The sequence below is a fragment of the Lonchura striata genome, chromosome 17 (assembly GCF_046129695.1).
Source record: "Lonchura striata isolate bLonStr1 chromosome 17, bLonStr1.mat, whole genome shotgun sequence".
NCBI classification, from domain to species: Eukaryota; Metazoa; Chordata; class Aves; order Passeriformes; family Estrildidae; genus Lonchura; species Lonchura striata.
In genome coordinates this window covers 13,484,648-13,626,822 of record NC_134619.1, presented here as the reverse complement: position 1 = coordinate 13,626,822, position 142,175 = coordinate 13,484,648, and the positions used below count along the sequence as shown (strand labels likewise).

General features: G+C 45.0%; 3 protein-coding genes across 7 annotated transcripts; all 3 read left to right on the top strand.

The window, feature by feature from the left end:
- Positions 1-50,354: 50,354 nt before the first annotated feature.
- On the top strand, positions 50,355-109,232 carry ITCH (itchy E3 ubiquitin protein ligase). 4 transcript variants are annotated; one of them, XM_021546298.3, is made up of 25 exons: positions 50,355-50,451; positions 76,713-76,803; positions 79,221-79,359; positions 81,263-81,387; positions 82,581-82,718; positions 84,780-84,822; positions 86,820-86,989; positions 88,109-88,343; positions 89,532-89,627; positions 90,874-91,048; positions 91,905-91,971; positions 93,511-93,595; positions 95,087-95,215; positions 95,866-95,938; positions 97,317-97,388; positions 97,966-98,054; positions 98,669-98,828; positions 99,111-99,244; positions 101,450-101,590; positions 103,281-103,401; positions 104,367-104,471; positions 104,695-104,791; positions 105,156-105,228; positions 105,882-106,020; positions 106,858-109,232. In XM_021546298.3, the coding sequence occupies exons 2-24, from the start codon at positions 76,734-76,736 to the stop codon at positions 105,979-105,981; spliced, it is 2,637 nt and encodes an 878-aa protein (XP_021401973.2). In that variant the 5' UTR covers positions 50,355-50,451; positions 76,713-76,733; the 3' UTR covers positions 105,982-106,020; positions 106,858-109,232. The 4 variants fall into 4 exon arrangements, 3 of the variants coding, with proteins under 3 accessions (XP_021401973.2, XP_021401972.2, XP_031362447.2); XM_021546297.3 differs by having other exon boundaries at positions 106,800-109,232; XM_031506587.2 differs by having other exon boundaries at positions 105,882-109,232.
- Positions 109,233-112,027: 2,795 nt separating this feature from the next.
- On the top strand, positions 112,028-117,825 carry DYNLRB1 (dynein light chain roadblock-type 1). Of its 2 annotated transcripts, XM_077787042.1 has the most exons (6): positions 112,028-112,062; positions 112,105-112,146; positions 112,259-112,323; positions 114,713-114,788; positions 116,083-116,250; positions 117,321-117,825. In XM_077787042.1, the coding sequence occupies exons 3-6, from the start codon at positions 112,321-112,323 to the stop codon at positions 117,362-117,364; spliced, it is 291 nt and encodes a 96-aa protein (XP_077643168.1). In that variant the 5' UTR covers positions 112,028-112,062; positions 112,105-112,146; positions 112,259-112,320; the 3' UTR covers positions 117,365-117,825. The 2 variants fall into 2 exon arrangements, with proteins under 2 accessions (XP_077643168.1, XP_021401971.1); XM_021546296.2 differs by lacking the exons at positions 112,028-112,062; positions 112,105-112,146 and adding an exon at positions 112,182-112,218 and having other exon boundaries at positions 112,261-112,323.
- A 4,673-nt stretch (positions 117,826-122,498) lies between these two features.
- On the top strand, positions 122,499-141,352 carry MAP1LC3A (microtubule associated protein 1 light chain 3 alpha). The gene is made up of 4 exons (XM_021546302.3): positions 122,499-122,623; positions 132,469-132,524; positions 139,533-139,639; positions 140,167-141,352. Exons 1-4 carry the CDS (start codon positions 122,584-122,586, stop codon positions 140,327-140,329), a joined length of 366 nt encoding a protein of 121 aa, XP_021401977.1. The 5' UTR covers positions 122,499-122,583; the 3' UTR covers positions 140,330-141,352.
- Positions 141,353-142,175: the final 823 nt, after the last annotated feature.

Here is a 142,175-nt window from a genome sequence, read left to right as displayed (position 1 = left end):
GGTGCTGGGACAGTAAATGCAGCCACAGCTTCAGTGAGGGTGTAAGAGGAGTTCCAGAGCAGGTTGGGCAGTGCCCACCCAAAGCGTGGCAGCCCAGGGCAGGATTGTCCTCGAGTCCCACCTGCCACGGAGCAGATGCCAGCGTGGAGCAGATGCCAGCGTGGAGCAGATGCCAGCGTGGAGCAGATGCCAACAGTGCTGCTGGCTGCAGGCATGGGAACTCGGTTCCTTTCTTGCTGTGCTTCCACAGTGGACAGAGGGATTAGCTTTGGGCTGGAAGCAAATGGAACAGGCCCCTTATCCCTGGTCCTTCAGTCCTTGTGACTGGGGCATCAGAGAGGGGAAGGTGACACCTCCTTTTCTGAGTGCTTGGACTCAACGCTTGGGAAGGTCTTTGCCAACAGAAGAGATTCCATGAGTCTGTGATTCTTGCATTTGCTGAGCCTCCTTTTGAATTCCATGACAGGACACAGTTTCTGGAGTGCTGTTGTCTTTTCCCGTTAGGGGTTGTGGGAGGGATGAAGCTTCACCTGTTTCAGCAAGGAGCTTGCCTGGGACTTCATCTTGCAAATTTTTCCTCCCCTCCTCAGGCAAAGGAGTGTGAAAGGCACCATGCAAAGACCCGGGATATGCTGGAGCAATGGGGAAAAGAGAAGGCAGAGAGAGAGCAGGAGCACAAGAAGGTACTGTTTGAGATGAGGCAGAAAGTTGCCACCCTGCTGGCCCAACAAGAAGAGGAACGAACTAGATTTGAAGATGCCAAGCGAGAGGTAATGATTGTGAGAGGAGAACTGGTGTGATTTTTTGCAAAGCTGGAGTTGTGGGAGATGGCAGGACATGGGGCTGTGGGCAGCATGCCCTCTGTGTCTTCTACATTGAATTAGGGGAGGTGAAAGCTGAACGAGGCTGTCTTTGGGACCAGGAATGAGCCCTCTCATAGGAAGCCAAGCAGAAACATCAGCTGCCAGCTATTTCTGCTGCTCTTGTGCTCTGTTGTTCTAAGATGTACCTCAGGGTACCTTCACTGTTCTCTTTCCTCTCCCCTTTTGGTGTTTACTGGCAGGTGTTCATAGCCAAAGTGAGTTTGTAGGTCTTTTCTTATGTGGCAAAGGAGAGGGCGCAGCAGGAACACTGACAAGAGAAAAATCTATTCAAAGACTTGCCTGGAGTATTTCTGAACAGTAATCCAGAGATGTCCTTGTGGCTGTGTTTTAAGTCACTTCCTGGGAAGCTGTGTCTGCCCCGGGGCAGGCAGTGGCCCAGGGGAGCAGCAGCCCAGTGCTGTGAGAGCACGTGAGCCCATCAGTCTTTGCCTCTGCCACACGGATGTTGCAGGAGAAGTGTGAAGCCCTCTGCTCTTTCCTTCTGTGCAGGTGCTGCTGGAAGAGCAGAAGAAGAAGAGTGCTTTATCAGAGGCAATGCTCCAAACTCAGGGAGAGCTCAGCCGAGCCCACCAGCAGGTCCAGCAGCTCAGGCAGGAGCTGAAAGAGCAGCAAGAGAAGGGGCAGGTCAGTGTGAGTAGGCAGCAACAGAGGGCAGGGCAGTGAGAAGGGCACCAAAGGCAGCTCCTGGCACTGAGGAGGCAAGGGCTGCTTCAGGCCCTGGGAGCACAGAGCCTGGTAAGCTCCAGAGCTCAGCCTCAGGAAGGAAGGTTGCAGTGGAAGCAGAGCTGGGTAGAGAAGCAAAAAGAAGCAGCTGAAGCAATGGGATTTTGAGGCAGCAAGTTGAACAAGCTGAGCCAGAGGGCAGGTCCCGGGAAGTTGCTCTGCATTTTCTTGCCAGACCATTGTGACAAATCTGCAAGCTGAGCTGCAGGCAGCTCGCAGTGAAGTCCAGGCAGCACAGAGGAGGCACGAGGAAGAGCTACAAGGCCTCAAAAAGGAAATGAATCTCCTCCTTGAGCAGAGGGAGGCTCTGCAAAAGCAGGTGAGTGAAACAGCAGTGTCACTGCAGCCATGCAGAGAGGGGTCTGTGGCATTCTTGCTTTTCCATGGCAGAGCAGCAGCTGATGGGGTGATCCCTGGGGCTGTCTCAGGCTCTGGGGGCTCCATGGCAGCTGCTCTGAAGGACACCCAGTGCTCTGCTGAATCTCAGCTGCTGCTCTGGACAGCCGGGCTAGTCCTCTGGGCGGTTGGCCAGCAAGCATCAGCATGGATTCCTGCTGGCCTCTCCTTGCTAGCCTTGGTGTGGGAGGTGCTTTTTCAGGTGCCCTTGGTGGTGGGCCACTTGGAAACTGCAAAAAGTTGTCCATATCCAGTGTGAATCTGGTGCTCTCAGGACAGGGAGAAATGGAGAGTTGTCCTCTGCCTTTCCTCACAGCCTGTGCTGTGGCTGACAGTGACAAGCAGTGGCTGTAGCCTCTGACTGCTTTGTTCTGTTTGACTGGAGGTGGGAGAGTTGACATCTCAGCTGGCAGCCTCCCGAGAGTCCCAGGAAATGACTGTCCAGAGAGCCCAGCAAGATGTGAGGGAGGCCCGGGAAGAGTCCAGGCAGAAGCAGTTGGAGCTTGAGCACACCCAGAAGATGCTGGAGGAGGCAAAACATCAGAACAAGGAGCTGCAAGTGCATCTGCAGAACTTGGAGAGGGAATGGAATCAATGGGAAGAAGTGGCTCAGCAAAATTCAGAACTGCAGGCTTCTGTGAATACTCTAGAGAGTGAAAAAGCCAGGTAAGTGAAAGCCTGTGGGACTCTGCATTGTGGTGAATGGATTCCCTCTTTGCCATCTTTGCACCTGCCAGGGGCTCTGGCAGCATTTCCTAAGTGGCAGATTCTGAACTCTGGGTGCAGTCACTACTCATAGTCTGGATGTTGTCTTTCATTTTCTTTTCTTTTAAGCCTTCAGCTAGAGTTTTTCTGCAGTCAAAGTCTTCTGGGGTAGCCCTTTCCCTCTAGGGGGTATTGTGTTGTTAGGTGGGTGTGTTTGCACTGCCCGAGCTGCATTGTAAGGAGCTGGACCCATCCATCAGCCCCACCTTGGCTCCTGTACCTTGAAGCCTTTGGCATGTGGATCAGCCTGGCTTCTGATGCTTTTTCTGGGCAGAACCATCTTAAGGCCCTGCTTGCTGATCTAGGCCAGATTGCTCTCGGAGGCAGCCCAGAAACAAGAATGGCTCTGTGGCATCGTTCCTCATAAAATGTGCACCGGGGCCTGGAGGGGGTCAAGCAGGCTCCCTGCCACCCTGCACAGTCACAGGCATTACTGACTGTGCAAAGAATGCAGAAACAGGACCAAGGGATGGGGGCTCCTCCAGCTGATCGAGTCCTGCCAGTCTTCAGTGCCACAGCCTTCTTCTTCCAACACAAAGACAAAGGAAAGGCAGGGCACTCCTGCTTGCTTGGAGCCTTCTGCATCTGCCATCAGCTTTTGCTCCAAGCCTTGGCTGCCACTTGGGCCTCTGTTTCTCAGGCTGAAAGTAGGATGAGTGCTGGTAAACCTTAGGGAACTCGCCAGAGATCCCCTGGCTGTAGGGTGCTGTTCCTGCTACCTGGACATAGAAGATGGGGAAAGGAAATGTCTCTTCCATGTTGACCAAACCTCCCTGCCTTGGAGCCTCGATAGTCAGAAGAAAATTGTTCCTCTCCTCTAAAGTCTTCATTGCGAGACTTCATGAGGTTTGTATTCACATTCCCATCTCAGAAAGAAGGTAGGGTGTGTAGGCAGGAACTCCCTGTTCTTTCAGGAGCAAAAGTAGAGTAGGCACATGCTGGGCTGTGACTGCAGGGGGAACAAGCAGTCAAGTTGTTTAGACAAACCTCACCAGACAGAGGGGTTTTTCCCTGAGGTTCTGCAAGTCCTAAGAGCTTACAGAATGTGATATCATATAATAATGAGTTCCTTGCTTCCCTTCTAGGCTGCTTGTGTCTCTGGAGGAGAAGAACCAATGCCTCAAAACACTGGAAGAGAAGAACCTGACACTGAACTATCATGTGTCTCTGTGTCAATCTGCTCTTCGGGAGGCTGGACAGCTCTCTTCAAACCTCGCTGGACAACTGCAGGAGCGCAACACCCAGGTAAGCTGTGCAGTGGCATCCTCTTCTCCAGGGACACACAACAGCACCTTTGGCTTGGAGGCCCCAAGCTCTTTCCCCTCCCGGCAGCATCCACAGCTGCCGTGTTCTGCCCGGGGCTTCTGCTGCACCCTGAGGCCCAGGCTGGATCTGCTGTCTGCTGCCAAAGTTTTGCACCGTTCTCTCCCGGCTCCCAGCAGGAAATCTGGGAGGGGAAGCAGCAGCAGCCTCCTCTGGAGCTTCTCTGTCCCTCCGTAAGCAGTGTTGTCCCAGACAGAGTTGGTGCCTGTGCTGGCACTGAGCAATGTGGGGACACAGAGGTGGCTGTGGCAGGCTGGGCAGGGCACTTCCAGCGCAGCCATCTCAGCCAGCTGCTGTTCAGAGCTGCAGCCTCAAGGATGCCCACTGCCTCCCTTTCCCTCTTTTCTCTACATTTGTCTCCATTGGAATCCTTGCTTCCGTTCATTCTGGTTTTGGCATGGCTTTTGCCTGAAATAATTTCTCCTTCGTTGCTCTCCCTGCGGCCCCCTCTGCGGCCTCAGGAGCAGCCCTGTCCCTGAGGCTCTGTGCATCCATCTTCCAGATCCAGGCCCTGCAGGATGCACTGCTGCAGATGGAGGCTTCCCAGGCAACTGAAGAGCAGCAGCTGCTGAAGGAACTGGAGGAGTCTCGAGCAGGAGAATGTGCTTTGAGGGACTCTGTGGACGTGCTGGAGGCTGAGGTGTCTGAGCTGCGTGTGAGGCTCCAGAGCTTGGATGACAAATCTCTTGCCTCGGCCATAGAGTGTAAGGTCATGGAGCTGGAGCTGAGGAAGACACAGGCTGAGAGAGACAAACTTAGAGCCCGCAACCTGAAGCTGCAGGAGGAATTGGAGGAAAGGGAGCAAGGTACAGCTTCTCCTCTGCCACTCACTGCCCCATGCTGTCTCAGCAGCGAAGGAGCTGTAGCTGGGTGCCTCAGCTCGATTCCCCCAAACTCCAGGCCCTGCCAGAGCCTCCAGGGCCATTGGCCTCTCTGAGCAGGGCTGCACAGACATCCCCTCTGCTTTGTCCCTCCTGGATTGCTCATTCTGCACAAGGCCAAGAGCAAACACACATTCCTAGCCCTCTGAACCTTACCCTTTTCATTCCTGCTTTTTACTCTGCCTGGAAGTTTGCTTCATTTCTGTCAGCTTTGGAGCCCTTGTGTGCTTAGGGCCTGGCAAACACCGGCAGGCAGAGAAGACAGTGCTGTTGTCTCTGCAGGATGCACATCAGTGTAACTTTGCTTTGCTTGTCCCCTTCTCCTTCTCCTTCCCCTTCCCTCCTGCAGCAATGTTGAGGGCAGAGCACCAGAAGACCTCTCTAGAAAATGCCTTGAAGGAAGAGACCATTGCCTTGCAGAAAGAGGCTGTGACTCTTCGTCAGGAGGTGGCATCTCTGAAGAGGAAATTGGAAAACCTGGAGAAGGAAAGGAAGGATGTGCTGGTGAGATTGGCAGATGCCTCAGAGGGCTGATTCCCATCTTTTTTTGGACCTTGTGTTAATCGTTCTAGAGGAGCAGATTTTTCCAGTTGAATTTTTCCAATTGAATTCTTTTGAATAAGGAGGAGATGTTGTAGTCATGCCAAAGCCAATTAACGCTGAGGCTGCTGATTTTCCTCCATGTTGGGCTTCTGTTTCCTAGAAGCTTTAGTTCTCAATATGCACAATCTCTCTATGGATATTGCATGGTTTGGGGAATTCCTTGTGTCCAAACCCACATCCAGATTCCTAAATATCTGCAGGGGAAGGAGGGGTGAGCTGACCAAGTTTGCTGTTAATAGAAAGGTGTTTGGCCTTGGCCATCTGAGAGCAGCCAGTGGGGAGAGAAGAGAGGAAAGCCAAGTGCTGATCCACACCAGGACGTGTCCCTGCAAGGGGAGAACTCGTCCTGAGTGGCAGCAGGGAATGACAGACTGATCTGGCCATTGCTGTTCCAAGAGAGGGCAGTGGGGCTCTCGGGGATGGAGCCATGGAAACTCTATATGGGAGAGGTGGAACACCACTCCTGTCAGACCAGCCCTAGGGAAGGAAATGCTGGGGGTGTTTGCTCTTGCCTTCCTCCCTGATGGAGAGCACGTCCTTGTGGCACTGCCTAAATCCTGCTTAGCATGGACTTGAAATCCTGGCTGCAGTTCTGGCAGCTCCTGCCCAAAGGAGCACTGGAACTGAGCTGCAAGAGGTCGGGGAAGGGCAGAAAGGAAGCTGGGACAGGCTGAGCGAGCTGGGCAAGAGCGGCATCAAGGGGGGAACCAGCAAAGGTCTGCAGCATGCCGAGGGGCAGAGAGAGAAGGGCAGCCTGTGCCTGCCCCTGCAGCAGGAGTCCAGATCTGGTCTGAAAAGCAAACCTAGAGAGGGAGTGAGTGACCCTTTTTCTCCCTGTTTTGGCAGCGTGAACGGGAACTGAACCAGCAGCACATGAGTGATGTGGAAAGGAAGAATGAAATGCATGCACCTGAAATGCCAAATCACCAGGAAAGAACTCAACAACTGGACACTGAAAAGGAAACCAAGCAGGAAGAGTTGGAGCATGGGACTGATGCTTTGAAGGAAGGAAAAGGGAGTTCTCTGAGTGCTGCACTGAGCAAGTGTAAAATTGCCAAAGGGTCTCTGGAACCCAAGCAACCAACTACGTCACTAGAAAAGGAGAAGAGAGAGAACCCTGAATTACCCACCGAGCCCAGAAGAAGTGGTGAGCAGGTAAATTGGGCTTTTCCTGCCTCTGCAGAGCCTCAGCTTCCTCTGGAACAGAAGCTCCTGGTATCGGGAAAGAAGAGTTGGAAGAGTTTCAAGGCCTCAGCATTGCTGGACGGCCCCTTCATCCTTGGGCTTTGTTACCCACATTGTGCTCTTCTCCTGACTGGAACACTCTGAAGTTTGGGAGAGGGAGAGTTTGCTCCCTGACCCTGGGCTGCCTGTGCAGGAGCTTGCTGTTCAAATCAGCTCCAGGCCAAAAACTGGCACGGGGAGCTGCTTCTCCTGTGCCCACGCAAGGGGAGGAAACACATTGGGGTCTGGATTCTGGGTGCAAAAGAATGGAGCAGGTGAGCAGAGTGATGGACTAAACCCAGCTGAGTTTTGTGCTGAGAGGGCTGAAGAGCAGCTGCCCTGCTGGTGCTTTGAGGATGCTTCCCAAGATGGAGATTTCTGAGGGACAGCTTCTGTGGTGTTTGAAATATGGGCATCATCTCCTCTCTGCATACCCAGCAGGCTGCTGGAGCACAAGTGGAACAGCTGTTCCATGGCTCAGGGACCAGCCTGGAACCCAAGCAGCTGGCTGCATCAGCAGAGGAGGAGAAGAGAGAGAGTCTTGAATTATCCACCGAGCCCAGAAGAAATGGCGAGCAGGTAAATTGGGCTTTTGCTGCCTCTGCAGAGCCTCAGGCTCCTCTGGAACTTGGCACCTCAGCCCAGGCAGTGCTTTGGAGACCTCTGCTTGTTTCCTTGCCTCTCCCTGTCCCTGCTGTGGGCTCACCCTTTTGTTTGTTCCCTCTCTTGGGCAGCCCATGGCTTTCACAAGGGCACCTTCACTTCGCTGCCTCCCTCCCTGGCCCTGTGTCCCTGCACACACACTGGCCTCTCTTGCACAGCCCCCAGTGAGAGCTTTTTGCCCCCAGTTTTGTCTAGTGCAATTTGAGGTCTCAGAGCAGAGATCTTGCCATGATGCCCAGAGGTCCTTTTGCCCCATATTTGCTGACCGGTTTCTGTGATCCTCTCTCCCATCCAATTTGCAGGTGGAACCTGAAAGGAGAAGAATCAGAACTTTTAGGAGAGTGTTCCCCCCAGACTACATTACATTTCCTGTCCACATGTCTGCCCATCGAAATCGAAATCAAAATCGAAATCTTCTACAATAGAACAGTCCTCCAAGAACACAAGTGAGCAGCAGCCTTCCTGCTGATGCACAACCTCTGGAGAAAGGTCTCAGTGGCCCAAATGTGTGCTTTGGAAATCAGAGTTGGGTTCCTAAATCCCCTCAGAACTCTCGCTAACAGACCCGTGGTGGCTGAGGGATGTACGTGGGAAGGCTTTGCCAGCCTTGAACTGGACTTGTTGCTCATCTGAGCTCTGTTCTGTCTGGGAGCCTGTTCCTTTCCCCTTGCCCCAGGACAGAGTGTTGGTGAGGGCTGGAGCTGGAGGCTGTGTCTGCCCCGGGAGCCGGTACCGTGGGGCTGCAGCTGCTCCTGCCAGCGTGGGCTTGTCTGAGCCGGGCCTTGTGCCTCTTTCAGGTGTCCCTGCTGCAGGCACAGCTGGCCAAGGACCGACAGGACCACCTGGAGAGCTGTGCAGGCAGCAGGCAGGAGACACGAGGCGCAGAAAGGACCTCCTTGCTTCCTGAACGTCTCAGAGAGGAGGCAGGCTGCAGCTGGATGCAGGCTTAGACTTAGTCAGTAGTTTATCTTTAAAGGATAGTATAGGTGCAATTGAACCTTTATACAACTGTGTTCCATAGGATGAAAGATATATTTATAGAAAAATAAAGAGTTTATTATGATCATGATTAAACTAATAGATCTTTCTCAGTTTATTCACTACCCAGTACAGAGAACTGTAACTTCCAGTATAGTGCATTATATTTTGAAGCAACATTGCAGCAATTCTAGTCAAGCCAGCAAAACCAGTTCTTACAGATTGATGCTACTGACCCAAACCAATGACCACAGGCAAACATTTCTCTCAGCCTCAAGGCGTTACCTTGAGAGGCATCCTCACTGCAGGGAGGAATCTGCTGAAGGGAGACATGTGACATGAACCACTTTGGTGAGAGCAGGAGAAACCTGCCGTGCGTGGAGCTTTTCCATTTGTTCTTAGGAAACTGCTTATTCTCAGAGTCCCAGAATCTTGGGCTGGGGGAGGCTGGAGGCACCTCTGCAGGTCACCTTGCCCAGCCCCTGCTCCATCAGGGCCACCCAGAGCCAGCTGCCCAGGATGTGTCCAGGTGGCTTTTGAGTGTCTCCAGGGATGGAGACTCCACCACTTCCCTGGGCACCTGCACCAGTGCTCGGCCACCCTCCCAGTGCAGAAGTGTCTCCTGAGCTCGGAGGGCCCCTCCTGTGTGTCACCTGGTGCCCGAGGCCCCTGGGGCTGTCCCTGGCTCTGTCCCTCCTGCAGCTTCCCCCCGGGTGTTTATCCCCAGGGATGAGATGCCCTGAGCCTGCTCTGCTCCAGGCTGGGCAGTGCCAGCTCTCTCAGCCTCTCCTCATGGCAGAGATGCCCCAGTCCCTCCATCACCTTCATGTCCCTGAGCGGGACTCTGTCCAGTCTGTCCCTGTCTCCTGTACTGGGCAGCCCAGCTCTGGGCCCAGCACTCCAGGGCTGGCCTCACTGGTGTGGAGCAGAGGGAAAGGATCCACTCCCTCCACCAGCTGTGTCACAGCTGCCAGTGCAGCCCAGGATGCTGTTCTGCATTTCTGCAGGGGCGCATTGCTGGCCCGTGGGCATCCTGGTGGCCAGCAGGACCCTGCCAAACTTCAGTTTTTCAACTGGGCGGCCCCCAGCAGATACCGGTGCCTGTGCCTGTTCCTTCCCAAGGACACAGCTCAGCACTTGTCATTGAACTGTCACCCTTGTTGAACTGTCCTTCTGGATGGCAGCACTTCTCTCTGGCAAGCCAGTGCCCAATCCTGCCCTCCCTCCCTGGAAGCTTCCAGTGGAATGGGAGAGTCATTGGCCAGTTCTTTGCATCTCGATTGCCCCACGGGCAATTCATTCCCCACAGGCATCAACTGCCCTCTCCTCGCCACATCCCCCTTTTCAGGTAATAAATGGAAAAAAAATCATTAGAAAAAAAAAAAACAAAACCCAATCACACAACATTTTCCACCCTGAATTTTTTTCCCATACCAACATCTTACATCAAACTTTGATTTTAACCTGTATACATATATGTAGTGTCCTAATTATATGCATACATACATGCAGCTATCTATACAGGCACAGTGTTCTGGGCAATTAACCCAAAACAAGGTCCCCTGGAGATATCCATTGTGTTTACCCATCTTTCTACATCCCCCACCAAGTGCAACCTGGTCCCTGAGCAAAGATAACCCCAGGGATGGGTTTGTCTTGGCTCGAGGCAGAATTAACCCAAACAGTCTTTCCTAGAGTACCTCTCCTATGCACCACCAGGACCTTGTCTCCATCTGCTGTACACAAGGGTTTGGATTGGGCATGGCCAGCTTGGTTGGTGGAATCTCTGCTATTAACTAACCAAGCAGTCTTTGCTAAATGCAGCTCCCACTGCTTGATGATCCCATCTCCCCATTGCCTTCAATGTGTTTTTGAAGAGTTCATTGCACCGCTCAATTTTTCTGGCAGCTGCTGCATGGTCAGGAATGTGATGCACCCACTCAACGCCATGTGCTCTAGCCCAAGTGTTTATATGGCTGCCTTTGAGATGAGTCCCTTTGTTGGACTCAATTCTCTCACAGGTACCTCCTGCCTCCAAAGGACCTGCTTTTCAAGGCCCAGGATGGTGTTCTGAGCAGTGTTTGAGCTGTGCCTTGTGTTGCCAATCCAAACCTATCTGTAACACCTTGATTTTTGCAGCCTGATCCACCTGTTCATTATTTCAGTGTTCCTCATTAACCCAACTCATGGACATGAGGGCACTGACATGACAGACTTTCCCAGGTAGCTTCTCTACTCGAGTGACAATGTCTTGCCATTCATCAGCAGCCCAGATTGGTTTTCCTCTATGCTGGCAATTGGCCTTTTTCCACCTTTCCAGCCAGAAAAGGCCTCCAAAGAGCATTGTCTACCATCCAGGAGTCAGTGTAGAAAGAGAGTTCTGGCCACTTCTCTCCCTCAGCAATGTCCAGGGCCAACAGAACAGCTCTGAGTTCAGCAAGTTGGCTCAATCCACCTCCTGCTTCAGTAGCTTCTGCAGCCGCTCCCTTGGGGCTGCATACAGCTGTTTCCACTTTCAGTTCATCCTTCCAATGTGCCAGGAAGTATCAGTGAAAAGAGCCTAGCGTGTTTCTTCTTGTGGCACTTGGTTGTGAGGTGGAGCTTCCTCAGCACACGGCACCTGTTCCTGCTCTTCTTTTTCCAGTAGACCAAAGTTCTCACCTTCAGGCCAATTCATAATTATCTCCAAGATCCCAGAGCAATTTGTGTTTCCAATACTGACGTGCTGTGTGGTGAGAGTAACCCATTTCCATTTGCTCCATGTGGCATCAGTGGCATGATGGCTAGAGGGAACCTTTCCTTTCAACATCCACCCAGCACCGGCAGTCAGGGTGCCAGGAGAAGTTGTACCCCTATGCCGGTCACCTCTGAGGCAGCCTGAACTCCTTCAGAGGCTGCCAGGATCTCCTTCTTGGTGGGAGCATAGTTGGCTTCAGAGCCTCTAACTTCAGCTCCAGAATCCAAGTGGTTGGCCTCGAGTCTCCCCAGGCACCTTCTGCCAAAGGCTCCAGGACAAGCCATTGTTCCCGGCTCCAGAGTAAAGCACATTCTTCACCTCTTGTCCCATCCTGACTGGGCCAAGGGCTACTGCATGAGCAATCTCCTGCTTGATCTGGGTGAAGGCTTGTTGCTGTTGAGGGCCCCAGTGGAAATCGTTCTTCTTGTGGGTTACCAGGTAGAGAGGGCTCGCAGTTTGGCTGTACTTAGGAAGGTGCATTCTCCAAAAACTTTGGCGCCTAGGAAAGCTTGTGTTTTCTTCTTGTTGGTCGGTGGAGACCTTGCTGTGATCTTGTTGATTACCTTAGTGGTATCTGGTGGTGTCTGTCTTGCCACTTTATTCCCAGGAATTGCATCTCTCAGGCAGGTCCTTTGACTTTGCTCTTTTTAATGGTGAAGCTGGCTTCCAGCAGAATCTGGATGATTTTTTCCCCTTTCTCAAATACTTCCATTGCCGAGTTCCCCCACACAGCAATGTCATCGGTTTACAGCAGATGCTCCTGTGCTTTGCCCTTTTCCCGTGCAGCCTGGATCAGTCCATGGCAGACGGTGGGGCTGTGTTTCCACCCTTGGGGCAGTTGGTTCCAGGCATACAGCACGGCCTTGAGGTGAAGGCAAACTGAGGCCTGCATTCTGCTGCCAGAGGAATGGAGAAAAATGCACTGGCAATGTCAAGAGTGGCGTACCACTTTGCTGCACCTTGGACTCCAGCTCGTACTGGAGCTCTAACATGTCTGGCACAGCAGTGCTCAAAGGTGGAGTCACTTTGTTCAAGGTATGATAGTCCACCATCAATCTCCATTCTCCTTCAGACTTTTGAAGGGTGAGTGGGCTTTGCTGACCACTCCTTGGCTCTCCAGCTCTCGGATCATCTTATGGATGGAAATCACAGCATCTCGAGTTGTTGTGTATTGTTGGCAATGCACTGTTGAAGTGGCAATTTTGCTCTTCTCCCTTCAGAAGTCCTACTGTAGTTGGATTCTCGGACAGTCCCGGCAAGGTGTTCAATTGCTGGATGCCCTCTGTTACTGCAGCTGCTATCCCAAACGACCACCTGAGTAATTTTGCATCTTTAAAATACCCCCATCAGAGGTAATCTATGCCCAAAATGCATGGGGCCTCTAGGCCAGTCACAATAGGGTGTTTCTTCCACTCATTTCCAGTCAGGCTCACATCAGCGTCCACCAAGGAAAAGCCTCCTGTCACACCAGCGATAGAGACAGATTCTGCCCCTACGTGCCTCAATGGAATTAACGTGCATTGCACACCAGTATCGACCAAAGCCTTATATTTTTGTGGTTCTGATATGCCAGGCCAAGAAATCCACACAGCCCAGAAAACATGATTTTCCTTTGCCTCTACCTGGCTAGAGGCAGGGCCCTTCTAATCCTGTTTATCTTTCTTTCCTTGGGCATATGTCTTAGAGGTTCCTTCAAGGGGATTGGACATGTCATCATCATCATCATCATCATCATCATACCTGGCAGCTTGCTGACGGGCAACTGGAGCTGCTTTCCTTTTGGTGGAACTTCCTCTCCGAGTCTTGTCTTCCTTCAATTCATGTACCTGTTGTGCCAGATCAGCAGTAGATTTTCCGTCCCTTCTCCTCATGTTTTCTCCACAATCACGCTGGAAGAAGCATAGCTCAGCTCGTGGGGTGTACCTTCTCTCCCCATCTGGGCAATGTCTGCCTTGGATACCAGGGCCTTTAATTTGTACTGCTGAGAGTTGGAGAAGGTCCTCTTTAATCTCCTCCCTGAGTTTCTTATGATTCTCCTCTATCTTGTCTTCTAATTTCTGCAGACGGGTTTCCACCGCTGCGATTCTGGCATGTGTTGGGCCATGTATAGCATCTGCATATGCTCGGAGCTTCTTCACCATATCGAGCACGGTCTCATCTCTCTCATCCTGCTTCATTACTGCTAAAGCATGTGGCCCAAGCCATACAAGTTTTCGCCACATCACAGATGTACATGGTACCAAGTCTGGATTCCTAGTTTTTATGTCATCTGAGAAGATAAACTCTGCCACTGCCATTTCTCTCAGGCGTTGGATCCCATGTTCTATAGTCTTCCACTGGCTCTGCTGTATACAAAGATCATCTGCACACAGGTATCTCTGTGCTACACTTTCCAGGACTTGTGCCCAGAGGCTGTGAGGGTAGCCCCCCTCTTCATTCCTTGGTTGATGACAGGATCATGGGACAGGGATCCCAAATGTCTCTCTTCAGCGCTGTCCAGAATTGTAGCCTCGCCCGCAGCATCCCAAAGACACACCAACCAACTAATTATAGACTCATCAGGTTGTCGAGTGTAATCCTTTCTTAGGTCTCAAAGGTCCTTCAGGGAAAAGGATTCAATATTGGCTTCTGATCTTGTACCTGTTGCTTTGACTCTTGATTTTATGTCATGCGGCGTTGAGGGTCCTTCTCCTGCATCATCATCATTGTCATCCACTGATCTCCTGGTCTTGTCTGTGCACTTTCCACTTCTCCTGCTAGCAGCAGCAGCCATTGGTTGAGGCTTACTGTCTGGTTTAGCTGCTGCCTTCGAGCCTGGGCTGTTGGCTGCAGCCTGAGTGACTGGGATAGCTGCTGATTTATTTCCCTGTCCCTGTTCCTCTGTCTGCTGCCCTGCAGTATCTAGCAGGGTGTGATAAGCATATGCCAGGGCCCAGCTCACTGCCATGATCTTTTTCTCCTTAGAGTTATCATGGCACTTCTCTTTCAGGTACTTTGCCCCCTCAGATGGGTTCTGAATTTGTTCACATGGAAAGTCCCAGGCTATAGGGTGAGAAAATTCCTTTCAGACTTGGCCCATATGCTCCCATTTCCCACACCACTCAGGATTTTCCACACCTGGTTCAGGGCTCTCATTAGCCCCTCTAGAAATCTCAGCCCTCATTCTAGAGAAACTGCAGACTGTATAGAGAAAGCTTACCAGATTAAATACCAGAAAGATGGTCTCCTTAACATTCAGGGGAAATTGAACATTCTCCAATAGGAATGTAACAGATTCAAAGGAGAAGAAGGAAAGCAAAATCTGAAAAGCCTCATGCCCTGCTTCTCCTCTAAGAAATTGGGAGCATAATCATACCCATGAACCGTACATTCCTGGACGAGACTCCAGCCCCTTTATAAACCTCCTGCAAGCCATTACCACCAAGCCCAGCCCAATGGATATTCTGGTCAGTGCCCCTCTACTGCAAAAACTACGTAGTAGGGATAATACCAGAACTAATTCTCCATAAGAAAATAAACCTAGGGACCATATAGGTATTAATACCTCTAAAAACCCAAGGTGTCTTGGTTTGACAAGACAGGAGTCTGTGAAGGAGGGCAAAAGCCTCCTGTGCAATGGAGAAGGGAAACCCCCTCCCTCTGAATTACCAGGATTTTTAAATTAAAAGGCTCTCAGGCAAAGATATGGGAATGGGAGTAACAATTCTTTACTAGGAGAAATTAAATAACAATTTAAAAAGGCAAATGCAATTGGTACAAACAAAACTAGTGATAAAGTCTACAACCTGACACTCTGAGGATTCGGGGTGTTGGTAGCAGTCCAGTTGAAATGACAGCTGCTCCTCTTGCAGTGGCTGATGAATTGCAGCTGAAGTGGTGATCTTTAGAAGGGTATAGTTTTCTCTGAGGATCTGGTGGCAGTTGGGCAGGTCTTCCTCTGCGCCGGGGCCGCCTCCGAGCTCCGCCGCCACTGCCTCACCGCGCTCCGGCCGCTTCTCTGGGAATCTCGCCGAAGGAGCTGCTTCTCTGGGAATCCTGCAAAGAGAGAGAGAGCTGCTCTGTCCCCCAAAAGGTACCCCTTTATACAATAAAAGAGTGCTTGGCTTCCCCCTCTGGGTGGAGCATCTCACAATGGGATGGTGTTACGTTACCAGGCCTGCAGTGAGTCAGTCAATGGCCCATTAACAAACCATTACCTCTTCGGAGCAAACCATTGTTCTTGGAAGAGATAACAAACCTGCCCAACGTCCAACAGATGGCAAATAGAATACAAGCTTATCTTACAAACCAGGACACAAGGGAACAGAATCACATGCAGGCCTCCACCCCAAGAGACATTATGAATTCAACCAACATAGCCAGCAACTGCTCTATATCAACACAGAGCAATTGGAACCTAAATATTATTAGAACAGGGGGTTTTCCACTCTCTCGAGTCCCACATTGGGCACCAAAATATTTGCTCTGGTTTCAGGTAAATTTGGGAGAAAACCTCCAGAAGGAGCCCCCAGAAAGCAAAACCCCCATGGCCCCTCCCGAACCTGGTTCAGGAAGAATTTACTCAAGAGTAGTGGAAAAAACCTGTTGATTTAACAGGCAAAGCACTCCCCAGCACAAAAAAATGAACAACACCAGATGACAAAAACTTTCACCGCTCTGAAGTGATGACAAATTCAGAAACAATTCAGAAAGTTCCTCCTGGGAGTGGTCGCCCAGTTCTCAGTCTCCAGTGCTAGGGATGGCTGCTGCAGGTCACAAAATGCAGGCTCTCAGTGTTTCTCAGTGTTTCCCAGGTCCCATTCCAGAGCAGGTTTGAATGGTGTTCAGGAAACGGAAAGAAAAACAGTCCAGGGAAAGAATTGGACTGTCTAGCTAAATTAACTAATAAGCAAAAGCAAAAGCAAAGGCAAAAGCCAAAAGCAGGAGCAATAGCAAGGCTAAAGGAAGCAAGCCAGCAAGCAAGCCCTAGCCTCTCCTAGACACAGAGTGTGGTAGTGGGAGGTGAGCCAGCTGATAACAAGACAAAACAAACCTTCACTTTTTAGAGCCAGTCTGGAAGGCACAGAACATAACATCAAGCATAAACAGAACACATGACCGGGGATACAAGCACTATAATGTCACCTTAGAACACCTTGTCAGGGTCATTATGGTGTCCATCCCTTGCAAAAAGTGTCTCCAATACTGCCATTTGTCTCAGCATTGGAGGTCAGGAGTTTCCTGGGTTTTTTTTCTTCTTCTTCTTTCTCTTAGGTAATTTTCTCCCTTTTGTTGCTAAGAGATTGGTGCTTAAGAGAACAAAAGACGTGGCTGGAAGGACGAGAAGGTGGAAGGGTACAGCTAGCTACTGTCTTGCCTTAGCAGTTTTCTCTTGGGAAGGGCAGAGGTTCCCCAAGATTTTGGCCAGGGGGTGAGGGGCTAAGCTCTGCTCCTCTCACTCCCTCAGGATCAGAGGAGGGACAGCTGGTCTGTGGTCACTGCCTGGAGCTTTCTCTGCCCCTGTAGAGCTTTTGTCCTGCCACTGCTTCTCCTGCCATGGCTTGCTGCTTGCGAGGTTCCTGCTGCAGTCCCTTCCAGCAGCCGGAGGAGCAGCGGGAGCGGCTGTCCCTGAGGGCTCCAAAGGAAGCCCCTTCTCCATCCCTTCCGCCAGCCCGCCGCCATTGCCGTGCGCAGAGAGGCGGCCGAGCTGCGCCACAGCGCCCCCTGCAGCCGCGGGGGAATCATCGCCCCGCCCTGCCCGGCCGGCAGCCAGCGGCGCCCCTGCTGGCTGTGCCCGGAACTGCGCCGCAGGGGAAGGGGCTGAGCCGGGAGAAGGCTGGCGCCGGGTCTCTGCCTCTGCTCGCTGTCGCTGCCGGGCTTGGTGTTTGTTTGCCTGGCTATGCACACACACGCTAGGAACGAACTGCTATTCCTTTGCCCGTATCTTTGCCTGAATGCCTCCTAATTACAAAGTTATAATCATTCGGGGGGAAGAGGGTCATATTTTCCATTCTAAGGGAGCTTCCTGCCTTCCTCGGCAGACACCTGCTGTCCTGGGTTGTAAGATAAGCTTGTATTCTATTGAAGGTTGGACAGGTTTGTTATCTCTCCCAAAGACAATGGTTTGCCCCGTAGAGGCAATGGTTTGTTTATACACTATTGACTGACTCACTGCAGGGCTGGTAAATGTAACACCATCCCATTGTGAGAGGTTCCACCCAGAGGGGGAGGCCAAGCACTCCTTTATGGTATAAGGGGGTACCTTTTTGGGGACAGAGCAGCTCTTTACTTTGGGGGATTGCCAGAGAAGCAGCTCTTTTTTGGTGGCACTTGCAGCGAAGTAGCCGGAGCGCGGTGAGGCGGCGGAGCTTGGAGGCAACCCCAGCGCAGAGGAAGACCGGCCCCACTGCCACCAGATCTTCAGAGGAAAGCTATACCCTTCAAAAGATCACCACTGCAGCTGCAATTCATCAGCCACTGCAAGAGGAGCAATCATCCCAATCGGACTGCTACTAGCACCCCGAATCCTCAGGTTGTGGACTTTTTCACTAGTTTTGTTTGTACCGATTGCATTTGCCTTTTTAAATTGTTATCTAGTTTTCTCCTAGTAAAGAATTGTTACTCCCATTCCCATATCTTTGCCTGAGAGCCTTTTAATTTAAAAATCCTAGTAATTCGGAGGGAGGGGGTTTACCTTCTCCATTGCACAGGAGGCTTTAGCCCTCCTTCACAGACTCCTGTCTTGTCGAACCAAGACACCTGCCTTTCAAACCAAGACACTCAGGCATTGGATCCCTTCCTTCCTGGTCTTCCAGGGCTTTCTATGATGGTGATTCTGCCAGCTGTCCCCGGAAACAAACCTCTATATTACACTTGTTATATGCCACTCCCAGAGAGAAAGGGGCCTTGGCTCCCTCAAAAACACCTGTTCAATCCCCACATCCTGGGACAAGGAGCCCAAAACCCTAGGGTTTTGCAAGCCTGTTGCATAATCCAAGTTGCATGCCTGTACCCATAAGGCCCCAAACTTGAATCAACCAGGTTGAAAAAGCCTCATGTCCCTGTTGTGCGGTGTCTTTCCACAGACTGCGGAGACTGTCAAACAACAGGAACTCAGTGATGATCTTGGCTTTTGGCTCCTCTGCTGCTTGTGAGGGCCTTGGTTCCACCTTCACATTAACTGGGTACATTGATTTGGTTTAGACTTCCTCCTCTGCAGAGCGGTGATTGCTGCTGGCTGTGGCTGGCCTTGTGGTTGAGCCAGAACCTGGACAGTTGCAACATCCATGGCTTCTACTGCTGCATCATCGTCCTTTCCCTCTGATTGCAGCTGGTGCTGCTGGACCATGTCCCTGCCATCCGTGTCAGGTTTTGGGGTAGCTACCCCAAAAGGTAACCTCAACCTCTCTCTGAATGGTGAATGGACCTTGCTGAATAAACACAGCAAAAACATTAGCAGATGATCTCTTTAGCTTCTAGGTGAAATGTAAACTCTTCAAAAGCTTTTGTCTTAGGCCCAAAGAAGTGAGTGAAGGATTGGGAGAAGACTCCCCACTTTGTTGCTTCATTACAATAGGTACCATTAGTAAGAAAACCCCAAAGACATGAACCTAACCCATGATATTTACATAGCCATGTGCCCACATTCCAGAAGTTTGCAAGCATTGGATTTCTCACCTTGTTCTACAAACTTGATAAAAACCACAATGCTCTTAGTCGTGAGACCCATGTTTCGATAAGGGGCTGCAAACTGCAAAAATGTAGCCACAATCATGCACCAAGCAAACCAAGGTAAGCTGGACCACATGATGCCACTTAATGAGGTTCTTTATCCTGTGCCCAAGCACTGTTATTCACTTTTCACCCTTTGCTCTCGATGCTTTCGTGCTATACACTGGGCACCAATAATTCTCTTGGTTTTAAAAGACAGATGTCTGCCAAGCAAAGCGGGAGCCTTCCTGGAATGGAAAAAATTACCCCTTCCCTCCAAATTATTCCAACTTCAAACTTACAGGGTTTCCAGGTAAAAAATAAAAGAAAAGCAGTAACAGTTCTCTGCTATATATAAAACAGAGGGAACAGCAAACAACAAAGGAAAACAATAACAGGAGTTTTCCACCCCTCAAGCACCACTCCCTGCTTTGGTGCAGTTACAGCCACAGCCAGCAGAGGGCACTGGGGGGACCCAGTGAGGCAGGGCAAGTGCAATGGTTCCCCCCAGCCAGCAGGGGGCGCTCTGATGCGAGCTCAGCACCATTCCCAGGTGCGCTGGCGTCTCGGGGGAGGGAAAGGAGGGAAAATTGCTCCTTCTGTAAATTCACAGGCAGCAAGCAGTCTCAGCAACATCAGCAGCAGAGGGCAGGAAACAGAGAGGGCAGGCAGGTCAGATCAAGCAGCAGTAGATCTCAGGATCACCCGCCGGCAGCCAGCAGAAACATTGAAGGCGGGTAGATCAGATTCTAATACCAAGTAAAAATGCAGCCATACTCCCAGCTAGATAAACAGGCACATCCCAACACCTCCAGGGCCACTCCTCCCATTTCTCCACTGGAAGGGGAGAGGCAGCCCCAGCCCCACCCTCTGTGGGATCCCAGGTGGAGCTTATGCCTCTCCTGATATCCCCCAAGCCATGGAAGGCCCAGGGCAGGAAACAGGGACAGTTCCTGGCACAAATGACCATGGGGTATGCCCATCACCATGAGCCACCCCCCAAGACAATGTGAAAGTAACCATCTCAAAGCCCAGAACAAAAGGTCTGTCACATTGAAATGTACTCCAACAACGATCCTGAATCCATCCCGGTACAGATAAGGCAAGGATGTCTGTGTTTCAGAACGTCCTGTGACACCTTAACAGTAGATAACACATCCAGCTTGCCAAGCACTTCAGTTGGTATTTGTAACTTTACTAACAGATGAAACAGGGATGAAAAATCAAAGCTCCACAATTCCTATAAGGATTTGTAGGGAGGGTATGTTTATTACAGCACTGGATGCATGTGGGGATCGTTCCCCTTCAAAGGAGATGCACACCCCTGAGAATTCCCAGTCTTTTTCTCTTTCTCTTTACTAGTTTACATATGCATAGTGTTTCACCATAGGTTCATGCATATTCATTATACTGATTTCACGTTACACTTACAGCTAGTTACACTTATAGACAGTTTTTTATCAGAAAGTACAGAAACAACCTCTGGGTCACCCTGCCCTGTCCGTTTCAAGGTTCAAAGAGCCTCTCTTATCTCTTCAGCTTAGAAATTCGCATTCTTTCTCCTCAGCTGGGGCAGTTTTACTAGTGCTGCAGAGTTACCAGCTAAACAGCATATTTTACTTATGCTAGCAAGCTCAAAGCAGCCCATTTCACTTAAATCCAAATTAATTTCTACCCTGTTAAATTTTTACTCTGTTCAAAGAGCAGGATGTGATTTCAACTATTACCTACCGGAAGCTGTTTTACAGAGCCTACACTTCAACTTTTCTCCAACACCAATTGAAATGAACATTACCATGGTCAAAAAACTGTTGGAAGATCCCGGCCTACACAAACTACTACAACAGCAGCAGAAGAAAAGTCAGAAGACACCAATCAGTGTCCATCACAATCTAGAAAACGCACATCAAGTCCTAGAACTAATAAAGAGGAATGGAGAGAATCAGTGGTGGGAAAACTTGCTTGGATGGTCCCCAGCTGCCACAGGCTTTTCTAACCTAAGCTACATCCTGCAGTTGTGATACTGGCACTAACTGGGATTGGATTTGTGTTAATAATTGCAGTGTATGTAAGAGTGTGGTACATAATCCAGCAATCAAGAAAACAAACTTGTCCAGAAATACAAAGGCTGAAGGAAGGAAAAGCAATGTGTTTGTGTCCTGGGTTGTAAGATAAGCTTGTATTCCATTTGCCATCTGTTGAAGGTGAACCGGTTGGACAGGTTTTTGTTATCTCTCTCAGAGACAATGGTTTGCCCTGTAGAGGCAATGGTTTGTTTATACACCATTGACTGATTCAATGAAGGGCTGGTAAATGTAACACCGTGAGGGGTCCCACCCAGAGGGGGGAAGCAGCTCTCTCTTCTTCGCGGGATTCCGAGAGAAGCAGCTCTCTCTCTCTTCGCGGGATTCCGAGAGAAGCAGCTCTCTCTCTCTCTGCGCGGGATTCCCGGAGAAGCAGCTCTCTCTCTCTCTTTGCGGGATTCCGAGAGAAGCAGCTCTCTCTCTCTCTGCGCGGGATTCCCGGGGAAGCAGCTCTCTCTCGCTCTCTCTTCGGCGGCACTCGCAGCGAAGCAGCCGGCGCGCGGAGGCGACGGCAGCGGAGCTCAGAGGCAACCCCGGCGCAGAGGAAGACCGGCCCCACTGCCACCAGATCTTCAGAGGAAAACTATACCCTTCTAAAGATCACCACTTCAGCTGCAACTCATCAACTATTGCAAGGGAAAGCAATTGTCCCAGCAGAACTGATACTGGCATCCCTCAGGTTCTGGACTTTTTCTTTCACTGGTTTTGTTTGTACCAATTGCATTTGCCTTTTTAAATTGTTGTCTAGTTTTCTCCTAGTAAAGAATTGTTACTCCCACTCCCATATCTTTGCCTGAGAGCCTTTTAATTTAAACATCCTGGTAATTCAGAGGGAAGGGGGTTTGCCGTTCTCCATTGCACAGGAGGCTTTGCTCTCTTTCACAGACTCCTGTCTTGTCTAACCAAGACAGAATTTGGCACCCAACGTGGGGCCCGAGGGCATTGAGAGGGAAAAAGGATTAACAGTTCTTAAGTAATTTGGTTTTTTGTTGTGTGTAAAAACATCTTCAGCATCACCATGTGGTCTAGTTTACCTTGGTTTGGGTGGCATGTGATCGTAGCTATACTTTTCCCATTTGCAGACCCTTATCTAAAAATGGGTCCTATAACTAAGGCTACGGTGTCTGTTATCAAGTTTGGCTTCTGGGTTAATTGGGTGAGGAATTCATGGATCTTTAATTTCCTCTGGAAGGCAGGTACATGGATTCATAGCTATCACACGTTAACTGTATGTTTTTGGGGTTACTTTAATAACGGTACCTACTGCGAGGAAATAGCACCTGGGCAAACTTTCTCTCAACCTTTTAACCATCTTTTTGGGTCTGCTCCACCAGTTCTCAAAGGGTTAAGATCCTTTATAAGTGCTAATGATACCATACAATGGGTGGTGTTGCTGATAGTCCTGTTATATTTAGCATTCAGAGATAAGGGAAGATTAACCTGGATAACTACCCTCACACCTACACCACAGACTCGAGATGCTGCTGCTCCAGAGCCTGACCCTGCCCCACAGCCCACCTCAGAAATGAACCGCCCAGATTGGGTGAGGGTTCTGGTTAAGGAGATACGAGAGATGCTGAAGGAGTGCATTTCCCCAGCTGGTGAGAAACCGGCCCTTTGCCTTGAGGAGGGACAGTCTAATAGTACAGCTGTGGAACCCACTAATGTTACAACTGTCCAGGTTCCAGCTGAACCACAAGGGCAGTCACGGTCAGCAGCAGTGGCCCCGGTAGAAACAAGGAAGTCTAAGGTGAAAGCAGAGCACCCTGCAGATAGGGACAGGAATGGAGGAACCTCACAACCCACAGGGGAGCCAGAGATTGCTATCATCACCGAGTCCCTGACGTACGAAAGTCTTCGCAATCTGCATAAAGACATTGTGCGACGAGGGCGTGAGGCTTATGCTACCTGGCTACTCCAGGTTTGGGATCTTATGGGTACAGGCGTGCAGCTGGACGGTGGTGAGGCAAGGAACTTGGGACCCTTGACCCAGGACTCGGGTATAAATCAGGTTTTTGTAAGGGAACCAGGGTCCCTTTCTCTCTGGGAGCGGCTCTTAATGAGTGTCAGGGAGAGGTTTGTCCACAGAGAGAGAATGCAAGAGCACCATCATAGAATGCGCTGGAAGACCCTCGAGGAAGGGATCCAACAGCTGAGGGAAGTGGCAGTATTGGAGGTACTCTTTGGGAGGGATGGACGACACAATAATGACCCTGACAAGGTCAGGTGTACGGGACAAATGCTGTGGAGTCTGGCAAATCTTGGGCCATCTCAATACGCCACCTTCATTGCAACAATCAATGCTGACACCCACCGGGAGACAATAGGTTCTGTTGCCAACAAACTTAGGAATTATGAGAGTATGATTAATGGCCCAATGCAGGCTCATATCTCAGCTGTGATTAAGGAATTTAAAGAGGAGATGAGGGAGGAGATAAGGAAGGTTAATACAGCACCCGTGAGAGTCACAGGCCCCAGAATCAGCACCCAACAATCCCCAGCTAGAGAGAGAGGGTACACCCCAAGGGCTAATCTGTGGTTCTTCCTGCGCGACCATGGGGAAGACATGGGGAGGTGGGATGGGAAACCCACTTCTGTCCTGGCAGCACGGGTCCGTCAACTCAAAGAGGGAAACTCTAACCGGGGGAGTTCCACCAAAGTGAAGGTAGCCTCAACCTCCCGTGACCAAGCTTGTGGGTACGATCTGTCAGACCCCCTTGAAGGGACCTCTAGTATGTATGCCCAGGGAAGGAATGATAACCAGTGTTAGAGGGGCCCTGTCTCTAGCCAGGGAGAGGCACGGGAAAACCGGATCTTCTGGACAGTGTGGATCCGATGGCCTGGCACATCAGAGCCACAAAAATATGATGCTTTAGTTGATACTGGTGCACAGTGTACTCTGATACCATCGGGACATGTGGGGGCAGAGCCTGTTTCCATTGCTGGTGTGACAGGGGGATCACAACAATTGACTCTGGTGGAAGCTGAGGTGAGCCTGACTGGGAAGGAGTGGAAGAAACATCCTATAGTGACTGGCCCAGATGCTCCGTGTATCCTAGGCATAGACTTCCTCCGGAACGGATATTACAAAGACCCAAAGGGAGTCAGGTGGGCTTTTGGAATAGCCGCTGTAGAGGCAGAAGACATTAAGCAATTGAACACCTTGCCTGGACTGTCAGAAAACCCCTCTACAGTAGGACTCCTAAGGGTGGAAGAACAACGCGTGCCAATTGCGACCTCGACAGTGCACCGCCGGCAGTATCGGACGGATCGAGATGCCGTGATCCCCATCCACAAAATGATTCGGGAGCTGGAGAGCCAAGGGGTGGTCAGCAAAACCCACTCACCCTTCAACAGCCCCATCTGGCCTGTGCGCAAATCTGACAAAGAATGGAGATTGACTGTAGACTATCGTGGCTTAAATGAAGTGACTCCACCGCTGAGCGCTGCTGTGCCGGACATGCTGGAACTCCAGTACGAGCTGGAGTCCAAGGCAGCAAAGTGGTATGCCACCATTGATATTGCTAATGCGTTTTTCTCCATTCCTCTGGCAGCAGAATGCAGGCCTCAGTTCGCTTTCACCTGGAGGGGCGTGCAGTACACCTGGAACCGACTGCCCCAGGGGTGGAAACACAGCCCCACCATCTGCCATGGACTGATCCAGGCTGCACTAGAAAAGGGTGAGGCTCCAGAACACCTGCAATACATTGATGACATCATTGTGTGGGGGAGCACAGCGGCAGAAGTGTTTGAGAAAGGTGAGAGGATCATCCAGATACTACTAGAAGCTGGCTTTGCCATCAAGAAGAGCAAAGTCAAGGGACCTGCCCGAGAGATCCAGTTCCTGGGAGTGAAATGGCAAGATGGACGGCGCCAGATTCCCACTGAGGTCATCAACAAGATCACAGCTATGTCCCCACCCACCAGCAAAAAGGAAACACAAGCTTTCCTGGGTGCCATAGGTTTCTGGAGAATGCACATTCCTGAGTATAGCCAGATTGTGAGCCCTCTTTATCTGGTTACCCGAAAGAAGAATGATTTCCACTGGGGCCCTGAGCAGCAACAAGCCTTCACCCAGATCAAGCAGGAGATCGCTCATGCTGTAGCCCTTGGCCCAGTCAGAACGGGACCAGAGGTCAAGAATGTGCTCTACTCTGCAGCCGGGAACCATGGGTTGTCTTGGAGCCTTTGGCAGAAAGTGCCTGGGGAGACTCGAGGCCGACCACTGGGATTCTGGAGCCGAAGTTACAGAGGGTCTGAAGCCAACTACACTCCCACAGAGAAGGAAATCTTGGCTGCCTTTGAAGGAGTTCAAGCCGCCTCGGAGGTAATTGGCACAGAAACACAACTCCTCCTGGCACCCCGACTACCGGTGCTGGGGTGGATGTTTAAAGGAAAGGTTCCTACTACCCACCATGCCACTGACGCCACATGGAGCAAATGGATTGCCCTCATCACTCAACGCGCCCGTATTGGAAACCTGAATCGCCCTGGGATTTTGGAGATAATTACGAACTGGCCAGAAGGTGAAAACTTTGGTCTCACTGATGATGAGGAGCAGGTACAAGTGGCAAGGGCTGAAGAAGCTCCACCATACAACCAACTACCAGCAGAGGAGACCTGCTACGCTCTTTTCACTGACGGTTCCTGTCGCATCGTAGGGATGAACCGGAAGTGGAAAGCAGACGTATGGAGCCCCACACGCCAAGTTGCACAAGCTACCGAAGGAGAAGGTGGATCGAGCCAACTCGCCGAACTCAAGGCCGTTCAGCTGGCTCTGGACATTGCTGAAAGGGAGAAGTGGCCAAAGCTCTACCTTTATACTGATTCATGGATGGTAGCCAATGCTCTGTGGGGCTGGCTGGGAAGGTGGAGGAAGGCCAACTGGCAACGTAGAGGAAAGCCAATCTGGGCTGCTGATATATGGAAAGACATTGCCTCTCGGGTGGAAAAGCTGACGGTGAAAGTCCGTCATGTAGATGCCCATGTCCCCAAAAGTCGGGCTAATGAGGAGCACCGAAACAACGAGCAGGTAGATCAGGCAGCAAAAATAGAGGTGTCAAAGATAGACTTAGATTGGCACCATAAGGGGGAGTTGTTCCTGGCTCGATGGGCTCATGATGCCTCAGGTCATCAGGGCAGAGATGCCACCTACAAGTGGGCACGAGACCGAGGGGTGGATCTAACCATGGACAGTGTTTCCCAGGTTATCCATGACTGTGAGACGTGTGCTGCCATCAAACAGGCCAAGAGAGTGAAGCCCCTATGGTATGGTGGGCGGTGGTCCAAGTACAAGTATGGGGAGGCCTGGCAGATTGACTACATCACACTGCCCCAGACACACCAAGGCAAGCGCTACGTGTTGACCATGGTGGAAGCCACCACTGGATGGCTGGAGACTTTCCCTGTACCTCATGCCACTGCCCGGAACACCATCTTAGGCTTGGAAAAGCAAGTCCTGTGGAGACACGGCACCCCTGAGAGAATTGAGTCTGACAACGGCACCCATTTCAAGAACAGCCTTATCAACACCTGGGCCAGAGAACATGGTATCGAATGGATATATCATATTCCCTATCATGCTCCAGCTGCCGGCAAAGTTGAACGGTGCAACGGACTCCTTAAGACTACCCTGAAGGCACTCGGTGGGGGAACATTTAGAAACTGGGAAATTAACCCGGCAAAAGCAACCTGGATGGTCAACACCCGGGGGTCTGTCAATCGAGCTGGCCCTGCTCAGTCAGAACCCTTACATGCAGTAGATGGAGATAAGGTCCCTGTAGTACATATGAAAGGTATTTTAGGGAAAACTGTTTGGATTAATCCCACCTCAGGCAAAGACCAACCCATTCGTGGGATTGTCTTTGCTCAAGGACCTGGTTACACTTGGTGGGTAATGCAGGAAGATGGGGAGACCCGCTGTGTACCACAGGGAAACTTGGTCTTAAGAGAGAACTGGGTGTAAGATTTCATGGTGTGCAGATGGAAATAGAATAAGGGGTGGATAATGTCCTGGGTTGTAAGATAAGCTTGTATTCCATTTGCCATCTGTTGAAGGCGAACCGGTTGGACAGGTTTTTGTTATCTCTCTCAGAGACAATGGTTTGCCCTGTAGAGGCAATGGTTTGTTTATACACCATTGACTGATTCAATGAAGGGCTGGTAAATGTAACACCGTGAGGGGTCCCACCCAGAGGGGGGAAGCAGCTCTCTCTTCTTCGCGGGATTCCGAGAGAAGCAGCTCTCTCTCTCTTCGCGGGATTCCGAGAGAAGCAGCTCTCTCTCTCTCTGCGCGGGATTCCCGGGGAAGCAGCTCTCTCTCTCTTCGCGGGATTCCGAGAGAAGCAGCTCTCTCTCTCTCTGCGCGGGATTCCCGGGGAAGCAGCTCTCTCTCGCTCTCTCTTCGGCGGCACTCGCAGCGAAGCAGCCGGCGCGCGGAGGCGACGGCAGCGGAGCTCAGAGGCAACCCCGGCGCAGAGGAAGACCGGCCCCACTGCCACCAGATCTTCAGAGGAAAACTATACCCTTCTAAAGATCACCACTTCAGCTGCAACTCATCAACTATTGCAAGGGAAAGCAATTGTCCCAGCAGAACTGATACTGGCATCCCTCAGGTTCTGGACTTTTTCTTTCACTGGTTTTGTTTGTACCGATTGCATTTGCCTTTTTAAATTGTTGTCTAGTTTTCTCCTAGTAAAGAATTGTTACTCCCACTCCCATATCTTTGCCTGAGAGCCTTTTAATTTAAAGATCCTGGTAATTCAGAGGGAAGGGGGTTTGCCGTTCTCCATTGCACAGGAGGCTTTGCCCTCTTTCACAGACTCCTGTCTTGTCTAACCAAGACAGTTTGTTTTGCCAGAACTAGATGCTGTGTTTTTGTTCATAGATACCACTTAGTTTTAACATTTTGAGAAAAGAACTGATTTGCTTCAACACTGAACCAAGAGCCACCACAGAGACCAATTCAGCAAGGTGGGTATTTGCTTTATTCAGCCCCTCTGTGAGAAATGGATTTGTAAAGGATTCTGGAAACCTGACTGAAAACTCACAGTCTTGTACATCTGTATGCAAATTCTGAGATAAGGTGTGCTGACTTAGGAAGGCCATGGAATAGAAATGACATTGTTGAGAGAGAGACTAAAGTAGAAACAAGTTTCAAAAGATGGCCTTGCAAAAAGACCAGATATTTTGGAGAATTCGAACTGTGAAAGATGCATTGCAGCAAGACTCCCTGGGGTAAAATAAGAGATGGTTGTTGTGTGTCCAGAAGTATTAGCAGCACTGTGTGGCAAAAGCTAATAGGCTGAAAAACATTTATAAGGTACTGCAACCAGGAAATAGGGTGGCTTTCTGATAGAATGGTGTTAAGTTTTACATCTCTTTTGTCTCACCCTTCTACAAGACTAGTAATGGAATAAAATCTTTTCAAAAGCCTCTCAGTTGCCCCATCTCTGTAGAGCTGGGATTTTTCCAACACTCCTTCTAACACACACACTGAACACAGCACAATATATGGTTACATTTCATGCATATTCATTACATTCCTTGGGTAGCAGTGGTTTGACCACTTACTTCTTGGAAGTCATTCATATCATTAGCATATGTGACAGTGGCAAGTTCAGCGTACTCTGGTGGTGCCACTGAGGAAGTCTCCAAGTCTTACACAGGGGTCGTTCAGACTAAGGCCAACAGTTTTATTCGGTCTGCACTTACCAGACGTTCTTGCTTTCGTTCTGAAGCATATGCAGTCCTTCACTGGCTATTTCAGTGGTTTCAACACCTTCTGTTCCTCTTATCTTAGCATGGTGCATTCTGTTTCTCTTACCATAAAAGGGCAAAAGCACATCTTGTTTCTTAGGCTTCTGCTTAATATTTGCTGACCATAATACTTAAATCATGCATATATGAGTCACCAGTTCATCAAGCCTTTCACCACAGGCTCTGCTCCGGGCTCCTGTGGCCCTGAGCTGGGTGACAATGGAGCCCTGGCCCAGTTGGGCAGTGAGGAGGGTGACACTGTTGCTCCCTGGTCAGCAGCCAGCCCGCTGCCCCCTCCAGAGCCTGGCACCAGCGGCTGCTGGCTGCCAGGCATAGCTGTGCGGGCAGGGGAGGCCAGTGCTGGCCACACGGAGGCCTTGGCCAAGGGGCTTAGCCTGCACCAACTGCACCCTCCTGCGGTCTCTCCAGCTGGCAGAGGACAGGAGCCAGAGCAGCCAAGCACCTGTGCCATGCCCTGTGCCTGGAAAGCCCCCAGGAGTCCTAGCGACAGGCGGCCATCAGGTTCATCGGTGAGCCGCAAGCCTGGGCTCCCTTTCACAATCTGCCCCTGCCCCACCCCACACCTACCCACCCCGCCTTGCCCTACCCCTCCCTGCTCTGCTCTGTCATGCTCCACCCACACTGGCCCTGCCCCTCTCTGGCCACAAACATGGGCTTCCCTCCATGCCTTGCCCCACCCAGCCCTGCCCCACCTTGCCCCTCCCATCCCTGTCCAGCCCCAGCTCAACCCCAGCCCCAGCTGCTACCCCAATGGGGTGGTGCATTTTTGTTGCAATACTTTGTTCAGTTGTTATTGTATTTTATTCCATTTCTTTTAAATGGTTTGATCCTACCTATTCCCATACAGTTGGTTCAGTCCACCATTGTTTCCTCCCCTTTCCCTGTCTGTCAGTTCAAGTATCTACCCCTTATTCCTAATCCTTCCATGTCTGTCCTTGTAACCTGCCTCTCTCCCCTGTCAGTTAATATAAACCCTCCTTCCAGAACCCTCTATGTTATTTATGTAATCCCTAAGTTCCCATTGGTTGTGGGAGAGTGATCCCTTTCTACCCTTCATTGGTTGCAAGATTATGTATCCCCGCCCTGTACTGCTCCCCTGACTCCCCCTGATTGGTTGATGTATTGTATCCTTCCCTAAGACCTCCTCCCTTTATAAATTGTTGCACAAGCACCGAAGGTGGTTCTTTATTCCTAATACTCAGTGAAGAATAAGCCCTCTTGGGGAGTCACACAAAGGACCCATCTTGCTCCTTTACCTTAACCCTTGATGTCACTAATCATCTGCCCCCCGGCTTGCACCACTACCCATGCTGGTCGGTGACTAGGCAGGGAGGGGCCATTTGGTGGCATGGTTCCGGGGTAGAAAGCGAGCTAGCCTGAAAGAGCTTGCTCCCGGATTCCGGACACTGCGTCACCCCGGCAGCATCATCCGCGCCCGGCTCTGTGGAGCCCCGCCTGCCCTCTGTGCTGCTGCCACCCTCTCGCAGCTGTGCCCTTGGGTGGCAGCATGTGGCAAGGGCCTGACCTGAGCCCTTCTGGGGCCAGGAGGGCGTGTGGCTCCAGGGCTGGCAGAGCCGCTGGCAGGGAGCTGTGTCACTGGGATGTGACAGGCTCTGTGCTCTCAGGGATGGCCAGGCGGCACCTCAGGGGGCACAAGTGGCAGCTCCAGCACATCTGTCAGGGTGAGTGAGGGCAGCGGGCTGCCAGCCCCGGCTGCTGGGGGGATCTGCAATCCCTGTCCCCGTGCTGAGGGCTCTGCTCCCTGTGCTGACCACGGCTGCCCTGGCCAGAGCACAGCCACAGACTTCAAGGCCATGTGGGGCAATAGTGTCCAGTAGCTTCGGGCAGATCCCCTTGCTCCCTGCTCCCTCCTGGCCATGGCCAGAGCCGGCTCGCATGGCCCTGGCACGGGGGTCTCCTCGGGTCCCCGCAGGAACGGGATCTGCCCGTGGCTCTGTTCCTCTCTCTCGCAGCCCTTGAAGACAAGGCGCAGAGGGCATCAGCCCTTCCACCAGAAGCCTGGCTCTCAAAACAGCCTTTGTCTTCCGGGCTGTGGAGAGCTGCAGGATCCATCTTGCAGAAGCTGCAAGATCAATTTCACAGGGCACACAAGAAAGAGCCTTGTCTGTGGGGCCACAGCTGGCTGGGCTGCTGGAGCTCTGAGGAGAGCTGATTTGAGAGGCTCTCTGTCTGCTGGGGCCACCTGGGCCGGGGGGGGGGGGGGTTCTTTTTCATTAAGTTTGTTTTATTCATTCTTTTTTGTTCTTCTTTAGGATATTAAGATAGTATGTGCTCTAATACCTAGACTCCCAGGATGTTTCTTTGGTGCCCAGTGTCCACAGGACACAGGGGAAGAGGGGAAAGTGGGTCCTTGTGCTCAGCAAGCTGCCCAGAGGTGCAGTGGGGAAGGGAAAATGGCCAGAAGCCCCTTGGCCTTTGGTGCTTTGATGCTGAAGCCTTTGTGCCCAGAGCGGCTGCGCAGGAGCCGGAGCTGCAGAGATCCCTGCCAGACTGGTGCCTGGAGATGGTCACAAGCCGTTGTGCCCAGCCAGGCAATGCCATCTGTGTCCTCCTGCCTGTGTTTGGCTGGCTGCATTGCTGAGGGCTCCGAGGTGCCTCTCGATCCGGCTCCTCTGGAGCTCCGTCAGGGCTGCGCTGCTGCCGAGCAGGTTGGCCGGGCTGGGGGAGACCCTGAGGGGAGGACGGGGCGGTGGGAGGCCGTGGCGGTGGGAGGCCGTGAAGGGATGAGGTGCTGTGGCAGCCCTGACGGCACAAAGCGGTGGGAAGGCAGGAGGGCCATGTGGGAGGGAGTGGGTGACAGGAGCTCCAAGGGGACCGGAGGCCCCTGAGAGCCAGGCTGGTGGGAAGCCTGGAGGAACTGGGTGTCAGAGGCCATAAGCAGCCCTCGGGCTGCTGCCTTGTTCCTGACAGCCGCCTGCTCTGGAGCTTCCCCAGAGACACTGCCATGCCTGGGGCAGAAGCCCTTGAGGCTGGGCCTCAGCAGGAGGGCGGGGACACACCCGAGGTGCCCAGACGGGGCTGGCTGGGGACAAGGAGGGCAAGGGGGCCCTGCCAGGCCACAGTCACTGTTATAAATGAATTTGTTTTAGTAGGTGGGATTAATGATAGTTAATTGTTTTAAATGAGTTGTTAGTGTAATGAACTGTTGTATTGTAATGAATTGTTAAAATAATAAGTTATAAAGCTATAAGAATTGTTAGTTATGTGTATGTAGCTGTCAATCAAGAGAAAGGGGAAGGGCCATGTCCAGGAGTGAAGCCACCAGCTCAACTTGTGATTGGGAGAGCCGACCAGCCAATGGTGCCTCAAGCTTCTGGAATGATTGGTCAGGAATGCACCACCGTATGGACCAATCAGGGACCAGAAGAAGGACCAATCCTCAACCGGATCAAGAACGGACCAATCCTGTCCCCTTCAAGAGACTATAAAATCCCTGGGTGTCCAACATCCGGGTCTTCTTCCTGTGGACACTGTGTCCCTGGGAAAAACACCCTGTGTTACACAGTTACTCTGGCTTGCTGTTAAGGTCCTGGGCTTATCCTGGGGCCTCGTCTTCAGTTATTTATACTTTAATGAACAGGCCCAGACCTTTCAAACTCCAATTTGCCTGTTTTTCTTTTTGTAACAGTCCCTGCATGTTGGCAGGGCTGGCAGCCAGCCCGGGCCCCCGCGGCTGCCCAGGCCACGGTGCTGAGACCGAGGCCCCCCCGACACAGAGCTCTGGGCTTGCAGAACTTCAGCCTCCATGGGGAGGGCGGCGATGTCTCCTCGAGCAGGGCTGCCAAGTTGCTGCTGCCAAAGCGGCTCTGCACGCCACAGGAACAGCAGCAGAGCAGCACAGGAACAGCAGCACCCCGAATGCCGGCACCTGCTCAGTGAGGTGTCTGCACCAGCTGCCATGCCAAAAAGGCAGATACTGTGGGCACCATTGCACGTGGTTTGGCAGAAGGTTTCAGCAGAATTTGCCACAGTGGCTTTCTCTTGACTTGCCAGCCCCACGGCAACTCTTGGCAGCTGCAGCTGCAGCCTGTGCCCCTGACTGACTTCAATGGCCGTGCTTGAGGCAGACTCGCCTTCCACAGGCAGACATCTCAAGGCAGTGGCATTGGTGCCATCGTGAGAGGGACATGAGGCTGTGCTTCATCTGCCATCCCTCTCCTTCCTTCAGACTCCTTAAGACACATGCAGGATCTTCCAGAGTGAATCCTGGAGTGGCTTGGAACAAAGGAAGCAGCAGCAGGTGCTGAAGAAAAGCAGGCACTTGTGGCCAGCATTCAGGGTTGGAGAGAAGCACTTTGGTGTCTGCTGAACAGGTGGCTCGCTTTATAGGCTCAGCCTTTGCTGCTGCAAGATCCCGCTTTGCTCTTGCTGGAGGCCATTTCCTACCAATGCATGGCCTTCCACTGTTCCCAGATCAAGTCTGGTGGAGCTCTGGGCAAAAAGTCTGTCCCATGCGGTGGTGTGTTTTTCTTTCATTTGATATCTGTTTAATATCTGTTTCCCCCCCCCCAATCCTCCCTTTCCCTGCCCCTTTCCCTAGAACCTTCCCTGTCATTCATTCTAGCCCCCTCCTCAGCTTCCAGATGTTAGTTCTGCCCTAAACTCCTCCCCTGCTATTCCCTCATTGGTTACTGTTCCTACACCCGTCCTCCTGAGTTCTGTATAAAACCTTTGCCCCCCCGCCCGCCGGGGTCTTGGGGCTCATGGAATAAAACCATCTCGTTCCCCCCCCAAGTCCCATGTCGCCTTCGTCTGTCCCCGCGCGCCACGAACTGAAACTGCAGAGCTTGCGGGGGAAAGCGGCCGCCCGTTCTCTTTCCTCACCGCCCAGCACGGCTCGGAGTGCCGCGGCGAGGAGCGCATGCCGCGCCTCAACATATGGTAGCGAGAGGATGGTTCCCTCCTTCGTCTTGTAAAAAAAACGGGCAAATTTGTGGGGGCGCCCGCCTCACAGAAGAAGAAGGAGGGAAGAGGAACATCTACGGCCGTAAAAGCTCTGCCTGATGCTATGAGGAGCTGAGCGCCGAGCGAAAAAGATTGAGGCTCCGGGACCTCTTTGTTCTCGCCATCTTCCCGCCCGGGAGCAGCCGCGCTGCACGGGCAGCCGGGCTGCAGAGCTTTTTGGCGGGCAGACTTACCCGAAAACACAGAGAGCGGTTTTGGCAGCGGCTCGGGGGAGCCTGAAGAGGGGCTGACCGAGAAGAGGTTCATTCCTCGGTCAGCATCTGCAGCGAGACCACCAGAGGCTGATAGTGGCCGAAACCAAGGCTTCGGGGACGAGTCTTGGTTTAACGGGAACACCCAGGCTTCCGGAAGGGCCAAAACCGGGAAGGAACATCCCCAGTTTTTAGCGCGACTTTTCCATCGAGTCGAGGAGAAGATTCAAGCCATCTCCGTCCGAGCCTGCAAGGTAAGGTGGGCTACACGGGGTGGGGGTCGCCCCGACGGACGGCTGGGTCTGCCACCTTTTTTTTTCTCGCGTTTTAACCCCCGTCTGCGCCCAGACTGGGGCTGTAGCCTTGCATGTCCCTGGCAAGCGGGTGGGTTTTCTTTTTCTGGGAGAAGCTAGCACTGAGTGCTATCCTTCGCCTAGTCTTCTGTGGGGACCTAGATTGGATCGCTTTTTCTTCTCCTCGAAAAAGTTGTCTTCTCTATCCTCCCCTCCCCATTCTGGGCTGGACGGAGGGGGTAGAAAAGACACCAGTAGGGATCAGCTAAGAGGGCGACACGCTAGCTATAGGAGAGTTGTTAAAAGGGGCCCTTTACACCCACGCATTGCGCCGACATCCAACTGCGTCGGGCGGCCCCCCCCCCCCTCCTATAAATTTCCCCTTTTTGCTTCTGTGAAGCTCCCTATGCCCCCATCCCCTCGGACTTTCCTAAAACCCTTTCCTATCCTCCCTTGGGGATGGCTGTGGCCGAGCCGCCCCAAGTGCCCTGCCGGACACTGCTCAGGCCAAGTGCAGTGTATCTGGCACCCCTCCCAAGATGGCGCTGGCCACGCCACTTGGAACCCGCTTTCCCGCCTTGACCCTTCTTTTCCGCCCCTGGCTTCCCGCCAGTCCCATTTCTCTCCCAATAGCCCTGCACCGTCCCTGCACGAGGCTAGTCCCTATTGTGGGGAGGCGGGGTTGGATATTCCCCCATCCTTCTTCGGGCTCGTCCTCCGGGGGGAGGGTCGGGAGGGATCTTCTCCCGAGGAAATGGAGCCGAAACCCGGGACTGGGGATCCGTCATTTTGTCTTCCCCCTGAAATGGCGGCGCCCCGGTCCACCCCTTACCGATACCCCCCGTTAATCATGGCAATCACTAATTAAGTGATTGTCTGATTCCCCTATCCTATTCCTTAATGTACCCTACCCAATACTCCTTTTTATTTAACTACGAATTCCTCTTTTTGCTTTTAATTATTTTTGAATAATCTGTTTGTTGAGTTATATTTTATAGAAAAAAAGATCATCCCAGTTAATTAATACTTAAGATATTATGCCCACCTCGCAAACAAACATTCAAATTGAACAAACCACATCGCTGTCCGCTGACTCTGCTTTAAGACAAGCGCCGTTATCCGCTGACTCTGCTTTAAGAATTTGAGAAGCCAAACATCGCAAGCACCGCGACGAAGCAAATTCTAAATCAGATGAAGTCACAAATCCTGCTGTGCTTTGTACCCTTAATTTGGACTTTAATTTAGAACAATTTTATATATTCCAGATAAAGTTTTTATATGTTTCATATGTTGTAATCACAATTAGTTTATCATTTTTTAATGTCTTTCAATTTATGTTTTTTTTTAATAATATGTAATGTTACAATTTAATTTTATATTAAGTTGTTTTGTTGTAATTATAATTAATTCAGTCTTTTCTGATATTTTTTAACTTAAAGGCTGTGTTTAACCATTATTGCTACAAGAATCACTCAGCTACTATATCGCTTCAGGCTTGCTGCATTGCTGCGAAATTTAAAAATTTATTAGTTATATTTAATTAATCTTTTATTATATTTAATTCCAATAATTCCATTTAATTATTTTATTCAAATTAAATAGTTGTAATTTTAATCATTCTAATTAAATTTTTTTTAGTTTAATTTCTGTCAATTATTTCATTCTATTTCAATTATTTCAATTATTTACATTATTCTAAATTGTTACTCAAAGCAGCAAAACAGCAAGTTTTATACAGTCTTATGTCTAATTTAGAATATTACTACTCTTCCTGCCCTATAAATGCAATAATGTGTCTTTCATGTCCTTTAAGTAATTTACAATGTTATCATATGATTTTATATTATTTGCATGTTTTATTAATTTGCTTAAACCACAAAATTCTCCTTCTTTTTGTAAAGAAAAAGAGGGAGATGCGGTGGTGTGTTTTTCTTTCATTTGATATCTGTTTAATATCTGTTTCCCCCCCCCCAATCCTCCCTTTCCCTGCCCCTTTCCCTAGAACCTTCCCTGTCATTCATTCTAGCCCCCTCCTCAGCTTCCAGATGTTAGTTCTGCCCTAAACTCCTCCCCTGCTATTCCCTCATTGGTTACTGTTCCTACACCCGTCCTCCTGAGTTCTGTATAAAACCTTTGCCCCCCCGCCCGCCGGGGTCTTGGGGCTCACTGAATAAAACCATCTCGTTCCCCCCCCAAGTCCCGTGTCGCCTTCGTCTGTCCCCGCGCGCCACGAACTGAAACTGCAGAGCTTGCGGGGGAAAGCGGCCGCCCGTTCTCTTCCCTCACCGTCCAGCACGGCTCGGAGTGCCGCGGCGAGGAGCGCATGCCGCGCCTCAACAGTCCCATGTGCATCTGACAACAGAAAAGAGCAGGACATGGCTGCTTCCAGCAGTTGGCTGCTCCTTCAGGGGGCTGGCACCATCATCAGAGACACAGAACAGCTCCTCCTCCCAGAGTTATGCCTATCCTCTGCACTTCCCCAGGTGTCTGCCTTGATGTTCAGCAGGGACCTCCTGTTTGTGGCTGTCCATTGCCGTGCTCAGCAGGCAGCAAGTTGTGTTTTCATGTGAGCTGCCATAGGAAGACACACAGCAAGTGGTGTGTTGAATAGCAGAGGCTGTGCCAATTCTTTTTCTTACGGAGTGCAAGAAAGACAGAAAAGCACAAGGATACATGACAGTGTTTCAGTGGAGTCTCTTTGTTCTGTGAAATTCATTAGCTCTTGGTGTTTCTTTGCTACTGCTAATCCCTTCCTTGAAAAAATCATTCCAAGAAGGAGCAACATCATCTGACACATGTCAAGCGTTGCCATCAGTTGCTCCAGATGCTGCTACCAACAGGCCTTGTAAGATGGAGCACAGTCCTTAGTGCAGGTCAGTTTGGCTTCCCTCCGGCAGAGAAGAACCCGCAAGGCACAGGTCTCTGGGGTAGGAGACGGACACGGGTGCTGCCAGGGGTCAGGGGAACTCTGCTTGGGCGGGGACTCTGCCACGCCTGCTGATGTCAGCGCTCCCCGGGCCCCAGGGCTCAGAGCAGCATTCCTGCCCTGGCCCACACGTTCCTCGTGTGTGTCACACGGTGGCACTTAGGATAGCCACTATTTGAGACGTGTCCCAAGGAGGCAGTGCCAGCTTCTGTGGAAGGCCTGTGCCCTTCCTGCCGCAGCTGCAACAGCAGCTTCAGGGGCTCCTTCTGCTGCCGTGAGCCCACAAAGCAGGGCAGCATTTGCTGATGCTTTGAGCTGTTCCTAAAGATCCTATTGGGCTGTCTGACACACTTGGGGCAAGGCATTCCTTCCAACCTGGGCCACTCTGGGGGAGCTGGGAGCGGCCCCAGGGCAGGTGGCAGGGTGTGCAAGGACTCTTTGTGACATGGTGCTGGGTCTTCAGTTGCTGCTTGTGGCTGCTCCCTGCCTTTCCCTGGTGTTGAGTGTCAGGGCATGCATTACTTACAAGATTTACCTTTCAGATATAAGATATGCTGTTTGGAAGAAGTTACAGTGGAAGGTTAGTGGCAAGTGTGGCAGAAAGCCTTATCCATGCCTTGGGGAAGTTTTTGTTTGGGAGAGGTACGTGTGGCATTTACTAAGATTTGGGCTCCTGCCATTTTATTATCTGGGTTTGTACCTACAAAAAAGAGAATTCAATTGTGAATTAAGTTGTGTTGGTATTTACAAATGTGCTCAGGAGGACACAGAACCTTCCAGGGTCTGGGTGCACTCCCTGTCCCAGAGCAGCATCTACAGCAAGTTTTGGAGACTATGGTAGCATCTAGGCCTTCCATAATCAACAACCAAAATTGAAAACAGGTGAAGTGCCTGTTCTGGTCCTCCCTCACCATACAGAGGAGCATGGCCAAGCTGTCCTAGTCCCTAGACAGCTGGAGCACAGACCTCCCTCTTCAGCCTGGCATGTTCAGCAGGGAGTGCACTGAAAACAGCTGAAAAACAGGTTATTCAGGGCCACCATGCTGCTCATCAAATATAAAGAAGGTGCTCAGGGAAGGGATAAAGCCTTGGCAGGCTGGATACTACTCTAGATAAATGTAACACAGGGTCATTCCATGGAGCTGGCTCCAGTGTGTGAGGATGGGTGGGATGTTTTGTTCTTCCTGAGACAGCATTCTCCCAGACTTTGGTTTTCAGCACCACTTCTGGTGGGGTTTTTTCCTGCCTTGTCCTAGCTCTGGATCTAAAGAGAAAATAAAATCCAAATTGCTGTGCCACTGCCTCCCAGAGCCCAGGCTAGGTCTTTTGATGTTCCGGAGCAGTGGAGAGTGTGGGGAACTGTCCCGGCTGAGGTATTGCCAAGGGCAGAACCTTAGAGCTCACTGCTCTACAGAGGTGCTCCAAGATGACGCAGGGAATGGGTGAAAAACGCAGAGGAGACTCTTCTTGCAGTGAAGTTCCAACCCATTTATTGGAGGCCAGGGGTACACAAGACTAGACTTGAAAGGATCAGAAGCAGAAAGTGCTGAACATCTCTGTGCATAGGATTAGAAAGTCTCAAAAAACGGGGTGGATACAAAAGAACAACCAATAAGGTGACACTCAGGGTGTGGTTTTGGGCTAACATCGAATCAGGACAAGGTGAAGAGAAAAGGTTCAACAAGGGATTTGTCCGTGGGATAACTGACAGGAATCATTCTGGAATTAAGGGCAGGGTTGCCTTGAAGGACAGGGCAGAAGGGGCAGGGTTGCCTTGATAGGCAAGGAAGGGTCTGGAACAAAGGGAGGAGACAACTTGAGGGGCAGCTGAAGAGAGAGCTCAAGTCAGAAAGGAGCCAACTAGGGGAAACATGGGGGATAATAGAACATACCATTGAACGTTCAGTTTAACAAAACCTAATGAAATAAACATGAACTGCAGCATTGCTGTCTATGGGGAAAGCAGCCAGGTGTGTCTTCAGTGAGAGCTCCTGGTTTATTCTCACAGAACTATGGGTTTTCTGTGCCCATCTTTGGTTTTTCTTTGGTGGTCCCCAAAAGCCTCTTTCCACTGAACACCTTCTACTTGTCCATGTAGTACCCAGCAGATGAATTGGGATGAATCTAATGGGAACAAAGTAGATAACTCCTCCTGCCTTGCCCATACCTCAGCTAATGCTGCAATTTTCTGTCAGAAATCCTGTTCTTCTCTGTGTTTCGTGCTCCTGTTTGCCCTTAACTTTGCTTGGAAAAAGCCTGAAGAAAGTGATAAATTTGACATGGTGGGCCTTTGTTTGCCAACTGTGTGGGACATTCACAATGTTTGGTGCTGAAGGCTGAAGGCACAGATCTGACTGTGTGGAGAATTTGAGAATTCATAGATACAGGGCAGAGGATTTGGGGAAAAATTATAATTCTAGAAAAATTATGAATCTAGACTCTTTTGCACTCTTCCATGGCTACCAGAAGGAAACCTGTTTATTTTCATTACTCTTTCTAACACATCAGTTCTCCAAGTATTTGATTTAGGCACTGAAAATAAATAGGCATTTTTAGTACTGTTCTTTGAGCTGCAAGGGATGATGTCTGTCCTGTCACAGACTGACAGGAGACATTACCACCCTGCATTGGACTATTTTCTTTGAGGACGTGGTGAAACCTCAGCTGAAGAATAATCACAGTTGCATGACTTCTCTTGCACACATCTGGATTCCTAAGTAATTCCTGTGTAAATATTCTTTTCTAAGCATATAAAGATAAAAAATAATTGGGGGGAGAGGGCGTGTTGACAAGTTAGTAGGACAAAAGGATTTATAGCAAGTCTTCTGCCTTAACATTTTCCCCAAGGTACCTGTAAGCAGCTCTGTGGGTAGAATGAGTAATTCCAGAGTATTAAAGTTTGTTGTAGAGACAACAGCACAGCAGAAGTTATTTGTCCTTGTTCTTACTCATCAACACAGTCTCACTTTGTCTCCTTTGTGGCTCAGAACATTGTTTTGCATCTCCGGAACAAGCATGGAAGTATCTAGAACAGAGAAATGTTTACAAAAATTTTCTGGGTATGTTAAAAAAAACACAGCAATAGTATTGGGCAGACAAGGTAGTCTGTGTTTTAAGGATGCTGCTGGAGCTCTGTGCCCAGCCTGGCTGCACAGGTAGCTGTACCTAGTGGGGTATGGGCTCTACAGTGTGAGCATGGGATCTGGGGCCCTGCCAGCTCCTCAGATCCCACTGAATGCACTACAGGCAGTGGAAAAAATACAGCAAGCGATCTTTTTGCCAACAGTGGTGTTGGGTCATGCTCTCCTTTGGCATTTACAGGTTCTTTCTCTTACATTCACAATCACTTGTTTTATTAAATGAGGACAGGTCAGCTCCACTTGGTGTGAAGGTGCTCCTGTGACAAAACATTCTCAGTGGTTTCTGGGTGCATAAGGAATGTTTAAGGAGAAGCCACTCTAGCTGTGTGGTTCATGCTGACCCTGTAATTTAAGAGATTCATACCTCACAGCACACACAATTTTACTATATCTTCATGAAAGTATTTCATGCCTTTACTGCTTCTATACACCCTGGTCCTTTCATTTTTGCTGTCACTGGTGAATTTAGGACACCAGGTGGCACAAGATGAAAGGAAGAGAATAGGATGTAGTGAAAAAGAACAGGAAAAAGAAGAGTATACCCTGTGAGTACCCAACAGAGTACATGACACAATGACAGAATGTTGTTCATGTTATATGTCCTGTGACTGTTTCATTTACTGTAGGAGCTCAAGCAAGGAAGTTCTGGGATGTAAATTTACATATTTCACAGTCACTGAAATGCTGTGGAACTCAGGGGGAAAAGTCCTACTGCTTTAAAATTAAGAATATGGCATTTCTTCAGAAGTATATTTAAAAAAAGCCCTGGGCTTACTGGTATGGCGAGGAAGTGCTGTAGACATCAAGACCAAGAGGAAAACATCAGTTGAGCTTCTGTAATGCAGGATACTGACACAGGTGCTCCATACAAAGCCACCTAGTGGCTTGATTGGGACAATTTACATGCTATAAACATTATGAGAAGGATTTTGCACAATCTGATTTTTTATTATAAAAAAATAATTTGTTCAATAACAAAAAGAATAATTCGTTTTGATTTTCACTTGACAGAACACTGGGATGATCTGTATGAGTGTGAATTAGAAACACAGAAAATGAGGCTGTTGTTCACAGGATTTCATTTATCACAGCAGGTAGAAGATGAACGCCAAAGAGTGGCAAGAATGGTCTGACAACACTGTGCTGTGTAAGCTTGGAGAACAGGGTTTTATCCCCCTACAGCACATCATCCCCTTGTGGTGCTGCCTCAACCCCCAGGACAGGCTTCACAGTGATCCTTATTTTCATACTCATTTTCTAGGTTTTCATGACAAGTGTCCTCTGCTCTTTCCTATTTCTTGATTAATGTCTGTCAGGCTGCATGGACCAGATGTCACTGACCTTAGTAAATGTAGCACAATGCCAAATATTCTGACAAAAGGACTCCCTGCATGTCTCAAAGTGGTACCCACAGAGAAAAAAATCACTTAATGTTATATTCTGTACCTCAGGTTGCCCTTGCATGCAAACTGCAATGCTTTCACCCTTCCACAAACTCAGATGCACATTTGCAAACACAAATTCAGTTCTGCCTCTTAGGCACTACAATATTGTGGTGGTGGCCTTCAGGAAACCCTGGTTAAGAAATCAGTGTTGTTTTACCCTGCACAGTGGTTTGATGAAGAGTGAAGAAGAATCCCCATGGTGAATGATGCAGATGAAAGAGGAGGTGTCTAACTGCTGTTCACAGCACAGCTGTCCTGTGCAGAGGGGCACATGGTGTGTTTGATGATCCAGTTAGATTACACCATGGCAAATGTCACAAGGTGCCTAGTGAAGACACCAGTGATGCCATCACTGGTGTCTTCTAAGCAAAGTCTGTAGCCTCACACTTGTGAGGGCCCCAGCCAGCAGTACAGAATGGCTGGGATCCAGTTCAGTTAATACAGTCTCCATCCACATAAATGTTTATATTACTGTAGCAGTTATTTGCATCATGATGATTATACCACTTTCCCAGTGATACTAATTTTAACACCTCCAGTTTTACTGCAGCTGGCTTTCTCCCACCCTGTCCTCAGTAAAGGCTTCAGCACCATGCTAGGTCCTAATGCGGTAATGGTACCATCCCCTCCTACCATGAACTGCCCAACAGAGGGCAGAGAGAATCTTCATTTTGCTTCCCTGGGAATGAGGATGAGTAACGTTCAAAAGTATGATTGAGCTGATGCCTTTTGGGAGGAGCATAGTTAGTCCTAGGCTTAAAAGGTGGCTGTGTTTTTGTTTTAAGAACACTAGAAATTATTTACTCATGAACATGCTGTGTGTACACCAGTACAGGCAGAAACTGAAGCAAGACAACAAATTAACTGATGCAAAGGGAAGCTTTGACTAATTTTATTACCTCTTGCCTCTTATTTTCCTTATACCCTCAACAAGAGGAAAACCAGAACATTTTGTTCCTTATGGGAATCCTGGGGCCAGCCTGTTACATAAGAGGCTTGTTCAGTCCCTGAGAGCCCCAGGCTCTGGGTTGGCAGTAAGTCAAGTGCATCATCTTCTCCTCCCTCTCCAGTCGTAACAAGCATGTGCAGAACATCAGCTGAGGACCAAACCCTGGGCCTTGCAGAGCAAGTTTAACTGAGTAAATTCTCCCCTAATCCAGTCTGGGAAATCATGAGCACTGCACCTGGTATGTTAATGACATGTGATGGGACTGGTACAGCAACAACCTTCCTGCCCCTGCTGTTACTCACTCTCAGATTGCAATTCAGTGCTCAGTTACTCACTGCACACTGAGCATAAGAAAGGCTGGATAAAAGAAATCGACTGAATGAGAAAGATTTCTGCTCAGCAGGAATCTCCCAAACCTGGACTGTCAGTCCAAGACCAGAGGCTTTGTTCAGAGTTCACAAGTGTAATGCTGCAGCTCTAAGAGACAGAGGCACATAGTGAAATATGTAACTCCACTTCTCACTCATCAGAATTGACTTGTGTGGGGTTTTAATTTTTAGCGAAGGATATTCAGGTATCCTGTTACAAGGTGCTGCATAAGGTAAGGAAGGTACAAACCCCTAAAGCTGATAAGGACTATTAAAGAGTTATTAATGGAAACTAGTTCATTAGCTTTATTTGGCTTTGGATCAAGCTCCAGGTATTTAAATCATACCTCCTCTCACTGTATTAGTTTTGATGTTGCATGGCTTTTTTTCAGTACCTGTTTTGCTGATTTATACCAGAGCAATTTGCAAGGAGGCAAATCACACAGTGGATGAGTCAGCCTTTCAGATGTAGATAATTCACAACTGTATTAATGAGGAAGGTGATCAGGGTGGAATGAAATAAACCTGAGTCTAAACAAAAAATTCTGTCTCCACAAACATGCATGTCAAAAAACTCTTCTCAGCCTGGCAGAAGCAGGCATCCAACTCACACTGACACTGAGCATCTGCTCCCATTGTGTGCCCTCAATGCCTCATCCAGAGAGAAAAACTGTAACTAGGATCCAAGTGGTGCCTGTGGACACCCTGCAGATCTGCTGTGGTGTCTCCCACAGGCCCAGCTGACCCTGCTTGCAAGGCCCTTGTGGAGACAAGAGTTGGACAGAGCCACCAGTTAAGCACTACCTGGTGTGTCTTACTTTTCCCAGCACCAACATCTCATGTTTGCTTCTGAAAACCCTGCAGCACATTTACAGTGTTATGTTCTTCACTCACAGGGAAAAATAATCTTCAGTCTTTTGCATGGGTAAGATAGGTTCAATTATCCCAGTAGCTTCTCCTTCCTTTAAAACATCTGCATATCTTGGTTGTGTCATTTCCGTTCTCAAGACACCTAATCACTCCCTCCCACTTCTCTGATTATGCACTGTAGAGCAATTCAGTAATAAAACACTTAATTAAATAGCCACATTTCTTTTTTATACCCTTTAATTAGGTTACTTGGAAATAATAATAGTTTCTCACCAACCTGAAGGGTTCATTATTCCCCTCTGCAGATAACAGGAAGTAATCTATGTTTTCCTACTGCTATTTTTCTAAATCCTAAATCAAATTAATCAATTCTGATTTTAAAGTCAATTAGAAATAGATACACTCTGACACTTCACCATTATCTTCATGAGTGAAATGAATTCAGACTCTCCTTACAAGGCAGCTGAACAAAGTTTCTCCTTCTAGGGGTGACAATTTCAAGAAGTCAGATCTTAAAATACAAAGCACTTCCTGCAATAATTACCCAACTAACAAAATGCTCCAGAAGAATAACAAGATTGACATTATGGTACTTACAAAGTGCTTTTAACACCAGTACAGAAAAATGATGTGAAAACAAAGTACTCCTGCATTTATAAATCACCAGCTTTACACAGCCTTAAGTCAGACAGCAGCATTAAGCCATAGTTAAAAGACTGACAATTGCTTAGGCACTAATGGGTGCTGATGACACCTGATGACTGTTCCACAGTCATTGTGAGATACTTGCTTGGGGCTGTGTCTATCCCAAAAACAGGTAAACAAACATCCACACTAGCAAAACTGCCTCCATGGAGATATACTCATTCTGGTCTTCCCAGTAAAGGGACCAGCTTCATGTTGCCAAGTTAATCAGCAATAGGGACTGAGGTCCTACAGTAGGGTGGGAAAAACCCTTAGGAAATTCAGCAGACAAATAAAGGTGGTCAAAGGTAGTTCTGGTTCTAGGAGGGAGTAACTCAAATTCAGCAAGACATGGGGTTTGGTGGAAGAGGTGCTGTGCTCCCAGTAAGTTGAGTAGGACCCCAACTGAGCGGCCTGTGACAAAGAAGGACATTCAGAAGGGCTTGTCACCAAGAGTGCAGCCAGCAGGGTGAGGAACCTCACCTTTTACTCTGCAATGGTAAAAACTCACCTGTGGGTGCTGGGACCAGCCCAAGCTCCCTGGTGCCTGTCCTATATAGGTGCTGATGAACCAGAGGCCAGAGGAGACCACCAAGCTATCAGGCATGGAGCACAGGACACATGATGTGAAAAATGCCAATCACTTGTTTTAAAATTTTAAAGTTTAATAGTAATAAAATGGCTATAAAAATAATAAGAATTTGGACAATCAGAGTTAGGACAATAAAAACCAAAGAAATATGGACAATCCAGGTGCCTTCCTAGGGCAATTTAGCCCTGAAAGTACACATGCTAACAAAGGATTAACCCTTAAAAGCAGTAGCCTGTTGCATATTCATATATTCATACATGATGCATAAATTCTTTTCAAACAAAAGGTATTCTCTGATTATTATCAACTTCTTCCCCTTAATCCTGATGGCTCCTTAAAGCTTAAAGCAGAAGAGGAGGTGGAGGAATGTTTGTCTTTTCTGATAAGGAGGCAGTAACTCTTTAGGTGTCTTGTTGCTGTTATCTCTGTGCAAATAATTTCTTGATTATCTCATCCCTTTCTTGAGCTAGTTAAAAAAAAATCTTACATCACAAAGCTTCTATTTTAACATTATTTTATAACCTAAAACTATATCTACCGCACTATTTAAAAAAGGTTAACACAGTAATTAATACAACATAACACATATAGTATTCCTTTGCAATGAGCCAATCATATAATATGCACTTTTCACCCATGAGCAGCTGCTGAGAGAGCTGAATTTGTTCAGCCTGGAGAAGAGAAGGCAAAGGGATGCTTTACAGCTGCCTAAAACTGCCTGCTGGGAAGGTGTGAGGAGGATAAGCTATACTCTTTGCAGAGCTGTGAAATCACAAATATAAGGAAATAAAATGGACTAAGGGGCATCATACACTGGACTAGGGCACAAAGGGGCTGTGCGATCTCCAGCCTTGAAGGTATTTATCTCTGACCTATTCTGCATTATCTAAGTTGGTTCTGGTTCAAGCATGGGATGGATCTAGAGGCCTCCAAAGCTTCCTTCCTACCTGAATTATTTTGTATTTAAGTGATTCTGTCAGGATTTTTGTGTGCCTCACACAAAAACCAAACCAAACCAAAACAACAACAACAAAAACCCTCATACCACTTAACTAAAAAATCATTAAACATTTGTAAAGGAGCTAAGAAACCCAGCCCTGTTTCCAAGTTTGACAAGAGACTTGCTGTGCAACCCTTAGGAAAATATGTAACATTGGAAAGAAGAGGTTTGTCTTGTGTGAGGTCAATAGAGTTGGCTGAGTGGAAAACAAAGGGAATGAAGGTGGGGTCTGTTTTAGGAGAGGGAATCCTGTACTCTAGGGATAGGAGAATAATAAGAATGTTCAGTGCTTCTGTTACACAGCCTTGTCCCAGCCCTTTAGCTGAAGGAACCTAAGGCCCACAGGTATCAGAAAGCAATGTCCATTTAGACTTCTGCTCAAAAATCAAACAGAATCCCAATATTTTAATGATCTTGCATTTTTTATTTTTATTATTACACAAATTATTTTTATTATTACACAATTATTACACAATTTTATTTTTATTATTACACAAAAGGTTCAAACATGGAAATCATTTACACCACTCTGCCACACAGACCCTTATCCTCAGTGGCTTCCCAGTCAGCTCTCAGCACGAACAGCACTCAGTGAGTGTGGCAGTTCTCTTACAACAGGGTAAGTTTCCATTAGAGATGTGAATATTATTATTTACAATAGCCCAACAAAGAATAAACACTACACATATTTTGCCACAAGTACAAATCCCATTGACCAGTCTGGACTGGACTGAGAAATAAAAGAAAAATATTATGAAAATTATTAAATATTATTTCTCAGAAATTATCTCCCAGAAGCACAGCTTCACCATATCAAACCCAGCAAGTGTGGAAAGCTACTAAGCATTCAGTTTTCCTGACAAGCCTTTGCACAAGATCATCCTCCAGGAAGGTTCCCTATCTGTTGGGGTTTGTACTTGTCAAAAGAAAGCTATGACAGTAATAGCAAGAAAATTCCATCCTGCCTGAGTATCTTGTAGTTATAAAAAGCATAGGGGGAAAAAAGACAATAATGAAGCATTATACTCTTCTCCCCAAAGGTAAATCTTGGATACATAGTTTTTCTGCCACCCAATTATATTCATCTTCATTCACCACGTATTCTGTGGTAATTATTTATTTGGTCTTCCAGTTCACTGATTCACAGGCCATGATTTTTACTCAGGCAAATGATATCTGAAACAGTGTGAATGTGACAATTGCTCTGCATTCCTCTTGTCCTGGAAAGCACAAACTGATCAGTAGTCTGCATCTGGAATACAGTCTTTTTCTCATGAATTTTACAGAGCAGATGGAACAAATGGAACTTAACTGGGGGCATCAGAAGCTGGAAAACAAAGAGAGTAGGGCTGCCGAGGTTGAAAAAAAGAACTTTATCTGAAATGCCAGTTGGAAAAGGAGGGGGAAGATAGTAACTCAGAGGACAACTGATGTGATGTTCTTAAAAACAGACACTGAGTGTTATTCATACCTGCTTTAGCAACCTTCACCTACCAAAACCAAGTACAACAAAAAGAAACTGCAAATGGTCACACTGCCCTGGGGATGGGTACATGCACCCCTGCTGGATCCTACAGGGGCTACAGGGATGTGTCCTTGGGGCAGCATCCGGCTTCTTCCTGCAAACACTCAATTCTGCTAAAGGAAAAATTAACCCAGGCGGCTGGAGAGAAAGGTACAGTGCAATGGTCCCACCATTGGGAATCAAACCACAGGCAATCTGCAAAACCAGAGTTATGTGCCAGCTGGGAGACAACAAACCCACCACAAAGGATGCCCAGCTTTGGAACTCCAGCTGCAGTCAGCCAGAGTGTCACTGGCCAGGACAGGAACTGGATGAGAGACCACTGTTTATGTAGGTGATGCATGAGACAGAAATCTCTGTTAAGCAAGGCTTTTAGAACTCATTTTTATCATTATTAATTTGAACAGAACATTAACTATGGAACTTTAAATGTATGTCTACATGGTCAAATATCTCTAAAGGAACATAGAGACTTAAAGATGCATAGAAAAGGTTTAGAGAAAATACAAAAATCTAGTCCTTATTTCAGCTGATCAATTTGCTTATCATTATACTGGGCTGTAACCTTGGCTCCAAACTTGCTTCCCATGAATTCCCACCTCTGACAAAGCCGCAATGCTCCTGATTTTTCCATACTCAGCCTCTAGCTGAGCAGCACACATTGTTCTGTGCTGGAATTAAAGTGATTTCTGTGCCTGAAGTGATGTGCACATGTACCTTGGCCAGTCAGAACCATAGATGGCTGATTGGCATCAAAACACGTGTTGGTCTGTCAGGGAAACAGTTCGAGACGTTTTTGTGCTTAGGCCTTATCAACAGAAGCAGTCACTTAATTGTGGCTGTGAGATATTATTGGAGTTTATGTGTGGAAGACAAGATGGATTTTCACATCCTACCAGTTTTAAGAAAATGCTAAACTTTGCACTGGCAAAGTGCATAATTTTTCTGAAGAATTATTGAGGATATTCTCCTACTCTCTGAAGACTGGATATTCTTTCCTCTGATTTCAGAACATAGACTCTCTCATTCCTCACTGTCAAAAGAGGAAGTGTATTGTAATTTCTATGCATTCACTTATGCAATAGTGCGTTCAGGCTAAGAAAAAATACACTTGAAACAAGAAGGATTTTATGTAAGGCTAAATAATATCAATGGTTTAAGCACCTGAAGCAGACACTTTAAAATCACAAATGTTACTTTATTTTCAAAGGGCTTTGTTTTGTGTCCCAATGCCCACAGTGACAGCAGTGATGTCCCAGTTGCTTGACTGTTATAGACTCATGCTTGCAGGATGTCCCTTTGTGGTCTCAGAGATTTCCCATTACTGGTGTCACTGCAGAAACGTAGGGCCAGTGATGGCCATGGGTTCCTCAAGGTGTTCCTGTACCAGCCAAGCCCTCAGGGGTGCTTTGATTATCCAAGATTTTTACTGTAGTAAAATATACACACACATACATATACACTCTGTTTACGGAATCATAGATTCATGGAATGATTTGGGCGATCCTCCAGAAAGGATTCGGAACTGGAGGCACCGGATCTTCCACCCCTGCCATGGGCAGGGACACCTTCCACTGTCCAAGGCTGCTCCAAGCCCTGTCCAACAGTGCCTTGGACACTTCCAGCCACAGCTCCTCTGAGCACCCTGTGCCAGGACTTCAGCATCCTCACAGCGAAGAATTTCTTCTCAATATTCCATCTAAACCTGACCTTCGGCAGTGGGAAGCTGTTATGTGTAATAAATATAATTCGCACCATTCCTCGTATGAAATATGTAATATTGGATATTTGTTAAATCATGCCCGTTGTATTAGCTCCCCCCCGCCCCCCCTTTGCAGGCCAGACTGGGTGTATATTGGAAACTGATTTACCAGTAAAAGGATGTGGCTCGGCCAGGAGATGGGCCATGTCTGGGCTCCAGGTGTTGATCATCACTATCATCAGTGCTGATCGTCCAAGATGGATATCATGGAAATCCTCAGACAGATTCATGTGAATGCAGCCTTCCCGTAAACTCTCATCAAGAATTCAACTACTCTGGACATTGAATTATTTCTCCTCATCACCAAAAAAAAGAAAACCTATAGACTCTGAATAGAAGAAAAGACTAACTGCTCAAATCTTGGCCTCAGGTGGAATTTTCCCTATAAAAACCGCCTGTGCCAGGATGGAAGTGTGTGGGCATAGGGGAAAACCTCTGCTGAGGCTGACTCCTTGTTGCACATCCAGGGTCGATCCCGGGCTCGGCTCTGTCCTTTCCGTGTGGCTGACTAAATAGAATTTGACCGCAAATAAAATGATTTTTATTTTTAATCTGGCTGAATAAATTCTCATTTATAACAGAAGCCATTGTCCCTTGTCCTGTCACTCCCCTTATTCAAAATCCCTCTCCAGCTCCCTCGAAGCCCCTTCCGGCACTCAGAAGGCGCTCTGAGTTTTCCCTGGAGCTTTCTCTTCCCCGGATGAACACCTCCAGCCCTCCCAGGCTGGCTCCAGAGGATATGGAATTCTACTCGTCGCCGTGAATTTCACGGCCTCTCATTGTCCCTCACGGTCCCTGCCGGTCACTCCCTGTGGCCCGCGCCGAGCATGCGCAATGCATGGCGCAGGGCACGGTGGGAGTTGTAGTCCTTGCGCAGCAGCCGGGGGACTCGGCGCCTGCGCACATCGCGCCCGACTTTGCTAAGTCGCTGCCGGAGGCCGGGCGGGCCGCGCTGCCATCTTGGACCTGAGGGACGGGGGAGCCGCGGCCGGTGAGCGGAGCGGGGCCGGGAGGTGGAGGCACGGGGGTAGCGCTGGTGACGGGACGCGGCGGGGAGACACGGGGGACGCGGGGACACCGCGGTCGGGCCCGGATCCGGAGGGGCCGCTCGGCCCGGGAGGGGCTCGCTGAGGGCGGACCCGCCGCTCTGTGCCCGGGCCCCGCGGGGCAGCGCCCGGCGCGGGGCGGCGCAGCGCCCTGCCGGGACCCCCGCGCTGTCTGCCCCACCGCCCGGCCGCGGCTGCCGGGGGCACCTGCCCGCACCCCGGTGCCTCCAGTTCCGAATCCTTTCCGGAGGCTCGCTCCGTTCAGGGCTGTGCTTTCCGCAGCTCTTCCAGCACAGCCTCCTTCCCCGGTGTGCGTCCCCCCTGTCGCGGGGCTTCTTCCAGGTGTCCGGGCGTTCCGTGTCTTTATCTCGGCCGGGTAAGCCGGACATTGGAGGAATGTGTCCTGGCGATAAAGCGTGACTACAGCCAGAGGTTTATCCCGAACTGTGTTCCCTCTTGTAAACACGGCAGAATGGCAACGTTAGTGCCACCGCTCTATTTTGGAAACGCGGACAAGTTCTGGCTGTTAACTCTTCCGCTGCCACGCCGGTTATCTTTGACCTTGTGTGCCAATGCTGTCGAGATAAAAGCAGACAAAGGTGTTCGAGGATGGATTTCTCTAATTTGCTCTAATATTAGAGAATTCAGCTTGTTTTAATTGCTATAATTTGTGATGTTAAATTGTCAGAAGACCTTCTGATCTGTGTGTGATGCAGAGAAAGGGGCAGGTGTAGCTTTTGGGATACCTGTGTTGTGGCAGCCTTATCCCTTGATGCTTCAGGAAATATCCCTGGCAAAACTTACCTTTATAGCCTAGTTAGAATTGAAGAAGTCAGAAACCGGGATATTTTAGACTGTCTTTTCCCAATATATGGCTGCTTATTGCCATGAGTTTCTCAATGTTTTGTTTAGTCTCTGTTACCCTGCCTGTCAACCTTTCCAAAGAGAAGTGGAGAGACATTTGGACTGGTATTTGAAAGAAGGCATTCTCTGCTGAGGGAGTGACAGTAGATTCAGCAATTGCTTGTATTTACCTGAGAAAAGGCACAGGTGTTTAAGAATGAAACATGAATCACAGGCCATCTAAGGTTCATCTTTTAATGCTTAAAAATGTATTGTTGGAAAAAACAGTAAATTCTTTCCTGTTTTCTTGAAGTGAAAGTCCAAAGCAGTTGTAATTTAATTACAATTACCTTGCTATTCACTACAGCTGTTTAAGTCTGGACTGTGACTAGTGTGCATTCTTAGTTGTGATTTAGGTGGCATTTAATCACTATACTGAATCCATTCACCTCCAAATGATCTTTGGAATAATATGTAGCATTCAGACCCAAAGTGAGTTTTCTTGTCTTTGAAACAACAACAGTAGATGTGAAAGATAATTTTGGAATGGAAAATAACTGAGACTTCTGAGTGCTAACTTTAAAAGCTTCTTACAGATTAAAGTTATTTTGGGGCTTAAGAGAAATTGAGAGGAGATTATTTATATTAATTTATTAATTAAGCAGCATCACCTCTTTTTCTTCCATCAGTTTTCTCTCCCTTCTTAAAGTTATATTTCTTGTGTTGTGACACAGACCTGAAACATGAATTACCTTATTTCTTTGTTTTAAAGTTTCAAAATGGTTTGGGGAAAACTACAGCATAAGGTAATAGGAAGAAAGGCAGTAAAGTAGCATAGTGTTTGTCTTGAGGAGATTAAATTTATAATTTTTTTTTAAGAGAGCTTGTCATAGACTGCTTGAAAAATGTTTCATGAGAGATTTACAAAGTAATTTCCTTCTATTTTACAACATGTGAAAGAGATGCTTGGCAGCAGCATTATCAGTATCAGTCAATTATAGTGTCTAAATAAACATATTTTGTGAGTTTAAGCTGTTTAAACAAAGTGATAAATATATTCAGCCATAGTGAAGTACTTTTCAAGCAGTAAAACCAATTTGATTTCTTCTTAAAAGCAAGGAAAAGAGTCTGCAGGGTGAGAGTAACAGAAAAAGCCCTTGCACATGGAAACAATTAAGCTTCTGGGAGTTTATTTTTAAGCTTTTCTCTTTGGGTGTCCGCTTATGTTTGTGTAATGTTCTAGTTTTTATCATTCTACTGTACTTACATGTAATTGCAGGAACTTCTTTGTGCCCTCACAGCTGAGGAAAGTGAAGGTGTGTGCATAACCCAGAGGAGTGTTGGCCACAGCTCCTTACTGTAACTGTACTTTGCCCAGCTGCAGAAGCATTTTGAAGTGAGTGCTTTCCTCAGAAGAGGACGTAGACAAGTCATGATTATAGTCTAGCTTGGGAGTATTCTGGAAATTTAGTTTTACTGTCTCATAACTTGAGTATTTTTAAAGACTGTAGGCAGTCCTTCTTTGGCTTGGTTGTACTGTTAGCTGAGCTAAATCTGTGTGCACATTTTGGTGAGAGTCTTCTCTCTGAAGACTAAAGCAACAGAGACTTGGTCAATTAGAGTCTCTAAGTTGATGACATTTAGGTTACACTGTAGTGCAGAGTTGCTGGAGCTGAAGGATTGATAATTTTTCTTCATGAGAATTGCAAATTACACATAATAGAAATGAAAGTATTGCAGCAAACTGGAAAAGAGTGTTTTGAAGAAGCCAAGGCCCTGTTTCAAAAGACCAGCTCTCAAGTTATGCCTGGAATTTCTGCTTTTACTATACCAAAGCACAGCAGGGTTTTTTTCTCCCCTCTGAGGAAACATGATACCACATCTTGTTGTGCTGGTTATTCAAATAGTTTTTCAAACTTGGCAGCACGTTGCTGTTATTAAAAAAAAGTTTTATTTTACTCCTCCTGTTTAGGAACGGATAGTTTCTGCCTTCCACCCACCCGCCTGAGCTATTCTCAACTCTGCTGCTGGGAGAGGCCTATTGTTTCAGTCAGGCACAGAACTCCTGTCATGTTTGTATTTACATCATTGGTTCTGAAGCTGGAGCTCAGACTCAAATGGTGTTGTTGCTCAGCAAGAAAAGTCTCTTCAGGTGGATTGTTCCAATTTGATTGTGTGGAACTTTGTTTCTAATCAGGAAGTGGAAATTAGGTGACCTTTACCTGAAATGTGCAGGTCTCGGGTTCTAGATTTGGTAGCCCATGATACAGAAGCTGGAGCTTTCAAGAGGAGTGTGTTGCTATCAGCCAGTATAAAATTTTCATGTTCTCAGTTTTCCATTTTTTTATAGGTCAATTTTTCTTTCAGTGGTAGCCTTTACTCATATTTTTCCTTCTAAGTATTAGCTGGGTACCTAGTAATCTTTTTGAAGTTTATTACTAAGGAAAAGAAAGATCAGGTAAAAGATTAAAGTGATATTGAAACAGAAAAAGACAGGTCTGCAATCTGCTTCTGATTTATTAAGTAATTAATCAAATAGCCATTTGCAGCAAAATATCCATCATGAATATAAAACTTGTGACTGGAAGCATGTTAATTTTTAGAAAAATAAAATAGGCTCTTTGATACCTTCAGTTTCATGTGATTAGTATGGAACTTTTGCCTGAGCAAGTCATTCATAACTTACTACCCTTTTTAGCTTTGCCTCATTCAATGGAAAAAGTGAAGGAAGGCTCAATGTTGGGCAAGCTGAAGAGATGGACTGAGACACAGAAGAGTGGGTTGTGTTTATTTTTAACATGCTTTTGGTCAGTATCCATGCTTAGTGCCTCCCCAGTCACCAGTGCTAGCTAATGTTTAATTATGTATTAATAATCACTAGTCTTGCTTAACAGTTAGAATGCTCAACTATCCAGATTTTTATTTTATTCACTGCTGTCTTCATAAACATTTGAATGTATTAAGACTTGTTGTTCTGAACACTCCTCTTCTACTTTTCTGATACCCTGAGGTTTTTGCTCTGTCAGTGCTGCTCTTTTCATTTATTTGCAGAACAGATAGATGGAGCAAGTTTGTTCTGTATAAGGATTCCTCATCTTTAAAGTTGTTTTTTTTTTTAATTTGGCTTGTCAGAGCCTGAATTAAGTGATCTGTGGATCACTCTAATTTCTCTTAATAAGGCTTGTGTCTACAAGTGTATGTGCCTTCTATATGTACATGTGTATTTCCTACTGCTGTAAGTATATAATTTCAGAGACTACATAAGAAATGTGTTGATCAATATACAAAAATGTTCGTAAAATGGTAATGTATTTGGTCTAATCTTTAACCAGGCTTCCTAACTTCTGTGAAAGAGGTGAGCTGCATATTTTCACCAGATTTTACCTCAACACCCTTTCCTGTCTATTCAGATTAAAACTTCCTAGGTGATCCTGCATGTGAACGGCACTTTATAAAGAAATGAGAGAAAAGAGAATTTGTGAGCTTAGAAGATAAAAAGTGAGACTTATGACACTGACTTGCTTTTTGTATCAGGATCACAGCATGGTTTGGGTTGGAAGGAACATTAAAGACACCAGTTCAAAGATCACAAAGCTGCTTTGGTTCTTAAATATCTGTGATGAACCCAATGCATGTGATGTCTTCAGTGATGAAGCCTTCAGAGCAGTCTCTTATTCCAGCTGTTTGAAGGGGAATAATGTGTATAATGGTAATGGGAAAGAGGAGGGAAATGCTGAAGGAATACACTTTGATAACGTCACTCTACATGAAAGAAATTTCCATAGCTAGCCAAACTAAACAGCTCTCACCGGTGTTTTCAGGTGGCTGCTCACCACGTGTAACATTTCTAATTCCATTTGAGTGCTCATCACCTTAAGATACAGAGGAAAACTTAGGCTCCACAGGCAGTAATCCTGCATAAATTGGCACATTCCACTTTGTGCGTGTTAAATGGAGTTTACCAGTAAGATTTTAGAATATATTTTTTTTGCTTTATACCAATAAGGCATTTTGTGAATATTAAAAAGACCAATTTCCAGAGCAACTGTGCATTTTTTAAACATTTGCCTGAACCAAATTGAGTTCAGGTCAATGAAAAAGCTATTGTGAGACAGCGGTGTTCTCATTGTTCATCGGTGCACCCATTGAATCAGGGTGTTTAACTCCTGTTCTGAAATCTGGTTTGGGCAGGTGGATTTGCTCTGTGTGGAGACCTGTTGACATTACTGGTGGTTTATTTGATGTTCTCCACAGTTTAAAGGTTTTAAACGTAGCCCTGTGAGGTATGGTGTGGCATATTGTGACTTTTTTTCTGCTTTCCCTTCTTTTCCACTCATCATGAGGCTCTCTGAACTACAAGATTTAAGGCACTAGTGAGAGTTTGAGTTATTAAAGAAAAAAATAACATTTAAGCAACGTCCTGCTTTCACATCTGTGATGTGAACAAAATAATACTGTCCTGAGGGAGATATTAGAGGTGAAAATATTTTCAGACTCATGCCTGTTCATTTCGAGGCTAGAGGCTGCCCAGTGCACTGTGTTTGAGTGGAGAAGATGCCAACAAAGTGAAATTCATAGTTACGGGTGGCTGATGTGGGAGGTGAGAGAGGAGGAGACTTATAGACATTAATAATAGGGATTCGATTTTTTCTGAGAGAGTCTGTGTCACAGCTGGGATTTATTTGCTTTTTGGAATTTCACTTCCTGTTTTAAAAAGAGTAAACTCTATACTTCATATTCTGTATTTCTGCCTTCATGACTTCTAATCTCACACACAGTAATGCAAACTAGATAAAGTGTCTGAACAGAATTTAGAAGAAAATTGTCAGAACTCCTCACATGGTTCAGATTCAAGGTTTGTATCTGTAAGAATGTTTTGCTGATTAAGGTGGTCATTGCACAGTGTTATAACCCTATGGGGCCTGTTCTTTTGCTGCGGTATGTGGGTTCCATTTTGATGTTCCACATGATGTATGGCCAGGGAAGCCATGAAGGGATGCATATATGATATAGTGTGTTCACAATAAATTATTCTCCTTGTATAGAATATTTTGCCAGGGCTTGCGAAGTCTGCCTATTATGTTTTTTAAAAATACACTGCTACACAGTTATCAGGCACCCTAGGCTTTTTTTTCCTAGATTAAACAGAGCAGTGAATGTCAGTTTATGACTAGAATTGACACAAAGATAGGGAAGGACTGTGAAACAGGGGAATGTCAAGGGGAAGGGGGGCCCACTCCTTGGGCAGTATCCAGCTGCAGGAGGATAATTCCCCATCTGCACTGCCCGATAGCTGCAGCAGCTCCACTGCTGAGGCGTATGGGTGTGCAGTTACCTCTGGTTCACTTGCAGGTTTTGGTTTAGGAGCCAGTCCTGCGCTTCTTCACCAACCTGTGGGCTTCCAGTTGTATCCCAGCAGTAAGGGAAGTCCCTTGAAATTGAGGGATACTGTTGCAGTGTGATTTCAGGGTTTACCCCCTAACCCCTGGTTTCTCCTCTGAAAATTTCCTCCCAGGTGTGCCAGTCACTCCTCCTGCCCCCACCCAGACCTCTGCCAGCACTGTCTGTCACTCCTGACATTCCAGAAGTGCATCGAGGTCGAGTGATTGGGAAGATTCAAGAGATGCCCTCCACCCCCGGGGGTGGGTGGGCATTGGGCCATACATGTGTCCTTTATCCCTAGAGACCTCCTCTCCCGTGCCTGGTTGGTGGGCTCTCTATCCTTTCCCCCCTCCCCTCCTCCAGGTAAAATAGAGAAGAACCACACGGGCCAGGAGTTCTGATGGAACAGTGACAGGATTCAGAGTTCTGCTTGAAGCTGTGACTGAATTCAGAGGCCTTCGGGCCAGAAAAAAAAGCTCTGGATTAAAACCCTCCATCAGCACTGACTCCTTTCCTTCACTATCGCCTTAAAAGCTTCTCCTGCAGAGGGAAACCTGAGGAGCAGACCCTCTGCGAGAGGAAGCTCCATCCCACCACCACCTGAGCTCCGGCATTTCTGGACTTGCCCCCATGCACTCGGCTGCAACATCCAGCTGGCCAAAGGTGTCTCTGGGGTGAAACTCCACAGTTGCCGCTATTTGCTTCAGCCGCGGGGGCCAGACAAGCCAAGGCACGTCCCGTTCTCAGTATTGGTAATACTTATAGGATACAGTCAGTGTTTGTTGTTAGAAGATGACCTTGTTCTTTTGTGTTTATTTAGTGTGTAATTGTCAGGTTTTCACACAGAATATCTAGGATGTAAAGATTGAAACTTTTGTTTAAGGAATTTGCTTATTACTTTAGTTGGAAGAATTAAGATTTCTGACATCTGCTTTATATTTTTATAAAGGTCAAAGGAGTCTTAAGGCAGCCTCAGAAAACCCAAGTTTAATGGAAGAGTTGAGAATAGTGGAATAGCGGTGCAGTTCTAGGCCACCTTTCTCCTATAGTTTCTGTTTTACTTTACAGAGAGGCATGAGCTGGACTGTGTAGCAAGCAGACAGATTTTGCAGGGTTGAGATGGCTTTGTTGTCCACCCATGGCTGTTTGATGTTGCCATCTGGTCACTTTTAAAAAATTCCTAGGAAGCAGGTAATGGACTTCTGTTGAGATTAGAGAGCATGAAGATGACTCCTCTGGAACTAAAGGTTTTGCTTGCGGCAGCTTGCAGTTTTGGAAAAGACAATGACCCATAGCAGGCTTTCAGATACTTCAGGGTTGACTTAAATAATCTCAATACTTTCTCCCCTCCCTGAAATTGTAATTTCCATTGCATCTTTTGGGTTTACTTTAGTAATAAATAATTTAGCTTGGAAAAATGAAATGTTTCTTTTTAACTGACACTGAATTTTGCACACAGCAATATTGCTTCATTTTGTTCCAAGTATTGGCTTTCCACTTCTAGTTTCTTTGATTCTACTGTTTAAGAATACTCAGAGAAGCAGTTTATTTTTCTTAGGGGGCAGTGCATGTGTAGTCATACCTTACCTGTCAGAATTTCAGTGCATTGTCTACAGCAGTTCTTGTTCCCACAGCTGAGTCAGTCAACAGGAACTGTCTTACACCATCTACTTTGCTGAAGCAGGAACAAGCAGCAAGCAACAAAGAGCTTTCTTTTTCAAGAGATTTCATGTCATCAGCACATTTCAGATATGTGGTTGTTGCTAGTAGTAAGGAGTGATTCATCATTTCTTTGATGAGCTTTGCCAGGCTGAATTGCAGAGCTGTGCAGTCTGTTTCGATTTTGTTTATTGCTTAGGTACCTACAGTGATGATCTGTTTAGCAAGTTTTTATAGGCAGTATCTGCCGAAAGCTCCACTGGTCTATTTATTTGTGTTCTTGGGAGCAAAGGAGTGGAGGTGTGTCTGGGTCTCTCTTCATTGCTATACCCACAGAGGGAGGCAATTTTGTGTCCATTAAACCTTCACTGCTGCAGTTGGACACTTAAAACAAGGTGCATTGTGTACTGGACAGTCCTGCACAGAACATCCTGAAAAATCATGTTAAAGTTCATGTAGACACCAGCATTGCACTTTTGAAAATTGTATCTGCTTCATTTGAGGCTTCCAGGTGAGATGATCAGGGTTGACATTTTGCTGGTAGACAACACTTTTTCCAGAAGCTTCTTTTAAAAACATTACAGCTGTACAATTTACAGCCATATAAACATGTAAAAGAACTGTAATGGCTGCTGAAGTTGTCATTCTTACTTATGACTACAGGTAATTGGGTAATTGAATGGTCAAGCTTTCTGGTTTTTTTTAATTCCATTAAAAGCTTTTTGTAGGTTTGTTTAGGTGTGTGTACGAACCATTGATAATGAAATGTAGCTCTGAGAAAGGAATGGGGAAATAATGTGAAGCAAGCACTGAGCTGTAAATAAGAAGTAAAACTAATGGCCGGAGATTATGGAGTCCTCTGTAAGCGCTGCCCTCTGTTAATAACTGAATGTGTAACTGCTTCTGAGGGACTTGTTCCAGAGCTGCAAGTGGGTGGTGAAACAGAAGGTTTTGTTTTACTGTGCTATTTTACAGCAGAGAAAAAGTTTCTTGTTGACACTTTGATGTGCTTAGACCTGAGCAGCAGGCCTCAGCTAGAGTTGACTTAAAAGATGAACCCTGGGCATTATGTGACTAACACTGTAAGTATTACTTAGCTAAAAATAAATGACACAGATGCTTATGCTAGTTCTCTATAACCTTGTGTAGTGATCTGCAAGAAATGTATAATTTTAAGAAACTTTCCCAACTGACATGAATAGAAGTTTGTTTGTAGGGTATTTTAAGGAAGACCCTTCCAGACAAGGCCTGGGCTCTGGCCCCTGCTGTTGGGAAGTGTGCCATCAGATCCTGGTAAAAAATATCATCAGGTCACTTTGGCTTGCTGATTTGGGCCTGTAAAAGCTGGACCCATTTGCAGGGAGTTGGAGACCTCACTTGTGGGTGAATGCACCACGTGGGATTTTCCCAATTGCCGGGAAGGGTTCTCCAGGTCATCACTGCAAAATGGGGCTCCCCAGTGACCGTGGGCTCTGGATGGTGGTGGGGTACTTAGGCAGTTGATGATGTATCTTTCTCAGTCACTACCCTTTCTCTCATATAGCAATTATTAAGTGCATTACCTTACTTTTTGCTTGTTGCTAAAGCCAAGCATGTAGTTTTATTGAATGTATTTTACTTGTTTGTTGCCTTAATATTCATAGTCAAATAAGGCGGTTCTTTCCATTGGTGTCCTTTAAATCACCCCTGTCAATTGGCAGAACACACTTTGAAAGCAATGCCTTTGAAGTACTTTTAAAAGTAGCTGTAATACCAACACTCTGGATTTTTGTCTGATCACAAGTCACAAAATAATGTGTCAAATTAGTTGGAGTTCAGGTGGTTCACTTTAACATATCCAGTGATACCAGTCTTTTATCTCTTCCAATAAGCATCAAATTAAGTTCTGCAGTTTCTGAAATTTGCTCAAGAAGGTTGGCTATTTCCACCTTTTTAACTGGAAAATAACTTAAAGCAGTACTGTGAGCTGTGATACTGTGTGGGTATGTCTGTACTAGGGAAGGTAAATGGGAAATGAGGAAAAGTCAGTGGATATGTGAAAATCATCAGGCTAAAGTGGTAGAAGAGTACATTGATGGGAAAGGCAGCTATGTTATGCTGTGCAGCTATATTATACCTCCAAAATCAAATTACCTTTGTAGACATTGTGGAGATTTTTGACAGCATAATTTTTTTCTTAGTTTTAGAATCAAAAGTGAAACTTCAGTGCCAATCTTTCCCACTGAGGTTTGGACTAATTTATGTAGACACTTAGGAGAAGTTTTTAGAAACTGTTTGAAGATCCTTTAAGTGACTCTCCAGACTAATTTTGTCCCAGATGGGATTTTTTTTTAGGTAAAAGAGAGTAATTAGTTTGATTGAAAGTACAAGGACATTGTCTTTAAAGAAGCATGGAAGAGATATGGAGCAACATACAGGTAACTGTCCAGATTTGCTTGAGTAAATAATAGCCATATAAGTTAATATGAAGGAACTACATGAAAGCATCAACAAATCATGGTATCTTTTTGAATAAACAGAGTATCACCCATGATATTTAATGACTTTCTCATCTCTGATGTTGTTTTTGTAACGACGGGATACCACAGGTACCAAGGCAGTGATACATTAATTTTTTATGAGATTTCTTGTTAGGACAAAAGAAAATGAAAATAAACCAGGGAGCTAGTGTGCATATGAAGTGTCCAATAACAGCTTTATTTTGGGACAGTTGAACCAGTTGACTTTTGCATGCTTTTCAGTTTCATGTAACCTGACTGTCATTAATTGGAGCTGGCTAACACTTGGGTCTATGTAGTGCTGGATATGTAGGAAATTTACTCAAGCTGTATTGCTGTGTTCATTATAATACAGCAGCAATAAGGGAAATGGAAGTAGTTTTTAAAAGTGAGAATACCTGGTGCAGACTTGTGCATTGAATTTTAGTGTAGGATGTAGGAAAAGCTGTAGAAATTAAAATCTTGATGAACATTACTGAACCTGAAGAAGGTGCAGTGCTGATTTGTGCAATCTGTTAATTAATACCTTCCTATTCAAACTAGTAGAACTTAAGCTATATTAATAACTGAGCACTGAAAGGAATCCCCAGTTTGGAAAAAAAATAGCCTATATGATCAGATTGATAGATGTCTATTTAGAGAAGGAATCTGCTACAGGACAGAGACTCAGAAAGAACAAGAACAGGACAGGTACAACAGGAATTACTGAGGTTGTTTTAGGGAACTCAGAGAATCACAGAATACCTGAAATTGAAGGAGACTTCTGGACATGGTCTGATCCAAATTAATCTTCTTAGAGCAAGGCTAGTTAGTGGTCAGTAATGTGTTCAGTCAGGTTTAGAATGGCTCTGAGAATGGTCATTCGACCTCTCTTGACAAGTTCTCTGTGCTTCAGCCACCACACAGGAAAATAAATAACTCCATCCCCTGTTTTTAAGTTGAATTTCCTGTATTTTAATTTGTGCCTGCTGGCTATTTTCCCATCCCTGAGTACTGCTAGGTAGACTCTGCCTTCAGCTTTTCAACCCTTCAAGTATTTATACACAAGTGTATACACACTGATAAGATCCTCCTGGTCATTCTCCTTTCCAGATTTAACAGTCTCAGCTTTCTCAGCCTCTTCCTGGTCACTTTTTTGTCTCTATGGCCCTTTCCTGGTGCAACATCAGTCCATCTGTGTTACTCTTGATTTGGGGAGCCTAAAGAGTGGTGAGCCTAATTCTAGAATTAGAATGAAAGAGAAGGATCACCTTTCTTGTGCTGTTAGTGTTGCTTTTTCCTAATCCAGGATGCTGGCAACTCTTTTACTTGTTGTTATTATGAGGAAGCATTGCTCATTCATGTACAACAGCACCAGTATCTTCTGCAGGGTTGTTTTCTGTCCAGCTGCCCCCTAGCCTTTACTGGTGCATGGGTTTATTCCTCCCCACGTACAGAACTTTGCACTTCCCCTTGTGGAATTTTTGTTCCATCAGCATATTTTCTGAGGGTGCTCTGGGTCCAGGTCGTAAATGGGGAACTTAAACAGTGCTGGTTAAGTCTGTACCCCTAGGCTACAGCACTAATGCCTGGGTTCTAACTGGGCAGAGCACTTCTGATCCCAGCCCTGGGAGCCTTGCCCTTCATCCAGGCTTGCGGTCTACCCCCTAGCCCTGCCTGGCCCCTGCTTCATCCCCTTGTGTGAGGATGTTGTAGGACATGGTGTTGTCACAGCTACCAAGTCATCTCAAGGAAAGCTGTCAGTTCTTTCAGACATTATTTCCTCTTTATATAGCCATGCTGACTAATACAAATCACTTTCTTGTCCACATTATGTTTGGAAATGTCTCCTACAAGAATTTGCTCCCTGACCTCTCTGGGGTTGAGATGACACTGATCAGTCTGTAGTTTCTTGGATGAACCTTCTTGCTCTTTCAAAGAAAGGAGTGTTGTTTGTTTTTTTTCAGTACCAGAAGTGTGGATAGTCACTCACGGGAGTTGGACTTCTCACTTCAATGTAGCAGAGAGTGGGTTTCACTGATTTTCTCTAATGCATCGAACAAACAGGAAAATGTAATCTGTAATGTACATTATAAAATAATTAGTGCTAAATTAAATTAAAAACCACAGCATCTTGTGTACTAAAACCAGTGTCAGGCAACAAGCAAGCTAAGTGATAGAAATCCAAAATGCCAGGAAGACACTGTCTCCAGAAATGTATATTCCAAGGGATTTCTCATCTGACAAGACCCCAGCTGGAGACATTTTTGATAGGCATCATCAGAAGCTTATCCTGGAGATTTTCACCTGACAGGATTCCAGCAATTTTCCACCGGTTCCAGGAAAAGCACGATAATATGCTAAAGAAGACCCCCTTCCAAAGCCCGAGAGACTGCATAGAAATGGACCCCAAATAACTGAGCCTCGGAGACCCACGGGGACTTTGGTGTGATAGAGGCCGAGTCCCAGGTCTCCCCGATGCTGATCGCCTGGCTCAGAGTCAAATCGCTTGTGGCTTTCCTTTTTTCCAAATTTATATTTTGATTATTTAATAAACTTATTTAATTATTAAATTGGAGTATTCATTTATAACAAAAAGAAACTTCAGTTTTTCAGCATCTTTCTAGATGCTTAATACTTCTGGAAATTTATTCTCCTTGTGATAAAAAACCATTTGTTCTTACACAGATAGTGGTATTCAGTGACTGCTCCTCTCTCCACATGAAACAAGCAGTTCTGTGGTCTGGCTCATCACTTAGGCCTCAGGGAGACAATCTGTTACCCTGTTTGATGACACAAATATTTGTGCTTTATGGCAGACTTTTTCTTTTTACCTATAGCATTCATCATTCATATTAAATAGACATATACTCTAATTGTAATCTTAATCTATTTGGCTAAATCGATTTTTTGGCTTAGATCAGAGCACAGTAGTTAAAACTTCCTAGTAGTTTTGTAGAAGCAATTTTCTATCCTTGATTTTGCACAGAAGAAGGGGAAAAGCACAGCTGTCCCACTGATAGAGAGTAAGAAACTTTGGGATTTCCTTTTTATAATTTTATAAAGGAAAATATTCTGAAAAAGACTCTTCCCTGAAACTGTCAGAATGGAATGAAGGGTGGCAGTGTAGAAACAAAGTGGCCCTGTAAGGTCACACATGAAAATACTCTTGTCCATGTGCAGGGAATTAAAGAAGGAGAAGAGTAGTAATGCAGAAAGAGTGAACTTGAGTCAGTGAATGTAAGAGACCTGTGATGGTTTTCTTAATGTCTAGAATGCATAGCAGAAAGAACAGGAAAAGAAACAATCTTCATTAGTGGTTTAATTGTTTTAATTTGGACAAGGAGTGCACTTTGGAAATTAATCCACTGAATGTTCTCACAGACTGCACTTGATTTGACTTGTGAAATCCATTTGGATCGAGGAAGCTGAGTTGCTTTTGGATGAAACTCAACTGGAAGCTGTGGTCCTGCTCGTGTTGGACTGTGGGATCCCAGTGGAGCTGTTCCAAACTAAAAGTCCAAGAATATATCCCATGTGGGTTTCAGGTCCGCAAACCTTCCTGCTTGGTCCCATTCCTGTTGTACCACGCTGCTTGTGGGTGTGGGCACAGCAAATCCTCTTGGGGTAGTTCAGAGACCATTACTGGAAAAGGCTGTGCCATTGTGAAAGCAGCTGCAGCAAAACAGACAGGTCAACTACAGTAATCCTGAAAGATGAGGGCACTGAGTTTTTAGGAAGATTAAAGTACAGGAGGTGAAAATGGGTCTGTAAGAAAATAGGAATCTCTTTTGGCAAGTAATTCCTGCAGTGAAGCTTAGAAACCATGTGACAATGCAATTAGCTGGTATAGGCTGAAGTATTCTTAAATACAGGTTTTATTATTCTTTTAATTTTCTCTGAATATGTGCTATATGAACAAGTTTTGAAAATGAAGCAGCAGTGAAAGTCTTCAAGAAGAAACAAACAAAAAAAAAAACCCACCTAAATTGAGAATAAGTGAAGCATTTATATGGATTGTTACTAATAAAAGGTGTGGGGAAATACACATCCTAAAGTGTTAAAGGAGTATCTGAAAAACTGAGCAGTGAACCCTTCCAAAGGAATTAGCTTGGAAACTGTTCTCAGTCTTTCAATTTAAAGCCATCTGTAATTAATGTGCAAGAATTAATGTACAGTGAAAAAATTACTGCACTTCTAAGAATTAAATAATGTAACAAAATAAATCTTGTAATATACAAGGTTTGGTTTGTTTGTTTTAACTGTTAGATTTTTTTCCCGTGGTTTTAGTGAAGCTGTTTGATTTGTGGTATGAAGTTTTAACAGAAGCAAGCAATCTTGACTGCAAAAAATCTCTTACCATATTCTTGCTAATATCAAGAGGAATAAAATTTATAAGGAATGCATCTTTCTGTAATTTCATGTTTAATGTGTTTTAGTTTCCTTGGTAGGTTTCAGCAGCAGTGTGGCAGGGAGATATGAAAGGCTGGCATATTAAGGATGGACGGCATTATGCACATTTCTGCCCTAGTGAAATAGCATGTGTTTGTGTAAAGCCTCAGAGCCACTCACTTTTTGTATCTGAAAACATGAATATCTATTAAGATGCCTTTATTCTAACTTGCATTTCGCTCCTAGTTGAGTGTAGTGAACATTTCTACAGGACAATTGAACAGCTTGGGTTAACACCGATGTACTTTGTTTTGGAGGATGTTGGATAGGATGACCCCCAGAGGCCCTTTCCAGCCCAAATTATCGTTTGCTTCTATTGGGGGAAAAAAAAAAAAAGGAAGAAATTGAAAGCGATTCCTGGAAATGTGTTTTTGCTTTAAGATATCCTCATATACTCATTTAGTAACCCATTTTCATTTATGTTATTTTCAGATCATTCTTGGATTGTGTTTTGTTTAAGTGCACAACACAGGGAAGAGCAAAAATACATGGAAAGGGTCTGAGAGGTAAAGATAGAAATGTAGCTTGGCACTGTTTAGACTGTTTTCAGAAATCTCCAGGAGTTAAACCAAGCATACTTTTCTCGTCCTCAGTGTTTCACAAGATTAGGTACCCTAACTTCAAAGTCAGTGCCTAGTCGGTGTATTTTGTCTCCTTGTCCATAATTTTCTGGACGTTTCATAACAATCAAAATTTTGGATTTTTTTCTCGTGTCTTTTAATCTTTTCAAGTTTTGTTCATGTGTTGCATGTTTCATGGTTTTAATCAATGAATGCCTTTGTTTTAAATACATAAGTGTTAAGTCGTGTTTTTCCATACTACTTCTACTAACTTCTTGCATTGCAGGAAAACTGTTGAAATATCTCTGCCAGGCAGTCATCAGTTAATAGATTATAAGTAAGAAAATTGCCTAAAGGAGGGGAAATAATGTAAAATTTTGACTTAATGTTTTTCTTCTGAGTGATCACATTAAGATTATTTTTTTTCCTTAATCAAAAATTAATTTGATAACATGAATAAGTAGCTTATAGCTTGTGGATTTATGTGACTATCTCTTCTCACTACTGTGTTATGCAGCTGAAGCAGTGATAAGCAGAGGCCTCCAGATAAATTCTTTCCTTCCCCTTCCCATAGCAAAAGTCAGGAAGGGACCTTGGGTGAAGTTCTTCAGAAGATTCCTTTGCATGCTGTCATGGCAAGGTCTAAAATAACCTGTTGTGAACAGCACCATGAATATTTGCCTGAGATGCACAAGCTTGGGATTTTTGCTTTGTAGGAGCCTCTGAGCCAACTGAAGCTAATCATGGCTGTAGGGCTAAATAAGCTTTTACAGGGCAGATGGAACAAAACATTATTGTTTTGGGTAACTGTTTTGTTAACTGCCTTGTGGTACTTCTCTTCAGTGCTTGTTTGGCTCGGAGTCGTCCTTTCTGATAAAATGTGACCTGAGTTGGGAAATCTGATCTCTGAATTACAAAACAGATACGTGTATTTCTACAGTCAGGGTGGGATGTTACTTGGGTGAGCCATAACTGTGTGTGTGTGCTGTAGGATATTGTATTTACTCCAAGTCACTACTTGGAAGTGTGCTTTTCCCTGGAGAAAATTCTCTTCAAGGTTACCACTGAAAAATACTGTTTATACTTTCTAGATACTTTCTTTATAGAAACCTCAAAATGTAACAGTTGTGTTTTATAAAAGTGAAATATAAAATGTTTTATTGCCTGTTAGGGAAATACTTGCTGTTGATTACATTGCTTCAGTCAGTCTTATTCTCTGAGGAAGGATATCCCTAAAGTTACAACACAGAATATTTCTTTAACCTCTGTTTCCTCAAAAGTCCATGTAGGACATGGTTCACAGTGCAAGGAAGTGGAAGAATTAAGAGAGGCAGCTGTAATTAATTTCTACAAGATATGAGAGTTCTGATTGCTAGAACTTGTTGCCTTTTTATAACAATCTAACAGTAGCAGGAATATTTAAGGTCAGAGATATTTTGGAGATGCTAAAAGGGTATTTCCCTGTGAAAGAAGAATATTGCTCATACTGAGAAGTTGCTTCACTGTATAATCAAATCATTCCCAGTTCTATGACTTTCACCTTTTAAGGGCATAAACTTTCTGCTCACAATACTGTCACCTGGTGGGTTTCAGATTGTGGGGTTAATTTGTGTTTTGCAGGCTGAACTTCGTTTAAACAATTCTGTAAGAAATGTGATGGTCAGAGCAGAGCAATGGAATGGTATAACCATGGCTGGCTGCCAGGTGTTCACTCTGCATCCTCAACCAAATATGATTAGATATGTTTGATAAGTAAAACTGTTGTGTGCTCACACCTTTAGGGGTGTCAGTTGAGAAAAGGCCACCAGCAGTGAATTAAAATTCTTGACCTTCCAGAAAAGGGGGCCTAGGAAAGAGTTTTGCCCATCATGAACTAGATAAAAGAGCACAGCTCCCTATAAATGAGCTTTTACTTTGTGTGTTGCCAGCCCATGATAACACCTGGGAACTCTCATCTGCAGAGGAGCAGGCTTGAGTATCTGGTTTCTTGAATGAAAAGCAATTAGTCTTGTTGTGCAGGTAGCAAGGTAACTACTTACCTTTCCACTCCACAGATTGTAACTTAGTTCTGGTTGTGAACTCCCACTGGGAAATCTTCCTGAAACCTCATCACAGAAGCATTAGAATGAAACAGTTCTGAGTCAGTGCAGTGTTGTGTTGAAACGATGTGATTACCACAGATTTTTTTGCAAAGAATTTTAAAGGCCAAAATTAATTTCTAAAAGCAGTGGCTTTTAAAATGCATGAATTAATCCAGTTAATGTCCAATTAATTTATGGGTAAATCCAGTAATTCAAAAATCTGTTTGAGTTTGTGATAGTTACTTACAGCTATTCCAGTTTCACTGCCTTCTCCTCTGTCATCTTAATACTAGTTTAATTCTCTGTACTGGGGGTTACAATGCATGCCAAGTTTCACAGATGTTTTCCAATGGCAGCGTTTCAGAACCAGCCATTTTAAGTATTGCTATATTTTGAAGAGTACAGCAGTGAACCAGTTTTAGCTTAGTGGTTTGCATATATGAATTGTCCTCATGGATTGTACCATGAGAAGGAAATGGCTGAAACAAAAATAGACCATCTCTTTGTTTTTACACATGGTTTTAATTATCCTCTCTGCATTGGCTGCTCTTGCCAGGCTTTTGGAAATTAAGCAAAAGGCATATGATGTTCATGTATGTTTTTCTTTTTTTTCCTTCTTTAAGCTTTTCTTAAAAGTTAGTAAAAGCTAACATCCTCCTAATTAGGAAAGAAATCCATTGGGAAGTTGTCTGAGTTTTGGTGGCAATGCCAGTTTTCTCCTTTTTGTCCTGCTTTGTCACAGTTTTAGTCTAAGAACAGCTTGTGGTTGGGGAAATTCTGATGTACTACTGAGAGTGTGAAAAACTGTCAATTTATGATTGTCTTTGTTGGAATCTTTTATATTGCAGTTTTGTTTCTTTACATGTCTTTTTTTTTCCATTTTTTTATTCAGAATCAAATGATACATGTGTGTAGAAAAAAGTTTTTACAAGCAGGCTTCTTCTTGCAGAGAAATGCTAATGACTGAATTCTCTATAATTTTGCTGTAAATCTCCAGTTTGGGAGGCCTGAAGACAGTTTAATTTGGACTTCAATCAGTTTTGGAAGTATTTTTCTCCTCAGGCTGAAGTTGATAGACCAGTTTTTCTAACCTGTTCCATTTGCACAAGAAACATTACCTGGTGATCCCAGGTATTCAGGGAAAAGTTAAAGTGAGTATCACTGGGTGTCTGGCTGCAACATTTACGGTTATTCTGCCTTTCATTGGGCAATGTCTTTGCTTTGGTAGGTAGGATGAATGTTTTTCAACATTTCCAACTTAAAAACTTCAGATTCAGAAGAGTTCCCATGCTCAGTTCTCTCTTGCAGTGGTAGGTATTTAGAAACAAGGAATCAGCCCTGAGGATTACTGTTGCTTAAATAATTGTTTCTAGAGAAGGTGTTTAAGGTTGATAGTATGTAATTTCTTAGTGTTTGCTGCTGTAATTTAAGATCTGTTTGTGACAATCATTTTTTGATGCCATTGTTGTATATCAGTATGGTGTCACGCTCATCATTCATGTTGCATTGAGGTCACAGGAAGTTAGTAAAACAAAACTCAGTATGAGACTTTACAGGGTAAAGAGTGTCCCTCTCTTTGCCACAGAGAATGTGATATTTATCTTTAAAATCTCACATTACTTACAACCTCTCATACATTTCATTAACTCTCAGACACCAGAACATTTCCATGTCTTGAGGTGGGATAGCCAGTGTCTCTTTCATGCTTTGTGGAGTATGGATGTAATGGTGTCTGTCACTGTTTATTGTGCTTCAGGTTCCTGTTGGTGATAACAAACTACTTCACATATGGATATTTTATATCCTCTGGGATTCAAAAGTTGTTTTTTGCTAGTCTTTTGCTTCAGAATCTGGCTTACTTCAACTTCCATAAATCTTCAGTGGAGGCTAGCGCTGCTTGTTTTTTTCCTTATTTGGAATATCCATCTCTTTAAAGTTACAGTCTGTTTTCCTGTTGGGCTGACAGGAAATGGAATGACATATGTGATGTGACATAACCCTGTTGGCACTCTCGTCTTTGAAGCACAGGCTGTTTTGCTGGTCAAGCATCTGTGCTGGAGTCTTATCAGAGTGAAGGCATTCTGGCCTTGACACAAACACTCCAGTATTATTCTTGCAAGAAGTGCCTTTGTTATCAATCAAAGCCATTTTAACTATTTTTTAGCTGATTTATGCATGTTTTCATCCCTGTTTTGTTGATATCAATTTAGAATTTTCATCACATTCTCTATAAAGTATGTTTGCTCATAGCAGTAAAAGATTGCATAGAAGAGTTCAGAATGGTGGCTCTAGAGAACAGATTGAGATAATCTCACTTGTAGAATTAGACCTGTTGATTTAGAGAAGATATAACTTCTGACTCTTGACATACCACTGTCCTTGGAAAGGGTGCAGAAATTATAATCTGTAAGGAGCTTTAACAAGAAAGTGATTCCTGTGTTGAGCCAGGAGTACAGTAGATCGTATACATTGTATAGATGGATCAGGTATGGAAAAAAATATGCAATTTTAAGACAGGATAGTAGATGAAGCTTCTATTTCAGCATCAAGGATTTCTCATTAGTAAGTCTACTGTAGGGCCAGGACAGAAGTTGGGCACCTCTTTTTAATTTGTTTTGTGGTTTATATATCTTGCTTGTTCCTCCTTGCAGCCTCTGAAAGTCATGTTACTTGGTTTGCTTCCCAAACTGATTAAATTGTATTCCCCACAACCATATTTTTAGCTTCTGTATTGAATTGGCTCCAGTCTTATCTTTAAGTTGGGATCTCTCTTGCTTCTCTCAGAGCAGCTGTGTGGATGTTGGCTTTTACCTGGATAACCTGAGCATGGAAGCTGCAGGAAGTTGTGCCTGTGTTGGCTCTGATGGGCAGGGGAGACAGGACCACACAGCTCAGTAATCCAACCCACAGCCAGTTTTCAGATCCATTGTGTATCTGACTTTGTACAAAAACCAATTTGGGCATTTTAAATTCCAGCAGTTGTATTCTGGCACAGACTGCTTGGATTTTCTAGACTTCTTGGTGAATGGATGTAGTGCTGCTCACAAAGTAATGGCCAAAGGGAGCCAAGCTGCATTCTGTGTTAAAGCTCTCTGATCCATCCCTTATATAAATATCCCATGATGCAAACCTCATAATTGCTTCCCTTTCCAACATGTACTCAACACTCTTATAATCTGTGTCTATTCTTTTCTCCCTGGTTGATTACTCAGCAGTTTCTTCCTTTCTGTCTTCTGAGTTGTTTGAGCAAACCTGACCACATCCTTAAAACTTATTTTAGGGGGGAAAAAATGTGTAAACCACTAAAACCAGCTTTGTCAAACCACATTTTACTTTAAAGATGAAACTTGAACAGTTAAAGTAACTGCAAATTTACTAAGCAAGTAAGTTGCCAAACTCCCTGTCTCTGTCTGGACTCACTGTGTAGTTATAGCTAACATTAAAGAGAGAAACCTTTTCCACAGTATGCATGCCTTCAGTTAAAGAGCGGCTTCAGTGTTTGGGGGGAAGGAGAGGAAGCATTTCTATAATTTCTCACACACAAAAAAGTGCATGTATTTATCATGTACCTTTTGATAAAAGGGACATGTTAACATTTTACATGCAGTTTTTTGAACAAAATTTTGTATATTTTATGTTGTTTTTTTTTTTTCAAAAGTTTGTATTCCTGTTACATAGTGAGGTTCTCAAAACCATTTTTAAGATTGCTGTGTATGTTAAAATAATTTTTTTCATTATGCAGGTTTTTTCTCCATTATTGAAATTGCAAATGCACTTTGAATAGGAACACCTGTAAAGAGCAGCTTAGCCTATTCTTAAAATTAATTGCTAAACATAAGACTTAAAACAGCCAACAATGTGCAATTATTTCAGTATTTTTTTAAATTATAAAGAGCATGTGCCAACATATTTCCAAAGCTGTGTGTGTGTAATATAGTTACAGGGTTTCATTCTCACCTCAATGTCTCCTTTTAAATAAATACAAAAGAAAATTACCTTCTTCAGCAAGATGATTCCTTACCAGATAAATTCCAGTGCTGAATAAAGTCACTTAAATAAAGTTAAATTGGTGTGATACTAAAGGTCTGTCAATCCATTGATAGCATTTTTTTCCTGCCTATACTCCCTGATTTTTGTGAGTTGACAAGCTCATGCCCAGCTTTTCCCTTCCTTTGGTTTAACCAGGAAGCACTAAAAAGGGTGGGGATAAAAGCAGCTTTCTCATGATTTCTTAGAAAAATAACTGAGATCCTCTTTTGCTGCCTTCCTTTTTCCCAGTGTAGCATTTGGGTTGCATTCTCCTCCTTCTTTTATCCCTCACACTGTAAACTTTAGTGGAAATTTGTTGTCTTGGATGAAAATACCCCAGCAGCACTGGGTCAGGCCAATGGGAAGCTGCAGGTGGGATTCAGAGAACAGGACCAAAAGTATGCATGGTCTGAATTTTCTTCTGTGAGGCAGATTTATTTTAAGCAGTGTTTGTTCAAACCTGCCTGAGTACCAGCAATGGTGCATGCAGTTATGAAGCTGAGTATAATTTATTTAATAATTTACATATTATGGTAGGACATTACAGAACCAAACCTCCCTTGGAGCAGGTGTGCAGCTGCTGAGGAAGTTCAGACAACTATTTCAGTGGTTTATTTTTAGTTGCAAGAAGATACTCTGTCTCTGTTCTATCTTTTTATATGCCAATCAATTTGCCTTGTTCATTTCTGAGAAAATCATACTTACCTGATCATACTCTGAAACAACTGCCCTAGTCGTTCTGTCACAGTTCTCAAACCCTTCAGCTAATGTTCCTTAGTTTCAGATTCTGACAGTTCTTTGGAATGAATTGCAACATCTGGAAGAAAAATGGCAATAGGAGTTTGCTATAATTTAAAACAAAACCAGAACAACAAAACACCAACCAACAAGAAAAAACCTCAAAACCCAACCCAAATCACACAAAATCCCTAAATACCCATGAAGATGTGTTTGATTTTCTACTGCAGAAAAAAACCTTAACATGCATTCTCAGCTTTGAAATGACAGTTTCAACTTGTGAAAGTGCTTGTATTGAATTTATAAAGACATTTGCTTTTCACATTCCTATTATAATATAATATATTATTTCTGTTATAATAAAACTGGATGAAAGTACTTGAAGAATGAGGAGTGTTTTTTTAATTTTGTGATTAGGCTTCCAAGTAGCCCTAGGTGGATTCCAAGTAGAAATCATCTGCAGCTTTTAATAGAGTAGTTTTTTTACCCACAAACAAAATCTGTTTGGTGTATTTGTTACATAAAGAGGAGTAAAATGTTAAAAATTAAGTATAAATAGGCAATATGTGTGACTGATGCTATTACTGCCTTTTGTACTCTCCTTTGCTTCTTTCTAAGTCTAGCTCATTAAATCACTGCAGATTCTTCTTTGGCTAATCAGTATCTTTTAGCTTAGTTTCCTAACAGAATTAGGTGTTCATAATTCTACCTGCTCTCTTCCCGTTTTCCTGAGCATTTCACTGCAGACTTTCTAAATTACTAATCCATTCCAGCTAAAAATGGATGGAGATGGAGGTATAGAAGTTGATGAAATTTCTATGAGTTGTGAAAAGTCCAGATAAAGTATATACATATATGGCAGGAAAGGGACTTAAATTAGTGCCCAGCTGAGAGAAAAGCTGCAGTGTGTTTTCTGTGATTATTCCTTGCTGGAAGCTTGGCATGGAACCAGCTATTCTGCTTGTGGAGTGTGAAAAATGCATATTATATGATTGGCTCTTTGTAAATGTTAAAATGCATACTATGGTATGTTATGTTGTAAAGTTATGCTGTGTTAATCTCTTTTAAGTAGTGTAGTAAATACAGTTTTTAGGCTATAGCAGAATATTAAAATAGAAACTCTGTGATGTAGGATACTTTTTGTAACTAGCTCAAGGAATGAATAAGATAATAAAGAAATTCTTAACATGGAGAGATAACAGCAACAAGTTACCAAGATTCCAAGAGAGGAATTATTGCCTCCTTATCAGGACAACACAGACTTCAAGGGACCAAGACAATTGATTTACAAGATGAGGGGGGGAAGTAGACATTAAGCAGAAACACCCTTAGTTTTGAAAGGGATGTTTGAATCATATATGAGATATATGAATATGCAATAAGATATTGCTTTTAAGGGTTAATCCTCTGTTAGCATAACGTGCTTTTATGGGAGAGCAAAAGCTCTCAGATGTCCATAATTCTTGGCTTTTTATTGTCCTAACTTTGATTGTCTTTATTACTATTTTTATTATTATTAAACTTCTAAAATTTTAATACAAGTGAATGGCGTTTTTCACATGCAGTCTTTCTCAGCAGGCACTTAGGGGGAGTTGAAGAGGCACTGGAGTCAGGGTATTGGAAAACATGGAACAAGAGGTAGGGACGTTTAGATGTGAGGCAGAGGGAAATTGTTGCTTCCTTCTTCTTCTTCTGGAACTCTACTTTTCCTGGTTGATTAATGGAGCTTGCTGTGGGTGTACAACCTCTAGATTCTAGCAAAAGTACAGTAAGTCTCTTCAGTTTTAGTGTTCAAAAATAATTAGAAACTTTCTAGCAGCTGAGAGAACTAAGCAAGGTATAGTACAGTTACTTTTTTTAGATGCTTTGGCAGGCAGTGTGTTCCTGGAATTTTCCTTAAGCTGATTGTTGGTGAAGGCCGTGTCTCCCATCATAGACATCCACATGTGTTAACTCAGCAGGTGATTGCAGGACACTCATTTCAGATGTGGTTAAGCTGCTAGATTTTCTCTGCGTATTCTCAATGAAAATTCTCAAATGTTACTAAAATAATTTTAATGAGTGTATTTGCTAGGTTAGAAGTGAAAGTTGGCTTTAATACATGCTTCTGAATGAGTGTCATATGGTGTAAATTAGTGTGGGAGTTCAGTAGAGAGTGATTCCCTTCAGGGATCCCAGGTGTATTCTGTGCAGTGTTATTTCTCCAGGTGGGAACTAGAAGCTCTTTTGTAAATCCAAACTCCTTCAGACTATCCAGTGTGTCTGTACTGATCTAGATGTAATCTGATTGCTTTCATACAGCATAAAGGATACTCGGGGAGGTTGGTACAACCAGTCACAGGAGCAGAATTAAGAATTGCCCTCTAAATAATTTCAATTTAGGCTACTTTTTAAATACATTAAAGTTTTTCACTCTAACATTTAAATTTGTGTGATTCGTGTCTGAAATTTAAGAGCAGCATTGAACTCTACAAATAACACCAAATACTATTTGAGCAAGCCATTAGTACCTTTTTTGGTGGTGTCACATTTTGCAATAGGAAACACTGACATCAGCAAGCTGCAGATTGCAAGAAGTACCCTTTTCACAACTTTCAAACACCAATTTCTGCAGTCACTGTCACAGACATTTGCTTCAAATCGCAGCCTCCAAAAAGAAAGTTGCTGTATTGAGACCTGATCTCCTTGTACAAATTCTTGTTCCCTTGGTGTGGCTGAACGTGTTTGGGGTTAGATAAACTGCTTGTGGTGTTATCAACTGTAAGTTCATAAATGGAGTCTTTTGACTCATGATACACATAGCGGCAGCCTAAGCTAACGCTTTCCTTTCCTTGTTGGAAGTAATGTGTGCAGAAAAGTGCTTGAGAGCTGGCATGGGATGTTTGTTCTGCATTGTGATCCCATCTGGTGGCTGCCCAAAGCAGAGCATGGGTGGGGGCTCAGGGCTGAAGAGGAGCTCCCTGGCCACAGCAGCTGAGCCCCATGAGCGGGGGCACCCAGAGAGGTGCATGAATGGTTTGCAGTAGGTTCTGAGCAGGGAGACGGTGTGGAAGTGGCACAAAGGAGGGAACGTGGCGTGACAGGGATGCAGCGAGTGCTCTGGAAGTTGTATCCAGCAGGCTGTTCATTTTGCAGTGGAGTTCAGTTGGTAAGAGATACTGAGGTGAAATGTGTTTTAAAAATGAATAGGTGACAGGGGTATTCTGAGTATTTCCAGAGTGATGACTGTGTTTGATGTAATAGTACACTATTTAATTTCTCTGGAAGCTCTGTGATGCACATTGTCCACTTTGTCTGCCCCCCCAAAACCAAATGCTGCAAGGAGGAACCTGTGCTGCCTTGGGCTGGGAGGATCAGACCAGCCTTGGTGTGAGGGTTGGGGTGTGCCAAGGAGAAGAGTTTTGCAGTAACTGAAAGTTGTCTTGTTCTCTTTCAAAAGTGATGTATTTCTTTTTTTATTTAAGCGCTTCATAGCATTACAGTCCCTGTCTGTAGACTTGCTCTGACCAGGTAAAACCAAAAAAGATACAAAAGCAGGTTTCTCTAAATTTGAAATTCCCTTTTTAATTTAATAAAATTTTTGTTATGCTTGTGGATTGTGGTGATTGTTTATTTTTAAAAACCAAGTAGTACTTAACACAGAAAGATAAGTCTACCCAGGATTTATGACACCAAGACAAACAGGTGTTTTAGACATAAGAGGTACAGCAAACTTTGGAATTAGAAGATTATTCACTCATTAATTCGCAGATTGAAGTGACAAAATCAAAAGACCTCTTTTGTCTAAAACCTAAATAGTTGCAGGTCATGTAATAGAGACTGAGCCCTTTGTAAAGGATTCTCTGTACTTTGGGGAAATGGAAAGGAACTAGACAAAAACCAAGTATGGTGGTTTTGTTTGCACTATAATGTATCCACATGTCAAAAGCCAGATGAATTTTTGAGCTTCTGAGTACTGAAATGTTTGTATTCTCTCTTCATGCAGATTCAAGATCCAGCCCATATTATGGCTGGCAGTGGGTCCAGATCAGGACCAGCCAGTGGGTTGTCTATGAAATCACAGCTTCAGATCACTGGTGAGCCTTCTGAAATTATCTGTCTTTTCTGCTTAGAAATGTGACAGTGTTTTTCCACAATTAAACAGAGTTTACTATGTTGCATTTCAGGAAGTTTTGCATTGTAAAACACGCAAGAGAAGTGAAGATTGATGTTAAACCATTGTTACTTGGCAATTACTTTATTCTGGATTTTATCTAAAATGCATTTTGAAATGATGCATATTTGTGTAAAAGAAAAAAGAAAGGAATAATTCTTTTTGGTTGCTGTTAATTAAATTGTACAGGCAGTCCTCCTGGAAATGTAATATAGTGCATTATGATACTGCTTGCTCTTACTGAAACTTGGCATAATATCAAAACTAACACTTTTTCCTGATACTGCTGTTCATTGAAGTTGACTTATGGCTTCTCCCTTATTACATGTTTTTATGGCCACCATTGAAATGGATTTAAAAAGGGATAAAAAATTTAATAAAAGCGTTGGTGAGAATATGACTACAATTGAACACCTCTGTATTGTTTGGAGATGGATTTACATTGCAGCCTTTGCTTTTTGTAGTGCCTTACCAACAGAGCAGCAGCTGAAATTTAATTTTTAAGGTTTCCTCACTTTTACTTTCTGGAAATTTAACTGAGGCATCAAAACTGAATGGGAGATCCAAGGGAATGTGCAGGTCTCTGTTTAGAAGCATCAAGAGTAAATTTTTCACCCTCAGTGTGAAGACCTGTGGACCTATGCAGTAGTTTCAGAAAAGGGATATTGTGGGGATGAAAAGAATGCTCAAAACTAGATAGAAAGCTTTAGACTAGGAAGGAGGTTGGATCTCACTGTTACACAGGCTGTAGCTGTCCCTCTTAGGTCACAAGTTTGTGTTTCCTCAGTAGGCTGTGAGGCTGTAGAGAAATCCTGTCCCTACAAATTACTATTGGAGAGAAATTGGAAGAGGTTTCCACAGAGGTATCTTGTCCACACGGGTAGAGAGCAGAGCCAAGGACTAAAGTGGTGATTGCTGTCCAAGGCTTTCCCCACTAAAGGCTTGAGACTCACACAAAGACAGTGAATAAATGCCTCAGTGTTTAGAATTGAGATTACTGAGGTATTTGAATTTCAGGTGTAAGTTTCTGTAGATGTTCAGCCATGATCTGCAGCAAACTGTTGCTGGTGTTATCTCCCAGGTGCCCTACCCTCAGTGCTCCATTCTGCTGCCCTCAGTAGTTTTAAATGAAGTTTCAGGGTGTCTGGGTAAGAGCAAACTTAGAAAGCAGGTACAAGACTGCTGATTTCTGCTGCTCCAAAGCAGGTCTTTGAGATAATTAGAGATGTGCAGGCATGAGGTGCTGTAGCATAGAAGTACTGGAGACAGGAGGGGAAGGATGGGGAGCTCTTTGTGAAAATTAATGAGTTAAAATCTGTGAGATGTCTGTAATACACAGAGTTTTCCTTGGGAGCAGTTCAGAGCAGTTTATACTAAGCTACTTCTCTAAATCTCTAAAGGAGCATAGGCTATAAAGGGAATCTGGGGAGATTAGCCAGATGGGCCTGAATTAGTCATTTCTTTTTAAGGATGTAGTGAGGCTGTGGTGGGTGACAAACACACAGAAGAGCAAGTTGGTTTCTGCTGGAACAGTGAATTCAGGGGCCAACTGGAAATGATAATATCTGTCTTCAGTACTGTTTTGTGAGTTTAGTGTTGCCAATGACTCCAAAACACCTGCCACTCAAATATCAGGGTAGACACAATCATAAAGGAGGCAGCATAGCAATGATGTTTTGAAAGATGGGAATGCTGCAGTCAGTAATACTGAATGCTTAAAAAAAAATCCAAATACCAGAACCCCCCTGAATTAAGGCTCTAGAGCTACAAGTCTTGTCTGGATTTGTTGTTGCCAGAACAGGAGGTAGCTACTGGAACCCAGGGTTTGGATTCAGCTTTTTTGCTTAGCTACAGAAAACTTCACACAAAATTCATTTTCTCAGTGACGTTCTGTCCATGAGAAGTTATGGCAATTTTCCACAGTGCCTTGATGAGAGGCAGATCATGTTTTGAGCTTTTTAACAAGCATTGTAATAAACTCCAGGAATTCTCTTGGCTGGTGATAGACAGGAGACGGTTGTAGAGGATATTTACTGCTTTCAACACCTAAGCACTTCTGTGGATCTTGTACTAGTTATGATTAATAAGACTGTCTGATGTTGCAAAAGTATTGTTGCATGTTTTAGGCATTTGTGTGAGCTGTGGCATTGTATAAATGAGCTGGAATGTAAGAGGGTTTTTATGGTTTTTATCCATCTAATGTGGTTTTTTTCCTTGAATATTACTGTCAGGCATCAATGATCTAACACTTGAATACTGAAGCACCCAACTGAAAAATACTATTTGTAATTGAAATTTCCTGAGTAAATTAATGATTTTGGTTTTTCTCTTTCTTAACAGTTATTTCAGCAAAACTAAAAGAAAAGAATAAATGGTTTGGACCTAGCCCTTATGTGGAAGTTTCAGTAGATGGACAGTCAAAGAAGACGGAAAAATGCAACAATACAAATAGTCCAAAGTGGAAGCAGCATCTTACAGTGTAGGTTTGGTTTTATTTTACAATTTATTTGAGCGAAATTAAAGCAATTGACAGTGGGCTTGAAGATTGTATTTTTGTTTTAAGCAAGGAGTCAAGTGTTGCATGAGGTGGTGACATTGGTATAATTTTTAGAGTAAATATAGTACAGTCTGAAATAGATATTTGCAAACTATTACACTGCTTGTGCTTGTATTTTGTATTGCTATGTGTGGCATATCAAAGCACTCTAATTCTGTGAGTAGTAAGAACAGTAAAGTAATATTAAAATTTATGTTCCCATGCACATTTTTGTTGTCTTATTTAAAGTTACAGCTTTCATAAGTTCTGTTGCTAAAAAGTGTAGCTGTTCTTTGTCTCACTGTGGTGTACCATGCCATAACACAGGTAGTTGGCTCTCTCTTGTGCACTTCTAAATTCAAGCACAAATCTAAAATTCCCAATTCATTTATGCAAATTGTTAGTACAGAACTAACATCAGATTCAAGATGAATACAGCTGTTGGTGTTTGCTTGGCCTGATATTTGTGTTGTGAATAAAGAAGATACACAAGTTCTATAACATTAGTGTTCTATTAATGTCACATGGAGCTCTGGGATAAAGATCACTCTGTACTTGCACATTGGACAGGGATTTTTCACAAGGGCCTGCTGGTTGGGATATTAGGAAGAAATTCTTCCCTGGGAGGGTGCTGAGGCCTTGGCACAGGTCACCTAGAGAAGCTGTGGCTACCCCATCTCTGGGAGTGTTCAAGACCAGGCTGGATGGGGTTTGGAGCAACCTGGGATAGTGGGAAGTGGGGTGGAATAAGATGGGCTGTAATGTCCCTTCAATGCAAACCATTCAGTGATTCTGTGGTTTGCTTGGACTTAAATTGTAGATTATTCTTCTTGAAGCATGTGGAATGCTGCCTGAGGAAAACCGCTTTTGTATCTTTACTTTTATTGTACTTTAGATTATTGTGAAGTTTTAGTTGCTACTATTTACTACCTTACTTTGCACTGAGATATATTAAGAAAGAGAAAATCTTGCACTTTATGTGCATTTAAGTGTAGAAGAGCAGAATTTTCTTTTACCTTTTAAAGCTTTCCTTTTTCTCTTTTGTTTTTTAATGGGAATGTTTGTGATTTGTGCTGTGCAAATCCACGCAATAATACATGGGCCGATTTTGCACTTGTTGAGTAGGAGCTGAGCACAGACACCCCCGTGTATATCACCTTCATTGGAAATTACACTAAAGCCACATGGAGCTTAGTGAAGTAAATTGTTTTTCAGAAAATATATTGGCACAGCTGCCTATATTCAGATCAGGATAAAAAGGAAAAGTGCAGTGGCTTCTGCAAATGAGGGTAGGCCCTCTTGGGGTTCCTCTCTGTGGAGGGTAAATGAGGGTAGGCCCTCTTGGGGTTCCTCTCTCTGGAGTTTGTTAGGTGGATCTTCTGGAAGGATTGGCTGACTGTGCAAGTCTGGACTTATCTACCATATGCAGCTGAAATTATCTGCTGAGAAAATAAGCAGTGATTTGTACCCATTTCTCGCAATGAAAATAATTTAAAACTGTATAAATGTTAGAGTGTCCCTTATAGAAAAAGAATATCAGCATTAAAAATTACTTCGAAGTTGTTGTCATGGAATTTACTGTGTATTACTGTGTTTTATATGCTGGTAGTTTTTCTATATTTCCCTTAAAATAGTAATAATAAAAAATGTATTAGGTCTATGAACAGTCTTGATTGACATGACATATCCAGGTGACATGAGAATGTGATAACTGGAAATGGTGCGATGTTACCACCATTATTTCTTTGTTCTTAAATTACTTCTAGTGACAGTGGACGTAGATGGCTCAGTTAACCCCATTCCCCACCAAAAAATGCCATTACAGTGCTCAACTTTTTCTTTTCAGAATTGTCACTCCTGTAAGTAAATTAAACTTTCGAGTCTGGAGCCATCAAACATTAAAGTCTGATGTCCTTCTGGGAAGTGCTGCTCTGGATATTCACGAGACATTGAAATCCAACAGTATGAAACGTAAGTCCGAGATGGAGGGTACCTCGGAATTGTTTGTTAGTGAACATGAATCCTGTGTGCACCTCTGGAAATGGTCCTTAAGGGTTCCTTTTGGTGCTACTGGTCGCTTTGATGAGCTTCCTACTACCTTTTCAGTTAGTTTCATCTTTTTTGGTTACACACAGGCTGCCATCGTATGCCTGGAAACAAGATAGTTTTTGTTTTGCTAGTTTGTGCAACACTGAGTGAAAAAAAAGAGTTTATTTTATATAATATAAAAATTCAAACTATGGTTGGGATTCTGGTGGTAGGCAGGAAATGTGTAAAGTTATTTTTGTTCCAAATAGTGCTACAGGGGTATGTTGTAGTATTTCATTAATTTTGGATCTAGTTAGGCTTTGGGGCAGTGTGTGCATCCTGGGCAGCTTGAAGGAGAAATATAGAATTCTACAGACCCATTCCAGCACCCAGGGGGCTGCAGCACGGAGCTCTGTGCTGTTCTGCTTTTGTTCTGTCCTTTAAAGAAGTGTTGGCTTCCCAACTGTCACACATGGGTGTTGCAGATGGAGAATGTTGACAGCAGTGAGAGCTGCTCTCCTGGCAATATCTGTCCTGCTGAATCTGGGTGAAAATCCCCGTGGGTCAGTGCATTTGCATCTGAAACCAGGCACCTGTTGGAGCTTGCTGGGGCTTATTTCAAGCCCTTTCAGCAAGAATTTGTACTTACAGTTCTCTTTCACTGAAAACTTTGAATATACCATTGGTCTGGGGTTATGATGGAAAATGTCTGACTGTGAATCTGGATGTCATTAGGTAAATGGGAAGCTTTTTAGTCAGAAGACAGAAATTGTATCTGCTCTTAATCAAGAATAAAGTGAATTACACTTCCTAACTCTATATTGAGGGCAGGTGCATTAATTGCTATAAAAATGTGAGAGTCAATCTCTGCTGTAATAATGACCCTTTCTAGGAAGCAGCAAGATTATGCTCCAATTTTGGCCTTTTTGTAGAAACAATAACTTTTTAATGATGTATGAAAATGCTCAGTTTTGCCACACAAGAAAATCATGGAGAGGTAGAGCTGTAGTTCTGTGGGGTGTTTGGGGGTTTTTTTCCCCCCTTGATCACTGAGGTTTGCAATTGGCTTCTTGAATAAAAGGCCCTTTTTTCTCATGCAATAAGATAAGCTCCCTTTGTTCTTTGTTCTTTTCCAGTGGAGCAGGTAGTGGTGACGTTGCACCTTGTCGGTGACAGGGAGCCAGCAGAAGTGGTGGGAGATCTGTCAGTCTGTCTGGATGGAATGCAGGTTGACCCTGAGCTGCTGACCAATGGGGAAGCTTCAAGTACAAGAAGTAAGTAACTTTAAGTCTAAATCTACTTATATCTGCTATGCAAAGCCTTTTTGGAGAAGCTGTAACACAGTCTTTAAATAAGCCCAATAACAGCAATTTCTGTAACTTTCTGTTTACAGAGATCAGAAGTCTCATGCATTTTTGAGGTGGAGTCACAGTTCACAGGGCAGACCTTCAGCCTTACTGCAAAAAAAACCAGATCAGCATCTTTATTTTCTGGGCTTTGTAAACTTCTATCTAGTGATTCCAAATGTTAAGCCTCTAGCTTCCCTGAGTCTTAGTAACGTCATAAACAGAGGAAATGCAAAGTTGGTTTGATCTCTTCATCATCCTAATAATACATATTCTGCTTACTAGGAGACATGGGTTTATATTAATTTTTCTTAAAATAGATCATGTAAATGTATTAATAGATTTATTTATCCATGGAGAGCTGCAGAGAGGGATCTACTTCCTGTTTAGTTGGTGTGTACAGTTTTTTAAACTGAAAACTTGAATACATGTAAAATATCTAATTACAGTAAAATAGAAAGGTAATTTTAATTCCCTTGGAGCAGGACAGTGGAGCATTTCTGAAATACTGTACATTGAGAAGTAGAACTAGGTAAGAGTTATTTCCTAGAAAGCAACAAGAGAGACTGCAGTAGTGACCAGCTGAACGTTTAATTAGCAAGTTCTAGGTTTCTGGGCTGGGTAGGGGGGTGTTAAAGTCCTAGAGGAAGTTGCTTTGAAATTTCATCTGAGCATCATAGAAAAATGGAATTAATACACAAATTCTGTAACTGTTATTTATTAGAGCTTTTAGTCCATTTTCTTTGCATTTTGTTAAAATGATCAATTGCACAGACTGATTGTGTGGAATCTAGTTTGTAAGTAAAAACCAGATACTGGGATTTTGTGGAACTTACAGAGCAGGGCTGAGATGTAGGGATAGAAATATCTAGTGAAAATACCAATTTTTCCTTTTATGCAAGACTCAATTTTCATCTGTGCTTGGATTTCCCAAAGTTCACCTACTGAGAAAAAGGTGGGAAAAGTCATGCAGGTAGTGGAATTGAGTGCTATTTACAGGGTTGGGCTTGACACAGCAAGCCCTAAGCTCAGCAGAAGGTTACCAGATAATCAAGGAACTGGAGCACATAAGGAAGGAGTTAAATGTTAAAGTAGTCTAGCACATTGTACAGCATAAAGGCACTTCAGGCAAATGCATTGTTTATGGAGTTGCTTTTAAGTTAAGATTTCTCTTGCTGGGATTTAATTCCTTCCATGCACAGTCCACTAACAGTTCATTATCCTAAGCCTTTCTGTGACTACATTCTTGTTTTTGGCCTAGATCTGTCCATAGTTCCCATCAAAACTGAAAACTGAGTTCTTTATTAATGACATTTGTTTAACTCTATGGAAATAAAGTATTGGTGCTATCTACATGAATGAGCAGTTCTGTGCTGCATATTCAAGATTTGCAAATGCTGGCACAAAATGCAAATATTTCCAAGCTGGCTGAATAAGCAGTTGCAAAACATTTGCAAATCTAGGCTGAGCTGCTGTAATGCTTTTGAAGTTCAGCCATATTTTGTACCTGCTTCAATGCCTTTATGTTAAATAATTTACTGAGAAGGGGAAGGGTCTGGGCTAGAGAGCCCCAGAAAACAGAGCCCCCAGCCAACCAGAGAGGAGATTTCAGTGAAGTTTTTGCCCTTTCTGCTCTGCCTGCCATCACTGAGAGAGTATGAAAAGCCAGCTCCACTTAAAAGAATGAATGCTGCTTTATACTGCTAGAAAGACAGTGTGTATGTTTGGGAATAGTCACACAGTCAAATTATGTCCTGTTACATCTTCCATAAGGTGGAAGTATTACACTGGCAGTGATTAAAAAAATTGTATTCCCACACACAGAGACATGCAAAATATGTACAGCTTTGTAACCCAGTAGATAAGCACCACATAGTGTCTCACCTCCACATTTGAACTAAGTGTCAGCATTAAAGGCTACTGCTTTCCTTGAAAATTGTTCAGAGTGTTGCTTACGCTTCTGTTGTCTTTTTCTTCTTGGTATTTAAGGTCCTACACAGAATGAAAGCTCCAGAATAAGAAGTGATACACGGTAAGATCTTTTTCCTCTTTTTTTAATTTTTTTTTATTCTGTCTTTTAGTATTCGCAGTTTTGAAAGGGAGGAATTGTGTGTTTTGTAAAGAAGACAGTGAAAAATTTATGAATATGCCCTGCAGCAGTATCTCTTAAGGTCTAAGTATGCCCTAAACAAAAATATTGAGGTGTTGCTCAGCTCCATATTGTCTGGCCTCAGTTTTGCTTCCATACCTGACTGATCTTTTTGTTTTTTCCCTTTGTGTTCCTCATCCTTCTCCCAGTGATTACACAAAGTAAAGTGTCTATTTAACAACCCCAAAAACAAATGGCACTGGTTGTTTTTACACTGGTTTCCTTTATATTATGGGGGTATCAGAATTATACCTCTTTGTTAAGATGGTCCCCAAATCTGTCTGGCACTTACAGTGCACTAAGGCTGATACCAGATTATGAATCTTGTTGCCTGGTAGGATAAGAGTGTGCCCAGCACCATGTTACTTTAGTTCGTTCCCAGTACTACAGGTATTTTAAGGATCTGTACAAAACACAGCACTCTGGATGACATCTGGAGTAACCAAGCTAAATTTAACTTTTTTCAGTAGTTTGTATTCCTGGCTATGTTGTCTGAAGGCTTCCCTTGAAAGTTTGTTTTTGTTCTGTTTTATTTTTGTGTTTGAATGAATTTTTAGATGCCTGGATATTCAGAATACCTGAAAATTACAGAATAATAACAATAATAATGATAATGATTCAGTTTTGGTATCATCCAGGGGGCTTCTGGTGGTCATCATGAGGATCATGTAAATGATCAAGAAAGTGACTTTCTACAAGGGTATGATGTGAAAGAACAAGGGGGAAATGGCTGAAAAACAGGGGCTAAACCTCCTATGGATTTGAGGTCACTAATGATTTGGACCCATTTATTTTGCGGTTGGTGTAATATGGATTATGTGCACCTGGTATAGAGCAAAAGTGTGTTTGACCACGATACAGAGGTTAAATAAACATGATTTTACTTGGTCCTGTATGACTTGGGATTTACTTAGCCTTATCTACTGGGTTTTAGTTTGTGTACATTTCAAGGAATGTAATTTTAGAGGTACTGGGTTGAAACTGTAACATCTTCTTTCATTTGTGATGGCATATGTAAAGCCATTACCTTGACCTGCAAATCCACTAGAATTTTTGTTTTGCCCAACATACTCTGAAAATAAAATAGTTTAGACTAAAAATGTAGATACCTCTAACTCTGCTTAAGGACCTACATATATGTCAGAATAAGACTCTGCTAGTTGTAAGTGAATAGCACAGCATGGGTCAGTACTGCTGTGTAGTTTCTTAATTCTTGTAAGGTTGAACAGTTTATATTCATAGCTGCTGGTCAAAACTTTAATGCTAAATTCTCCAGCCTGTTCTAGAATTGAGTTTAGAGGAAAAAAATACATATGCATAAGTAAGATTTTGAAAATTTTGTAGCATTTTGTGTGTTCTGAGCATATGCCAGCCCTGTGGAGTAAAGGCACACAGGCTGTTAGCTTCTCACCTCATTAGGGACTCACGGGCAGAAATAGCTGAGCAGCAAAATCCAGAGCCTGGACCTAAGGGCAAGTGTATCAAATTGGGAAATGAAAGAGGAGATTTTGATGACAGATGTTATATACATCTATTTCACTACCTTTCCATCAACTAAGGTTTCAAGTACCTCAGGAGATAAACTCTGAGTGTGTTTATACAGATGTGTAGATACTTGGAATTACTTTGAGTGTTATAAATCTCACCTAGTTGTAACTATTGCATTCTAGTGTCTTTCACATGTCTTTTCAACCCTGCTGAAAGTGTCTCAGACCAGGCTGGATGGGGCTTGGAGCAACCTGGTCTAGTGGAAGGGGGCTGGAACAAGATGATCTTTAAGGCCTGTCCTAACCCAAACTCTTCCATGATTGTGTGATCTGCAAAGTTTCATGTCACCCGTGAACTACTAGAACAGTTCTCTGTGTCTTTCCCTGCAAAAGGACTAACTCAAATGGCCTTGAAAATGGTGAGGATGCTGCTTCCAGTGAAAACAAGACTGTTAACGGCAGTGACTCTCCGTTACTCACAAATGGAAACTGCAAACCTGCCAGACCTCCCAGGCCTGCCAGGCCCCCGCCCCCCACTCCCCGCAGACCCCCATCGGTCGCTGGTACGTCCATCAGGCTGGGCATCCTTGAAGGAGCGTAACTGTTTCTGCTCCTGATGTTTAACTGCACTTTGGATGGTAAATTCTTTGGCAGGTCATTTCTGAAGGAGTATTTTTTAGCTTGCATTTGGTACAAGTTGTTTAGTCGCTGCTCCTGTTACTGGAAATTTCTTGTTTCCACGTCTGCTCAGGGGTGGTGGGAGCCAGTGATGGTGCTTCAGAGAGTGGAGCTGGGACCAGGAGAACACAAGTGAGTGCTGCTGATGCACTAAAGCACCCACTGAGGGTGACATGAAATCCACTGAAGGGTCACAGAATTGCCTCAGGTTGATAACACTGCATTTTGAGATATGAGTTATTGGTTTCTACAACTGCAGTTAGATTCTGTGAAGCTACAGCATTTAAAACATTCACTATTCTTCTCTGCTGAAATTGATAGATTTTTTTAAATCTAGTTATTTAAAAACTGCCTGAAGGCCACTAATTCTGAAAAGTTACTTGATATTTTTTGGGTAATTCCTTTACCCCCATACAATGCACTGCTTCTGTATTCTCATTATTACAGTTGATAAATGCTCAGTCTGGATGGGCCCTGCAATACAGTAATTACTTTAAAAGATTAATCCAGTACAGTTAGTTAATGAGACTTGACCTGTGTTCAACTTCTAACCCCACCCACCAAATGGCATTAAGATAAAACTGAAACCATTTAAAGAATGTCTGTGTTCCCCTTCCATTGTGATTGTTACTTTCCATGTAATATCAAATCTCTTCTTGAAAATGTTATGCTTATAATCACCTAAATTATTATTCCAAACAATAAATGGAAAATAATTAATTCATTAGTACAAAGAAGTTGTTTTTCTATCATCATTCAATGTTTACAGAATGCAGACAAGGTAAATATTTATCAGAAATACAAAAATGCTGTTGGTGGCAGTTCTTGAATTAAAGCATTTTTGCAGCAAGACAGAATTGCTGTTCAGTTTTTGTTTGAGCTACAAAATGTGGCTTTGGGAGCAACAGTTCTGGCAGGTTTGCTTTTGTAATGTGCAACTTCTACAATAGACTGGTGATAAATATCAGTTAAAGGCTTTTTCTTTTCTTTCTTTGACATCATAGCAAGTGCAAATGGTCCTTCATCCACATCCACAGAAAGCGATGGGGCCAGTGCAGGATCACTGGCTGGTACAGCCTCAAATACACCTTCAGAGCAGAGCCCTGAGGGGGCAACAGCCGCAAGCGCAGCTCCTGCCACTCCTGCACTCACCACTCCTCCAGTGTCAAGACAAGTCCATCCAGTAAATCCTTCACCTCAGGCTCTTACTACAGTCAGCCAAGGTCCTCTTCCACCTGGGTATGGGTTTAATGACTTCTTTCTCCCCATGTGTGCTGACTTTTCTGGTTTTACTTTATTTTACTTACAGTAGGTGTAAGAAACTATAGATAATGTCTGCCTTCTGCTGCCTGACAGAAATCACCCAATATAAATCTGGAGGGTTTATAACTGTTTTGTATGGTCGGTCTTCAAGCATTCAAGGAAAGAATTACTTCTGATACTTATCGTACATTCCCATGTCAGTGAAACATAGGTTTAAAATAGTGTGACAGCTTGTTGTCTTTAAATTGAAATAAAGTCAGGTAGGAAAATATTGGTATGGATAAGTAGATGAAAAGCTGCTATTGCAGGCCTGAAGGTTTGGATTTCATACTGCAGCTCCTGAGAGTAGCATGGACATGCTGCTGTACTTTGGGTGCATGTGGAATTTGTCAGATGGTTGACCTCTTGCCTCAAAGCTCTCAACTTTAAAAAAACAGCAGCAAAAACACTTCTGGACTCTCTGAGTGAGGGAAATGAAAATCTTCCCAATGTGAGGTGAAATTAGTGAATTACCTGCCTTGATTTGCAGGTAGTGGAGCCAAAAGGTAGGAGTGATCTGAATTGCCTCACAGGATAACAGAAATAAAGAAGTGGTCTTGAAAACAGCAGTTGTTGCTTTATTATTTTGATTTCAACAGAAATGGTAAATAGCATTTTTTCTTCCCCATGATGTTACACTGGATGCAAATACAGGCGTAAGTCATTATCCCAAATACTACATGTGCAGAAAATGTGACCAATGCCCTTACAGTGATTTCTGCATATACTTGATCACTGAAAAATGTGCATATATTGAATTAAATCTACTCTAAAAGGGGATTATGATCTGTAGTTGGTTCTGTTCAACAGGTTATTGATAACACTTGATATTGGATACAAAATTTTGCTAAAGTTTTACACCTAGGCATGAATTTGAGCTTCTGTTTCCCAGAAAGGTGGTCATGTACAATGTTGTTTTTTTTTTTAGTTGACATGTTAATATGAATGGTACCACTGTGTGCTGCACACTGTTCTGGTGCATCTCCTGAGCCAAGGATTAGTTTTAAGCGTTTGGTTTAGAAATAAGCATTTTATGAAAACAGATGTTTCACATCTTTATGCTGTAGATGAATGGTTAGAGTAGTTTGATCTGGTGGAAGATTAAACTTTTTGATCTATTTTCAGTTGGGAGCAAAGAGTAGACCAGCATGGTCGAGTGTACTACGTGGATCATGTTGAAAAACGAACAACGTGGGATCGGCCAGAGCCTCTTCCTCCAAGGTGAGCCAGGATCAGCCATACGATCATCTCAGATGTCTGGGTTTTTCAGGAATTAATTGCCTGACAGTTTGCTAAGGCTAGAGCAAATATTTGAAAATAGAAATGTGAACCCAGTTGCTCCAGGTAGTCTCCAAGGAATGCATATGGAAAATAGTTGAATGTAAAAAAGAGCCAAATCTGAACTTCCTGTCAAAGATTAGGCAAGTGCATCTTTACTGACTGAGAAACAGATTTCAGTTAAAGACAGTAGACACCCCCAAGAGTAAAAGAACAAAAACCACAGAAAAATATTTTGGCACTGAGGTAACTATCAGCTTGAGCAGGAATGCTCTTGGTTACCTCTTATCCCGAGGTTACTGTTTGCAGGCCTTTGATCTTGTCTCAGGACTCCCATCTGCCAATTTATTATGCACATAGAAACCAACTTCTGTTATTAAATTTCTGCAGCTCTTGGCATAAGAACAGCCGGTGATGTTAGCTCACAGTTGCTGTTTCTTATTTTTTAACAATATAAGAAAAGCACCAGAGTTTTTCTGTTGCACTTTTTCATCCTCAAATGGTTCACACACTATAAAGAATTACAAAGTGAAAATGTGGGATGGTAAAGATAACTTATTATTAAAGAACAAAAACTGGCAGTCTCATAAATGGAACTCACCTGACATGTTTCAAGTTATTTTGAACTTTTTGAGCAGATGAACTTGTATGTTGCTTAAGCTTACTTAGACTAGGAATGTTTTCTTTCAAGTTTTCTAAGTAGTACTGATCTCATATGAACTGAAAATTAGAAAAAAAAAAAAAAAGAAAATCAAAACACCCCATGCCCAAACCTTTTTTTTCTGCTGAATCAGAGTATGAGGAAGTCTTGTGTTGAATAGCTTAAAATGTCAGTGGGTTTGCTGTGTTTTAGGAGAAACCAGCAGGCTTGTGTTATGAGCTGGGAGGGATAACTGCAGTGATGCTAGCACAGTATAGACAGTGGTCTAGACAGCTTTTGACAACTATTTCAAAAAACTCTAAAAATACAGTAAATTGCATGGGTCTGACTTTGTATAGTATGCAACAAATAAAAGTGATTCTCATAAAAATGTCAAGCTCTTGCATAATTTTAGCAGAGGGTACAAGGAGAAAAAAGCTGCTGATAAGCACATGCTTTCTGTTCCCTTCCACCACATTGGCCTCCAGGTGCCTCTGAGCCCTTAAACTGCCAGCTATTGACAGCTGTGGCTTGTCTTTTTCCCCAAAGCTGGGAGCGCCGAGTTGACAACATGGGGAGGATTTATTACGTTGACCACTTCACCAGAACGACAACATGGCAGAGACCAACGCTGGAGTCTGTCCGGAATTACGAGCAGTGGCAGCTCCAGCGCAGCCAGCTCCAGGGAGCCATGCAGCAGTTCAACCAGAGGTTCATATATGGGGTAAGGAATACATGGGTGACTGAGGGTTAGGGTGGTTTTGGGGTTTGTGCATGCCTGTGGGTGACCTTTCCCCATAAACGCAGCAGACTTTCTTAGTTTATGATAATGTATCTCTGTGTGTAGCATGGCAGGGAGGGCTCACTGTAATGTTAGTTCATGTCCTTGCAGCCAGCACATGGGGTTTAGTTGTCACCTCAATATAGGGCTTCTTGGATAAAATTTATATACGATATTGATAAAGCCTTTGGTGCAAAACAAGCTACAGCTTAGTAATAAGCTGGTTTATTTGTGTAGTATCTTGTGTTACTCTGGCCAAACACATGGGAGGAAAGCAATGTATTTTTGTTCTGGGTAAAATAAATTATGCACAGTGGATGTTAGGAGAGCAGAGAAATTGAAAATAATCCTTCCAGCATTTTTACTCCATTGTTTGTCTCTGAATAGCAGACATTAGATCACTCCAACTCATACTACTCATGCTCATCAACAATGATGTAGGTTCTGATTTGCTGTATGTGTGAGAATAAAATGGAGCCTATACACGGTGGTTAGGGATAACTGTACTGAGTGCAGGAATTAAGTTTCTGATTGCTTTGGGCACTACTGTACTAATTTCCTCCTGCTAGGCAGGGGTACTAAACAAAGAATTATTATTTCTTGGCACTGTAGTTAATTAAGCATGCCAAGGTCACCAAACTGGGCCTTCTCTGTGGAGAAAAAGAAATAGGTGGCATCTTTGCTTATGTGTAACATTAACAAAAATGCATTTACTTCAATAATTCAGGATGGCTATGGTAGAACATCTGGGAAGCAAATGACTAGTCATTAATGCCTCATTTGTTCGTGTGACTTGCAGAACCAGGACTTTTCATCCACACAAAACAAAGAGTTTGATCCTCTTGGCCCTCTGCCACATGGATGGGGTAAGACTAACTTGAATGTGTTTTGTAATGCAATATAATTAAACTTTAAAGCATACTTCTGCCAAATTATTTGTCAACTGTTATAAGCTAGTTTTTTAAAATTAAAATCTACATTTAAATATTTTAAAATAAGATCTAATCAAATGTGATAGTAAAACAGAATTCTGACTAGGCTATGCCATTTCAAAATGGTTTAGAAACTAAAAAGTGTTCTGGTTTGCTCCACTGATAACAAGTGTAATAGCTGCTTTAACACTGTCAACCTTTTGAGACTTTTTAACTCCCCGCCACCATCCCGTTCTGCTAAATCAGGCTTCAAATCCTCTCTAAATCAAACTGCTAAATTCTTTCTCTAATACAACTCTTGAAGAGTTTTGTTGGTCTGAAAATGTTTTTTTTTATTGTGACAACTAACTGCTTCTTGATTTGGCCCTCTCCCTGGAATAAATTTATTCTTGTACTTTACAGGGTTGAGAATTTACAATTAATCCAATTTTGGCAGGGTGTAATAAAAATAGAATATAAAACTTCTATTTATATAAACTATAAACTTTTATATAAACTTCTATTTATATCTGCTTTCTGGTGTGGCTATAAAGTAGATTAAAAAATTCAAGTTTTATGATATGTAGGCAAAGCTCTCAGAATTCTCTTGTGGAATTTGGAGCAAGTAATTAGTTGGCAGAGTTGGACAAATGGGACCTGAGTTTTTGGGTTCATCTGCTTTTCAAACAGAACTATTTGGATTTTTAATCCTGGTATTGATGCAACTTCGGGCCATGAAGCTGTCATTCCCCACACTTGTGCTTAGGTACATTACATATAACAGTTTGCAGAAAGGTCTTTAGGCTGGCAGTGTCCAGGAAATGGCGAACTGAGTCTCCACATCGTGTGGAATTTTGCTGTCAGGCTCCTAGGCAAATGCCTACTTACAGACTTCTCTTGGAAACTGAAGCTTTTGAGCCGTGGTAGTCAGATTTTGATACATTTTTGTAACTTGTTTCTCTTGCAACACTAAATAAAAATGGTTTGAAGAGCTGCAGAATGGTACGTAAGAGCAAGTCAGGGCATTTCTCATAGGCAGTGTTAGGTCAGTGTATGCCCATAGTTCATCTGAGAGAAAATATAAATGGGATTTCTTGGAAACTGCCTTGACCATGATTTATTTCCTGCTATAATTTGAACTTGAAGCCCCCTTGTACTTTCTTGATACTTCTGAGTACATCTGTTCCCACCTCTGTGTTTGCTTTCTGTGTTGCTTGTCAGGCACGTCACAGTATTTGATGGAGCTGAAGTTTTCTGTGGACAAAACAGCACACAGTTTTCCCTGTTTCCAGTTAATTTCTCCTTCAATTGAAAAATAAATTACATAGTAAGGAATAAGGTCAATGAAAGTGAAAATATGTTCGGTCAGAGGAGGTACAGAGAAACCTGAGAGCAGGAGAGGCTGGGTCTGGTGATTGATATTATGTATTTGATATAGTCTCAGCAATATATTGAGGAGGGAATTGAATTTGTTCTCCTTTTACATCTTTTCAGAAAAGAGAACTGACAGCAATGGCAGAGTGTATTTTGTCAATCACAACACACGAATCACTCAGTGGGAAGACCCCAGGAGTCAGGGGTAAGAAATCAGTTGGAGCTGCATGTATGATGAAAATGTATATGATATTAAAATGTAGCCAAGTAAGTGAGAGTAGAGTGAGCCAGGAATTGCTGCCCACAGGTGGGGCATGGATTGTGCTATGCAAACATCAGAGAGCTCAATAAAAAGTTCAGATATTGGCCAAAACTTTCATAATACTACTGTGTCATCCTACTATTACCAGGAAAGCCTTGGTCAACAGTAAGCAATAAACTCATTCCCTGGGACAGCTTCTACTTTTCATAAGTAATCAATTACATTTGTCTAAACATTTGTGTCATTGGAAGAAGAGATTTCCTTTGTGTGATCATGGGATAGTGTAGAGTCTTGAGTAAGACTTTGGTTGTTTCCCAGGCAGTTGTAGACTCACAGAATGGTTTGGGTTGGAAGGGGCTTTAAAGCCCATCTCTTTCCACCCTCCTGCCATGGTCAGGGACACACCTTCCACTATCCCATATTGCTCCAAGCCCCATCCAGCCTGGCCTTGGACACATCTGGGGATGGGTAGGAGACAGAAAGAAGACAGACCCAAAAAACTCTAGCACCTCTCCTCACACCTCTTAAAAAAAGAGGAATAAAGGAGACAAAGATTTTGAGGCACTACTAGAAACACTACAGTTCTGTTAATTTTGGGCTCTGTCACTGCAAAGTCTTTGAGGTAAGGAATGGAGGCAGGAAGTTGTGGGTGAAATGTGTTCAGTCCTAGCTGCTGTTTGAGCTGCAAACATCTGTTTGGTGAAGCAACTTCACCTGTCCTCCATGGAGGAGGGGAAGGGGGACAGCCAAGGCTGTGTGAGAGGGGTCACAGCTGTAGCCACTCACCTCTGCAGCAGCCAGCTGTGGAGAGCAGTTACTCTTGGAGCAGCCCAGCAACAGAATGTTTGGGCTGCACAGTCAGAACATGGTATTTATGGAGGGAAGCCACTGGGGAGCACTTCATAGTGATACTACTCAGGTCTCCCAGATATATTGAGATCTGCTTTTGTGTATAGCAAAACTGAGTTGAAAATGGGCAAAACATTCTACATGATCAGTATTTGCATTTTCTTTTATTTTTGTCATTCTGAAACATTATTGGCTACTATGATTATGCATGAGATACCAAAAGCTGCTTATTAAAATTATATCAGTTTTTAAGTAAAAGCCTTATAGTTAAAAGATAAAATTCTGTTTGTGAAGAAAACAATAAACCTTGCTTACAGTTTTCCCTTAAGGTTTTTTCTTGCATTTATAAGGTATTGCAAGCAAATCAGCTAATGTTTACTTCACCAGTCCTTTTCCTATAATTGAGAGCTAACTGCAAATTTACGGGGGGTGGGGACAGGACTGGAAGCTAAAATAAATCCAAAAAGAAACCTTCTCAATTTGTAGACTTTCTAGATTTTCCAAAATGCTTACTGTCTCAGGTATTACTCAATTGACATAACAGATTAAGTTGATCAGTTCCCATATATTTTCTTGTGTCTGTAGTCAGTTAAATGAGAAGCCCTTGCCAGAGGGCTGGGAAATGCGATTTACTGTGGATGGAATTCCCTATTTTGTGGATCACAATAGAAGAACCACTACATACATAGATCCCCGCACGGGCAAGTCTGCTCTGTAAGTGTTCTTAACGTTTTACTAAGATTTCAAAAGTCAAGTTTAGCACATGTCATTTTTGAAATCTTTATTTTTTTCCCTCTTACTACATTATTAGGCAGGAAGGTTTTACATGGAGCAATGCTTCTTAATTACCTGGATTTTTTCATTCATTGAAAGTCCCTGAAGAAGGCAGAATTCTGAATACTGCAGAATCCTTCTTGCCACATATTGTATGAGATTGAGAGTAATGGAGGAGCTGCATCTATCCTGTTGATGACCAAATCCCTTTCTTAGAGTTACTAGTCTTTCTCTTTAAAAGAGACCCAACCCTCTCATTTTTTAATTTTTTTTATTTTAGGAACCAGAATGAAGTTGAAACCAGAATTTATCTCCCAAGTTAACTGAATGTTGTTCCTTCTATATTGTTACAATCTGTTTTTTACAGTTAATGTTCAGGTAGTGTTTTAAATGTACTGTTAAGCGCATCACAGTTTACAAAGGAAGATTTGTCTTTTTAGTTTAAAAACAAGAAATTACACCCCAAAATTTAAAAATGTGACTAGATAGCCAGCTAAACCATACAGCTGTATAACTAATACATTTGCAGGCTTTTGCTTCAGTTACAAAAACACTTGGAAATTCATTCTTTTCCTCCTTTTTGGTTGCAGAGACAATGGACCCCAGATAGCTTATGTGCGTGATTTCAAGGCTAAGGTCCATTATTTCAGATTCTGGTGTCAGGTATGGATTCATTTTTTGGCAATATTTGCTTGCATTTTTGGTTTTGCTTACATGCTTTTAATGCCTTCTTCAGTGCCTTGCAATAAAGGGAACCAAACTACTCTAAGGTTAAAGGTGAGTTAAATTAGGAGGGAGTAAATGCAAGAAATGTATAATCTCATGTAAGCTTTAAAGTGATGTAACTTTTGGCTTTAAAATGTTTTAGAATAAAGGAAAAAATCAGTTTCCCTACTTTTTTTTGAAGTGGTGGGCTTCTGAATAGTGTTTTCTTACTTCTATTAATACAGGAATATATGGAGGCACAGTTTTTTAGAGTTAATACAAGATCTACTTTCTATATGAATACCACTTCTGGCAGAAAATGCAGGGCACTTGTGACACAACAGACATGTCTAAGCACTGAGGGATATACTGTGGTGCACATGGGGTGCTCTAACATAATACCAAATTCCAGTGTGTCAGTCTTGGTCCTCTAAGCGCCTTGTATCAAGAGATGAAGTAACTTGACGTTTAGGAAAAAGTCATTGGTTTAAATGTTCCAATTTTCAAGAGTCACTGAATTATCCTTTGAAAATAGTGGAGAGACTGGCCTTGTTTTTCACTTAGAATTTTGTGCAGTATAGCCTGGATATTCTAATTTTTTATTAAATTAATAGAATCACAGAATGGTTTGAGTTGTAAAGGACATTAAAGATCACCTCATTCCAACCCCTTGCTGTGGGCAGGGACGCCTTCCACTAGCCCAGGTTGCTCCAAGTGCCATCCAGCCATGGATGTGGCTGCCAGGGGCACACACAGCTTCTCTAAGCACCTTGTGCCAAGGCCCCCCACTCTCACAGGTGCTGGGAATTCCTTCCCAATGTCCCTCCTAACCCTGCTTCTGGCAATGGGAAGCCATTCCCTGTGTCCTGTTGCTCCAGGCCTTTGTCAATAGTCTCTCTCCATCTTTCTTGTTGGTCCCTTTCAGGTACTGGAAGGCCACAATTAGGTCATCCTGAAGTTTCTCCAGGATGAACAATCCCAATTCTTTCAGCCTTTTCTTATAGGAGAGGTTCTTCATGTGTCTCATGAATTCTGGGGTAGAAAGTCTTCCTCAGTTGGAATATGTTGCTGATCTTCATGTTTTCCAGTATCTTTTAGGAGTGCTCCTGTTCTAAGCAGCATCTGAAGGTGTGTGCATGTCACTGTAGATAGCAATGTTGGAACCAGTTTGTTCTTGGATTAAATTACAATTCAGATACCTTGATTGCTGGGTTTGTTTTATATTGATTGATGAAATTCAACTGTACCTTTTAATATATACAACAAATAGCAGTCCAAACTGAGTAGTGGAAACTTTAGTGATTGTACCCTTCACATCTAAAAAATTTCCTTTCAGCAACTGGCAATGCCACAGCACATAAAGATCACAGTGAGCAGGAAAACATTATTTGAGGACTCATTTCAGCAGGTATTGTGTTAAAACATTGGAGTAGTGGGCATGAAAAGTAGTGTTATTACATTTATTCTCATATGTCATTTTTGCACCTTTGATGTCTTGCTAATGTTACTTTAAGTCAGACTAACAAAAAAATTAGGCTGCATTCACACTTGCAAGATCATGCTAAAATCTGTAGTTCTGGCACTCATCTGACAAAGGTGATTTTTTTTCCTCAGAATGATTTAAAATCTGAGATTTTGAGGAGACTGCTGCGGCAGAGCAGCACCCCATTCTCAGGCTGGTTTTTTGTTGTGCTTATGTTTGTGCATTTTTCCTCACAATGTGTTCTACTAGCATGGGCTACATACAAAAATATATTTAGTTGATCTTAGTCTGGTTGTCTTGAAATAAGCATTTTTTTTTTTAACAAAAATTATTTCTGTAGACCTAAGGTTAAAATGTTAAGGTTTTGTTAAAGTCTGTAGATCCTGATTAAAATTTTTCCAAATTATTAAATGTTCTAATGCTTGTTAGAAAATAGTAATAATTCTAACCAGTGTTTAAAGCTGTTTTCTTAAAAATAATTGATTGTTTTTCTTTCACTAAGATAATGAGCTTCAGCCCTCAGGATCTCCGGAGACGTTTATGGGTTATTTTCCCTGGTGAAGAAGGTTTAGATTATGGAGGTGTGGCAAGGTAAACTATACTGAAGTGGTAGATAGTAACTTGTTTCACTAGTGGTGATGTGATGGCTTCCCCAAAGTACTTAACTGCAGTGCTTTCACAATAGGAATGAAGTTTATTCCTTAGCTTGGAACATTTGAGAAAGGCAGTTCTGCAAGATGTTGGCATGTCTTAAAACTGTGTAAAATGATTTTCAGCTTGCATTAGGAGTTACTTTAATCATCTCCACGATTAAAGAGATGCAGTTTACTGAACTAAAGTGAGCTGTTGACCCAACTGTTAATGTCAAAGTAGAGTTTATTGAAAAAGTGAACAGAAACCTACATTTAAATCCAAAGTCTTGACTGGAATGTAACTGAGAAGTGCCTATGTTGTCATTCCCTAACACTGGATGTTTAGATCAGTGGTAGACTTGTAATGTGCTCATTAGTTAAGCCATTGACAGTTGCGCATCATTGCAACTTCACATTTTAATTTGTAATTTGCTGTAGTTTCCCTTTGGTGTGGGCCAGCTGCTCTCAGAGGAAGGAGGTCCAACAAGGGCCTGAGTCAGCATGAGTTAGCTACAGTAATTTCTGCTGTGATTTATATTTTGAAATGTGTTTTTATTGTTTGTGTGATTTCAGGGAGTGGTTCTTTCTATTGTCACATGAAGTCTTGAACCCCATGTATTGCCTGTTTGAATATGCAGGGAAAGATAACTACTGCTTACAGATAAACCCAGCCTCTTACATCAACCCAGACCACCTGAAATACTTCCGATTCATTGGGAGGTTCATTGCCATGGTAAGTCCTATAGCAGGAAACAGATCTGTCCTGTAATTTTCCTATAAATAAATACTGTGCCATCAGATGGATAATGAAAAGATCCATTTTTGAGCTGACAGTATCAAGTGTTTTGGCTATAACTCCTGTTGGTGTAAGCTATTTCAGCATATTGGCAGTGATGGTACTCAGGTTGGTTTAATTCTTTAGCTGTCGGATTTCATTGGCACAGAGAACAGAATGTTGTCATATTAAGTACTGAAGCATCCTTTGCATTATTTTGTCTGTTTTTGTGTTCCTCAGGCTTTGTTCCATGGGAAGTTCATTGACACTGGTTTCTCTCTGCCATTCTATAAACGTATCCTAAACAAGGCAGTAGGACTCAAGGATTTGGAATCTGTTGACCCAGAGTTTTACAACTCTCTCATCTGGGTAAAGTGAGTTTGACTTCATTTTGTTCTTGAAATAGCAATACAATGTTTTTGGTTTTCACTTCTGCCAAGAAGTAGATGTAAATCTATTACTAACAACCCCACAGAAAAATGTAGTCTAATGTTGCAGAGCAGTATGGAATTTTTACTGTGACTTTAGATACACAAAGAATGATTGTTGAAACAGAATGATTTGTTGAAAGACTGATTTGTTGAACCAGAGCCTTTCTGGTTCACTGAATATCCTGTGCAGCATCTTGTGTTGTGTTTTTATTGGCTGTTATTAATTCTAGTTAGACATACAGATGTGGCAGTGTTGAACATGGTTACAAATAAAATGGCTTGAGTAAATTTGATGGAGACTTCTCATATAACTGATTAAAAGAAATCAGCAAAAAAACATTTAATGTTTCTCTAGTACTGGTTTAGTTAGAAAACAAAATGTTTAGTACTACAAGAACATGAAGTTAACAAATGTAGTTTATTATTTACTACCACATAATTCTTCTGTTAGTCACACTTGCAATTTGACTTCAAGGTTGGTATTGAAGATTTAATGCTTTAAAGAAGTTCTAGCTGTCCCATATTTTTGCCCCAAGCTTAATGATTCCAGACCATTCTTACCTGCAGCCTTCTGTGTCTGCATGGTTAGGCACCTCTCTGTCCATGCTCTTGTGGAGTCCTCCTCTCCACTCTTTTGCAAATTCTTCTCCAGAGGCTAGCAAGTAAAAAGGATGTGAAGTTTCTAGATCAGAGTTATTTTGGAATTATGCATTACAGATATTTTAGGAATTTATTTTTAAAACCCCTTTCATATAAAGCATTGTAATTTTGTACTGATTTTGTCATAGGAGGATACCACATGATTTTGTCCATTGTTGATGTGCATCATTTGTTTCAGTAACACTGATTGTTTTCTTTCAGTTAAAAATGTTAACAAATATATTAGAAGAAAAAGAAAGACAAACGGAGTAATTTTTTTTTCTTCAGCTGTAATAAAAGCAGTTTGCAGAAAAATTAGTCTTTCTTGTGACTAGAGACAAAACATTTCATTTAAGAATCACACTAAGAATAGTTTTAAATATGGTTTGAAAACTTCATAGAAGCTGTGAGACTAGATGGGTTTTGAAATGCAAAACTAAATATATAAGCCAAGATTTTAATCTGTAGTGTTGATTCTTGGAAGGTTCATATTAAATACTGAGGAGCAGAGAAAGCAGCATGAGATATTTAAGAATTGGGATAGGAATTTTATTTGGTTTTCAGAGTTCTGCACTCCATGGATATGCTGCTAATGTGCCTTCATTTTAATTCAAAGCAATTTCTGTAGTGATAGAAATCTTCTAGGCTGGAGTGCAGAAAAAGCTTTACCCCTTTGAAAAATCACTTAAGGATGTGAAAATTGGAGAAAAGGCTTCAGACCTCCAGGGCTGCAGAGTCCTCTCAGTCCAGACACAAACTTCAGTATAGCTGAGCCTGCTTTTCTGTAGAGTTGCTGGAGGTACCCCTGAGGAAAGGACTGCACATGTACAGGGGAAAAGAGCTATGTCTGTCAGGACAGACATAATTTTGTTCCTTACAAAAAAGCAAATTCTATAACTTTGCAGGCAGCATTCCTTGGCACTTGAATCAGAGGGCTGTTTTTCTCATTTCCACAAGTATGAGGATTTCACAGATTGACTGAGTTTGGAAGGGGGCTTTTAGACATCATGTGCCAAACCTTGGTGCCCAAACTGAGCTGGAGCATGTAAGCTTTCATTTTAAAAGGGATGGATGATGAAACAAAATCAGCTTTTCATCTGAAGCCTTCCCTCCTCATCCAAGGTTTCATGCAGTACTGTGTATTTTGGAAAGATGAAATTCACAAGTGCAGTTGCATCATGGGGCTCAATAAACTATAGCCATGTTTTCAAGACTGGCATTGCTGTGTATGGGTCAGGATAAATATCTGGATTTTGCACTTGATTTTGGAGGAAAACAATCATCAAAACCTCTGTATATAAAGGCAGTTCTTCACTTTCCAAAAGCAAAAATTAACATATATAAACTCCAGGACTTCTGGCAAGGCCATAATTACTCTGTAAGGAACATTTCCTTATCTTGACTATTTAACTCCAAACATTCTACCTTAAGATTCTTCATGCTCATCTCTTCTGCTGTGTGCAAGTTCTCAGCACAGTTATTTAAAACTGTATTTTTTTTTCCTTCCAGAGAGAATGATATTGAAGAATGTGGCTTGGAAATGTTTTTTTCTGTTGATAAAGAAATACTAGGTGAAATCAAAAGCCATGATTTGAAGCCAAATGGTAGCAACATTCTGGTCACAGAAGAAAATAAAGAAGACTACATCAGGTAAGAATAAGTGAAGACTTTAAAATACTCTGTCATTTTCTTTCTTTCAGTTCTAACAACAAAAGACTGTCTGTATCATTTAAAGCATTACTGAACAGTTGCTGATGCTGGCAACAAGTGGCAAGTGTTTGAAAGAGGACTATTGATAGAAATAAGTTTCTAAAATCCCCTTTTCCTAAAGATCATGGTTAGAAGAAAGTCCATTTTTTTCCTAGTTATCTCAGTTTGGCAGAATACCATGACAAGAATTGTAACTGTCATATATTTAATGAAATGTTACATCTGTTTATTACTGTAATTACATTGCTTTATAGCATGCTGATGTTCTAGCCAGCCATTTCTGGTTCATATGGGGTCTTGAGGGGTTGTTTGTTGTTTGGGTTTTTTTTGAGAACATATTTGGATGTTTCTCTGAAGATTCTTACTTTTCAAAGATACTTGGAATTGCTATTAGTTTTATATGAACTGGTCTTGTACGTGTAACAGTGTTTTGAATGATGCCATAGGTTGTATTGTCATAAAGTAAGGATCACATTTGCAGCACCAAAATGTTTTAAAGCAATAGATTATGAGTGAAGGAGCCTAAGAGTGATTAAGGAATTAACATGTGAACAGTGACCTGCTTTGTCCTGAAATTTCCCCTCCTTCCTCAGTGTGCAGCAGTTATAGCATCTCTGATTTAAGGTGTGAACTTCAACATAAAAGCTTGGAGGATGTGCTTGCAAAAAAAGTCATCACACATTGCAGGCACAAAATAAACTGAATCACAGAGAATTTTCCTCTTTGTTACAACGTGTTCTGTGAAGGCTTTTTCCATAGGCAGGGGGAGGGAGTTGGGAGTAGGCTCTGTTTTCATCACATGAGAAATCTGCAGACATTTCAGTGATTGACAAAAGAAGATGGTGTTTTCACCAGAAACATACTGGCGTTTGGCAGGAGGGAGGATCTGCAGAAAAATCATTCTCTGGTTCCTAGGAACCCAGGGAGAGCTCGAATTACAGTTTCATTCAGATTCTTTTGCCGTACTCCAAGTCCTGCTTTACGTCCCCCAAATTTCTACAACTGAAATGAGAAATAGCCACCTCTTCTTTAGACTCCAGCACTCCTGACAGGTTAGGCTTGAATTCAGCATAATATCTGCTTCTCCCTGGGTTCAGGTTCTCCGGGTCTCCTGCCTGCTTTTCACCCTTTTATTAATGGAGAGTGGAGTTTCTGCCACAGAGCAGTTTCATGATTAACAGAAATATGGAACTTTCCAAATGGACATAGTCACTGCTTGGTAAGCTGGCAGTCCTGCTGCTCTTCACCAGTACAGATTGACTTGTTTCTTACCTTGTCATGGATAACAACTGAGATTTCTGGGGAGAATATCAGACAAAATCTTCAAACACCTTAGGACTGCTGTGCTCTTATTAATGTAATCAGTGAAGAGATGCTGCCTCCTCTTTGAGTCCAAAATACTTCTGTAGCAGAACAGTTGAACACTTAGGGTAATTTAGAGAAAAAAATGCAATCATTTGCACAGAGTAAAGGCTGCTGATAAAATTATATGGTGCTCTATCCCCAGAACTTTCCAGACTTTCCATGTTTTTTTTTTAACTTAGCTTACAGTTCATCTCAAAATAGGTAAAGATGTGGACTTGGGTTAGCATGAGCCATTTAAATGATCTTGGTGTGTCTTCTTTTCTAGGCTAGTAGCAGAATGGAGACTGTCCCGAGGTGTTGAGGAGCAGACACAGGCTTTCTTTGAAGGCTTCAATGAAATACTGCCACAACAGTATTTGCAGTATTTTGATGCAAAGGAACTGGAGGTAAAGGATTGCTTGGCTATTGCTGGATCCAGGTCATTACACAGAAAATAAACTCCAGTCAGTGCATCTGAAGAAGAGAACTCTCTGAAGCTAACAACTCTGTTTTATAGAGAATGTGGGGGGAAACTTCATAGTATAGTATTAGATTAATGTGCTTTCCTTAACTTCCCTTTTTGCAGCCAACTTAGATGTTTCTAAATGCCACGATTCTGTCAGCAGAAATTTCTTTCTTTGTTTTTGTGATTCTTTGATTTGCCTGTATTCAAAGAATGAGTAACTTGACAGAATGAGAGATAAAGCCAGATAGATACGCAATGGATGGTTGCATATAGATTGGGCCAAGTTCTTGGTTTGGGTTTGATCTCTCAAAATAAAACTTTCTGAATCATTTGTTCAGTTTGAAAAGTAAAACCCTCAAAACAAAACATCCCATCCCAAGTGAGGAATTGTATGGTTGGGCAAAGATAAACTGTCTTGAATGTCTACATAGAATACCAGAATGGTTTGGATTGGGATTTTAAATAATCTTGTTCCAGCCCCCTTCCATGTGCAGAGACATCTTCCACTAGCCCAGGTTGCTCCAAGCCCTGTCCATCCTGGCCTTGGACACTTCCAGGGATCAGGGGCAGCCACAGCTTCTCTGGGCACCTGTGCCAGGGCCTGCCCACCCTCACAGGGGAGAATTTATTCCTAAAATTGCAAATGATTACTCCATGTTCACAACAGAGATGCTCTCTAATTTGTGGCCTCTCCAAATACACTTCATGAACCAGTCTTTGAACCACTTCATCATCAGTCTTTGCTTATAGAAGTTTTGGATGAAGTTTAAAATTAAAACCAAGTGCACTGTTCTTGCAGATGCTGCTAAGTGGGGGTCCAGTCGTTCTCTTTGGCTGTGTGCGAGGTCACAGAAGGAAAGTGGAAATTTGTACTCCTCTGCTTATTTCCCTTTTTCTGCCCCAAAGGTGCTTCTCTGTGGAATGCAAGAAATTGACCTGAATGACTGGCAGAGACACACCATCTACAGGCACTATACCAGGACCAGCAGGCAGATTGTGTGGTTCTGGCAGGTTTGCAGATTTTGCTTTATTCTCAGACCAGCAGAAGTTACAGAGCACAGCTCAGTGAACAGTGGTCAGAACACTGAGCACACCTGCAGAGTACAGATAGAAACTTACTGCTATCCCATCTGTTCCCAAAAGCCACATTACTGTTCATCTGTGGATAGTGATAATGTGAAAATGTGAAGATTGAATCTATCCCTAAATGTTTATTTAAATTACTGTTTTTCAGTTTGTGAAAGAAATAGATAATGAGAAGAGGATGAGACTTTTGCAGTTTGTGACTGGAACATGCAGATTGCCAGTGGGAGGATTTGCTGACCTCATGGGTATGTATTAATAACCCTTCTAATGCAGGAGAGACTTCTAAAAAGAACCCAATTATATATTTACAGCATTTTAAATGAGTTCTACATTAAATGCTGTTTTGTAAGCCATGCATATACTTGAACTATGATGGAAAAAGATGAAAGGAATGTTTACACCTATTTATTGCACTATAAAGTCACTCCAAATTGATGCATTTCTCTACATGCATACTTTGATCTAGGCAGAGCTGTAGAGTGAAACAAATGTCCCTTCTCCATGCAAAAAATTGAAATCCTGTCTTTATTTAAGCCTTGCATGCTTCAGGCGTGTTACAGGGATAGAAAGGTAGCTGGACTATGCCTTGTCTATTGGAATTTGTTACAGGGAGCAATGGACCCCAAAAATTCTGTATCGAGAAAGTGGGAAAGGAAAACTGGTTACCCAGAAGTCATACCTGGTGAGTACATAACAAATCAGAATATTGCTATTGCTCTGGTTTTGGTGACCACAGTCTGCTGTGACATTTTAGTAAATGGGTAATATGCTGAAATGGTTGAGACTCTGTGAAAGCAAACACAAATTACACCAATGAACTATGTTGTTGAATGATGGCTGAACTTCTGAAAAGGTCTCGTGACATGGAATAGATTCCACTGGGAATTCCATGGATTTGTGCAATATATTACTGAACAATTAAAGTCATTACCAGTAGTGTTTAACAAAGTTGGGACTATCTTTTGTCACTGCACTCCTTAGTAAAATAGTCACTTTCACACACTTCCAGAGAAAAGATCACTTCTTCTCTTTTCTTTGGGTAGGCAAAACCACACAAATTGAAAATTTTGTATCTGAATCATGACTCTAATTAACTACCTAGAAGTTGGTTTTCTTCCAACTAGGAAAAGTTAATGAAAACTATCACTGTGTGAGTACTCAAATACTAACCTCTGCCCTCAGAAATACATACATTTATATCAGTAGTCAGCTTTTTCGGGGTATGGATCCCAGTATCCACCTCCATAGCAAAAATTCCAATCACCCATATTCATAATGGATTTTTTTGTTCCTATTGAATTCTTCATCAGTACTTATTTTTTTTTTATTTTGCAGTTTCAATCGCTTAGACCTTCCACCATATAAAAATTATGAGCAGTTAAAGGAAAAGCTGTTATTTGCAATTGAAGAAACAGAAGGATTTGGGCAAGAGTAGCTGAAATTTGCACCTTGAAGAATGTGAACCCAACACGATGTATGTGCTTCACTTCTTCTGCTTGTTGCACACTTCATTGTAAAGTAGACATGACTTGGATTTATTTAACAGTACTAATGTGTAAATAAATGGATGTTATCCTGAGGTTATCAACCTTAACTCTGGAGTTCTACTGAGCACTTTCAGAAATCAAATGCGCAATCCAATATGGCTTCAAGTGACTAATGACCGGAGTAGAGGTTTAGTACAGCTTTGGGTTCTGCTTTGTTTTACCATTCATTAATTAGAGTGTGTCCTTAATGACTGACAGATTTTTAACAATAGTTTTGTCTTTCCTTTTTAGTAGCATTTTTGCTACTGATGCACTGGGAAGTTCATTGGTAGCTGCAATGCTGCAGCAGCATCCTGAGCCTCCTAACAGCAGTGTCAGAGCCAGCCTGGATCCACCTCCGTGTCATGAACAGCTCCAATCCTTAAGCTCCTTTTTCTAACTCAAGTGTGGCCAGACTGTTTTTCCTTGCCTGGAGTCTGCTCATGTGCCAGCTGGACTGAAGCTGCTGTTAAGGGGGTGTCAAACTGTGGCACAAATCCAGGGCATAGCTTTGCTTTGGTTTATCCCAATCCTGCTCCTGTAAGCAAAAGAGAGACCTGCCCAAAGTGGTTGGAACACTGCTCTGTGCCTTCTGAAGGGTTCAGAGCTTTGATGTGTAACACATTTTAACTTTGAAATCAATATTAACACTGTGGTACTTCACTTGTTTTGCAAAAGACAAGCCTAGCTGGGATTGCACTGATTCCATTGAGGTTCCTGTTTGCAGGCTGTTTGTCAGCAGTGTTAATGGACATTACCCTCGGTGTTTTTCCTACATGTTGCAGTCAGTTTGCTCCGAAGAGTTCATTTGGCTCTCAGGAAGAAGCACAAAACAACTGGATTCAGAAAATGATCCTACTCATCATTTCTGTGGATGAACTGATGTGTGAGACCGGCTGAGGTCAAGAGGATTAAAAAGTTCAGACACGGATTACAGGTTTTTGGGAAAGATGGAGCATCAGTAAATAGTTCTATAAAGTTTGAAATTAAAGTTTTTGGGGAGGTTTCTAAGCTTTTACCCACTTAGCTGCTTACAGCTAGTAACTTTTGTAGCAAGCTCCTGTTGAATTAACATCTGTTATTTCCTTTTAGAATCTGTTAATTATTTTCTGGTTTACAATAATATCTTGCATTACTGCTCCTTTAGACTGAATGCACTTTTTGGGTCTGGTCAGCCCTCTCCCTTCCCCAAAGGGAGAAGTCAGGCACCAGTGAAATGAGCTGTAGCCACAGTAAGAGACCTGACACTTGAAATAACATGTAGCAAACCTGCAGCTCAGAGCACTGGGGAGGAGCTGCATTAAAGACTCTCTCAGATGACAGAGCTGAAACAGGACAGTGGGAAAGTGTAAAACTGAACATTCAGTCTGGAAAAGAGTATTTCTTTCCTGCTGTCTTATCCATCTAAACTGCAAGAGGGAAAAACTGATTCAGGCCTAAGAAGAACCAAGACACTACAGGTTTTAACTGACTTCACAAGTGTGTCAGGGCTCAGTGATAAATGCTTCGGAAAGGCAGGAGGGTGGGACTTGTCAGGCTTAATTGAAGGAAGGCCTGGGGAGAGGTGCTGATGATACAGAAATGCCCCTTATCTAAAATTTCATTGATGGTGAGAAATCACCTTCAGGTGTGACTGGGAGGAGACTTAACCAACATCCACAACATTTGGATCTATGACAGTATACAGCTCATGAGAAAAAAAAGGCCTTATATATATATTCTGTTTATATTAATTCTTACCATGAAATGTAGTTATCTAACATATTTACAAGAGAGATTAAATTAAGCAAGATAATGCAAGGTTAAGCTATGAAAAATAGTCTATGTTCTGCATATTGCTTTATGATTCACGTAGGGAACCTAGAACTATTGTTCATGTATAAATATCACCCAAAAGGCTGTCAGCCCTATATTTTTAAAATAAAGAGTAGTTATAATTGAAATAGCCTTAGCCCTAGTTCTATAGGGTTTGGCTGTTGAATATTTTTATGGTTGAAATGTTTAGTTCAGGAAAAACATACCTGCTTGTATATATTTTTGATGTCCAGGATTCCACTTATTCCATTGTTTCTTTAATTTAAATGGCATGTTTATATGTCTTTTCTGCTGTACCAGGATGGGAGAATGGGGGCTGGATATTCCAAGCACCAGATATGATTTCAAAATATTGCAAATAAAGAATTCATTCAGGGGAAAAAATAATCAAACATCGGATTTGACCAAATAGAAAAACAGTGTTACATTGACAATATTTCTGAAGGCACAAGTTCTGATTCCTTAGGCATTTGACTTGTGAATGCTAACAAATCTGTTAAATTTTTACAGCATGTTGTGTAGAAGTTAAAAGGACTTATACAAGCCACTGGTGCACTTTTCAGTTCTTTCTGGGGATCTGGTGAAGCAATACAGGGATGAGCCCAGAGCAGCTGCTATCCCAGATAACAGGTTTTTGTGGATTGGATTTACAAGTGAGATTTTCAGCAGAGATTAATTAATTTGTCTCCCACTGCTTCAACTGTTTTACCAACCTGAGCTGCATAAATTCCTAGTATGTCACAAATGTACATTCATATGCAACTGTCAGCTGATCCTAATTACCAAGTATTAAAATAAATTTTATTTAGAATTTTCCCTCATGAGAATGACATGAGAAAATGAAATGCTGAGAATTAACAAAGCCTTACTTTTACAAGTAGCTCAGGAACTGTTCATTTATTAATGATGTGCACAGTAAATACATTCTTTATCTGATCTAGTATGGAAGTTTGGGGTTTTTTAATCCAGTTGCTTGTGTTTAAAAAAAAACAACCTTTTTTATTATTTTGAGAAAAATAAAAAGTTGTTTGGGGGTTAGGTTTTTTTTTTATTTTTTAAAAATTTTATTTTACTACATGCTGCACTGGGTTTGTAACTCAACTCTGTTATATTGGTATCTCCAGCCCCCTTTTCTGTGGTGTCTTTTAATTTTCTCCAAGAATCACTGTTTGTGTATATGTGCTCTAGTGAACTAATGTAGAAACTGGGATCAGCAGCACTGGATTGTAAAATACTGTACTGAAATTCATTGTCGGTATTTCCTTGCATTGTAATTTCAAATACTCAGGTAACTGTAACAGTATCTCAGTAAGTCAAATACTTTTATAAAACTACTTAAACGCTGGTGGTCTGGTCCTTATTCCTTACATGTGATAGAATATCCAAGTGGAAATGAATTATCTGTGTGCTCCTGGGGGCAAAAGTCAGGCTGCCTGGACTTGTCCTTCCTAGAATTCTTCATGAATAGTTCTTTCCTAAGACCTCGTCCACCCTTGTTGATTGCATTAGATATTGAAGAGGAGATTTTGGACAAGACTTGTGAATTTTTACTCCTTGTGCATGCTGCCCTGAGGAGCCAGTGAGGGCTGTAAGGCTGAGGGAGATGGGGTGGAGGGAGGTCCTGCAGGAGTCACAGCTGTAACATCTCATTGCAGCGCTGGTGCAGGGATACCAACAATGAGGAATGACACTGCAAGTGGTTAGGATTGGTAGAATGCCACAAAGGAGGGGGGAAATGCCCCAGTGAGACCAATCAGCCTGGAAGTGTCCCTCATCCTCCTTGAAGGGAAGAGGGGAGATGGCACTTAGATTCTTCCTGTTGTGAGAACCTCTCCTGATGGCCGTAAGCTTTCCCAGATAACTGAGATGGGATTTGCAGTGAGGTTCCAGTTTCCTCAGTGCTCACAGGGATGTCCCATCAGGTCATAGGGTCATAGAATATTGGACTTGATGGTCTCAAAGGTCTCTTCCAACCTAGTTAATTTTCTGATTCTGCCTCAGGGACCTGATTCTGTCCAGTTTGATCAAATGGTCCCTAAAGTGGTGATCCTCCCCTGAGGGTGATACTCCCTGCTGCAGACCTTCCCACTGGGTTTTCCCTCTGCTGACTTTCCCAGGTGTTCCCAGAGGCTCGGTTAACTCAATTTGGTCACGGGCAGCAAATCCCAAGGATGATTTTCTGTGCCATGCAAATACATGCAATAGCAACTGCCTTTTTCTGCAGCAGGAGGTTGGTGTAGAGTTGCTTCCTCCAAGCTTTGAATGGAACCACTTAAAAGCATTCTGGTAAGTTGTGTAAACCCAAAATTTGACACTGCTTTGAGCAGCTTTATATGAGTACAGCTACAAGGGCATTTCACATACACCTGAAATTTTTTTTTAAAGGCAAAAATTAATCACAATGCAATGTATGATAAATGTACATCTCAATTTTGTACATCTCCAATGTTGCACCATTTTTTTTTCTATTTCCTTTCATGATGAGGGTGCTAATGTCAGCACCAGCCCTGGGTGGAATGTTGAAGGCTTTGTTCATGGCAGGATGGGAATGATTGTTTAAATTAACCCACATTTAGTTGGTGTCTGCATAGCTTACTATTGCCCAAATTATCCACCACATGCTTACTATTGCCCAAATCTTACCATTGCACAGACCAGAAGTTAAATCAATCCACAGCAAAGTGACTTCTTGTAGCCAAGCTGTAAAACTCGCTGCTGGATTGGTAAAAGAGATTAGGATTTAACTGAATTAGGTTGCAGAGTTGTAAATAGCCACTAGAAGAGGAAATAGCCATATCTCTTGGATACTAAGGAAGGATTTTTTTTCCTGATCTCTAGCAATGCCTGATCCAATTTCAATTCTCAGCCTGTCAGCCCAGCAGTGCACAAATGACAAGGCTCATTGGAGAAATCTTGTTTTCTCTAAGGAGAATGCAGACTCTGACAGATTGGGAGAGGCCAGTGAGCTTACCTGCTGTGTCAAATCCTGGCTTTAAGAAAGGGAAAAAAATATAAAAACACTTTATGAGGACATATTTTACCTCTCATCCAGTATCAGCTCTCTGTGACTGGTGTGGGATCTCAGTGTGAGCCCAGCATCTGTTTGCTGATTCTGAGGTTGTGGTCCCAAAAGGACCATACAAACTGATAGGGAGTAGGTTTAGCTTGGATATTGGGAAGAAATTCTTCCCTTTAAGGGTCATGAGGCTCTGGCACAAATTGCCCAGAGAAGTGATCCTGGATCCCTGGAAGTGTCCAAGGCCAGCTTGGATGGGGCTTGGAGCAAACTGGAATAGTAGGTGTCCCTGCCTCTGGTGGAGGGGGGCATGAGATGGCCTTTAAAAGTCCGTGTTGACCATTTTGGGGCTCTCTTTCCCTTCCAGTAGAGCCTGAGGTCAGAGGGAAAGTCCCAACTGCTGCTGTTGTATGTGTAGCTGGGGCTATGGGGATGCAGTTCTTGGATGTGTTATTTTGTTTTGCCATCAGACTGTGGGCCATCCCCAGTCCTTCCCTCAAGGGAGCTAAGAGCTCTTCCTTTCTCACTGGCAGGGGCAGCACTCGCCTCTACCCTGGGGACACGGATCCCGGAGCTGTGGCAGGGTCCCAGGGCTTTAGGGTGCACCATGCCTTGGAGTGGCTCTGCCTCTGTCCGGGGGGCTCCAGCAGCAGCTGAGGGGTTGTGGCCATTTGGGGGGAAAAAACTCCCCACACGTGTTATAATGGAATGACAGAATGGTTTGGGTGGAAAGTAACCTTTAAAAGTAATCTCATTTCACCCCCTGCCCTGAGCAGGGACATCTCCCACTAGCCCAGGGTGCTCCAAGCCCTGTCCAACCCGGCCCTGGACACTTCCAAGGATCCAGGGGAAGCCACAGGTTCTCGGGCACCTGTGCCAGGACCTCAGCGTCCTCACAGGGAAGGATTTCTTCCTCATCTCTAATCTAGATTTCCTCTCTTTCAATGAGAACCAATCCCCCCTTGTCCTGTCACTCCAGGCTCTTGTAAATCGACACGTCCCACCTTCCCTGTAAGTCCCTTTCAGGTACTGTAAGGATGGGGTTTCACGCCGATGTCCCTGAAGCGGGACCAGGGACCCACGGCGCTCCCGGGCGCGGCCTCGGCAGCGCGGCGGAGCCCGCGCCGGCTCCGAGGGCTCGGGGCCGCATCTCCGGGGCGGCATCTCCGGGGCCGCATCTCCGGGGCCGCATCTCCGGGGCCGCATCTCCGGGGCCGCATCTCCGGGGCCGCATCTCCGGGGCCGCATCTCCGGGCCGGCATCTCCGGGCCGGCATCTCCGGGGCCGCATCTCCGGGGCCGCATCTCCGGGGCGGTATCTCCGGGGCCGCATCTCCGGGGCGGTATCTCCGGGGCGGGCCCGCCCGCGCTCCGAGCGCTTCCGGGGCAGCGGCGGGACGGGCGGCGGCGGCTCCATCATGGTGGGTGAGGCCGGAGCGGGGCCCGGGCCGCCCGCGGGGGCTCTGTGCCTCCCCGGCCCCCGCGGGCTCCTGCGGCCGGGGCGGGGCGGCCCCGGGCCCCTCAGGCACAGGCGCTGCCCCGCGGGGGCTGCGGGGCTGGGAGCACCGGCCCGGTTCGGTTCGGTTCGGTTCGGTGCGTTTGGGTCGTGTTGGGCTGTGGGTCAGGCTCGTGTCTGTGCGGCGGTCCCGCCCGTGCCCCCGCTCCGGCCGGGTCCCGGCGCCGCCTCCGAGGGGCTTCGCTGGAGGTGCCGGCCCCGCTCCGCCCTGTGCCAGGGAAACGCGCACAGCGAAACCTGCACTGCCTACGGCTGCCAGGGCACATCCCTGAAGCTGGAATCAGTCAGGAAAAAGGCTGGCTTTGGATGTTTAATAGCTGGAGCTGTATTCGTTCTGCTGTGATTGTATTGGAGGCTTCTCCGTACTCAGATCTGTTGCTGCCTATTGCACGTTGATGAAACTGGGGATAAAATGTATGTCAAAATTTGTAAAGAAATAAATGCTGACCAAAGTTGCAGAGGGAAAATTGCAATTATCTAATAAGATGTATTTTTTAGGCAAACCTAAAAATTCAGTTATTCCAGATGAAAACGGGAAGATAAAGGCTGATGATGTACATATAGCAAAGGGTATTTAGCAGCAAAATGGTGTTGAGTGTTTATTCTCCTTTTCTAGAGTTCACCACTCCTTCTCCATGTGCTCTCTCTTGTAGTTATTCACCACTTCATTAAAATGGGGTTTGTGTGTTCCAAGAATTAAATACGTAATTTTGTTGTGAGTAGTATTTTTGTTGGTCTGGTGAGCTGCATTGGCTTGTGGAGGTGCTGGTCAAGCCCCAGAGTAGGAATAGGAGGAGCAGGACCTTCCCACATCAGCAGCAGGGAACTGTCAGAGCAGATCAGCCATCTATGAGTTAGATCTGCTGAAGGTGTTAAGAAGAAATTAAGAACTTGTATTCTTCTTTTTGGATACTGCTTTGCATCTGAAAAGGTTTTTTAAGGTCCTGTGAAAGAAAGAATTTAATCAGGACTTAAAATAGTGCTAGTAAGAAGGCAGGAAATCAGATCTTAATTCCTTAATAGAGTTAACATTTTGCCACTATGTTTTCCCAGCATTTGTATACCCTTTCATTTGTTCTTTGTTTAATTTCCCTTGTCTTCCATTTGAGAACAGACCAGTATTCAGAAATAATCAAGAGTTTCGTTAAAAATACTTGAATTTTTCTGTGCTGGATCACACAGAAAAACCTCTGCTTCATAAAGACCAGCTTGGGGTTCCCATCTCTCATGAGCCAGAGCCTATGTTAGCAACAGCACCTGAGGGAAGTGCTGGCGGTGCTGGGGCTGAGCTGGTGTTGTGTTGGGCTGTGTTGTTGTTGGACAAGGTCTCTTCCCAGGGAACAGGGCGTGTGACATCTTTGTGCCCGTTTGCTGTGGGAGGAAGTGGACAGGGTTGTTCAGGGTGTCCAGGGAACACAGCCTTGGAACACAGAAATGCCCCTTGTAGGTCTCACCTGTCCTGGTTAGGGTGATTCCAGTCTCCTTTCCTAAACCATTTCTGGGGAACTCTGCTTTGCAGAAAGATGCTACTTGTTTCTGTTTCCTTTGATGGGAATAAAAAATGCCAAATATTCATCCAGCTGTGGAAATCATCTCAGGTGCAAGGTTTTCCCACCCTACTACAGATGCCATAATTCTATTTGGATGGGTGTCTTGTAGCAGGAAAGTTGTGCAGATGGTACTGAAACCTCCTTTGATGGTTTTTATAGAGCAAAGGACTATTGCCTTGGCCTGCGTTTACATTTTTCCTTTTATAAGTTGTAAATTATTGGCAGTGGTTACAGCTTGCAGCCATACCAGCACAAAACAGATTTACAAACAAAGAGTGTTCATTCATTGTTTTTTTCCCCTCACTTCTCTTATTTGTAATTGCTTTTGGCATTTATTTGCTAAAAGGCAAGGTCATTTTTCACCCACAATGTATCTTTTCCTACTTTTTTCATAAATTCCATGTCCATTTTCAAAGATTATTTTTGTTTGACACCTCAGTTATAGCAGTCTGACTGCAGCTTCCAGCTGCAAGCCTTCAGCAGGAGGTCTGGGGAGGAGGAGAGAGGAGAGTTCCAGGATAATAATCACAAATGAGTGAAGAAGACAGACAGATGGAAAATAACTGGAAAGCTCATGCAGAAAAGGTGGCACCAAAGTACAGACACTTGGCTGTATAAACCAGTGTAGGCAGTGGCTTTTTAATCACCCCTGTGCAGCTTTGTGTTCAGCCATGTTATCCCAAAACTTTGGTGGGAGACAAAGAGCAGCTGTAACCCTGTATTGATTTGTGCTTTGTCTTGCAGGCTGAGGTGGAGGAAACACTGAAGCGAATCCAGAGCCAGAAGGGAGTGCAGGGAATCATCGTGGTTAATTCGGAAGGTGCTGTGTCAGCCTCACTTTTCTGACCTATCACTTACTCCAACCACCCGCTTTGAGGGCTGCTGCTTGTACCACTTGCACTTGGCTTAGAGTCTGGCTTTGGGAGAGGTTTTCCTGCAGCCCAAGGAGACAGACAGTAGTCAGGCTACAAAAGAAAATTGGTTTCAAATTTCTGGAAGCTCACATGATTATTTTAGGAAATAAATTAAAATAATTTGCAAAAGCATTGAAATATTTTAGTTATGACAGTGTTTGAAACTGGGTCTGTGAAAACGTTCATCAGTAGCAATGAGGCTCTCACAAGATGGATATCTTGCTGATGGGCCTGTCCAGAGCACTGCTGGCCTGGCAGACTCCAGTTCTTTAGCACTGTCGTGCTTGTGGTCTCATGGAACTCCTCAGTCTCCTTTTTGAGTCTCTGAAGAGTTCAACAGACCAACTTCTTCAGAGGACTCTCAATACACTGTGAACAGAAAATGGAATATTTCCTAGAAGTAATCCTTAGAAAAGATGACAGTAGGCATATGTGAATATAGTGAGGATCAGATTATGCAGCTTGGCTCCTACTTGCTGCTTTTCTATGATGGTTGAGTGGTTTGTCCTCTCTGTTTTGCAGCTGCAGTTACTGGAGCACACACCTGGTTCTGCCCTGCAGAATTTGGTACTTGGCTGCTGTGTTCTGATCCAGGAGCTGGGGTTTGTCTGGCTTTTGGTGGGAGATCGCATCTAATGGGTGGCTGAAGTGTAAAGGAGCTCCGTAAAGCTCTGGCTGAATAGTGTGTCTGTCCTCCAGGCTGGCTATCAGTGAACCAGGGACCTCCCAGGACTGCGCTCCTCTCAGGGCTAAATATTGGAGCTTCAGCCTTGCAACTGTGTTATGCAGCAGCTGATGTCCTCCATAATCACTAGTCCTAGCCTGGTGTTGCTCCATATCATTTAACTGGTGTTGGGGATCCTTTCTGAAGTAAAAAGAGTGTCCCCAGTCAGGAGAAAAAACTGCAAATTTGTATTTATTCTCTCTACAGATGATTATTTTTGTTTAATTTATTTCTATTTCTAACTAAAAATTAAAAAGTAAAGCACTGGTGCTACTAGAGGTAAACAGTTCTCACCTACACCTGTGGTCCCACATCTCATCTTTTTTTATCTTGTTTTTCTTCATGTTTTCCTCTTGCCTTCAAAGAGAGCACTCCTAACCCCTGGTGGGGTGGCCACTGAGGTTGGACCTGGTGATGCCGATTGCAGGGTTGGTTCTGGAGGTTTGTCATTGAGCCTTGCTGTCCCTCTCCTGCAGGTATTCCCATCAAGAGCACCATAGACAACTCCACCACCATTCAGTACGCTGGCCTCATGCACAGCTTCATCATGAAGGCCAGGAGTACCGTGCGGGACATCGATCCCCAGAACGACCTCACGTTCCTGCGGATCCGCTCCAAGAAAAATGAAATCATGGTCGCTCCAGGTAGGAGTAAGCAGGGCGAAAGCAGGAATCTGGGAATCCAGCAGGATGTTTTGTCTTGAGATGACACTGTCAGCCTGGAAGGAGTCTGCCTGCTGCTTGTGTTCACATTGGATAATCCCTTCTCTCCAAGAAGCTGTTCTACTTTCTGGAGAGTTGAAAGCTTTATCATTGACCTAAGTTTCCTTTGTCATGCTTGAATATAGCAAATCCCTTCCCTCATTTTGTGTAGATCAAAGTAGAAAGTATTAGATAATGTGTGTGAGAGTGCTGCACTCTCTCATGCTTTGTTTTTCAGTATAAAACCCTAGGATTTGGAAAGAAATACATTCTGAGAGCAGTTTCCATTCAGAACTGTGGACTGAGTGATAAAACAAGACAGTCCTGACTTTCCAGTTCTGGGAAAAGTATTTGAGCATACTTAGCTGTAATCATGAGTCATGGTGTAGAGCAGCAGCAACCTTCTTTTCAGGAAACATCCTCAGTATTTTGTTGAATTCCAAACTGGGAAGCAGCAAGATGAGTGCAGGTTGTTCATGTGGCAGGAATTCAGCCTTGTCCCCGAGTGCTCCCTGCTGGGATGGGGCTGGTGGAGAGGCCACGAAGGGGATGGCAGTTCCCCATGGCAGGCATGGGTCATGGCAGATCTTAACACAGGCTCTGGTTCGTGCTGAGGCAGCCTCAGGTTTCCACAGGAAGGATGGAAAGAGGAATAAGCATTGCTCCAGATAAAAGACTGTGGCCCCCAGTGTACCTGTGAGAGAAAAGGCAGTGGCCACCTTGCATCAGTGTGGCATGTGCCAGTTACTGTAGTTTCCTGGCACAAACTGGGTTAAATTCAGCTGCCTTGGGAACATGCAGTTTCTAAAGGTAAGAGTTCTTTTCAGTGAAACCCATAATATAAATGATCTGACACTTGGAGCCTGTTTTTGCTCATTGAGAACGAATGTGAGGGCTCTGGAGTTCCCACAGTGCATCAGAGAGAGATATGAAAATGCTGGAACTTAGTGTTTCTGTGAACAAATACCAGCAGTGAAAGAATAATTTTCTTTTTTTTTTTTTTTCCTCTCCAGATAAAGACTATTTCCTGATTGTCATCCAGAATCCAACTGAATGATTACACTGACTCGGTCGTTTTTTTTCCTTTTGCCTGCTTTATTTTTTTATTTAATGGTAAAGGATAGAGCATTAGTGTTAGCTGTGCTGTGACTCTTCAGTGAGGTTTGGGAAAATCAAAGCAGGTGGTTTTGTTGTCTACAAAAAGAAAAAATGTTGCTTTTTGTATCACAAGTCATTTTGAGTGGGAGCTGGTGAGTTGGAATTGGGCAGTAAAAAATGCAACAGATTCTTTTAATAGCTAAGATAATATAATAAAATTCTAATAATAACCAAAAAAATACTATTCTTTGTATTCTTCTGTGCTTCTTTCACCACTGAGCTCTGCTTTTACACTCTTGGCTTTGAATGGCTGTAAATATGACTGCCTGTCCTCTAGTCCTCAATAGACTGTCTGTCTTACTCTGTTGGTTTTACTTCAAAAATGTCTGGCCATAAGAAATTAAAAAGTGTCACCAGTAACTGGTTTTGTCTCGCGTGTTTTTCTTCTGAAGATTTAAAGTTTTCTCTTAATTGATTCGAGATTTTCTTGAAAATCAGAACCTTCCTAGGACTGTTTTTGTTTGTCTGTTGCTTTCTCTGAACAAGGATTTGGCCCAAGGGCATGTGCAGTTCACTCACAATTGGCTCTTGTGTTGTAGTGTTTTCCTGCCACTTTCTCTCCACTCCAGACAGAATTTTCATGGCTAAGGAAGTCCATTGATGGCACCCATGGGAAATCTCACACTGTCTCAGCTCAGTAGCCAGTTTAATCTCCTATTTTCCTTTAGTACTTTTCAATTGATGCCATTAAAGATTAAAAAAAACCAAAAACCACATGGTTACTCCAAAATGCTCAAGGGGTTATTTTGGTGGAGTTTTTCTTCAGGAAAAAAAAAAAAAAAAAAAAAAAAAAAAAGCAGGGCTGGAGAATGCTATGGTAACTGCAGCTGTGGAGATTTTGGTAAAAATGTTGGTGTTGAGTTGGGCACTTGTGGCTTTCAGAGCCCTGCGAAGGGTGGGTGTGGGAGGATTCAAACAGCCAAGGTACCCTGCATGTTTTCTCTGTGCATTTTCAGACCTGGACATGAATTTTTGGACTGTGTATAATCTGCTAGGTGGTGTCCATGACCCTGAAGGTCAGAAATGCCTGTTGGGGTCTGTAGCCCTGTAGCATCAGTGCTTTGCGTGTCCCAGCTGCCCCTGTGACTCAGGTATTGCTGTTCATGAGCTGCTTCTCCCTTTACACTAGGTCTGGTTTAAGCCATTCCATCAAAACAGGGAATAGGGTCTGGAATCCTGCTTGGTCTTTGGTGCAGCTCCTGATATGCAGCAGTTTACATAATGCCTTTGATCTGCAATAATTGTATGCTGCCTCCCAAAAAAATTAACCTCCAGCAAGCTGAAGTCTGGCTAATTGAACAGTGAGGCAAGGCAGAAGAAAAATGTGACCTCAGTGATCTCTCTCTGTTGTTTGTAACCCAGAGAAATATTTCCTTGGAGGTGGTGACCTGCTTATGGATTTTTGCTTTCTCAAGTAGGTGGCAGTGCTACTTCTCTGAACAGTGAAAAATCTGTAGTGTCCTGCATTCTTTTGGACACTTCCTTAATGATAGCTGTCCTACCAGTAGCTTGGTGTCACAGTAGCTTGGGACAGAGTATTGAGTGTTGGTTTTAAGTAAAACAAGCTGTAATAAATAACCTATTGCAAAACAAAAGATCATGGCCCTTTTTTATTGTGTTGAGATCATAAAACTTGCAGTGAAATGACTGAACTCATGCTATGTGCTGGTTGGTTGGAGGATTGAGGGTTGGTTAGGGGATTTTTCTCAGGATTGAGAGCAGCCTGGCATGAAATATACTTGGGAATTTGAATGAAAGGCTCTTAAGCTGGGTTGGGAGTCAAGGAGTTTGTCAGATCGATCTGGGCAGGGCCTTACTTAGGCCATGTAGTGCCACCTTTACACCAGCACCCAAAATTAATTCAGATTTATTTTTTAAAACTGGCAAGAGGTGAAGCAAGCTGAAGAACAAAAACTATCATTTACTTACTATGGAACAAAGTAATTAACTAAATAGTAACTAAACTAATAAACTAAACTCAAGTTTATTTGGATTAGGACCATTAGAGAGTCACAGAGCTGTCAGCAATTTCCATGTATGAAAGTCAGGGGAGGGTGTCATTTTCCTACATTACCACAAACGGTCAAAAAGAAAGATGGAGCTCAGTTTCTGGTCCTGTGCTTCGTGAGTCTGGGCCTGGTTATTTGTATGGTAAAACTACTGCCAGACTGAGGAAGAGAGAAAAATTAGCATTATGGTTCTAGTCCTTTTTCCTAGCCAGGATCACAGGAAGCTTGAGCAGCCTATGCCATCTGCATCTTGGAGCTGCTCTGTGCTGGGGCTGGCCTGGTTTGCTGTCTTGGAAAAGTCAGTTTTGGTTTTGGTGGATCCCTGTCGAAGGCTGAGGAAACATCTGCTGTTGGGAAAACAAACCCTGATGGATTAACAAGGTAATGAAAGGGAGTTTGGGGCATGGCTCTGGGCTGGGAAGGGCAGCATGTGAGACCCAAGGATGTGCTACCTCTGTGCTGAGATAAGGCTCTGACAAGAGTGGAGGTAACTGTAAAAGCTGAGCTTGTGAACACCTTCTGTGGATTTGTGTTGGCTCCAGAACCCTCCCAAGTAACTCCTTCCCTGCCTAAGGTGGCTGACAGTGTCCTTCACATACAGGACACAGATGTGTCTGCCCCATCCCTGGAAGTGTCCAAGGCCAGGTTGGACAGGGCTTGGAGCAACCTGGGATAATGGAAGGTATGGGCAGGGGTGGGACTGGATGAGACTTAAGGCCCCTTCCAACCTAAACCAGTCTGTGATTTGTTTCATCTTGTCTTAGTTACTTCTCTAGAGGACAAAGGCAAAGATCTCACACCAAGAGAGGCTGGGCTAAAGTGAGCAGAGCTACAGCAGCTCCTGGGACCCACCAGCTGCAAGAGAAGCAGAAGCAGCTGGGGGTGCAGGGGCAGCAGCTTGGACACTGCCTTGGCCAGCAGGAGCCCGGGCATCAACACAATTCTGTTGGCAAAAATACACTTCCTTTACCAGGATTACAGGATTCCTCCAGGGAGATTTCCCTCACTGCTGTGGTTTCACAAGATCCAGGAGTGCTCGTTTTTAGTGGTGCTGCACTGTGGAATGCTGGCATGCGGGAAGATCCTTGTCGATTCCAGGTCATGTCAGGACAGCTCGCTGGTGCCTTAAACCTTTGACTGATCTGGGGAGAAGGGGGTGGGATCTCAAATGCACCTCCTTAAATAAGGAGTTTGGCCAGGGACATCAGTAAAACCAGGCAAGAGGGGCATTAATGTGTGCTGAATTGTTCAGGAAGCTGAGGGCTGAAGGAATAAGTGTATAAATTAAATCAAACTATTTGATCCATATCCCATTTCTGGAGGTACACTAACATGCTGAGAAGCTCCGGAGGTCCTATGAAATGGAGTTTTTTCTCCCTTTCCAGGTTTCTGAATAATTTTCTGTGGAATTATGGCCACAGTCCTGCAGTGAGGTCTGCATGGATAAAACCAGGGGCCACATCATGAAATTGGAAAGACTTTCACATTCCTCTCATTGAAAAGAGGTTCACACTTTATAGCAACAGTAACAAGCCCCATTGCTGAGGATGAAGTCTGTAAAGGTCATCACTTGCCATGTCTGATTCAACATTCCTGCTTTCCCTTCAGTATTTTTAACAGGACCTATATCAGAGATTAATATCTTTACGTGTATCTTAATTATGGAAGTGAATCTGAAGAGTTTATACTTCCTTACCAGTATGTGCTTGTTTAACTACTGCTTGGTCAAGGAAAATCCATTATATTGAGCATGTAAGTGTTTTCTTTCTTGGGTAAACTCAGCAAGGAAACAAGAATTTCTTCAATTCTCATTAAACACATATTTGTTTAAATTGGTGACGCAATAATCGGAGCAGTTCTTTCAAAACTGCATTTTTCATGTATTTTTTTTTACCAAGGTTGTACTTAATCCTTTAACATTTTGTGTTTGCTCCTGTTTTGTGCCAATTCACTGTAGCAATGAGACATTGCTCCACACGATACAGCTCCTGTTGTGGCGTGCAGTGAGGAGGGATATTAGACCTGGTGATACACTGACGCTCTGTTTGCAGTTGTTTTTGATTCATTTATCAGCTCCAGAAATAGCTGCCCTATTTGTAGTCATGCTGCAGGCTTTAACATATTCAGCATAGCCATGGCTGTGAATGCAGGAGGGAAAACAACGGGCTCGTTAGCAGAGAGATGATTGGGGTAGATGGGAATCACAAATGTCAGAGTATCTGTGAGAAAGTAGTTTACATCCAGGTTTGTTGGCTGGAATCTGGTCTGAGCTGTTGTGGCTTCATCCCCACACAATCCTTCCTTCTCCACCCTTCTCACAACAGCCACATTTGCTGCCCAAAGCTGGTGGTGACACTCGGAAGATGTTTTAGTGAAGATGTCCAGAAGATGCCACCGCAGGCCAGAGTCACGGACACCTCTGTCTGTGGAGCAGCTCTGGAAATCCCAGCCCAGGTGTCCTTCTGCTGCCTTAAGCAAGGCCCTCAGGTCCTCTGCTCCATCAGGACTGGAAAAAAAGCTTGTGTTTGGGGTCACCTCTGAATAAAGCACCATGTCCCATCGGGAAATGGGGATGCTCTGCCATGGCTCGTGTCACGGCCATCCTCGTGTCACCAGCTGCTCTCTCCCATGTTGCGGCTTGTAAAAAAGAAAGGGGCAGATAGTAATAGGACAAGAGGGAATAGTTTTAGACAAAAGAAGTGAGATTTCGATTGGTATTGGGAAGGAATTTTTCCCTGTGATGATGCTGAGGTCCTGGCACAGGGTGCCCAGGGAAGCTGTGACTGTCCCATCCTTGGCAGTGCCCAAGGCCAGGCGGGACAGGGCTGGGAGCAGCCTGGGACAGTGGAGGGTGTCCCTGCCATGGCAGGGGCGGCACGGGCTGGGCTGTAGGGCCCGTTCCAGCCCAACCCCGGAGCGGCCCCGCGCCCCCCGCGCCCCCCGCGCCCCGCGCCCCCCGCGCCCCCCGCGCCCCGCGCCCCGCGGTCCCGGGGCGGGCGGGCTCAGGCCCCGCCCCCTGAGGGCGGTGCGCGGTGACGTCACCGCCGCTCCGCCGCAGCCCCAGCGCAGACGGAGCCGCCCGGTGCCGGAGCCGCCCGGTGCCGCCGCAATGCCCTCGGACCGGCCCTTCAAGCAGCGCCGCACCTTCGGTGAGCCGGGACCGGCCGGGAGCGGCCGCGCGGGAGGGAGGGACGGGCGGGCGGATGTGCCCTGCGCCGCCCCCGCCGTGCTGCCCGGCGGGGCGGCCCCGCCCGGGCCGGGGCTCGGCCGCCGCGGGTCCCGCCGGGGCGGCCGCGGGAGCAGCGGGGCCCGGCCGGGGGCGGCGGTGCCGCAGCCGCCGCGCGGTGATGTCATCCCGCGCCGCGCCCGGCCGAGCGCAGCGCTGTCCCCGGGCCGTCCCCGCTTCTCCCGGGGACCGGGGTCACCGGGGCGCGGCGGCGGCCGCAAAGGGCCGTGGAACGCCCGGGGGGACGGTGATGGCCACGTGTCCCTTTCGACTGTCAGAACACAAAGACCTCCCCAAAAATCGCCTTCCGCGCTCCCCATCTGGTCGGCGTTGGGGCGGTTGTTGTTCCAGGATGTCGCACGCCCTCTGTGATGGTTGTGAGACACAGAGTCAGTGCTCGCATCCTCCCCGCCTCTTTGTCAGAGGTCCGTGGTGGGGAGGCTCAAAAGGTGAGGAGGTGACTGTAGAAAGTCCCGGATTTCTATCTCCAGACCCGACAGCGGAATCCGAGGAAACACCAACTGCTGTTTTCCCTTGACCTTTGCCGGCTGGCGCAGGGAGAGGTGTGTGCTTCTGGCAGGTTAAATTTCTGGGGAGGGGGTAGCAGTTGAACTTTACTCGCTGTATAATGCTGAAATCGGTACTTTTATGCCATAAAAAACCCTCATATTGTGCCAGAGACTGTCCAAACGCAGGTGAGGGCGTTTCCTACATGAGTTTTAAAATTGGAGTTTTTGCCTGCTGAAAGCTGCTGATCCAGCCCCTTCTGCTCTCTTGGAAACTGTAAATATTTGGTATTATATTGGCACAACCCTTCTGGCCTTGAATGCTTACCCAGTCCTCCCCTGCCACAGGACCGAGCCAAGGGAACATGCACAAACAAGAACCAGCTGAAGCCTGGGAGCTTGGGATCCTTGCTGGGAACCTGCTGTGTGCTCCTAAGCTACGTATTAAAACCAGTGAAGTCCTAAATCGGCCCCTTAGTAACTACCTACTGTTAAATTGGTGAGAATCAGCTTATTATGGTTAGGAGTAGACTGGTTTGCCTTTGTGGATTGCTCAGACTTTCTTTGAGCCAGAGGGAAAACAAAATCTGAGGCTCAGAGTAGTTGAAAGAAAGCAGGATTAAAATAGCCCGGGAGGGACAGAGGGGGTGAGGGAGTTTGGTGCCGGCAACTGCAAGTGCTCCTTGTTTCTCCGTACTTTCCTCTGCCCTTTTGCTCTCTCAGCTGACTGGGCTGCAGAGCTGAGCCAGGAGGAGAGAAGGAGGAGGACGCCTGGCAGCCCCTGCAGTTGCTTTGGGTCAGGGCTGGAATTACTCTGTTGGAGAAAGTAAATATGGCTTGTTTTTGTCTTTGAATCATTACACAACAGGAGCAGGAAGTGATTGTTTACAATGCAGTTGGAGAGGGCTAGTGGAAAACATCTCCAGTGATTCCATACCCTCAGAATGGCTTAATTTTTAAGGCTTCAAAACTTTACAGAAATGGAACGGTTCCAAAAAAGCAGTGAAAAGGCAGAGTCAGGGCTATGGCTGTTTACAAAAGGCACACAGGCTCCAGTTTCATGGCAAGTGGCTGCCTTAGGTCTTGGGCTGCTGCTTCTCAGTGAAGATTCTCGTTTCCCCAAAGCTTGTGTTCCCCCCTTCTTGTATTTTTTGAATTTTTCTGTGAATTTCTTAGGTTTGTTCAACTGCTTGGTCTTGGGTCTCTCCTGAGTAAAATTTCCTGATTTCTCCTCATCATTTCTAAGGACTTGAGAAGGGGACTGACTGTGAAACAACAGGGGTTTGATCCAAGGTGTGTGGAGGGCACGGAGCAGTGACTCCTCCCGTGATCTCAGGTGCTGTCCCTGGTGGGCAGGTGAGCTCTGTGAGCTGGTCCTTGGCAGCAGAACGTCCTTGCTGTGTGTGCAGGGGGTAAGATGTGGCAGCACCCTCTGCATCCATGTGCTGAACCCAGAGGCTGAGGCATGTTCAGATCTGTTGCAGGAGTCCAAAACAATTCCCAGAACAAAGCTGTGGTCTGTGTCAGAGGAACAGGCTGTCCTGGCAGTCGTGAGAGTGTGCAGCAGCCTGATGACACCATTGCACTTCCCGAAAGGAACACGGGTCCTTGGGAGCATTGTCCCACTGCTCCTGAAGTGAGGTTTGCATTGGGCTGGCAGCAGCTGCCAGCTGTGTTTTCAGTGCAGCACAAAATCAGTGTGGTGATGGACATGGGCCTGGATCCTGGAGCAGCCAGGTGACCCAGAGCACCTTGGTCCCGTGCCCCCGTGTCCGGCAGGAACAGAGGCAGGAACACACCTGCATGTGCCTTGTGGCTCAACTGGAGTCCCTGATTTGGTGACAAACACAGAGGTTTGACCTCAGCCTCTGTGGACAGAGTGTTCCCATCCCAGGTTCCATCCTCTTGGAGATCTGCCTTTGTTTGTGGGAAGCCACTCTCTCTTCAGAGGAAACGCAGTGGTGGGTGTGGAGCAAATCCCCTGTTGGCTCTGGGGATCGGCGTCCCTGGGGACTCATCCAGCACAAGCCAGCTGTGCTTGTACCCACTGAGAGACCAGTAGTGGCTGAATTGTCTGCCTCACACACCGTTCTGTGCTTATCACAACAGTTCTGCTCATTAGTGGCTTGGAAAAACATCTGGATATTGATGTGAGATTGGTCTGTGAGCCCTCGCTGGTCCTTGGCTGGTTCTTGGGTGTCTGTGCTCTGGCAGTTGTGCTTTGAGAGCTGGGATTCCTTGAGAGGAGGATGCTGCTCCAAATTGCTGCTTAGCTGCCTGTGTCTTGGATTAATTACTGAGGACATTCTGTGACTTGACTGGATGTAGGGGTAATTATCGATGTTGAAGAACTGAACAGGCTTCCAGAGCAAAAGTCAGACAAACATGAAGACCACAAATTTTGACTTTTTAAATTATTATTCTTTTCTATAACACAAGGTCCTGACTGGCAGCCAGGAATAATAAAACCTGTGTGTTTTGTTCATTACTTAATTTTTTTTTCACTGTAAAAACTTCCTTTGAGCCAGAAGGGTGGAGACTGGAGAATCCAGGGGCTGTCAGGGTGGTAGGCCCTTGCCACCTCTGTCATTGAGTAGCCATGAGCCATGGATAAGTCATGTCCCTTGGCTTTGGTGTTCCTTCTGTGGTCAGTCCCAGCAGGGATCACAGTCACGAGAGTCACTTGGGAGGTCTCGCAGTGTGTCACCTGCTCGGGTGACATTCTGTGGTTGACTGGGAATGTGTAAACACTACTAGCTCTGTCATGCTGTTGTTTGCTGCCTTTTGTCCTCAGAAGGTGGTTTAAGGTTGTGAGAGAAAATGCAAGAATGAATTCAAGACTCTGGTGTCTGGCACATGTCCCCAAAGCATCTGTGCATGTCCAGGCCTGTTTGTGCACAAATAGCAGTGAACTGTGCTGGGCAAAGGCCCTTGGTGCTTGCAGGTGCACTGTGGGCTGCACCAAAATACAGTCCTGCCAGCAGTGCCAGGTCTTTCTTTAAGCAGTTTGAAGTGTCCTGAGTAGTTCTGAGAAATCTGAGTGTGTTCCTGCTGTCTTGGAGATGGATGGGAGGGTTGTCCAGGTAGAAGGTCACACAGCAGGCACAGGGAAGCCTTGGCACGGCAGCCTCCCAAGGGCTTGTACAGAGGGGACTTGCTGTTCCTTTACCAAGGATAGTGAAACTGTGATTAAATGTTGAGAAAAAAAACCAGTTCTTTATCTGAAACTGTGATGTAAATACTCTGTTTGCCATCCTGACATGACACAGAAGGTGCTGCCCATTTCCCCCTCATGCTCAGAGGGTGCAGTGAGTTTTAAGCTGTTTTGATGATTGGAGATCTGGTGTTCATCCTACATGGCCCATGGCAGTGGCAGGGGTGGATCACAGAATCCCAGATTGGTTTTTTTGGAAGGATCCTCAAAGCCCATCCCATTCCACCCCCTGCCATGGACAGGGACACCTTCCACTGTCCCAGAGTGTTCCAAGCCCCATCCAGTCAGGCCTTGGGCACATCCAGGGATCCAGAGGCAGCCACAGCTTCTTTGGGCACCCTGTGCCAGGGCCTCCCCACCCTCACAGCCAAGAATTCCTTCCCAATATCCCATCTAACCCTGCCCTCTCTCAGTTTAATGCCATTCTGCCTTGTCTTGTCACTCCAGTGGTACTGCACAACCAGAGGACAAGTGTCTTGACATGTATTTAGAGTTCACAGTTGTGGTGTGGCTCTGCTTGATCATGAGCAGAGCCCTTATCATGATTTGCCAGATGCAAATACTCATTCCTGGAGCCAGGCTCAAAATCATACTCCTATTACATTTTTATACTAAGAAAAAATGAAGGTGTTTCTTCTTTGTGTTTAAAAATCCATTTTCAGGCTCTGTTCTGGAGCCAGAAAGATTGAGAATTTTTTGCAAAGGAATAAGGTGCTGAGACCTGTAGTGACAGGGCCCCAAGAATATGGCATTCTGAAATCCTCCCAGACACTGCACATCTAGTATTGCAGCTGTAGTGATGGCATGGAGAGTCATGAAAACAGAGCATCCACTGCTCCATGTTTATGCTGGTAATAGCTTCCAGGGACAGTGGAGCTTCAGGCTCTACCTATTCTGTGATGCAGAGATACGTTTTTATCAGTTCAAACCTTTTAGGTTCAGAGCAGTGTAGATTTGGTCCTGGGTCATTTGTCCTGTCTGGAGCATCCACCTTTGCAGACAGACAAAATCAACCTGAGAATCAGAAGCAGTGTCAGGTCTCTGCACTGCTCCTATGTAGCCTGGGACAAGCACCCTCTGGGGTGCTGAGGAAACTTGCCCTGAGCACAACCTCCTTCCTTCCTGGATGTGGGAGTCTCCTCTCACTCCTGCTGCGGCACCACTGGCCTGAGATGGAGCACTGGGCAAGGACAGGTCAGATCAGGTGCTGGGTGAGGCATGACACACTCACAAATTTGGGTGTTTCCTGGTGGTTAGAGGTGTCTGGCCTTAGGGTGGTGGGATATTACAGAAATAGTCATTGATGTTCATCTGGAATGACCTGCATAACTGGCCTGTATCTCCAGGATTTGCCTGCTCATCCCACACACATCCTGGTTTCAAACCATCCAATTCCTCCTCTCCTGCAGAAAATCTCTTGGAGAGAAGTCCATGCTCTTGCAGCACTCTGCCCTGGGACTGACCACAGCAGCTTCTTGAAGAAACATGTTCATTTTTGCATCTGCTTCAAATCTTGGGCATATCCCTCTCCAGACTGGCTGGCAGGATGTTGTGTGGATGGCAGGAAGGGGCCACAGGGCCAGCAGCCTGCTGGAGGTGCCAGGGATGTCTGTACTCTTCGGAGCTGTGGGACACGGGGAGAGGCATGGTCTCTGCTCTCCACCACAGCTCTTGCCCAGCTCAGGAGCTGTTTATGTGGCAGCGTGCTGAGGACATTTCCAGGTGGTATTTGTTCTCACTGGTGTTTTCCTAACAGCATTCCTGCTGGTCACAGGCAGCAGGGCCTTTCCCTATCGCCCATCTGCTGCCTTGGGACAGCACCAGTGCCTGAGCTGTGCTCGTCTAGAATCTCCTGAAAAATGTTGCCCCTTATGCAACAGCGCTGTTGGAGGACTTGCCATGTGTTTTCCTTCTGTCCCACCATCTGTATCTTTTGTCTGCTGAGGCACTTTTGCATCCAGGACTGTCCTTTCATCCCGTGTCTGCACAGTGCCCAGCACAGCAGGGACCTGGCTCCTGTGGCCAGGGTTCCTGGGCACTGCTGATAAAAAAGGTTCATGTTTGCAAAGCGTGGCTTAAAATTTTCCACTGTTCTCCTCAACTGCCATAATGATCTCATCCTGCATTGCCATGGGATACACTGTGTGCTCGCATCTTTTGGAGCACAGCTTGGGAAGGACCTCAGTCAAGAAAACAGCCAAGATTCCGGTGTTTCGGGCAATCTGCAAGCTTTGCTGTTGCTGCTTAACAGTTAAAACAGCAGTTGAAAGAGAAATTTCCCGGCATATGCAATACTACAAAAATACTCCTATCTTTCAATAGGCCCTAGCAGAGAAGTTTTCCTGGGAATAACCAATGTGTGGGTTTTATCTTGCTGCCATCTTGAGATCTGGCTTCCTGGCACTGGGGAGAAGTCTGGCTTCCCTCATGGCAGAGATGTGGTGCCCACAGCTGGAGCAGGGGTGGGTCTCTTCCCTCTCATGCAGGTCATCACTCTTTGCTCAGCTCCTTGGAGCAGCAGGAGGCTGGAGCCCCTCCAGCCCCTCTTGTGTGAAGCCCCTGAGCTGCTGCAGTCAGGTGTGGTGTTCTGCTGCCCTGGCAGCGAGGAGGGACCAGGGGAGGAGAACATGGATGGGGACAGGGCCATGTAAACAGCTCTGGTTTGCTCTGTGCATTGGCTAAGGATTAACTGTAGCCGGGTGCTGCAGGGGAGGGGAAAGTCTCAACCTCAGCGCAGTCTGGGAGAGCTGCAGGAGGAAAATAAAGCTTGTAAGATCAGGCCTGTTGTGTATGAATGTGAGTGTGCAAACACTGGGAATCCTGCCTGTCCTCAGCACCGTGGGGGCTCCGGTGCTTGGCTGGCACTTCCCCAGGTTTCTCTGAAGTGCCCTTTAACCATTTTCTCTGTATTCCTATGACTTAGATTAGACTGTATAGACACTGAATTAAGGCTGGTATTTATAGCTGTTCCTGCTGTGTGATGTTGATGCTTTCATGAGTCACAGGCTCAACCTCTGGCTCCCACCACAGGCTGAGGAGTGTGTGGGTGACCATCACTTATCTCTTGGTGGAGATCTCTTGTGCCTGAATTCCCACGTGCACAGAAATCACCCAGGGATTGATGCAGCTTTTCCTGATTGCCAAGCGTGCTTCCTCGGCTCTCCAAGGCTAGGATGAGACAGTGTGCTCTTTAGCAGTGCTCTAGTTATCCTGGAAACTTCTGCCTGTAGATTCAGGAACCTGAGCACCTTGGGTGGGATTGCTCCCAAGTGCCTTCCTGAAAGAAGTTTCTGAAGTGAGCAATTCCAGGCCAGAGGAAGAAGTGCAGTGCTTGAGATGTTTGTAGTTGCAATCCATGGACCTGCTGGAGAGATCCAGCAGCCCCCAGAATAAAGCAGCACCTGCTGCCATTCCCCTGTGATCACCTGCAGATCAGCCTCCTGCCACAGGGTCCCCTGAGGTCAGGAAGGCCGTGAATGCCCCGGGTCCTGCTGGCCAGAGGGAGCAGGTCCTAGGCATGTGGCAGATTTTAAAGGGTGGGACAGGGGAGCTTCCATTGTGGCCCAGCAGACTTGAGGGTAGGTGAGAACTCTGTCACTGGTGTCTTGTGCCCTTGACTCCTCCTGAGCATGGAGTCAGCAAGACCTGGAAGGATCTTTCTGCAGCAGCCACCTCTGTCCAAGGCACCCTATCTGCTCCCCGTGGGGGACAGAGGACTGTGGTCCCAGGGGTGGGATCCTGAGGCACTGATGTGCAGCTGGAGTGATGATGGACCCTCTTCCTCTCTGTGTGGCACCTTTTTCAGTGTAATGGGCAGGAGGCAACTCTGTTCCCACTGTGTAAATGAAGGTGGTGATAGCTTGTGTCACCTGCTGTAGCTGATGATGCTTCCAGGGAGCAGGAAGGGAAGTCTGGCATGTGCTTGCCCTTTGGCACATGGAGCCTGGGCTAGTTAGATGCTCCAAGATTATCTTCATTTGCTAGCCATGATAACATGCCTTCAGCAAATTCCTTCTCTGACTCTTCTTACAATTACCTTCATTGTTGGGGTTTCCTGTGCAAACATTACTATGACCTTGCAGGGCAGCACATGGTGTTTAGGAAGCTCATGCACATGGCAGTCTGATAGTATGGGGAGAGAAGCAGGCTAGGGTGGACACTGAAGCCAGAATGGCTGGCCAAACGTGAGGACACAGTTCTGCAGGCTTTGTTAAAACCCAGAAGCCTGAGCTGGTGACAGTCAAGCTGCTGGAGTTTCCAAGGTGATCAGTGTTGTCCAGTTGAGCTCTGGATCTCCAGCCTTTTGGATGCTTCATTCTGGACACAAGGGAACATGTGGAAATAGGGCTCTGTGGGAAGGGGCAGCTGCTTCTGCTCCAGCTGGGTGATGTGGGCAAGGTGCTGCTGGCACTGTGTCCTTCAGCATTCCCAGGGAGTTGTCTCTGTACCAGTGTCACATGTGCTGCTGATATCTGTGTGTGACTCCCTGGCTGATTGGTGTCTCAGGGGAAAATTGCCTCTATCACAAGGATGACTCTGGATCCCTAGAGCACTGGGTCGGATGAAAAGGAAACATGAGAAGCTGCATGTTCAGTCATAAAACCCAAAACAAATATGCCTGAATTTTTCCTGAAATCCAAATAATCTTGCTCTGTGTTGCTTGCGTATGGAGTCCTACAGAATAAAAGATATAACAGTTCCTAGCAGAGTGGTATTTTCCACTCAGAGGAGGCAGAAGTGGTGCACAAAACTTTCTAGGATCTGGTGATTTTGTAGCCTTACTGCTTTTCAAGGAACTCGCGCTTCTTCCCAAAGTCGTATCTAGCCAAATTCAACATATAAGCAATAAGGTTTTATTGAGTGCTCGGAGGAGAAATTACCAGTGTTTCTGAGGAGAAAACACTCAGACACATGCATTTATCCTACCCTCCATTATCCCAGTGGGCCATGCGGAACTGGGGCTGTGTAAACTGGTGAGGGGAGTCAGGCTGGAGCCAGTGCTGTGATGATCCCGTGAAGGTCCTGCAATACCCAGATCTCTTTTCTAGGCAGTGCTTAGTCACTGACCTTCACCCCCTGGCTTAGTTCCTGGGTGTTTCAGATGTAGGCTGTGAAGCACTTCCCCGAGTAGTGGCAGTTCCAGGGGGAGGGCAGGTCTGTAATGTCCCAGGAAGAGCATACACAGAGCCTTACCTGGCTCTGGTACTGCTTCTTCCTCTGCTTTCTGCTGCTTTGGGTTGTGGAAAGAGGAGAGCCCTCGGGTAAAGCAGTGAGGGGTATGGGAATTCTCCAGTAAACTGGAAGATTGCACAAGCTTTGTGTGCTGCCTGTTGTGTGTGTCCATAAACTTTGGAGGAAAAAGGAATAGAAAGTGTAACAACAACTGCAGGAAAAATCTTTCTGTATGTGGGTCATCTCCTTGCTTAAGGTTTTCTTCCTGCCTTCAGGCCTAGAAATACTTTGTGTCAGGCCAAGAGGTGTTGCAGCTGCTCTGTAGGTCTGTGCTAGGGAAGGAGTCCTCCTTGGCGAGGTGCAGCTCTTGTGGAACCAGGCACTGTGCCAGGGAGTGCTTGGAAATGCGCAACAGGCAGAAGGAAATGGCTAAAACCCAGCCCCAGCTGGAGAATTGTCTCCATGGGGGAAGCATCCAGGAGACACAAGGAGCCTGAACTTGCAGAGCACAGCCCCCAAAGCTGTGCTGCTGCCCCACACCCATTGCCAGGAGCTGCATGTGCTTAGGGTGGCTTCAAGTTAGTTTTGTTAGCTTTACGGTCTCCTTTCACTCTCCTGATTTCCAGGTGTGCTGCCCAGTGTTACCAAGGCAGAGTGGTGTGTCCCAGCCTGTGGGGTGGTTGGGGCAGTAGGAAGCCATGAAGGGTTGGTCACTGAAGCTGGCATCTGGCAGGCCATGCTCAGAAAAGGCCTGGTGAGCAGAATGTGCATTCCTTGGGAAATGTCCCTCTCTCCAGGTCAGGCTGTGGCTTGCAGGGTTCTGCCTGCCCTGCCACACACAGGTGTTTCTAACTTTATTCTTTACTTTCTCTCCAGCGGATCGTTGTAAAGAAGTGCAGCAGATCCGAGAGCAGCATCCAAACAAAATCCCGGTAAGTGAATTGTTCTCACTCTTCTGTCAGACTTTGTTCTCACGACCCCTCTGTGCTCCTGGGTGGCCTCCATGAAGCTTGCAAAACTTTGCACCCTGGAATCAACACAGGATGGTCCCCATGAGCCTCAAGTGCCTTGTGTGTGCCAGCTGCTCAATAGCAGACGTATTCTCTGCAGTGCAAAGGACAGTCTGGTTCTAAAGCTCCATGCTGCCCTGGAGGCAGGGGATTGATATCATCTCAAATCTATTTCCAATTGAGAGCAATAGGAGAAAACTCTAAAATGGCTTTTCTTCTGGCTGTTGTAACTACCAGATTTTTCCTGGATAACCTGGTAAGGATTTATCTGCCCACAGAAAGATGTGTGGACTGATCTTTGCTGCACACATCTGAAAGTACAGAGTCTCTTTTAGGATCATTCATACCCATTCTGTGCTGTCCCAGCACCTGTAGTTGACAGGCACAGGTGAGACACCATGAACTTGCAGTTCTTCCTGCCCATGTCACTCATAATATGCTGAGTTCCTCCTTGGCTGTCAGTGTGCTTTTGAGTTCCTACCTGAGTATTTGCTTTTCTTCCTGAGAATATGGAGAACTTAGAAGAACATCCCATTCCTGGAAATGTTCAAGACCAAGTTGGACAGGGCTTGGAGCAGCCTGATCTAGTGGAAGGTGTCCCTGCTCACCTTTAAGGTCCCTTCCAACCCAAACCATTCCTTGATTCTAGGAAATTATGTACTTGGGGCTTACTCAACTTACTATTTGCTATATCACAGCATCTATGACCAAAAATAAAGGATTCCTAGTTCATCTCCCTCTCAGTGTTGGATGAATGTCAACCTTGTCTTAAAATTGTAGATTATCAGTATTTGGCCTTCAAGAGTGAATGTCTTAAACTGCTCTTGGCCTATCTTAGACCACTTCTGCCTCACTCTTGTTTTGTTTTTAGCACAGCATCTTCTAGCCAGAAGAATTCTTCTTCTGTCCTCCCACCACAACTGTGGTGTTCACGTGATGTTCACATGTTTCCAGTTCAGCAGAGCAGGGCCTGGCCCTCACAGCACCCTGGGTACCAGTACTTCAGGTCATCAGCACATTGACTGAACTCGGCTTTTAATGTGGTTTTAATGGCATTAGATTGGCTCTGCATTTCTCCAGAGTTGTGGAAGAGCTAATTGCAGTGCATTCAGGCTCTGGCATTAAGGCCAGGCTTTGTACATAAAATGCACACATGTGCGTGTATCAAGTGCCTGCACACAAATGTGTGTTGTTTGGGGAATGGACAAAAGGAGCCAGAGCTGTGCATCCATGGCATACTGAGACACGGTGGGAGAGCTCCCATGGCTGGAGTGCTCTTTGTGTTGGGGTCAACACCAGAATGCAAGTTTTGCTGAAGGGGTAAAAAGGATCAGGTGATGAGAAGGGTCATGAAGGCCTTGCAGGGTCCAGTTGTGTTTGTGTCACTGCTGTCTCTAAAGGCCTGCCTCCCGCTGGACCCCAGCACCAGTTTGGTGCTGTCTTTCTTCTTTCCCAGGGCAGGTTTCAGTGCTGGACAGTGATCAGAGCCTTGTGTGGGCACTGTCATGGGTCCAAGCACTGCAGGCTCATTGGCTGTGGAAGGTCTTGGTCCATTGGCTGTAGGAAGGTCTTGGTCATCTGTGAAAGACACGAGCTGTGTTTTCCAAGTGTCATGGTTTGACACTGGCACAATGCCAGTGCCCCCATGAAAATGTGATCCCTCCCTTGAATACTGTGAAGTGGAATCTAGAACAGAGCAAAGCAGGCTCAAGCTTAATAACTGAAAAAACTTTATTAAGCTACTACTACAAAAGAAAAGAGAAAACTAAAGAAGGGGAAAAAAAAAACACACAAAGATCAAATGAAAACCTTGCGAAGCATTCCTCCCCCCACCACCCAACTTCAACAAACCACAGTGAGACACAATCTGGACCCCAATCAGGTTTCCACCCTCCAAACAAGCGATACTCAGTCCATCGAGGGAACAGAGTCTCTCCTGTGCCACAGACCCCCCAAGAAACACAGCTTCACATCCTGTGTTTCCATGTCACACATGGCATCACCCGGAGAAAAGTTTGCCATGGTGACCCTTCTCCTTTCCATGCACAGCGCTCTCACCACCAATGCATGGATGGACAGACTGCTTTTAGGATTTTTCCTTTCAAGGATGCCCTGCCAAGAGGGGAGAAAACAACAGTTCAGTTTTTCATTGTTTGGGACCACAGTCCCCCCCATTTTCCCCTGGGGCCGAGGGCTCAAGAACAGAGATCTTCTTCTCTTCTCCTTCCTTTCCAGGACAGGGGGCGCCACCACAAACCCCCTAACCTTTTCTCCGTTCACTCCACTTTTGTCTTTTTCCCAGCTGAAGCAGGTCTCTTGACTCACTGGCATCCTCCCAAAACACAGTCTTTCTTGGAGAAGATTGGTTCAGGTTGTGGCTAACACGGAAAAGTCCAGCCAAAAGCCACTCCTTGTCCCCACTCCCATCTAGAATTCCTCCTTCTAACATCCCAGGGTCTAAGGTGTCCCTCTTCCTCTCTTTCAAACCGAGGAGGGGAAGGAAAAAATTCACAAGCTTTCATTTCTCAAGGAAGGGTTAAAAGTCCGAACTGCCCGGATGGCTCGATGCCCGGACATCCAGCAACTCCCACACAACTGGGCACCTTGGAGCTCCCCCCGCTCCTCCTTCCTCGCGGTGGAATTGCTGACAGAACTGCCGCTGTCTCTTTCTCTCTCCCTCTCGGGAGAGAAACTCTGGTGGGGGGATGGAGACATCCCAGATTTCTTCCACCCTTCCATCTGCAGGGGCCAGCCCGGTTCCAGTCCTTCCACCACCCTTTGACTACCTTTCTCAGGCCATGGGGCTTCCCTTCCCCCACCCAGCTCGTGGCTGGGCAGGGGAGGTTTGCACTGCACGCTGACCGGAACCAAAGAGAGCAAGTTCCCCTGGGAATTCTGCTTTTAACCCTTCTGTGTTCTCAGAGGCGTGTCCACCTTCAATTGGTCAATATCTAAATTGACCTCTTCCTTCCGGAAAAAAATTCTCTTTCCGTGTCAAACCACAACACCAAGTGATTGGCTTCTCTGGAGAGGCACTTAGAATTAGCAGAGGGGTTTGAGCCCCCAGCCCAGGGGAGTTAGGGAGATCCAAGGTCGCACCCTTGCTGCTGACGGAAGCCACGGCAAAGCTGTGCAGCACCTGCTGCCCTCCTGCATCTCCAGTTTCCAGCCAGAGTCCTTGGGCGAGTCCCTTCTGCTTTGAGAGGGGGCCAGGAGGATTTGCAGAAGGCATGGCCTGGCTGCATGCCCAGGGGAGAGCATGTCTCTCCTGTTTCCTTGAGTGTACTTGCAGGGAAAGCTAAGGAAGGGACTGACGTGGAGTTCTTTGCTTCTGTTTCAAGGGAAGTCACATCCCAGGATGCCCCCCTGGCACATGTAATAAGGACATAGGAAGGAGCCAGGTCCCCTGTCCATCTCATGCCAGGGGTTCCTTTGCTGTCTCTGCAATTCCCAGAGCTGCCTGCTCTGGTAGAAGTGCTAACCACAGGCACACCTGCTGAGAGGGTGAGATGGTTGTGTTGGCAGCAGGGGCTGCTCACACTCAGCTCTGTTGGGAAGAAATCTCCAGCTGCTCCTCACGGGGCGTTTCCTCCTTGGACAGTCAGAGCAAGCAGAGAACTTCCAGCCTTTTCACTGGGACCCCCATCCACAGCCTTAATACATGTTTTTGAAATTACTTTCTGTCCTGTTAGAGGACAGGGAGCCTGTGTCGTCCACACTGTCCCTGCCTGCTCTCAGCCCCAGGGATCTTTCTGGAGATGGCTGAACCCTCAGAGATTCTGAAAAATTGCTGGGGAGCAGCTTGTGCTGGGCAGCAACAGGAGCAAACTACTTCCCAAAGCCCTGCAATGCTAAATTCAGGCAGGCCTGGTGAGTTGTGGGCTGTAGAGGGGGGTGAAGGCAGGGCCACCCTGGTGCTGGCAGGGAGGGCTGAGGGGGAGTTTGGACTATGCAGAGAGGGCTCTGTTGAGTTCCTCTGAGCACCCACAGAGGAGCACGGAGAGACAGTGGCAGGCGGGAGATCCCACATAATGCCCTGCCCTGGTACAGGGGTGGATGGAAAACCAAATTATGGACTCAGAGGAAGGGACAACCTTCTCTGGGCTCCTGGGAGGGCTGTTCTGGGGAGTTGCAGATCCAGTGTCCAGCACTGACATGACACTGGATGATAACAGCAAAGTACCTTTTTGACTGAGGGCTACTGTGTCTGTTGCCACTAAAGAACCTGCACCCTGCTCTGCCAGAGGGGGACAGGGTGAGGCTGGTGCAGTCTGTGCTCGTGTGAGTGCTGTGTGTGTCTGTGTCAGTCTCTGTGCCTGGCCATGGATGTAAGGGAGGTGTTACATTTGAGCCTCTGTGCCTGCTGGGAGTACATTCCCAGCCTCACTCCTGGTTGGACCTTGCCTCTGTTGACCACCACATCTGGCGTATTCCCTACCAAACTCACTTTCTATCTCTCCTGACTGGCCCCAGAACAAAGGCTGTATTAATAAACACTGCCCAAGCCCCCTTTGCAGTGGGACCAGGACTTCAGGCTCTGCCCTGTTTCCCCTCCCCACCTGTGCCCACTCATGATTTCTGCAGAGATCTGTGGTGGGTTCCCTCTGCAAGGGCAGGTGTCCCATGCTGAGGAACCCCTGGCTTAAGGCAGCAGCTTGGAAGAGGATACGGGGTGGGAGGTGGCTGTGCACACTCACCCTGTGGCCATAGGGATGTAACTTTAGCATTTGATCATGCTTTTCCCTCCAGAACTAAACAAGAACGTTTTGTCCATTGGCCACCTGTTCTCATAGCTGGGTTACCCAAATAGCAGCTCATGTTCTGAGAACAGAAACTCTTGGAGTTGTTCTACATGAGAGGCTCTGTGTCTGCTCAGGGCACAAGGCAGCTGCTGCTCCAAGAGCCAGGACAGCCATTGCATCCCATTCTTGGATAAATCTAAAGGTGGTTCTTCTTGGGATGGAACTGGCTGGTAATGATAGATACTGGCCTCTGCTCCTGCTCTTGTCAGAACTGAGGCATCATCCAGGTGTGCAGGGCCCTCTCTGCAGGTAAAGGTGGATGCACAAACAGCTCCTGTGTAGCTGCTCCTTCGTGCAAATCAAAAAGCTGAAGGGCCACTGGTTGCCTGTGTGTTTCCCAGCAGCATCCTTGTATGTGCTGTTGTGAGTGCTCGGCCCCTCAAGACTACTCCTCTTCCCACAGCCAAAATACTCACCTATCCTTGTAAGACTCAAATTAAATGCAGTAGGATGGTTCTGCTCATCTTGTCCTCCAGTGCCCTCCTTGGAGGGATGAAGGGCCGTTAACAGGTATGGGGATGTCCCAGTGCATTTAGTCCGTTGCAGAAAATGGTTCTTTAATCAGATCCTCCTTTGCCAAAGAGGGCTGCCTGGTGTTCACATGCTGCTAGCCCAGGTGTTGGGTTGTCCTTGGGTGAGATTTGTCCAGGGTGGGCTCTGCAGAGGCTGTTTGGGTGCAGAGCTCCCAGCAAGGCACCTCACCCCCAGCTCCTCGGGGAAGTGCCTGCAGCCCAGCCCTGTGAGATCAGCCCCACAGCCAGGGGGGCTCCTCAGGCATTCCCAGCTCACTGGTGACTCTGCAGTGTTCCAGCCAGGGTGTCTGATCCACCTCTGGGGGAGGCTGGCAGGAGTTCCACTGCTGCTGCTGCCAGAGGCCGATGTGTCAGCAGGGGATCAAAGGGAAGGGAAATCCGTGTTCCCAGAGGTTCCCTGGTCCTTGTGGCTCCACAGAGCCATCTCCTGGGGATCCTCCTCTCTGCACGCCGCTCAGTCCCTCTGCTGCCAAAGCCATTTGCAGTCTCTCGATTATCTTTGGAAAGGACCTGGGAAAATAAATTATGGCAATTCCTTGCCTTATAGTGAAAAATAATGTTCAGTCTCAGGGGGAGAGCATAATGGGCTGATGAGTATCCAAGAGTCTCTCTGTGGGCAAATCAACAGGTTGCTGGAGAGATGGGAGAGAACATTACTGCAATAGGAACATATTAAGCTGTATATTCTTCACTTATTTTCATTTTTCTTAAAAGCACATTCCCTATTTTAACTTCCTAACACTTCGTTTCCCAGAATACAAAAGGTACCTTTCCAAGCTGGTTTAGAACAGCAATTGTAGCTGCCAGCAAACAGCTTCACAGAAGAAAATCATTAACTATAATAGCAGGAAAATGGATCAGAAATCATAATTCAACCATTTCAGAATGTAGGGATGGTAAGAACTTTTCCAAGCAAGATGTCTGGCAGAGGAGGATGGGCTGGGTTGTGCCCATGGTGACACCATGCAGGAGTGCCTGGGAAGCTCAGCTGGGGTGGTCCTGGGTTTCTGATCCTTCTTGAAGTCAGTGTGAAGGAGTGGGACTGGTGAAATCCAAACACCTCCTTTCTGAAGGAATGCTTGAGTAGCTTCACTGGGACTTCTGAAAACTGGGAACAGCTTGCTTGGGAACAGCTGTTCCTGAGCAGGCAGAGGGATGCTGAATGGCAGCAGGAAGGAAATGGAATCATGAGCTATCTGCAGCTCAAGCCAGCAAAACCTATGGGTTTGGTCAGAAAGTAGTGTTAAAATATGTCATTCCTCTTCAGATGTCCTGCATGCCAGAGGACAAGAATCTGTATCAGTCCAGTGGTGCCCACTGTTTCTCAGCCAGCCAGAGCTCTTGGTGTTTCAGTTCATTGTTTTGGACACACTTCACTGCCTGGCTCAGGCACAGGTGATGGATGAAGATCCACCTGCAGCCAGCCTGGTGGTCACTGCTCATGTCCTTTTTTGTTTTGTTTCCTGTGAAGATGAAGCAAAGGCAGGCTGTACTTCAGCTTCTCTACCCATGCTAGTTGGATTTGTGTCTGATCTTGGGACCAGCATGTGGGGCACTATGAACATGACTAATCCTACCCTTGACTTTCCCTCCAGGTCATCATTGAACGCTACAAAGGGGAGAAACAGCTGCCAGTGCTGGATAAGACCAAGTTCCTTGTCCCAGACCATGTCAATATGAGTGAATTGGTCAAAATAATCCGGTGAGTGGGGTGGTCTCGGCTGGCATGTTGGCCTGTCCTCACCCACAGGCTGCTCGCTGCAGGGTGGTGGGGTGAGGGTGAGGCAGAGGCAGCTGCTGAGGGCAGGGATGGGGACATGGCAGCTGCAGCATCCTTGTGTGTGGTAACAGACTATTGTGGGGGACAGGGGAGGGCAGGTTCTTAGCACCTTGTGAAGGGCTGGAGTCTCTCCCTCAAGGGGACACTCAGGAGCAATGAAGGGGTCCCATCCCCTCTTTTTATTCTTCAACTCAGAGGGAAGAGGCTTCTCTGTTTTGCCCTTGCCAGTAGCACTTGGAGAAAGGGGGCTTTGAAGAATCCTAACTCAGCAGGCCTTGGAGCCTTGGGCAGCTCAGCTGGACTCATGGATACCATGTCCTGCGTGGTGGGAGGAGGTCCTGAGGAGGCTGTGCTGGCCTGGCCCCAAGGGAATAGCACTGCTGGGGAGGTGGAACTGGCTGTCAGCCCCAGGTGAGCTGACCCTGCCTCTCCTACCCTTGCCCCCACAGGCGCCGCTTGCAGCTGAATCCCACCCAGGCCTTCTTCCTGCTGGTGAACCAGCACAGCATGGTCAGCGTGTCCACCCCCATCTCGGAGATATACGAGCAGGAGAAGGATGAGGATGGCTTCCTCTACATGGTCTATGCTTCCCAGGAGACCTTTGGCTTCTGAGGGCTGCTGCAAGGTGGCATGTGGAGATAGATGAACTGTGGCACAGAGGCCCCTGGCCTCGGAAGACACCACAGCCAGAGGCTCACAAGAGCGGGGCTGTGCTGACCCCCTTCCTCTCCCTCCCCTCCCCATCACCTGTCACCAAAGAGGTTCATGGCGCGTGTTGGACTCGCACAACCCTTCCCCTCTGTGTAGGTCAGTCCCACTCCCCCAGGCACCCGCCCAGGTGTGTGACACCCCCACCCAGCCATGCAGGCCCCAGGTGGGGCCTGGCCCCGTGTCCCCGCGCTGCTCTCGCTGTGCTGTGTGTGCTCTGCTGCTGCCAGACCCGCTGGGCCACCATCAGCCACCCCAGCACAGGGAGAGCCACCTCTCCCCAGGCACTCATAAAGGGCAGGAGGTCTGCAGAAGCAGCTAACAGATGTTACCATTGCTCCCGAGTTTTAATTGATTTTAATTACACCCATATCAGATTCTTGGTGCTACTGAGTAGATGTAGGCGTCTCTATAGGACTGTGGATAATGTATATCCTTTAGATTTATTTTATTGGTTTGTTTCTTTGGGTTTGTTTGGTTGGTATTTTTTAAGGATAGATTGGAATGGGGAGAGGGGGAAACTTTCCTGTATTCTGTAGGTAAATAAATCAGGCTTCATTGCACTTTAAAGCATAGTAGATGTCAGAGTGGAATTTTCTTTTAATTTATACAGGTTTGCCATCTATAGTGCTGCTCCTCTGTTGACAGTTGTACCTATATTATCTTCTTTTTTTTTAATAAAAATTAATTTCCCTTCACTCTATCATCTCCCCATTGCATGCAATTTTTCAGTCTCAGTGTGTCAAGGAGTTCACTGGAGGAATGTACTGATTTATATTTGCTATGTTCCTGTCCCTGTTTCTCATGTATTATACAAAAAAATGTATATGATAAAATCCCCCCAGTTTAATCTATACAAAGGTATATATATATATATATAAATATATATATAAAATAAACATAAATTCAAGTTGTGTCTTGTAGGAATGTTCTGTTCCTATCTCATTTGTCCATGTCAATGTCTCTTGTATATCAAATGTGATGTATGTTCCCCGTGTTCACTGGTGTGTGTGTTCCTGCCCAGGCTTCTGAGATGGTTAATCCAAGCTGTGGGAGAGCAGCTGGTTGGGACTGAGGGGCTGGGACAAAGGGAGAAGATTGGTTTAGAGAACAGTGCACTGGATAGTGACACAGGAAACATGGTTGTCCTTGCCCTACCAGTGTAGAGTCTGTTGTCCTTTGATTAAACATCCTCATTTGGGAACAAAAACTTGAGGTGGAGGCATTTGTAAAGTTTGTTTTTAAGGGAAGCTTTGAGCAGTGCAGGAAATTGTGGCTTTTCCTGAGTACTCCATCAGACTTGTTCTCCAGGCAAAGGCAGGGGCTGCTGGTCATTGGAGAAATTACCAGGAGAAATTGGCTGGTCAGTGTCTCCCTGCTCCTCAGCTCACTCTACTTCCTTTGCACCGCCCAGCAGAAAATGGTTTAGGCACTGAAAAAACTTAGGGCTTGCCTCAGTTACAGCTCACTGTGTTGTTCTTACAGGGAATCCTCTCTCCAAGAAAGGAGCTGGTGTGAGGGACAGATCCAACAGAGCACTGCAGGAAGATGTTGGAAGCCAGCTGGAGCACAGCTGCCAGCAGAGTGTAGGTGAGAACAGCTGCCCTGCTGGTCCTGGCATTTGGAGCAGCTGTGGATGTTGCCCCTTGCACCAGCCTCATGATATTTAAACTCCAGTCCCTGAGGGAGAGTCCTCTCCCATCCAGCTCCCTGCAGGATGGGTGCTGCAGCTGACGGGGGCTGTACACCA

Coding starts and splice junctions, on each gene's coding strand:
- ITCH (XM_021546298.3), top strand. CDS start 76,734: ATGGCTGGCAGTGGGTCCAGATCAGGACCAGCCAGTGGGTTGTCTATG. Junction 98,055..98,668: donor GATTATGGAGGTGTGGCAAG/GTAAACTATACT, acceptor GTGTGATTTCAG/GGAGTGGTTCTTTCTATTGT. Junction 103,402..104,366: donor TTGATGCAAAGGAACTGGAG/GTAAAGGATTGC, acceptor TCTGCCCCAAAG/GTGCTTCTCTGTGGAATGCA.
- DYNLRB1 (XM_077787042.1), top strand. Junction 114,789..116,082: donor CATCGTGGTTAATTCGGAAG/GTGCTGTGTCAG, acceptor CCTCTCCTGCAG/GTATTCCCATCAAGAGCACC. Junction 116,251..117,320: donor TGAAATCATGGTCGCTCCAG/GTAGGAGTAAGC, acceptor TTTCCTCTCCAG/ATAAAGACTATTTCCTGATT.
- MAP1LC3A (XM_021546302.3), top strand. CDS start 122,584: ATGCCCTCGGACCGGCCCTTCAAGCAGCGCCGCACCTTCG. Junction 132,525..139,532: donor AGCATCCAAACAAAATCCCG/GTAAGTGAATTG, acceptor CTTTCCCTCCAG/GTCATCATTGAACGCTACAA. Junction 139,640..140,166: donor GAATTGGTCAAAATAATCCG/GTGAGTGGGGTG, acceptor TTGCCCCCACAG/GCGCCGCTTGCAGCTGAATC.